Genomic DNA, 110,729 nt, shown 5'->3' with positions numbered 1-110,729 from the left:
TGAGAGTTCATACAGGCTTGTTATATTCAGTCAGCAGTGTTTGTGCACATAAAGTGAATGTGGAGCATAACACTCAGGAGTTAAACTTGTAACCTCACTGCAAAGACACTTGTTTTCTGGTCTATTTATCAGGACGTTTATCAGCTTGATAAACCTGCAGCTGTCACACCTGCTGCTCGTACCACTGCCATACCTGCTGCCTTCCACAGCTGCAGGTCCTCTGCCAAAGAAACAACTGGGCACTTAAATACTATTATCTACTCAGACAGTACTGTTTTATTTATTGCATTAAATTTTATGTAAGCCTTTTGTAAAATGTTATCTTAATTGTGTGCATGACATTGTAGACGTTTATTTTGAAGTCAAAGTCGGTTGCTATCCGGTCATTTTGTGACTGCGCTGAACTTGACGCCGCTTGGCGCTCGACAAAACAAGGCATGGATTTGCATGTTGCTTCCACGTTTTCTTATAAACGCTTCTGTGTGAATTGGCAGGATGCAGGGAGACTTATCTTAAAGTCACGTTCGTTTTACTCAGAATAATGTATCAGTGATATAAAAAACAAAAGTCTTTTGAAACATTGGTTTCACGTTTGAAAAAATCTGCATAGACAAAAAAATGATGATCAAGATTAATCAAACAAAAATAAACAAATAATGTAATTTGTAAATAAGCAGATGTGTTGACTCTGAAACTGAAATCTATATTCAGTTTTAAAGTGCAGTGTAATTACATGGGCATTTACCAATTTAAAGGAATATTTTTGGGAACATTTTGGGAAATAGTATTTGCTTTTCTTCACTGAATGAGATGAGAACATGAATTTCAGTCTCATGTCTGTATGGTGAGCAGGGAGCTGGAGATAGGATGGCCTAGCTTAGCATAAAGACTGGAAGCAGGGGGAAACAGGAAGCCTGGCTCCTTCTAAAGTTCAAAACTACATCTACCAACACCTCTAAAGCTCACTAAAGCCAACTTTATGTCTTGTTTCAGTAAGTGGTTTATGAACAGAAATATTGACAGGTCCGTTGGTGGTTTTAATGGTGTCATGGGCATATTTTCTGAAAAACACCAGTCAGCTGTAATGACTGTGAATTACAGTAGCCATGAAGTGCAAAACACAACAACAAATCAAGAAATACAAAGACAAACAGGGAATCACAGCAATTGCAAAAGGCAGGGTCCTGCAATGGACAAAGATTTTTACCAAAACCTGGTCTGGCAACCTACATTATAGAGGAACTTCACAGAATAACTGGATGGATGGATAAACTCAAAATATAAAGTATGTTCAGCTTCACCATAGAAATATCAGAATCATCGTCCAAAAACCTGCATGAGGGAAACCCAAAATGCCAAACAGCCAAACTGCCACATGAAGCTCTTAATTTGTAGCCTGATACACAAAAGTAGCTAAAGCTCTGTTCCATCAAAACTCCTTTGGAAGGTGTGTTGTCTGGTTTAAAGAGAGTGCAATGCAAGTGGTGGATGGTGGGATGTCAGAAACACAGCACCACCGCCCTCTGTTGTAATGTCTATGAATTATTGTTAATCAATTTACATAAAGTTAGGAAAATCAGAGAGAGTGAATAATGCATCGCAGGGTACGGTCACATTTCCATTTTCAGATCAGTTACCATTTACTCACATCTAAAGATCCTATTGAATATTTAGATTATTGGATAGAAGGAACCTTTTTTAAACAGTAACAACTCTGTGTAAAGTGTAAAGAAATTTCTTTTCTTCAAAATTAGTAATTTTAGTGTTGTGTTGCATGAATCACTTTCATTTTTATCTTGTGCATACATGATAATAACCAGAGTATCTATTCCTGTGCTGCAGCAGCCTGCTGATATCGTGTTCACTCTCACATCATGATAACGTGTAAACAAGATAATTACTGGTTTGAACAAAATAACTTTTTTTCTAGATATGATATTTGAATGTGTCATTTAAGATAATTTGTTGACAGAACAATCGCTCAGGTGACAACAGTTTGACAAAGCATAGTTATTGTAGAAGGGTTTAAGATAAAATAAGATAAGATAATCCTTTATTAGTCCCACAACGGGGAAATTTATATTGTTGCAGCAGCATCAGAGATTGAAAAGATAGGGGAAAAAAGGCATGAATATGAGTAAAAGACAAGGTATAAGCAAGGTAATATTATATATAATTCAAATATATTATGATATTATAACAATATAAACATAAGAACAGTATAAACAGGACAATGTAACAAAAATACATTTGTGTACTGCAATGACCACCTCTCACTTTTCTTTTGTCATTAGACTTAGAAGATCTATTCAGTATTCATCCAAACAGTTTTAAGTCTGTACCAACAGTGAATATAAACATTTTGTGCAACTCCAGTTCTATTGTGGTATCCAGTGGTAGTTTTTACTCACTCCATCTTTTAGCTTTGTGCAAAATCAGACAATCTGAACAGCTTCACTTCTCACATCAGGTTATTGCCTGTGTTGCCCTCTGTTCTGCTGTATCTGGCCTAGGACAAAATGACATCCACAGCTTGGTGTAGTTCAGAAAAGCTATCTGTGTCCTCCAGAGGACTCAGATCATGTGCTGTCTGGCTGCTCACTCTATAATGTGTAGATGTCTAGCACTCAGAGCATGCTGGCAGGTCAGGATGAAGCCCAAAGGCATTGTCTATCCTTCCCCCCCTGCTACAGCTGCATGCCGGTGTCATGCTCACTCTCTTTGACTTTGGAATTATGGCAAGGATTTAGACTTAGCTGGCAGGAGGGGGGGGGTTCTGGATAAGACGGATTTATTTCACCTCATCTGGAAAATGTCTCCTCTGCCGTTTGACCACTTCAGTGACTCTTTATCCTGCCAGTGGGAGAGTGGACACTGCGCTTGTTCACTGAGCCATGGCACAAATGGCTTGGTTTTTTTGTGTGTGTTGGTCAGCTCTGTTTAGGGGATACTGTCACCAACATTTGTTACACTGAAAGGTCAAAAGTTTTGACCTAGACATGTTTAAATCCATAATCCAAAGAGGGAAAAGCACTGTGTTGACCAAAGGACTCAGGGAGCAGAGGAGATAAGATTTACTTGGCCTTTAAGAGCCATAATCCTTTCGGAATATACCTTTAAAAATGTTGTGATTGTTGTGATAGATACCTGAGTTACCAGAAGCAAATACACAATATAAACTGAATATCAGTGAATGGAAAGTTTATATGTTGTTTTTTTTAAAAACCCTTTACCCATTCTTCCACTATTCTTCACCCTTCACTCTTAGTGAACAATGGCAGTCTCAGTGTATAATAATCAGCTTATTCAGAGACCATAGTCTTATCCAACATCAAAGACAGCATGACATTTATACAATAGAAATACTTAAGTACACTTATACTCATCATCATTTAAAATAACCCCTCTCTCACAGCGAGATCTCGTCAGGTGAGAGGTCTATAAGAAAGAGATCAGTGGTTGGCAGTGGGAGTAAAACTTAGTTTGTGAAGTCTCAAAAAGTCTCACATCCAGATATTAGATTAAAGTGGAGTATGTGATTTCCACCAGACCAAACCACTGGGTTTCTAAGAAGTCTTGTTTTCAAGTATTAAATATTGTGTGTGTTTCTGAATTTGTAGGTTAATCAGACCTCTTTCACCAACGACAGCTGCATGTTTCTGCTTGAGACAAGATTGATGAGATGAGAGCACTCAAACAGATCAAATATTGAAACCGTGGGATGTAAAAACACCTTTCACATTACACAAAATATTGATCAGTGCAGGTAAAGAAAGAAAGAAAGAAAGAAAGAATGAATGAAAGAAAGAAAAATAGTTGTGGACTTTAGACGCTATTGACCTCAAACACATTCTCATTTATTATCGCCTGACTTCTGTTGGCAGAGGACATTAGTGTCTTTATAATATGATGACTCTTATTGATTAACACTGAGTCATAAATGTAGTTGAAAGCACACAGTGGACAATCATAGGCATTTAGAATTTACACAGATACTTCAGCCTTTTTTTCCTTTTGGCATTATTCCTTCATTCAAAAGTTGACAATAGAGACATACAGAAAACACAAGGAGAAAGAGAAATGCAGCAAAGATGCCTAGCTAGAGTCAAACCAGGGATGCTGTGATTACAGAGTAGACCACTGGGTCAGACAGAGAAATGATTGCTTTTGAACTAGAATGGAAGAAATTCAGGTACAGATTCAGTTTCAGATGTTTTGCATCATGTCTCAGTGATCCTGTCACCATAATGATCAATCAGATACCACATAATTCTTATTTGTAAGCAAGGTATTGCAGATTGCTCCCAAGACACTAACACAGTGCATCAAGATGCTGTATTGAATGAATAAATGTCAAAGAAGGCCTTCACAACTCACAACCTTGATTAGTGTTATATATGCAAAGGGGACTCTATCCAATTAAGATGGTAAATGTTGATATATTTTTAATGAATGGGTGGATCGAGATAAGGTTGTGAAACCTACACTGATCAGCCACAACATTAAAACCACTGACAGGTGAAGTGAATAACACTGATCATTTTGTTACAGTACAATGTTCTGCTAGGAAACCATGGGTCCTTCATTCATCTGGATGTTACTTTGACACATATCACCCACCTAAACATTGCTGCAGACTAAGCACACACCCCCATGGCAACAACACTCTCCAATGTCAGGGGCCTCCCCCAGCAGGACAGTGCTCCCACCACACCACAAAAACTGCTCACAGAATGTGCTGGACTGGTAAAAGGTGGCACAGCAATCAATTGTTCTTCTGTCAAAACCAATCCCAACTGATTTCTTTGAGTAACTTTTGTTGTTGCCAGGCCTGTTTCATTAGGATCACATCACTTTCATTTCTGATCCTGTTTCAGTTACAAGCAACGTTTTCCCATGTTGAGTATCACACAGTTACAGCTTCTTTAGAATAAGTCAGAGTCCAGATCCATGCCAGCCTTGTTGTATAATAGGCAATATTCAAGAAGAATCAGGGGACACAGAGAGTCTGCACTGATGACTTTAACATTTGCCAAACCTTTTTATTTCAGGGCAGTTATCTGAAAGAAAATTTTGAACGCTCTGTGATAATTTGTTGTCTTGGCATTACTCCTTGAGTTGTGAGGCAAATACATTTTTTAGAGACAGAGACAGACAGCTGTATGACAGCTGCATCTGGCTAGAACCTTAATGTCCAGGATGATCTTCCTGAGGGGGCTGGGGTTGGGTCTCCATCAGCTCTATCAGTTATGATAACATTGTACTCACCAAAATAATTTGGAAACATGATGACATCACTACAACTTAGTCAGAAAGGGGAACAAACACAGGCAACCACATGATCAGATAGGTTGGAACAAGCCACAGTTTGGCTAGATTATTACCAAATAAAGACACATGGAGATCAAACTGAATCTGAAACTGAAAATATCAGCCCTTCGTTCAATTCAGTTTCAGTTTATAGACTTAGACTAGACTTTATTGATCCCTTTGGGATGACTCCCTCAGGGAAATTAAGTAAGTTTATACAGTGCAACATAATACTGTATAAACTGGATCAACATAACATGGAAAATATTATCTTCCAGATCACTTTGTCTCACCTGGGGATTTGTGTAAAACTTGTCTGATCATAAGACCGCTCCCGCCTCGTCCAAATGTTAGGAACAATGGGCTAAACTCCAAAAATTTGTTGCAATAAACTGGGACAATGACAGACAGGCTGATATTTATCCTGCAGTGGCTATCCAATCAAAATACACTAAAATTATAAAGGCACTTTCAGGACAGCACGGTGGCAGCCTCAGTAGCTTCCATCTTAAGGAGTCTGTGCTTGTAATTGGTGAAAAGGCTATTTAGCTTCACAGTGCTCTTCTAATGGGCTTGTTTGGGTCACAATTTGATTAGCATAAGTCTCTCAGTGAACATGACTTAATTAAGCATCTAAAAAATCGTCAGACTAACCTTGCAGCTCAGTCATGCTGAATCTTGATGAGTTTTTTTGCTCAAGTGCACTTGAGCAGATGCTCTAATCACTCAATTAACCAATAACCTCTTTGTTTCACTGGCCATGAGGTCCTGGTTTGGTCAAAGGTATTGTGGTCTTTTCATCATTTCTGCTCTCTCCAGGCACCTTTTTGTACACGGATAATTATTCCTGTAATGTTATGAGGCTCATATAATTGATGATTCATAGGGGGATTGAAGGTGTATGAGAAGTTTCCCTCCTCTAGTTTTCAGTTTTCACGTACAGAAGGAGGCAGTCTGTCCTCCTCATGTTATATCTGCTTCAACTGGCTTTCTTGCACAGGAGGTGAGAGTCAGAGTGTTAAAAATAACCTCCACTCCTGTAGTTTTGCAAGTACTTGAGAACATGCTGGTGTTTGAAAGATCAGAGCAAGACTTTTTGTGGCTAAAGTGTTTCCTCTGCAGTGATATTCATGACTACTAAATAAGTTTCACCACTTTATGCTGTAAAAGTCTGAAGACTAGCTTTGTGTTTCAACATTGGCAAGAAATGTAAATTCACCCAAAGTTGCCATTCATATTTTGGTTGCTCCTGGAAAAAAATAAAAGGCATGTGCACTCATTTCTGTGGTGCTATTGCCAGAGATGAACTATATATCTTCAAAAAAAAAGGAAGACTCCAGTGACTTCATCATTCTATTACTGCCAACTATGTCTTTTTTTTTTAACAGAGCTGTAGTAGGGAGGTATTTGTAGCATGCAGATAAAGGTCAAAAAGTTGCAAAAGTTTTTATTGCTGTAATTCAGATGCAGATAGAAAAGGCAGCATGGAACAAAACACAGGATGCAGGATGTTGGATTCAAAGCCTTAACTACACACTGCTATCACATGGTGTGTGCCCCAACCCTTGTATTCATCTGAGTAGCTTGTGGTAGGGTTTCCTCTTCAGTTATTGTCTCAGAGGCAAAATGTATTTTTAAAAGCCTTGTCAGATTTATTAAGTGATTTTGGACAAAAACTCAGATCAAAATAACAGTAACATGAATAAAATTTCTATGAAGGACATGTAGTGACCACCACAAGCTGTCCTTGACATTGTTTCTGGAACTCTACTGGAGGGATGGAACACAATTGCACCAAAAGATATTTCCTCATTTGGTGTTTTGATGATGGTGGTGGAGAGCTTTGGACTGTGTGAGGAAGCTGGAGTACCCAGATTGAACCCACACAGGCACAGGGAGAACATGTAACCTCCACACAGAAAAGTCCCAGGCGAACCGGGGCTTGAACTCGAGCTGATCTTCTGTGCTGTGCAAACCACTGCACCACCATGCCACTCCCATAGCATACAATTCATATCATTTTCATACTCATCAAACTTCTCATTAAACCCTTGTGCCCCACAAATGGGAGCGTTGTCATAATGTTTCTCTACTGGTTTTTCAGGTTTTTAATTTGTCATCTGCAGACCTCCCCTCCCAGCCACTATCCATTCTCTAAAAGTGGATACTGTCATCATAGCTGAGCGGCACCGTAATATCTGGCATTTTGACATTTCAACATTGTTTTGTAATAATCCCAAGAGACATACTGTGGGATTTTTGATTAAGTGTATTCCAAACATCTTATTCAAGCAAGATATTAATTCATTCCACATGATGCCTGTTTTGTCACAGTTATGTAAGATATGAACCAGAGTTCTCACCTTGCTATTGCATCTCCAACATGCAGGCCTATTACTGTTTCTAAATTTAGGTCTTGCTCATTTGGAAGGACACAGATCTATTCAGTTTCCAGCTATCTTCTGGAACCTCCAGATCCAGGCCCCTTTCCCAATATACAAGGTATGGTTATTAAATAACAAGACTAACGCTGTAATAAAATTTTATTGAACATAAATTTTTGTCAATGTCTTTCTTCTTCAACATACTCCCCTTCTGCATCAACACACTGCTGCATTCAGGTCTTCCACTGATCAGAGCAGTGCAGTAGGTCTTCTTTGGACAGTTGTCACAGAACCTATGTTGTTCTTTTCTTAACTTCTGACACAGACTCAAAACGTGTTCCTTTGAGCACAGATTTGATCTTAGGAAAAGAAAAGTCACACGGTGCTAGATCAGCTGAATAGGGAGGGTGATCGAGCACTGGGATTTGTTTTTGGGACAGAAACTGCTTTTCCTTTTGATCAGGAGTCAGAGGTTTTGGGATAACTTTAGCACACACTTTTGTCATGTTCAAATTTTCATGCAAAATTCACAGAACTGTCTCAATGGAGACCATTTCTGCTCTCATTCTTATACTGAGTCCTCGACCATTTCCAATGATTTGCTCAGTTTGTTGAATGTTTTCAGAAGTTTTTGATGTGCATGGGTGCCCAGAACGTTCATCGTCTTGGACATCCTCTCTGCCTTCACTAAATCTTTCATTTCATTCAAACACATGTGCACATTACATGCAGTGTTCCCCATACAATGTTTGAAAAGATTCAGCTGCTGTTTTGTTCAATTTCACCAAAAACTTCAAGTTAATCATTGCTCAACTTGTAAGCTAATCATTTTCTGACGCCTTAGCAAAAACACATGCACTTCATTCAGTAGCTAGCAGTGAACTAAAGTCGTCACCTATTGGAAACTTACAGCAGTTGTGTATGAATACCCAACCTTTAATATAACACTCAGTGTGACTGTGAACCACGTGGCTTTATCCTCATAAGCCTTGTACCTTGTATGGTTAGACCACTCAGTTTTGGTAGTTGTGTACGTCTAATATATTCATGTAACTTTAATGCTCCTCTATTTTTATGTGTTACTTGTGTTACTAAGTGCAAATTCCTGAATTCTGGTTGCGTCTTGCAGAATGATTTTATTTGAGAGAATGCAATGTCTAATTTGTAAAAATCTCATGTTGGATCTGAATCCAACATGTCCCGTCACTCACCCAGAGCATGAATTCCAGACCTGACCCACTAAAGAAGTAAATAAATAAAGCATTTTCTTTGTCATGCAGCCTTTTTTTTGGTCCAGTTGAACAGTAGGTTTTCTTCTCACCCAATGACCCCTATTCAGTCACTTTTGCACTACTGCCACTTTTTCTTAAAAAATATCAAAATCTTGGCTGCACCCAAAAAATAAGGAGCATAAATTCACATAAACAGACTGTAACCATTATGCAAAATAATTGAAAGAATATAACAATAGATGAAAGGAACCTGTTACATGGTAATAGCCTGTATTTTCAAACATAATGCATAGGAAGCAGCATGAGTACATGAAACATAGCAATGTCTGCTCCATTGCCCATAAAAGCTCAGACTGAGCAGCACTAACCTGTTTTCCAAACTGCTCAGCCTGCTTCAGAGATCCATCATCACCACCAGCTTAAGTGTATATAACCTGTAACCACACCTACACTGATTTTAACCACAACAGAGAAAGATTAACTATAAATCTCATCTAAGATAACCTTCATCAATTAACATTCTGACTAAGGACATACCTGGAGCTTTCTGTAGGTTTTTTGTTTGTTTGTTTGCTTTTTTTACTCTAATTTTTGATTTATTCTTTTTTTAAAATAACGTTGAGATTTTCTTCTGCAACCTGGAGCTATTGAATGGAATTCAGTATTTTATCAACTATAACCTGTGATATTGCCCTGCGATGGACTGGCGATCTGTCCAGGGTATACCTATACTATATATAGGGATGAATGAACGAATGAACCTGTGATATCTGTGTTTTGTTTTTTTTTTTTTTTTTTTTTTTAAAGTAAGACGTAAGATTCACACAGCACTCCTTTACCAATATTAAATAGGATGTAATAACAAGTTTTTGAGGTATGATCTGTGGTATAATTAGAAGAATATGTTGGACTCAGGATATTAAATGATCTTAACTACACGTGATAATAATAGTATTAAAACAAAAATTTTTAAATATTAAAAAAAATCCAGATATCAAAAATACAGTCATCTTAAAGCATGGTGTGTCTTAGTACAACTTTGAAATGAAAATGTTCAACTAGCATTCAGAGACCTTGCAGTTTTATTAATTAGGATCGCCCCAAAACAGTTGTTGGTGGTTTTTAGTGTCTGATTTTGTTTTTAGTGTCCATTAGCATTTCTAAATTCCCAGCAGCTCTCTCAACACTGAGGTGGATTAAGCTGATTTGGGGATGCTACTGGATGTTAATAATATTTTAATATATATATATTATTTTAATAACTGGGTGTTATAGCTTATTCACTCAAGAAGTGAATCATTAAAAGCCCTTTAGCAAGCTCATGCTTCCCTGGATTATAACTGAGATGCACTCAGACCATTTGATGAGGAACTCAGACCACAGAAAAAACTTCATTTTGGTTGGTCTACTGTCAGAACAAAGGAGTTGGACTTGTTGTGTTGTCCTGTGGGGAATGGACATAAAACCCTAGCATGTAAAGTCAGCACCCCTACTTCATCTTCCTGTTTTACCTCCAGCTGGCTCCTAACTGAGCGTGAATGGAGTTCAGTAGAGTTCCCTGGTAAACAGCTCGAGGACTCCCAGTGAAACAGATGCTACTTATCTTGTGTCAAACACAAACAAACCAGCTCAGAGCAGTGTTGTCTGTAATGACAGGGTGTCTATTTACCCCACAGGCCTCCTGACAGCTTCATCTTCTTTCCTGTGTACCCCTCTAATGAAACTGGCCTTTATTCTATCCATTCCAGTGCCTTTTGAAGACAAGTATTTGGCTTTTTTGAAATATATGTACATTCTTCTCATGAGTATAATAAACAGCTGGCCTTATTTTTCTCTGAGTGTTTTTGCCCGATGTATTGTTGGGGCTGTTTCTTTTTGTTTCAGAGGACTACTAGTATTATATTCTGTTTGATGAAGAGCTTCAGGCTTTCCTCTGCAGTTTGTTCTTTTCAAGAGCAAAGTTGAAAAGCTATTGGAGAGAAAATGGATTTTAACGTACATCTACCGTACATTCCCCGGACAATCACTGCCACCTTCAAACATTTGCACTCTACACTTTACACCTTAATTTAATTATGTATATTTACGCTCCTTTACTTATGTTCCTGTAAATATAGTTTTTGCTTTTTGCTTTTTGCTCTTTTCTTTTTATTATAATTGTCCTTAAGCACCAATAAACCAAGACAAATTCCTTGTATGTGCAAAATGAATTGGCAATAAAGTCTGATTCTGATTCTGATTTCATGAGATTCTTCTGCCAAAAATTACATTAACATATACAAAAATATAAAAATTAAGGAATAAAAAGCCCTGTTAACTGTATATACCATATAATCTGAATACACTCAGATTGTGTGGTATGTCATCATGACAATATAGTTTGTCCTGATGGTGGTTCCATAGGAAACTTGGTAAGATTCATCCTTATTCTAAAATATTTCACAGAACTGGTGTTATTTTGTCCACTTGTACCTCTGCTACACAACTGACAGGATATAGGGCTAACTTCAGGTTTTTTGTTTTGGTAATGTCACTGTAAGACTGTTGCATTTTGCATTTTGTCCTAGATTTGTTCAAAGTCTGTCCAACAGGGGCAGAGTGGCCATCTGGAGGTTTACCAGTTGACTGCTGCACAAATTGGTCCAATCAGATATCTTTTAACATTGTTTAAACACTGGCAGCCAGCAGCTGACTGTTGCTGGCTCATTTTACTGTACATGAATAACAAAGTTGTTTTTGTTTGTTTTTTTTTTTCTTCCAAAAAGAGGTAAACACTCAGAGAAAAGAAATTAAAGTCTTGAAAAACAGACTGTTTTGCAGGTGAGGAGAAGCTGGCGAGCAGTATAGTATTACTTAGCTCAATTTTCTGCTCTGGTTTCATAAGAAATTTGAATGTGCAAATTAACCAAAGTAGTATTTTGTTGCTAATCAGTGAGCTTTAAAAGTGATGGTAGGTGTATTTTTGAACTTTAAACAGAGCCAGGCTAGCTGTTTCCCCCTGCTTCCAGTCTTTATGCTAAGCTAGGCTAAGTACATCCTGACACCGGTTCTGCACTCAACACGCAGACATGAGATTTGTGGTAATCTTCTCATTTCAGTCTCAGAAAGAAAATAAATAGGCAAATTTCCAAAAATGTTGAACTATTCCTTTAATGAAACAATAGGATTTATCAGTGAATTCTAATAGTCAGGACTACACGGTTGTTTACAAGCACACTGTTTTTCAGCTCTTGTCAGCAGGAGGAAAACATCCTAACACTGAGTTTAAGCTGTAGGCACCATCTCATCACAGGGTTCCCAGTTCAAGACCACATATACACACACACACACACACACACACACACACACACATACACACACACACACACACACACACACACACACACACACACACAAAGCTGTTAGTAGAGTGTAGCCTGGAGAAAATGCTCTGTCTCCACCAAATAACTTATTTATACATGCCATATGGTTTCACTGTGTTATGTGTATTTGCTCTGTTGCCTCTGAAGAGAAATCAAATGTGCAAATGACATCCTGTGTGTGAAAGATAGAGTCAAATGTTTCCTTCCTCTCAACTAATGTTATTAGCAGACCTGTCTGGGGAGTGTGACACACTTCTCACAACACAGGCCCAGTTTTATCAATCAGGGCTTAGCTGGATCCCCAAATGACAGAAACTCTGCCTAAAGTTTACCCCTCCTCTGCTAAAACACAAGAACAAAGCTCCCCCACTCACTCTTTTCTCCACTGCAGAGCACAAAAAACACTGAGTTATTCTGAGGTATCCTGGTGAGAGAGATGTTTATTTGGATTATCTCATCTCAAGAGGAAGCATGCCTCCCTCAGCCAATTTAGAATTTGCCCTATAGGCCAGAAATCTTTTTCAGAGTGGATAAGTTAATTAAGAACAGTGAAAGGATGATAACTGCCTTGTATTCTGTTCCTGCTGTACAATGATTGCATTTCATGCTCAGTATTTGTGGCAGGGGGTCATTGTGTATCGGAGAACTGCACTCCAAGAAGATAAAAACACCTCATTATTGTATGAGGCCAGAGTGGAACTAAGCCAATTGACTGACAGATCTCTGAAATGTCTGTCTGTGAAGCAGATGGGCTAAAATGTAATTATTAACTGTCTTTGAGGGAAATGGCATAAGAAAAGCTAATGGACAATCAAGAAGTATCAAAGCCCAGCAGAATTAGGCTCATATTCACAATTTACTAAATATTGATGTCTGTGTTTGTTCTGTAAATGTACATGACTGACAATAAAATAATAAGTGAAGCTGCGCAGAGACTGCCCTCAATAGAAGGAACATAACATTAAAACACTGTTTATATTTCTCTGACAAGTGACCTCCTGATGGTTACATGATTGTTAACTGATGTCCACGAGAAGCAGAGGCAGAGGTAATATGAGCTTATAGTGCCTTTAGTGCAAGGGTGGAGGAGGAATGGTTTTTCAAGCTAAACAACTAAAATGGTCATTTGTTATTGCATTCCAATGAGAATTTTCTACCATTTCCATGGTACAAATGACCCAGTGTTGTGCTTTCTCTGTTGTTACATCCCACCCTTAGGTGGCCATCTGGGGCACACAACACTCCACCTCTGACCCAAATCAACCATAGAAAACACCTTAAGAATGACCAAATTCATGGGATTTATTTCCATAAAGACATATTAGAACAACCAAGACTAAATAAGACCACAAAGTCGAAACACAACATCCATCCATCCATTATCTATAACCACTTATCCGTTAAGGATAGGGGGCTGGAGCCTATCCCAGCTGTCATTGGACGAGGCGGGGTAATCCCAGTACTGATCACCAGTCCATCACAGGGCCAACACCTATAGACAAACAACCATTCACACTCACATTCACACCTACGGTCAATTTAGAGTCACCAGTTAACCTAATGTGTTACTTTGGACTGGGAGGAAGCCAGAGTACCTGGAGAGAACAAAACACAACAGCAACACAGAAATAAAACTGAGAGGCCACATAAGAAGCCTCTGCCTTCTGATGGAGGAGCTTTCAAGCCAGGTGTAGCTCATTGATGGCTTGTGGCATCAGGTAGCACCTGAGTGGAGCTCCTGAGAAGACAGGAGAGGAAAAGGATGAACCACAAAACGTACAGCCGTAACAGTTTTGATGGTTGGGAGTACAAACTAACACTGTAAATGAGTTAAGGCCGGGGTATGTTTTAAAGTGGTATGTGTGTGAGAGTTTAAGAAAAACTAAAAACAGAGAACTTTGACCTACTCTCACCATTTAACACATCTAATCCAATCACAAAAGTTATAAAAGTTATCAGATACAGACTCCACCACCCCGCCTCCCGATCCCATCAAAGGCAGGGTGGGTTTCACACCCTGTTAGATGATACAACAAGCTCCTCATTTGAATCATACTAAAACCGTGAGTGGCGAGACGTCAGTAGAGGAAGGAAATTCACAATAAGTTTTCTGAGCCAAAACCTGTATAAGTATCAAATAGCTTTTTACTTCTTTACCCTGTTTGTGCATACATGATATGATGTGCAAGTTCAAAGCTTTTACACTCTGGTAAGAATACTCATAAAAGGAAAACACTGCATACCTATGTTATTGATTTATTGATGCAGTATTGGCATTAAAATAATCAAATATATTAGAAGCATTAGTACAAAATATTAGTCATCAGCAAGTACAAAAGTATCAGTTTGTCTATGTGTGTGTGTGTGTGTGTGTGTGTGTGTGTACATTATGTACAAATTCACTTCTGTTTTCTAGAGGACAGATTTTATCATGAAAATCAACATGTAGTACACTCTGAGCTTCCGCTGGTATTTGCAGTAAAGAGACATTAATATGGAGAGGATGGAGGACAGAGTCTCACTATCTGCTCCAGAAGAAAAAAATCACTAGCTTTCTCTTCAATTACTTCTTCCAGTGAATCCAATCTGAATGAAATTGACATAAAAGCTTGCTCCATATCTTCTCTCATGTAAATGTTAATATTGAGGAGTAAAGCAAGGCACTCAGGCTTGCTGAGGTTGAATTGGCCTGACCAAACCAATCGATCTCAGCTGGGGGCGGAGGTGCAGCAGCAGAGACTAGACTCAGCTCCTCCTGCTTTTCTGTTCAGACAGATTTGTGTAATAGAGACCACAGCCGAAACATCCAGAAAGGATCTCTCCTGAGCCATCTGAAACATATATATGCTGCAACTCTGTATTATTACTTAAAGCAGTATAATGACAGCTGAGCTTTTTCTTTTTAAAACAAAGATGGTTTATAATGTGAATAACATTATAAATCATGTTACAAGTTAAAGGTACACTAAAAATATGTTTATATTAACACTGGTTCATGGATTGAGAGGTCAAAAGGTTCTGTGATCTGGTAATAAACTTGTTGTACACTAATAGCAGACAGACAATGTTAGTGACTATTTCCAAAAGTATTGGAGCATAAGCAGCTATAGAGACCAAAACAGACAATGAGTATGGACTACACGGATCAGCCATAACATTATGACATTGATCATCTTGTTATAACAATGTTCTGCTGAGGAACCTTTGGTCCTGTCATTCATCTGGACTTTACTTTGTCACATATCACCCACCTAAATATTGTCACAAACCAAGCATACACCCCCAATGGCAACAACACTCCACAGTATCGGGGGCCTCCCCCAGCAGAATAATGTCAAGTCAAGTCAAGTCAAGTCAAATTTATTTATATACGCAATTCACAACAGAATATCTCGAGACGCTGATGTCCCCACCACACCACAAAAACTGCTCAGAAGTGTTGCGAGGAACACAACAAAGAATCAAAGCTGTTGACCTGGGTTCCAATTTTCTGAGATAAACTCCCCATATAGCATATCATTAGCATTATCCTGCTGGTGGAGGCCCCTGACATTGGGGAACTGTTGTTGCCATTGGGGGTGTGTGCTCGGTCTAAAACAATATTTAGGTGGGTGGTACGTGTCAAAGTAACATCCAGGTGAATGAAGGACCCATGGTTCCTCAGCAGAACATTGTATTGTAACACAAATGATGAATGTTATTCACTTCTGCTGTCAGTGGTTTTAATGTTATGGCTGATCGGTGTACAATTATCAAGTGGTTAGAAAAATGACTGACTGGTTCTCCATGTCTGCTGGATGTGTTAATGAGCAGTTTTTTGTTTGTTTGTTTGTTTATTTGTTTTTTGCTAATACATTGGTAGAAGCAATTTAAAAAGATGATATATGACAGAATGTGTCAGTGTTGTGCTTTTATTTGTAAATATAGTTTAAAGAGTATGGTCTAGACCTGCTCTATATGAAAAGTGCCTTGAGATAACTTCTGTTGTGATTTGGTGCTATATAAATACAAATTGACTTCACTATGACTTTAAGTTTGTTCACTTGTGGCTTTAATGTCCTGCACCCTGACTGAGTAAGGAAACATGCTGTGCATGGTAAGTACCAGGATGGTGACTTTAAACAGTTTATAAGATGAGTGTGGAACAATGGACACTTCACTGTCTTGGCCACAAAGCAGAAAGGGAGGAACCACCAATGTATTTTCAAACAGCTGAGGAAGAAGGATACATTTTGGTGCCAATGGCAGCGTATATTCATTTTTCACACAACAGGCACACTTGAGAAAGTAATATGTTCATATTTCAGTCAACTGGACAAAACAGCTGGTGGATATTTTTGCCAGCAACAACCTCAGTCATGTGTTATGATTGTCAAGTGCACAATGGTCATGTTTGATTTGAGACAACACTACTCTGTCAAAATCTCAGGGAACACCCTGACTCGCTCTATACTGACTGTCAACATGATGCTCCAACATCACAACTATTATTTTTCACACATCTTTTTCTGTATATATATATATATATATATATATATATATATATATATATAAACATTTTTGGTGTCCAGCCAATGAGTCTGTATGATGGAGGTGACCGTGGCCACAGAGAGATTTGTGATACAACTGAAACCCCCATATGCATATAGAATACACAGTATAAATAAATAAAAAAGTCTATATGTCTGTATGTTTGCATCTTTTTCTCCATCTGTATTTCGACACTCCTCACTCTCACATGTAATACTGAACAGATATCTCAGAATTACAATGACAAACATATGTAAGTTAAAAATATCATCATTAATATCATCATCAATATCATTCATATCTTTGGAAGCTAGATAAGATTCTGAAATGGATTTTCTGTTTCTCTGTACACATCCATGCTGGAGTTGGGATCCTTCCTCTATCATCTTCCTGAAATTTCCTCCATTGTTTTCTGTTGTAAAAAAAAAAAAAAAAAAACTGAAAGACCAGTCCCTCAAACTGTTCTCAAAATTAAGCTCTAGGCGCCCTCTTGTGTCCCAATAAAGTTCTTGCCTATTGAACCAGAGGACGACCTGTGTTCACCCTCACAGCCCGTACATAGACATAAACACACACCTACCATCTCTCCAAATAAGGGGACAAACTATACAACATAATGCGGTCCAATACAACAGCACATTAAACTGCTGTGTCACTGTCCACAGAATTGAATCAACACAGTGTGAAGAAAATTACAGTGAAACATTCAAGCTGACATTGTGCTGTTACAATGAATTTCATCTTCAGAGTCGAGTCAGGTTTCTGAGATGCTCATTCCAGGGATTTAGGAAAAGCAAACAAGTACAGATTCAACTAATTCCTCTGCTTCAGTAAAAAGTGTATTTACATTTTTGGGCTCGGTTTGCTATCTGACAGTAAACATGCACTGTATCTATGAGGAATAAGAGGAAGAGGAAGAGGATGTCAACAGACAGAGTGATGTTTGTCCTTGTGGGTTAATCATTAATGTTAAACTGCACTAAAACACAGAACTTAGTACATTTTAAGTGATATTCTTTCACTACTTATTTTAATGTTAGATTTTTTTTTATTTCATCAAACTTTCAGCTCAGTGAAATGTTATACAGAATCAGCAAATTCAGTATTTTAATTTGACATAACACTGCAGTTCTGCCTCAGAGCTCATGTGTACAGTTATGTTCTTGGTTTTTGAAATTGTTCACCTCCTGATGCACTTCCAGTGTAAGAGTCAATTCCCATTAACTCATGTCATGATCTTTTTTATATTTTATCACATGATTTTGGGGGTTGAATTTACAATTAAATGCAGCTGATTTCAATTTTAGCACACTGGGGCTTGGAGCTGAGAGCCACAGACAGAGTAGGGAAGTCAGAAAAACATTGAAAAACTGACCAATGCATTGTTGGTTTTGGTTTTTAATGGGAAAATAGCAGCCATGTCCCTTAACTAACATTAGTTAATGTGTAAAGTAACAAGTTCTCTTTGGTTTCCCAGGCTTATCGGACCAAGTAAGCCTTCCATCTTATCAGAGGAGCGCAAACTCTCACACGCTTTGCAGTGAAAGACAGAACCTTCTCAGCAACCCCCTCTCTCTTCATCTCTCTTGATCCTCCTCTTCCACCACAGTTGCCTTCTTCACCTGAGGGGAATCACTCAGAGGATCAACATAATCACAACTCAAACACCTTGTGTCACTTTGAGCTGCACAGTGAAAATTATAACTGCCTCCACACACTGCTGCTGGCAATTAACATTACACTCTCCTCAGTGCATGTACTATTGGTTTAGTATATCAAAGCTAATTCACTTTTACACCATAGTTCTAATTAAGTAGACTTTGTGTAAGTTTATATGAGGATTGCACCAGCTAGCTTTGTCAGACTGGTTTGGAACACACACTTTACACATACAGTGTGTAGTGTTATACTACTAGTGTTATACTAGTAGACCTAGTACTAGTAGAACATCCATGTCTTCCAAAATAACCTGCCTTATATTCTTCCCCCTTACAGCTGATTTTCAAAGAACAGAAAACAAACATCAGTTAACATCAGAAAAAGTACCAATCTACCAATGTATGGCATTGTGTTTGTATTAGCACTGATATTATGTGGTATTGGTTTTTGTCTGTTTGTTTATTGTTTGCTTTTGTCTTCTCTATTAATAGAACAATATATGTACAATGAAATGTGTTCATATACCAGGGATGCAATCCCTGTGCCTTATTTAAAAAATAACGGCCTTGACATAGCTATTGTAAAGAGTGGCGTTAATTCAAATTAACATGTGTCCCAAAAATATTATAAAATGGTACAAATCCATCCAAAAAACTTTTGTGTGTAATTGCAATGAACTAACAAATATAAAATGGTGTATTTTTTCCAATCCACAGAAATCACAAGATTGTTGATTATGCAGTATAAAGCATGTTTTACCAGATGTGTCTCATGCAAAGTTCTCAGAGAAACTACTCTTACTTTGTACTATGTCTATATGACTGCTATACTTCTATATAGAACATATGTCCAAAAAGGAATGGCCACAAGCATCTCCCTCAGAGAAGAATTACATCTCATTTTCTATTCCAGTTAAACCAATGGCATTAATAACCTATATCTGATTTATTTTTGGATTTCTTATATTAAAATTTATATATTATACAATATATAATATATATATTATATATATTATTCATATATGTATCAATCCCACTGCTCCTATTAAATGATAATCTTTATTTATTAAAATAACGTAAGCACACGTCAAACTGCATCCACGAATGATGCGGTTCCTATTTCCGTGGCATATCTTATTGCGCATGCGTGTACTAGCATGGTGACACTGGCTGTACCAGCTGGGGAAGTTGTGAAATTACAGAGTAAAGTTTTAAAGGCAGAAATGGGCTGTTAACTGTGGATTTTTTATAACTTTGAAACTGTAAAGAGAGAATATATCACACAGACACAGAAGGAGAACCATGACAGCAAACGAGGATCAAGAGGTACGAATGAATGATGAACTGTAGTGTGGTAGCTCCTGTTAGTTGCTAACAGCTAACCTAATGTAACTAGCATGACTGTTAACATTTGAGTGTGGTGGGGCTGCGGAGCCTAGTTGACAGCGTTTCTGCTCAATAGACAGAAAGACAAATGAACATGTCAGCCTTTATACAGTGTGCCAGATCTCTGTTTAGCTAGTAAAGCGACCAGACCAGGGTGTCAGGTGTGTTTTAGCTGTTGTTAATCCCTGATTCGCGTCGTTCATATCATGCCAAACTCCGTCTACAATCTGCTAAATTAATGTGTGTTTAATTATAGCTAGGAATGCATGCCATATAAACTGCAAGTAATGGCATTTTCTCAACAGAAAACATGCACAAAGCCATTCGGCGCATATTGTTATCCATCAAACATCAACATACTAATAAAATATCGACATTTTACCGAAGCCACCGTTCTCTGTATACATAACAACATATGGCATTAGTTAAGTTAAATGTCGAATTTAATGGAAGTAATTTTATATTATTATATTATAATTAAGCCGAATTTAACATAAGTCACCATGGTCTGTGTGTAAGGATTTGTTTCTACCCTGCATACTCTTCAACATTCGCCAGGTTTAATTTACCATATTTTTGAATGGTATTTGGAGTGTGGAGGCTGTCAGAACATACTGCTTTTCTAATTAACTACTTCTATCAGACTAACCTGTCACTGCCCTTCTTAATTAATCACAGATGGAGCTGGAGGCTCTTCGCTCCATCTATGAGGGGGATGAGTGTTTCAAGGAAATCAGTCCAGTGTCCTTTCAGTTCAGGGTGAGTGCTATCCTCTGTACTGTCCAAGTGTGCTTTATTACCCATGCCTCAGGAACATCCAGTCTCAACAGGATATAAACTCTCGAGATTCTTCTTCACTAGTACTTAAGACCTTTAATCATTGTTAAGTTCCATTCTGTTATTGTAACTTGTCTTAACTTCTGTTTTCTATAAAGGTAGGAGACCTTGAAGACACTAAAGCGTTCATCTTGGACGTCACATGGCCAGAGACGTACCCTGAAACGGCCCCACAAATCTCCCTCGATGCTTTTTTCAACAACAGGATGTAGGTTGCAAACACTAATGACAGATTACAAGATGACAACAAAATCTGGAAACACCAGTCAATTGATACCTATTGCCATTACAAGATCCTAAATTGTAAGACTGTACAACTGTTTTGAAGCCTTACAGATATAAGTTTGTGAGAGTGACTGTAATGTAATAAACAAAGAAAGTACAAAATTTGGGTTAAAGCCATAATGTGTTGGGTTTTTTCCTTTCATCAGGTTGAGTTTTTGACTGCAGTATGATGCTGGTGTTCATGAACACACACATATAATAATATGCTCTTTTTTTCTTTCAATTGTGTTGGTTCACCAACAGCTCTGCAGAGACAAAGCAGCTGATCTTGTCGAAGCTGGAGGAGCAAGTGGAGGCTAACCTGGGGACTGCAATGATGTACACCCTGTTTGAGTGGGCCAAGGAAAACCAGGAAGCCCTCATGGAGAACCATAAGCCTGTAGTGACTGCTGTGGTAAAAACATAAAAACATTTCACTACTAGAGTTTTTAACATTCTCTCAGTCTTATGATCATCTTGAGAGCTCAGAGCTGATCTGCTCAGCTAAGCTGCACAGAGCTCTGTCCGATTCAATTTCTGATTCTGCACAACTTTCCTTTGCTTTTGTAAGTGTCATGATTGAGTGTGTCATGATTTAAAGTTTTAAACAACATTTGACAAATAGCTAGAGTCATCATGTTTAAAGAAAATAACTGGTTATCTCTTGTTGTTTTAGACGTTGACATCCAGCAGTGAGGTAACAACAACCAGCTCAACAGCCAGGAAGAAGGAGAAGAAGGAACAGCTGACCAAAGCTCAGAAGAGAAGGATCATCAGCAGAACAGGTACATCAATCAGACCAGTCTTCAGCTCATCATATTTATACTGTATATCTCAGTCCATTAACTAGAAATACTAAAAATTTTCCTACTAATTTCCTACCAAAATCACCCTGTTCACAGCTGTATTACCAAATGAAAATAACATGCACAAACTCTAACAAAAAAGAAGCCTACTACAGGGCTTAATGGGTCCATAATTTTGCCGGAACTCGATGTGTAAAAAATGATTTTGAAAAAAGAGCAGCAGTGTAGTTCATATCATTTGTGTTGTGCTTCACCATTCACGCTATGTCTGCCTCAAAATGTTTTAGACATACTGACATGCAGACCTGAGACCTGCTTTAGTTCCATAGGACCAGTGTAGTGGGAATTTTTCTGAGGGGGGAGATGCTGATTTTATGACATCATCAAAAAGAATCCTGCACGCGCGCACACACACACATACACACACACACACACACACACAAAGGGGTTAAATGTTCGCTGTGACCGTTGCTGGTACTGGCTGTCTCCTCAGAAGAAACTGAAGTTGTTGATCATTGTAATTGACATCTTTATGAAAGTAAAACACTATATTTTTCTGGCGACTTGAGATTTCAACGTGAGGTTCATAAATGAGAACAAGCTGCGTAGCCTAGTATCACTTTTCTTCTCTTGTTTTTCATGAATAGGTGGCAGTGGCTCAGGATGATGATGATCATACTAATGAAATGTTTTGTCTTTTATATGTATTTTTATATGTTGGCTATTACAAAGAGACATTTGTGTGTTATACTTGTTTTTCAATTGCTAATAACACCGGTTTAACAGTAAAATTGCTCTTTTTTCTTCTGCTGCTGCTTATCATCATTATTATTATTATTATTATTGTTGTCTTTTTTAAAAGCATGCTGAAAGAAGTGGGCAGAGAGTGTTCCCCCTCATCCCCCACCCACTACACCTCTGAAACTCTGAAAGATGCCATGCCCTTAAAGGCTATTCCATTACTGTACAATAAATACTAATTTTTCCGTATGTGCATGGCTTTATCCACATTCCTTTGAATTTTCAGATGTACTTGCTTGGTTCAAATATGAGTTCGTAAAAGTTTGGCCTACTGGTGGCTTTTGGTGTCATGAGTTTATAGTTTCAACCTTAATTTAATTTTCATTCGGTCTGTAGTTCAAATGTTAAAATGTACAATAAAGCCTTAAGTTTGGCTGTCTGGTATATAGTCAAGATTCTTTCTATATAACATGAGGATTTGTGCTTTCAGATAACAAGGGAGAGCTGCCAAGAGGTTGGAATTGGGTTGATGTTATCAAAGTAGGTGCATTTTACCTTTTCTCCACTAGATGATGCACTTAAACATAATTTAAGACTGAGTCTGCAGTAACATTATTAATGACCTGTTTCCTCTTCTTTTGTCTTTTCTCCGTGTTCACTGCTACAACCTTCCTCCAGCATGTAAGTGAAAACCACCTTCATTAAAATGTATTCAAACAATCCTTACCACAAAGCACGGTTGCATAGTTTTTGTGTGTTTTTCTTGCAGTTGAGTAAAACAGGAGGAAAAAATGATGACTAAGCCCAGAGGGCAGTGATCTGGTGCTGCTTCATACGAGAACCTGCAGTGAAGTCTGAAATCACTGCAGCCTGTTGATGCTGCTGTCTAGAAGCCTTCACATCCAACCTCACCAACATGTTACACTCACAGTGGCTGCTTCCACCCTGACAACCAAAGCAGGCAGGGTAACAGTGGACTTCAGGACACACATACACACATTCAACTACACTGAGACTTTGCACTGGGATTTATCAGAAGCCCTTGCTGTGTTTTAAGTGTTTGTTGAAAGCTGCCACATGAAGAGGAGCGCATCATCTGGTTTTGTTCATTCACTTAGTGATCAGATATTCTGCTCGGTCATCCATCAGGGTGGAGTGCGCTTGAATACTTGCTGTCACTGCCATGTTGTTTTCAGTCAGTGAGATTAGGCCCAGCTATCAGGTACTGAGCCATAAATGTTGGATTGCCTATGTTGTTCTTAATGGATGTGTCAAAGTGTCAAGTAGCATCTTGCTGTTATTCTGAGGTATCGTGACTTTGTGAAAGCAGAAAAATTTTTAATAACAAACAAAATGTTACTTACTTTCACCACTTTCTTATTTTGATAAATGTTTCCTTTTCCCTATGAATTCAAAACTTGTTTTTTTTATATATAAATAAACCAGATTTGGTCTGTTGCTTGTCAAGTAATTTTTTTTTTTGCCACAAGCATTGCTATAAATGCAGGAGCACATTGGCAAAGACTGACCAGTTGTTGTCAGAATCAAGCACCCAACTGTATAACAACTTTCACCACCTGTGTTAGACATATAGCAGGATTGACTGTTTCAAGGCTACATTAAAGTGTAATTGCATTCCTGTTTCCCTAATGTCTTAAATTACAAATTGGTACAAAAGAAGTTGATTTTGCCTTAAAACAATCTGATGAGTGGGTTGTTGCTACTATTGAGGAAGGTTATGTCATATATACATCCTGTATACTGTCACTTTTACTTCAATAATGATTTTGCTCACAACAGATAGACACAGAATGTCACACAGTATAGTGGAAAATATAGGAGAGTAAATAAAAAGTTAAAAGTTTTTCAGTAGACTAGTCAGAAATGTGTTCTGGAGTGGGACTTCACTGAGAAGTTCTGAGTGGAATGGACCTTTTACCAACCTAAAATGAATTCAAGAAGTGCTGCAGTGTGACTGTTTTATTGTAAAGGACCAGATGGAGGGTGTGGAGTCGGTGGCCAAATGTACATGATAAGAGATACCACATAAAGGAGAGCATCTGATGTCAGCTACTTCTTAAACAGTGTACTTCTATAACACATCATGTGCAGGTAGATGTGACTGTAAGGCTGTATGCTATGCAGTAGAATGAAAAAAAGGGAAAAAGGTCTTTTTTGTTTGTTACACTGAAAGTGTTTCTCATTCAGGTATTCTATGCCACGCGGCGTTTTATTTTGAAATTCACGACCGGACGTCGGGTATGTCGGTCTTAACAGATGAACGGCAGAAGATGACAGAATGTGGACCTGCTACAGAAACTGGCTTCCCACCCAAGAAAATACGAATGTAAGTGTTTCTTTACGGCACGCCTAATTTTAACTGTCAACAACAGTTCATACTGTCGTTTTTGTTTGTTTGGGAACTCTTTACAGTTGGTTTTACACAGGCCTCTGTCATTAATTAACCATAATAACACAGCTAAACGAACTAAAAGTAATTTAAACAAAAAATCCGTTATGAAAAGATTCTGCTATTTGACCCAAAGTCTGTTTACTTTACTCAGTAGTGAATGTTAGGTTCCCAAAAATTCACTAATGACCGCATACTGTTAAAAATAGATGAGTGATATATTTCACCTTAATGTTCTCATACAGATAGTGACAATTTTGCTAGGCTAAGATATAAAAAGATTATCAGTGGTTAGTATACAGTAATGTTTTCGTTAGTATAATTGCAGTGTGTCATAGAAGCTGACTTTCTGTCTTGAATGTTCTAAACTTCAGGTCTTGCAGCAGCACAAAGAGGTTCTTACTCTTCCAGCTATAAACAATGGCCCAACGTCACTACGTCAGGTGATGACTGTACATTATAAGTGCTTTTATCAACAACTATGTGACTCCGAATGAATCCTAATGGCTTTGGTGGTTGTACCTCAGTCTTGTATCATGACTGTATGCCAGGGACATGCACAGACATTTTGAGTGGTAGTGGCCCCCAACATTTCTTGTACATAAACTGATTTTTTAACAATTAGCAATTGTTAAAGCTTGTCAGCTTAAGGAAAATTCATCCATCTCACGCACAAACACATATGTGTGTGTATATACCTGTGTGCTATTATTTTGCAGAGAACAAATATGAAGGGGCAGGACACAAAACTGAACAAGGAGTCCAGTTCTACAAATCACTTCAGAGTAAGTGACACTAACCCACTAAATGTTTGCAGATTTATTTTCTGGTGTCTGTTCATTCAGGCATGATTAAACCAGTTGAAGCTGATTTCTGTTTGCAGCAAACAGGCAAAATCCAAAACTCTCACAGAGCATCAGACTTATTGCAACAAGGACATTTTTTCAAGGTATATCACTTATAGACTTGTACATGTCAATAAATGTGACAACTCCATCCTCAAAATGAAATAATTCATAATAAATACATAGAGTTCTAAGTCTGGGGCAGTTTCTCTGTGATTTGTCATTAAAACAGCATAGTGTTCACCTCAAATTACCTGACAACCACCCATCTCAGATATAATGTTTTTATGTTTAACAGGTTGAGGCTGCCAAGGCCTTAGACCTACATGAATATGGAAGAACAAGTGAGGACTTGTCAAAGTTACTAAGGAGCATGGAGGCTCTCACGGGAGAAGATGAGGGGGAAGACAATGATTGGATCAAGGAGGAAAGAGACACAGACAGCAGAACGTGTCTGTCTGCCAAGTCAAGCAAAGATGATGTGGACAAAAGAAGTGACAGCACACTCCCAGTGACAATCTTATGTTCCACAACAACCAATGGAACACAGAGAAAAGAAGAGCCTCCATTTTTTGTTGAAGAGAAGAGATTCATGGTGTATATATGTGGTGGATACAAAGGTAAGAATCAACAAAGCTGACATGTTTTACCACAGAACACTAATTTCTGAATGGCTGGCAGGTGGTATAAAAATATATAAGCCCCTCTTTAAAGGAGCAGTGTGCAGGATTCAGTGGTGTCTAGCAGTGGAGTTGCAACCAACTAGAGAACCTATGATGGCTATTGTGTTAAACATTCCTCTCAGAGGTAGCAGGAAACTGTTTTCACAAGGTCAAAGACAACATTAGCAACTACAGATGGTGACAAATTAAAGGAAAAGCCTAAATAAATGAGAAACATAACAAATACAGATGCTTCCACACATGTGCACTGTGTGGTACAATTAAGCAGTTATCCAATTACTATCTGTGGCATGTATAGAAATGCTGAGCAGGCCCAGTTGATTCTGATATTGCATCAAGACTGCAAGAGGAGAAGATCTAAATGATTCTGAAAGATGCTTCATAGTTGGGGAACAGATGGCAGGAGCCTTGGTCACAAAAACTGCTTGACTGCCCAGTGTTTCAACAGGAACAGTGAATGAAGTGTCATCTGCATTTAGATCTATGGGAAAGACATAAGTAAATAGTGTCAGAAATTATGAGAGTTCAGGTACTGGTCTACAGAGGTGTGGTCAGATGAGTCATCCTTCATCATATTCTCAAGAGAATGGTACAGGCCTAAATGATTGACCCTTGCAGTGACAGGAACTGGTGGCTCTGTTATGTGTGTTATGTTATGGGGGGCATTTTGCTGGCAGGGTTTGTGTCCACTTAGCCCTTTCGTGGATTTTGTTTATATGCTGTGTTTACAGATTGTTCCACTGCCCCCAAGTGGCCAAAAAAATTATTGAATGCTGAGATAAAATTTCTCTACAACTAAAATCTGCGTAGTTTAGTTTGTCCACCCTGTCATATTTATGTTTACTTCTGATAGGAAAATCACACAAAGATTTCCAAATATAACTGCTCAGAGTGAAATTTTTGCAGTGAACCTGAGGAAGAAATATGTAACATTTGTTTTGTGTTTGTGTGATTCAGACACAGTTGCGGAACGAAGGGCACTCATGGAAAACATTTATCCAAGACTGTATCTGTACTGTAAGCAAAGAGGCTATGACTTCAGGATGGTGGACCTTCGCTGGGGAGTTGGAGACCCTGTCGCTGAATGCCATGACACCGCAGAGCTGCATGTGGAGAATCTCCAGCGATGTCAGAAAACCCAGGGTCCAAACATTGTTGTAGGATTTCATCCTATAGTGCTATTTGACAGTACAATAGTTGTCAGCAAACAGCATCTTTTTATCGCAGATAATGAATTCATGGTTGATCCTCTGTTGTGTTGGTCAGTTGTTTGTAGGGCAGAAGCATGAGGTCCAGAGCCTTCCCTCTACTATCACCAGAGAGGCCTTTGAGGCCATAGTGAGAGTGCTGGAGAGGAAACAGCAGATGTCCAAGAACAAACCATTGGAGGACTATCCTGCCACAGGCTCCCAGTCCAGCATCACTACAGACAGCGACACCAGCAGTTTTGTCCAGGAAACCATTTATGGGAATTATCTAAATTTCGAAGAGCAGGCTACAAATTCAGGGCTGCTTAGCCAGAGCTCTCAGAGCTCATTTTTAGATGGAGAGGAGGCCAGACTCAGCCCAGCTGGTGTCCGGAGTCAGGGGGATTTGGACAAAGACCTGACCTTACTCCAGTTGTGGTACAAGCTGGATGAGAATTGCCTTCCTCCTGTCTACCGCTTACTTCCCCTCAGGTGAAAACAGACTTGCTGATCACAGTTTGTGGCACAGCATCATATCTCTCTCATATTATTAGATTTTTTGGCTCTCATTTTTAAAACAAAGCAAAAGGATTGTAAGTTGGACAGTCTTTGGACCAGACTGAAATATCTCAACAACTGTTCCATCATTCATCCATGAAATTTGGTATAGGCATTCTTCTTCCCCAGAGGATAAATGCTAATGATGAGCAGTGATCCTCTAACTTTTTCTCTGCTGTCACCATGACGTTGATATTTTGGTTTTGAGTAAAATATCCCTACAACTGTTTGATGTGTGATTATATTAATGGTCCTCAGAGGATAAATCCCTATGACTTTGTTGATTGTCTTACTTATTGTCAGGTCAAATTTTCAGTTTGTCCAATCGTTTGGCCTATCAAGAAATACCTCTAAAATTAATGACATTCCCATCAACCTGTGCTTTGTGATTAGTGCTAATGTAAGCATGCTATCATGCTAAACTAAAATGGTGATAATGTTAAACATTATGATACCTGGAAAACATCAGCATGTTTTTGGTTTTGTTTTGGTGTGAGCATAGAGGAAGGGCCATGGGATCATCCTGTGGTAACCATAGATAGTTAGAGTACAGAGGATAGAGTAATCCAGCCACAGGTTTTTTGTGTGCAAAGTAGATAATTTGGTGCACAGGTGGCACTAGAGGAAATGTCATCTCCATCACCCTCTTTATTATCCTGTCACAACAATTGGTAAGGTTCTACCTCTGTAAACATGACTGGTTTTAACAACCCAATTCATTATCTTCTGTTAACTCTGATAGCACTCACCATCCTGACATGTTGAGCATGGATGAGCAGCATAGGAAGCAGGCCAGGATGGACTGGAATGCTGCCTGCCACAGACTGTGGGGAGTTCTACAACACAGTGCAGTTGAGGCAGTGGGGCAAGAAGAGGCATCGGTGTTACTCAGGACAGGTAGATTTGGAAAACCACTGTAGTGTTGGAGTATTTTACACAGGTGCCTCACCATGTGGAAAATCGGAGTGAAAGCCAGTACTGTTGCATTGCAGCTACAGTAGATCAGAAAAATGGTACAAACAGCATCTTCCAGCATTATAATTTTTTTGTTTTTTCTGCCTAGTGCTTGACTGGGAGGTGGAAATAGGTATGCAGTCTGTAGCTGAGGCTCCACCAGAGGAGCACTGTCACTGCTACAAAAGAGTCATCCCAGATCTTTACTACAACCTCAAGAACCAACATGCTGCTCAGTATGCTGACCTCCTGAAAGGACAAGCTCAGCTAGATCCAGTACGCAGCACAGCGCACCAGTGTTTCATAGACCGGCTTCATAAAAAGGTATTCTCCATGTCAGGAAAAGCAAACATATACACTACTGTGGCTGTAAAGTCAAAGTGAAATAACAGTTTTGCATAGTTAATATTTTTTTGTTATTGAACAGAAGAAAAAAGCTGACCCAGGCCCCTACTGTACAAGCTAAGGACACATAACTTTTAGTTAGTGGTTGTGTTTAAGCATGTTAAGTGACTGACATTTGTAATATGTTTTGAATCTACCCACTGTGTGACAGCTGACTAGCCAATTAGCTATCTAGCTATCTGATGTTAAGTAGAGCACTTCTCCTTTTGTGGATATTTGTTTGGTAGCTTGTTTGGTCAAGCAAACCAGTCTTTGTAGATTTTGCTCTTGTTTTCAGTTCTGCCTCTTACGTATATTGTATTAATTTCTGTGTCTACATCATCAAGCTGCGCCACACCAACATCTATGAGCGTAAGGTGGGCTGGAGACGTAAAGGCCTGAACCCCAAACACAGTCGGTCACATAGGTTCTACACTGAACGCATCTCCTCCCACTTTCAACGGACTGTTATCAACTCCATTAACAAGTACAGACACATATATGGGAGCTATTTATTAAGAGTGAATATCTCAGTGTTGCATGAGATGACAATATCTACTTTATATACTTTCACTTTCACAGAGTGATGAAGGTCACCAAAACCAAAGGCCCATTTGATATAGTTAGAAGAGAAGTTGTCAGAGTGCAAATACAGGAGGAGATACAGCACCATTTAAACTATGGACTCCACCTGTGAGTAGGTCATTGCATTTATCACCTATTACCAAATGCCAGAGCTAATGTACACCATTGTACACTATTGTATCCATACTTCAGGTCTTTTTTGATATGAAAAAAAAATCCTACACATAGGGGCTCTGAAAAGCTTTTTATTTAAGAAAAACAGTATTAAGGTCTGGTCACACTAGAAAGTGCCACAGTGAAGTAAATATACATTCTCCTGAAATGGCTGGTGCTAGAAACTTGGTAACATAGTGACTTCTTACTAGTTGGTGAACTACTGTAGCCTCACCAAGCACTTTATCAGGAATACCATACTGATACTGGATAGGATCTCCTTTTGCTCTTGAAAACTGCCTCAAGTCTTTACGTCCTGGATTCTTCAAGATATTAGAAACATTTGTTTTATATTCTGCTCCATGTTGACATGATTCACATAATCTCTACAGATTATTCATGCTGCCAATCTTGAGTTCTTCCACATCCCAAGGGTGTCCCATTGGATTCAGATCAGGTGACTGGAGAAACCACTTAAGTTCACTGAACTCACTGTCATGTTCATCAAACTTCTGCTTTGTGACATGGAGCAATATCATACTGGAAATAGCTATTTCAAATTCTGACCCAACCATTTGCATGCTTCAGCAAAAATCCAGATTCATCAGACCAGGCTACATTTTTAGAGTCTTTAACTGTCCAGTTTTGAGCTTGTGCCCACTGCAGCCTCAGATTTATTTCCTCAAGCCTGGACAATGTTGTGTGTGAAAAATGAGAAATATTCACTAATCTCTCAAGAACCATGCCATGGTCAAAGTCACATCACATTCACATTTTTTCTTCTAATCTGTTGTTTGATATGAACATTAACTGAGGCTCCCCACCTGCATCTGCACAATTTTAGAAATTGTACTGCTGCTAAATAATTGGATACTTGCCTGATCAAGCAGGTGTACAAGTGTTCCTAATAAAGTTCTCAGTAAGTGCAAACAAGCTAACCAGCCTGGAGCATGCTAGTCCTACTCAGTCACAATAGTACACCCTGTTAGCCACCTGCTAATAACTTAAATTAAGAGACTTATTTGTACCACTGACGTAGCAGAGTCTCTTAACTGTCAGCACATATTCTGTTCTGTTTTGTGGAGCAGATTTTGCTAGAACTGCATAAAAGTGGATGTTTTAACACAGGCAGTAGGTTACAGTGGTCTCCTCTGTTTTGGACACTCCAACTCTCTGTTCCCTCAACAGCACTGTCAAGACATTCCACTGAAATTAATTGATTTCACAATGAAATTTCGCTGTTTTAAATGCTGATGTGACCAGGCCTTTACTGTCCATGGTAATACAAAGAATGGGACAACATAGACATACAACAACAACATAGACAACTACATTCTTTAAATTTAAACTTATGAACTACTGAGTAAATTGTAACTATTGACTAACTGTAGATTTAGCTCTAGTTCAATTCCATTTGAACTCCAGTGAGATTTCTCTCCATCCCTCAGAAGTAAGGGCTGTACTTTGAGGCAGGCTTTCCTGGCTGAAGTGCAGAGAGCAGTGGAGCAGTCAACAACCAGACCCATACTCCTGCTTGGACCACCAGGCTGGGGAAAGAGCACCACCATGGCTGCAGTAGCACAGTTAATGGCCTCCTGGCTCCCTGGGTGAGATGCTGGTAGAGCTGAGGTAGCTCTGTGTGTTTTGCTGTTTTGCTTTTGTGGTATTCACTTCACAGGTTTGCAGACATGGATTGCCAGAATGTTACAGATGTATTATGCAAGTGTAAACAAACTAAGATAAATGAACCATCAGAGTATCATTGATAGAACCATTCAGTTTTTAAATGTCTCACTGCCTCAGAGCTGTAAAGGTGCTGGTGCACTTCATTGGCCTCAGTGGAGAAAGCAGGAATATTCGTCTGGTCCTGCAGAGTCTTTGTGTCCAGCTGGCTAAAGCCTACTGTTCCCACACACAGCTGTCAGAGGTACTGGACCATCTCATCTCATCACAGCTTTATCACATCACACCAGACTGATTTTGTACTTTTGATTTGAGTCAGACACACACTTTTGACTTGTTAGCCTGTGAATGCTTTGAATTGAGCATTTATTCCTGAAATCAGACCACCCATGACACATTTTGATTCTACAGTAGCTCCAATGGGCATTTTTTTCTGCTCCAGGACCTTCCTCAGCTAATCAGTGAGTTCCACTCTCTGCTGGGCCTGGTGGGAGCAGAGAGGTCTGTGGTGGTCCTGCTGGATGGGCTGGATGAACTGTCAGAGGAACATGGTCCAGACCTCTCCTGGATTTCAACCCCTCTGCCTCAAAATGTCCACCTCATTCTTTCTGCAACCACTGACTCCCCCTGCACTCACACTCTGCAGGTCAGTACAACTGAAGTGAATTAGATGAGAATTAGAGAGATTAGAAAAATAAGAGAGAAGCATACAAATGTGAGAAAAACTGAACTATATTTCTTTAAAAGAACGACATGGATTTGAGGTACATTTGCAGAGCACCTGTAGTGATAGCAGCTGAACAAAGAAAATAACCTGCATGAAAACATGTTATAAAAATATGTTGAAAAATGTAAGTAATAACAGTCAGACGATTTGAAAATCTGAACATTTTGGTCAGGAACAAGACCATCTAAAAAATGTACTCTGATGAAACTCACTAGCTACATCCAGTAAAAAATAGAAAAATGGCAGCATAAATACTTTCATGTGGGTGAGATAGACGCAGCTGTACCAGTTGTTGTTAGCTTGACACAAATAGAACCTCTTAGTTCCTCATAGTTTTATGTATCATCATATCTTAAATCATATGTCTGGAAAATTTGTTCAATTGGGGAAATATGATGTTAATCAGGATTATGCTGAACCATTTTACTTATTTGTTCAGCAATGTAATTTCAGTCACAGTCAGCATACTAAGACTAATATGGCTCCTCTTGGTGATCAGTCAAGAGTGTCTTTAATGCCCAGTTTAAGAAAGAATTAACTTGAACTTATGTAGAAAAAGCAAAAAAAAAAAAAAAAAGCCCTAATTACTCAGCAAAGTTATATTGTGTTGCTTTAAGCATGGGTCAAAATTAGAATGTAGGTGTGCAGTAAAAGAGTCTATGTGCAAGGCTACATTATCTTCAGTTTTGGCCCCACATTAGCTGATGAAGATGTGAAGTTGAAACTTTGTATCTGTATTCAATAAATGGCCTTTTGGGAGCATTTATTTGGTGTGCAGGCATTTCAGGTGTTTTTGCCTTTTAGCCCACACACCTGAGGACATGTTTGAATGTGCATACATTACCATTAGGCAGTCATTAAAAAAAATATAAAAAATTTCACCTTCTCCCAGTCAGCCCGTCCCACCGTCCTGTCCCTCCCTCCTCTCAGTCCTGATGACATCACAGCAGCATTAGAGGCCAAACTCCGTATTGACCAGCGGTGTCTGCAGGAGCAGCAGTGGCAGCTGCTGGTCCAGGCCTGTCTGTACTGTCCCAGCCCTCTCTACCTAGAAGCAGCTTACTCTGAGTGCCTTCTTTGGACCTCCTACACCACCCAGAGCAGCCTCAACCTTCCAGCCAGCCTGGAGGGCCTCTACCTGAGTCTGCTGGCTCGCCTGGAGACACAGTTGGGGATGCAGCTGGTGAGACGGGCTGCGTGTCTGATATCCATCTCTCGCTGGGGTGTCACTGAAGAGGTGGGGAAAGCTATATTTAACTACAAACTGAATATACATTTTATCACTAAATCACTTTTCACAGCATACCATAAGTTTTCTGACTGAAACTTGCAGATACTTGAACCTTTCTTGAGATACAGTCAACATTTATAGCTTTCAGGCTGAGAGGGCGATGCAGGTAAAACATGTGCATGAACACACATAATCTATCCTGGCTCAAACACCTGACATGGGTTGAATATGGGTTAGATGGTGTTTGGTGAACATGCATTTCTCTCCCTGACCTTAGAACAACATTTAACAATATTTTTATTGTGGTTCTGTTTATTTGTAAATTTTACCAGTGCTGTCTCTGTGCTATGATGAACTATAAATCCTGACTGAATGAGATTACAGTAGGTTGGCATTTTCCACCATATGAGAGGTAACAGTTACATTGATATAGATTTAAATTCCTGATCCCACTTCACAAAAAAGAAAAAGAAACCTGTTGTCACCCATTAGAAGTTCATCCTACAGGCCTTGCAAAGTTAATTACAGTACTGCCCAAGTCCACATTCCTGGCTCTGCTGTTCCCATTTTGAGAGTATGACCAGTCCACTGAGTTGTCCAATGTTGCTCCTTAAATACATTTTAAGAGCAATGTTGTGCAAACATCACTAAATGTTGCTGCCATTTAGCTGTTTAAACAAAGAGCATCTTGGTCCTTCATAGTTGGCTCTTTTGCTATTTGAGATTTAAAGCAGGCTCTGAATGCAAGGAGCTTGTTGGTGAAACTCAGGGATACATCCCTGCTGTAGAGGTCCACAAGGCGTTGTGCATCATCCTGCGCACTGTCCAATGTGGCAGGGTAGACAGCTTCGAACAGTCCTTAGTTTCACACACAGAGAAGAACTTCTAATGTCCAGCCTCACAGTATACACCATTAAGCCACAGTATTAAAACCAGAAAACCAGTTGGTTTTTATATTGTGACTAATCGGTCTATAAACTACATTTAACTTCTTTATTCAATCTATGTTCATGTCCCATCATCAGGAGTTACTAGACCTACTGGCCAAAGATGGGAAGGTACTCGAAGAGGTGACCACAGCTCACTCATCCTCCTTTTCCAGCCACCCCAGGGTGCCCTATGTGTTATGGGCTCGACTGAAACACTACCTTGGCTGTCACCTCAGTGAGGTCAAGACAGATGGGACATGGGTGTACCGCTGGACTCATTCTGAGCTGAGCCATGTATGCATAAATCACTATTTGAAAACAGATGATTCTCGCATGCTACTGCACGCTGACTATGCAGACTACTACAGAGACAAGTCACAATATGCACACATATTTCAGCCACTGGCATGGACAATGGGTGATGGAGAGGATGGTGAAGATATGACTAAAAGTTACAGATTCAATCTGAGAAAACTTCATGGTTTGCCCTACCACCTAGTCCACTCAGGCCAAATCCTGCCCTTTCTGTCTGAGTGCGTCTTCAACTATGAATTCCTGCTACATAAGGCCTGGGGTCTGTCTGTCCTGGACATAGAGGAGGACCTGAAGAAGGCTGTGCTGCCAGACAAGTAAGTCCTATCAGAGGACAGTACAGAACGCTGTCCTTTTGACTGCCTTCAACATTAATGATATATGGTAACAAGATGCTATTAGTGGGAGACAACAAAAATGAATCAGTGAATCAGGAAGAACATTCTTGTTCATGCAAGTTAGTAAGATAGCAAGAAGGTCCTTGCTTTTAATCTTGGGTTTGGTTCTGTTTCATGTCTCTGACTGCAACACATTACCTTTCAGTTTCTGCAGTCAAGCATTCATTTTTCAGGACCAAGCTGATCTCCCAGCTAACATAATAAATATAGAGATTTTTCAACTGTGCAGATCCTGTTCAAAATTCCACACATATCATGGTAGTAGAGTAGAATGACTTAAAGATACAGTTTCCCTCTCTTATAGCTCTCACAGTAAGATATATTTGAGTACTGGGAATCTTAAAATGAGTTATTTTGTTCAGTGCATACTGTTCACCCATTAAAGGCCTATCTTTTGTCAGTAAATGTACCTTGTCTCTACAGGGTGCTGGTAGATGTAGAGGTCCTGTTGGGTGCTCTGGAAATGTCTCGGGTGGTGCTGCAGCAGGACCCCTGTCAGCTGGCCTCTCAGCTTATGGGTCGACTGGGATGCATGGTTACTGAGGACCATCCTGTTGCCAAAGGTATGCAGTTACAGAATCTGCACTGAAATTATAGTTGCAACGACTTATTTACAGTAATACCAAAACCAAAAGTGACACAGCAAAATTTATTCATGCATCATTTACAAAATACCTGGCGCTAGAATCTTGGTAATTCCCAGCACCAACTACTCCCAGAACTTAGTGAACTCCTGCAATTAGTAAGCTAACCACAATAGCTCACCAGTTCACTTCCTTGATAACTGCAGACTATCTATCAATCTATCTATAGCAAAAATGCTAGCCAGTTAGCCTGTTAGCTCAATTGTCTACAGGATTGGAAGTTCACACAGAGCCTTAAATCTTAAATGTTTTAGAGGGAGTTTTGGGAAACACTGATTTCTAGTGTTATTTCTATTTCCAGGGACATGAGAATAGTCAACTTAAATATAGTCAGCCTCTTGGCAGCTACTTTTTTTCAAAGGTCTTTGCATTTAGCCTTCAGTTACTTACTTAGAGGATACTGCATAGTGCACTGACCACTGTATTTTTTGCAATATCTGCTCATCTCCATACTATGTGTCTGAATCAGGTGACCCACTAAAATTCAGCTACCTCCATGCTCTTCTGGCTCAGTGTTCCCAGTCCTCTCTGCCTGTGTTACTGCCCTCCTCCACCTGCCTGCTGCCCCCAGGAGGCCTCCAACACACCATGCTGGCAGGTAACACTGAATATATGCTGCTTTGATTTACAGTTGAATGAACCAGTGCTTAAGGTACATACTTGTCCATCTGTAACTACGTGTACATACTGTTAAGAATAATCAAATTGAATGATGGTGTGCTTACACAGGTCACCTGACCAATATGGCTGCCCTGGGAGGGAGCCAGAGAGGACCCTTAGGTGTCACCAGTGAATCAGATGGAAGCCTGAGGTTTTGGGATCTGGAGCAGAGGCGGGTCATCAAGAGCCTAAATGCAGTAGGGGGAGTTGTGGCAGATTCCCTCACCCTGGGTTTAGATGATAGGATGCTCATAGTCCGCATGGGTCAAAGACTACAGGTTGGAATGATGGCCAAGTTGTTAAAATGGGATATACAGCACTATGGGGAAGGAGAAAAAATAAGATTCTTTGGGGAATTGTCATTTTATGTCTATTGGGTACAACTGTTAAACACCACTGAAAGACTCATTAATTAATTTCTTCAAATCTGTATTGAAGATGATGATATACAATCTCTGGCTATGTTTCAGGTGAGAGAGGTGGAATCTGGACAAGTTGTGTATTCAGAGAGTGACTCTGTGGATGTTCCCATTGTCACCATGACTTGTGAAGGACAGCTCATGGTGATCTTCTATGATGGAAGTCATCTAGTCAAGGTTGATAAAATCTAATAATAGTTCATAAAATGTGCACATAGGTAAATACTGAGGTAAATGTGTGTCTTTGGTGTGATTGTTAGGTTTTTGATCTGGCCTCCTCCTGCTCACTCCTGCACTGTGTTCACGTGTCCATGAAGCGTGATGCCATCCACAAAGACCGCTCCATTCTGCTGTCCAGCAACTCCATCAAAGACTATGTTCTCTTCGCCTACAGGTCAGACAATGTCAGTTTACACACAGGTCACCAATGCTTTTAGGATATGTTAAATATATTGCAGTGATGATACTCAGCATGTATGTTGATTTGACAGTTGTCTCACTCTACACTACACCAGTGAGTGTATCAATGGTTTTATCAACTAAGAACTTGTGTCATTTGATTTATGGAGCTTGGACAATAGGAGGACACAGTGCAGAGAAATTTAGTGAGTCACTTAAAATGTAACTATATGTTGATTATTACAACCCTATTCACACAACGGGCCTCTTTAGATTTCAGTAGGTCACTATGAATATCACATGATGACGATCTTAGCGGCATCACATTCATAATGTATGAGACATGAGTGTCACTGCACTGACCTTAAATAATATCACGTATCTCTGTTAACAAGATGTGAAATCAGGCCTCCATAGTATCCTGACAAATTTCGCCGCTGAGTTCGAAAACAGTTGTGAATTATTCAGACCGGGCACTGGGCGACTGAATTAAAAGCAACTGCGTGGATGCTTTCAGAGTAATTAGTGCAGAAATCATACCTTCACACCTGACACGAGGAGGTATCAGATAAACAACAAACTAGGTCACTGGTGTTCGCTGGTAATACAAGACGACAGAGACACTGATAATACGGAACACCTCAGAGCACCAGCTCATTTACAGTTCGCTTACTTCATTGTGTCAGTGTTAACTGAAAGTTATCATGATAGTGATAAAGCCTTCATCTTCAAAAGATCAGGCTGTTTGAATTGATGTGATGTCTTGGACAGTACTAGTGTGACTGTGACACACCTTGGATTGATGATGCACTCTGGCACTGTGTTTTCATTCACACTGCTTGTCCTGATGAGCATACTGTATATACAGGTGAAAGTTACATCCTTTTGCATCCTTTCATTTGATGATTTTTCCTGTCTGTGTTTGAGGTCTGGTGGTGAGGCAGCAGTATTCAGTGCCAGAGGGGGCACTGTGCTGTCTGTCCTGTCAGCTCAGCACAGTGCTGCCTCTATACAAGCTGTGGAGATGACTGAGAACTACTTGCTGCTCTTCTGCAGGTACAGTGACATCAGGGACATACTGCAGGGTAAATTCAATACCAAATTCAATGCCAATACTAATAAATAGTATTGTCATTCCCCGCTTTAGATCTATGGGAGATCCCTGGACTTAATCCTGACAATCACTGACACCTCCCTGTGCTGAAACATACGTCTCTTACTACCCACTGTCCTTAATCTGTGTCAGATACCCATACAAGAGGGGCGGTGAAATCATCCACATCGAGCTCTTCAGCACCACCTCCTTCCTGTACCTGCGGTCTATACTGGGCTGCAGCCAGGACTGCATTTCGCAGGTTACTGTCAACCGGGAGGGGACTCACGTCGTGGCCTTTTGCCCCTCCCCTTTTACTGGCATCACTGAGCTGGTCACCTGGAACCTGGAGACAGAGGACCACAAACACATCACTCGCTTCCCCTCAGTACTGACCAAAGGTTTGTTTTTACAGGAGTGCTCAAAGTGTAGCATGCAGATACTCAGAGGTTTGAGAGATTTCATTGGGTCCACGGCAGGATGGTGAATTGACAGTTCACTAAACCCCTCCCCCAAAAATCAATTAACAACAATAGCAACAGTAACTAGGCATGGCAGGTCTGTCAAGCTTTGGATTGTAAGTGATGTGCATGGGGCTGTCAGAACATTATTTGATATACAAAGACTTAAAGAGTTCTACAAAACAAAAAACTAACAGTGTAAATCAATCATTACATTAACATGCCTTGCTAGCTAGCTATAAAACTATCTTTACTTCCAAGACCAAGAGTTAGCATGTCATTAGCATGCATTATTAATCATTAAGTGGGGTTACATGAGACATTACAACAGATCCACTAGGTGGAAAACACTGCATTAAATGAAGTCTTTATTGAAGAATGCAAAGATGGCATATGTGTGTTTTGTGGACATTTGTAGAGGTGAAGTTAGGCTGAAGTTAAATCAGAGCTAGGGGTAAAGTTAGTGGTTCTTTCCTCCTTTTTATTGGATTTGGGGACACTTCCTCCTCCTCAAACCCTTTTATCTTTACTTAAATCCTTTCAATTAACCATAAACATTAATGTTTGTGTTGCTTGTCTTCAACCTCAGTCTTTTTTGTGTCTTGTGTCTTTTCTTGTGTCACAGCGTGGAATTAGAGTGACATCATGCATATGGCCACCAAATTCATATTTACAACATTGTTTGCAGCTGGAAACATTAAGAAATTAACAGGAACAGAGAAGCTGTGTTCGTCTACTTCTGCCTTAACGCAGGAAAAAAAAAAAGACCAGTAATTTATAATGATCAATTTGTAGACTGCATATGGATGCTAGATTGTGTGGTGCGATTGCGAAGAGTCAGTTGGTCACTTACGTTGCTTAAATGCACTGAATGAGAAAAGTCAGAGCCTGTTTTGGGAGCATTTAAACCATAGAGAGCAGCACAGCAATGCTTTTCCTCCACACAAGATTCAGTGTGAAGTTGCTCTATGATTCCAGTGATAGCTGTGACATTTTCCTCTTCAGGACTGTGTTTTGACCTGCGCTTCTGTCTGGGGATCTGCAGTGGAGAGAAGCACCTTCGCCTGTGGAATCTGACCTCCAGGATCAATGACCAGACTCTTACCTATAACATCAATAAGCTCAGGAGTGATGGTTCAGAGGAGGTTGTCCCCATGGGGAAAACCCCACGGTACATATTCTTACACCACACTGAAAATAGCAGACCAGTGACCCCGTGACATAGCATCCTTATTTGGTGTCCAGTGTGGGCCAGTTTTCCTGCTTTGAAGGTTAATATGACCACAGCTTTAGGCTGCATACCCCTCGTTTGCTGGGACTTACTGACCCCTAAACATGGCACACACCCAGCCTTAACCACCACCCAGCCACTGACCAATCAGATCACTGGGAAATTGAGTGAAATTGAATTGACATGGACAAAAGTTCTGACTTACAATAAAGTGACCAGTGACAAATAACCATAGCGTATGTATGAGTCTGTATAGATCAGCAGGCTTTGCCTTTTTTTTAAATTATGTCAGAGATACAGAAGATACGCAACAATATGTCCACTCTGGACTGAAAACAGGATTTTAATCACCATAAATACTGCACTAACAAACTCATGTGTGGTGATTATAGCTGTATAATTGTGCACACTATTAATTAACTCAGTAAATAATAAATGCAACATTTCAGTGAGGACCAGGTTTTAATTTCTTTTCTTTAGGCTATTGTTTCACTTATTCATCCTGTATGATAATAGTTTGAGGCAAAAAAAGCACCAAAATATCACTGTATAATGTTGCTTATTCTACTTTAGTTCTGTGTGCTTATATTGTATATATTTCACCTCACCAAATATCACTCATGGGTCTGATGATGTTGCATGTGTTTGGTCTGTACTCAAGGAGTCTACCTCTTTAATGTTAGTTAATGTAACTAAGAGAGAGCCAGACTAAGTTGAACCTGCTTTGTGATGCAGGCACAGACCTGGCAAAAAACCAGTCTACATACTGTGCTGAATGCCTATATTTACATTTACAGGTTATAGTGTGTATATTCCAAAAACATCACTAGAATTGAGCAGAAAAATGTTATTTAAAATGATTGATTAATTACATTACTGATATACAATCTAACTATTTAATTCTTCAGTTACCACTATGATGAAAAGATACCAAGCCAAATGTAATGACCACTTAAATCATGATATGTTAGAAAACTATTGATGTAGTTCTAAAGAGAAATGCAGGAGGTATTATTTTGATATTTTTCAGGTTCCTATCACACACACACACAAAAAAAATTGTGCCGTAAATCCAAAATCAGTCCTACTGTATGTGACTGGTGTCAGTGGGGAACTTGAATTTGTGCTTTTCCACCCAATATGGTGGAATCACTGAGTCGTTGTTGTTTTTGGAGATTTTTTTTTCCAAGAAATGTGAAGGATTGGTATTGGTATCTGCACTATCCACTGAAACAGACCACAAACTGCATGAAGCAGACACACTGAGGGACCATATGATCCATGTTTGTGTTCTGATATGATGGTGTCTGGGTCCCTCTGCTGGCAGGTACGCTGTGTGTCGATCCATCAGAGCAGGGACGGTGTATGTGTGGAACCTGGCCAGACGGCGTTTTGTCTGCAGACCGGTCAGAGTGGAGCACGGCCTCTACAGCAGCACTGATGTGGTGCTTGCTCACAGCTTCAAACTCTACATCTTTACAGACAGGAGCTTAAATAGATTTCAGGTCTGACTATATTTTGATGTTCATTTTCCTCAGCGCATCTGCTTATTTTGAGTACATATGCTCAGTAGGTTTGATAGTTTTTGGTCTACTTTATCATTTGTATCATTCAGTCTCAACTGTGTCCAGACTTACATTTAAAAATGCTTAATGTGACAGCTGCCCCCAGAAAATCAGTATCACTCCCTTAAGTTAATTTCTCTCTCTTACCTAAGTTTGAAAAACTGAACTGACCCAAAGCCCCTGCCCTGGTAACACCTGGGTACTGTGTCTGATCTCCCAGACTCTACTGGTGTATGACTTGATTAAGCGGAGCTATGTGAGGAGACAGACTGGGATCGCATTCATTCCCTGTCTTCAGCATGAGTACCGTCTTTTGGAGGATGGACAGAGTCTCCTGGGCCTGTCAGAGACCAGGTGAGAGATAATCTGTGAAATACAAGGAGCGTGGAAGGCCTGCCATTATATGGATACATCATACAACATAAGAGAAGATGCCCTACTTACATTTATTCTTCACACTTATTTAATTGAAATTCGTACTATGTTCATATGAACTGAGTTAGATTAAAATGACCACATCACTTATGTTAATAAAGTTATTCTAACAGTGAATTTATCACATCAACCTTCAAGACATCACATCAGCAGGTATCAGGTATTGGCCTGCTTATATTTGTGTTTGTTGGATGTTGTTTCAGAGATCATCTGCTCCTATGGGATCTGGGCTCATGCTCCATCAAACATGAGCTCAAACCATCCCACAGAGAGTTGCTCCTGCACAGACGCCCTACCCGAGACCTGCAACCTCACACAGCACCACACAGAAAAATAAAATGTGAGCTACATCACAGCTGACAGTTACCTGACTTTGTGGTCTATGTAGTCATTATTATATTAAAGATTTTAGTCTTAGTTTGTACTACTGCCTGCCTTGACTGATCCCTTTGAGCCACGTTGTGTAGGATTTTATGTGTTTTACAGTCTTTACATTACTTTGATGGCAAAATATTTATAGTGAAGGGAGACACAATGTGAACTGCAGGAAGATGATACCCAGCTACTATTACTTAAAACATTCAGCTTTGCATTAAAATAATTTCATTTCAAAATATTTCTTTTATAAAATATCAGCTTAAAAACCCAGTCATGTGTTTTCACTGAATATAAACTCCTTTTAACGTGATGAAATTAGAGTGTCTTTTCACGTACTAATGACTGAGGGCAGTGCTAAAAGTCTGATTTTTAAGTCAGTGGCTTTAAAGTTGTGAATGCCCTCAGGGTTTTCATCATATTCGAATAATAGTGTATTTAGTCAGAAACACTGCAGTAGATACACATTCATGCCTATGAAACCCTGCATTCCACCTGTAGCCTATTCAGTCCCTCACAGAGACACTGTGGTCTTGTTTTGGAGCTATAGAAATTATCAGCTCTGCATTTAGTCAAGAAAGTAAATAAAACTTAACTTAATAAAAACTCCTCATTAAATTACTCTTCACTAATATCTGGATCTATGATGGCACATGTGCAGACAGGTCATATTGTATTAAACTTTAGAGTGACTTTGAGTTCTCTCTCCCTCCCACAGTGATGCCCTGGGACATTCGGACGGAGAGCCAAGCTGAAAAGAAGAGGAGGCTGGAGAGAGAGGCACAGACGGAGACAGAGGAGAAAAGGAGGCTGGAGAGAGAAAAATACAACTCTATAGACCAGTACCTCCTCAGTGGAGATGAACGAGTACACAGATAAACCCAACTGTACTCTGTTTTTATCTGTTTTTATGAAGCAGTGCTGTAGATACACACATACATACAAAGAGTATGACACTGTGTTTGCCTGAGGTCTTTTTTCATTTAATAGAATTCTTTTCTAATAATAATGTCAGTATTGTTGGCAAAAATATTACAGCATGATCAGAATTGATACTGGCTTTATTCTGCAGGGCTTCTTTACTTCATCAGTAGTTGTTGCATTATTCACCTACACTCTACACCTTTATTTTACAGGTGGTGGTGTGCTCTTATTTTTCTCACCACCTCAATGTGTTCAGCATGGAATCCCAGGAACACGTCCACACTCTGCAGGATAAAACATCACTGCTGAACCTCCACACTGCAGTTCTCACCCACACCGGCAGTCACCTGGTGCTGACCAACTACAACCATGACCAGAGGACCCCATACATCACCCTGTGGGACCTGGATAAAGGAGTGGTGGGAACTCACCCTTTGGTCTAGCATGTTCTTTACATTTTCAGTTTTTAGTTTATATGACTGTTCTGAATGAGTAATTTGACCTCATGTTATGGTTTATACAAATTCTTTAAGATCATGAAAAGACTGAGGAATGAGCCTGGAGTTTGCTGCATAGCTATCACAGACAGTGCAGACAGAGTTGTCTTTGGGGTTACAGGAGACAACAGGTAAATGTATTCAACTTTCTCGTCACTTCAACTACCATTGTTACGCTGAAGACACTCAGTTGTACGTCTGGTTTAGTCCTGAAAATTCTTGTCTTCATATGATGCAGAATGCAACAGCAAGATTTACACTAGACACTAGAGGTAATAGAATATGTCTCTCCAGTCTTAAATTTTACTGGCCACATACTTGTTAAGAATTCAGCTGGAGATTCCATTTATGGGGTGACCTGATAGCAGAATGGTTAGGGCATGTGGGCCTTTGTGGCCTGGAGCAGCTTGGTCCCTGGCTTGACTCCTGATCTGGTCAGACCTTTGCTGCATGTCATTCCCCTGCTCTTTCTCTCCTGATTTCCCGTCTCTCTCCACTGTCCTATCCAATAATGGCAAAAGCCCCAAAAAATAATATTAAAAAAAGATTCTGTTTGTTACTTTTAAATCCCTAAATGTTCTGGCAACACTGTAAATTTCAGATCTTTTAACCCTACATTCTAATATCCTGAAACAATTATTAAATCAGCTGAGTCAGTGCCACCCTATAAAAAACTTTTTTTTTAAAACTTGCATAGACAGCCATATTTATAAACTTTTTATAACTTTCCCCAATTGATTTAATGTTGTTCTTTTCTTTAATGTTGTTCTCTGTATTTGGCCACTCCCTGAAATTCTTGTATTTCTGTAGTTTATTGTGCTACATTTTCTACACACCTATAGCACACCATATAACTCTGGTTTTTACCACATTTTTTTGACTTTACTGTTTGAGGATACCAGGAAGCCATCAGCTTAACCTATCATAAAGACATTTTTTAATCTTTTTGCTAGGTTAGATGTTGACAGTTTAGTGGTCAGTCAGTCATAAGCACAGGTTATTTTTCACTATGGACCCTGCAGGTTAATATGCTGTAGCTGTGACATAAACTTTTCACATCACAGTTAAAACACCTTCTGTTGTCTAGGATTATAATAATGCTAATCATGCTGTCACTAGCGTTTTACTAACATGACAAACCCAACAGTAAATTCTGTCTTCTGTTATAATGTTTGGATGTGTTTGTGCTTCTTACAGTCCTTTATAATGTTGTCTGTGTTTGTTCTGATAGGCTGAAAGTGTGGGAACCCTTCAAGACAAACTATAAGAGCATCTGTGGCTATGGGAAGCTGAGGATACAGGAGTCCTCTAAGGTTTACATGACAGGGGGAGGAACTAAAGCCATTCTGCTGTCAGGTAGGAGACAGAACTGAAAATTAGTCAAAGATCTTATGAGAGCATGGAGAGGTTTATCAGGGCTTCAGTCATATGTCTGAGGTGTGTGTTTGTTTTGACACCCTGTTGCTAAAAACCAACTGTTTCCTCAAGGCTCTCTCACATTCACGTGGCATGTTAGAGCATGGTTTCACACCTATATAAAAAAGGGTTGGTTAAAGGAGGCTGCTGAAACAGCAATTTAAATGAAGGTGCCAAAAGCCCATTTGTGTCTATTATATAGATTTGTTGTATTTGAATTTGAACACATTTAAGGGTCAGTTCACACTACACAACAAGAACTTAAGTGACTTATGATTGTATTGTAATTTTGCCTTTGCACTTCTTCCTCAAAAGAACCAATATTGCGAATGTGAATGAAATTGTGCTTATTTACTATAAATTTAACTCCAGGGTTACATAAGAATGTGGGAGATGTAAATCAAGCTCAGTCTCTCCACATCCACTATGTCCTGAAAAGAGCCAGGATAAGTGGGTGGATGGACCATGGTTGTCCAGGGCTTTCCAGCCTCCTATATTTTTTACGACACAGTTAATTATTATTATTATTAGTTAATTAGTTATTTAAATCGTGGCTCTTGTGATTTGCAAATCGTAAATCAGGTTGCAATGTCAATATAAAAATGATTAATTGCCCAGCCCTACCATCTGCTCAAAGTGGGTTTCAGGCTTCCTAAGGCTTCTGCATTTTTTGGGGTCCACAGAGCATGAACATTAGCAGGGCTTCAGACTGAAAACAGCCCTATGTTAAAACCACACAGGGGCTGGGTAGGAACATCAGTGGGACATAAAATACAGAAATGCAGTTTGAAGTAGGTGAGTTTGGAATTTTTTCAGGCTCTAGACACTGCACAGAGGTTTATAATACTCAAAGCTAGGATTTTACAACTCTTGTCAGTTGTCATGGTGGCTGTTATTTAGTTTTTTTTGTCATGAAATACACTACTTATAAGCTGTTGAATGTATTTGGCCACTGCAGCAGCTTGCTGGATGACAATGTGTTTGCAATCCAGGTTAAATGTTCTGCTGGACAACCCTGCCTTATTTTGCTGGAGCCTCCTGTGCTAGCTTCCCCCGCTACATCACCAGACTGGCTTTATCCAGATAATTGAGAGGTTTTCACACAATTTTTATTGGACCAAAGGAAAATATTGTGATTATCCAAAGAGTAATTTCAGCGCATGAAAAATGTACTTATAATGACTGAGTATACCACTTTACTAAAATCACCTCATAGCCCAGAGCTTTTTTCTAGGGACTTGCACTCTTTTGCACTGTGACCTGTATCATTAAAACACACTTGAAATCTGAAGTAAGTACACAGGAGTATGTCCCACAATAACCTCTTGTTTCTCTAATCATCCAGGACAGTTGAGCCTGTGGGACCTGGAGACATGCAGCATCCTGTCTGTGCTCTCCCTGGACGCACCTGTCCACTGTGTGAAGCTGCTTCATGGGCACGAGTTTTCCCTGCTGCTTCGGGCTCAGCCACAGCCCCGCCCTCATCAGTGTCAGGTCAACAGCCAGTACTGTCAGCTCAGCAACTCAAGTCTCTAAAGACGGAGACCTGTTTGGAGAGTCCAGCAGCAGCGAGGAAGAAGAGGAGGACTCATAATGCACACTCTGCAGCCTGGTCACAGACATCACAGGATGCTACATTATAGAACTTACCCAGATCAATTTTTAGTGTTGGATGTAGTTAGTGCTAGTTTTAAGATCAACAGCCCAGCACCTCTCTATAACTGTTCCAATAAAAACTGGACATTCTAACCTTCATGAAAGTAGGATTTCTTACAGGACTGTTGGATTAGACTGCATTAGTTTTACATAGGTGTTCCTAATTGTCTGGCAGTTGAGTGCATATTGAAGCTGGCCTATGTAACTTTTGAAGAGCAGTGACGACTGTGGCCACAAGTGACAATTACACTACCAGTGGTGAAAGATATTTTCGCCACAGTGTAGAAATACTCAGTTACAATTAAAAGCCATTCAATCAAAGAAGTATTAGTATAAAAATATACTTGAAGTACCAAAAGTAAAAGTACTCACTATGCAAAGATACTATAGTCTAATCCAGAGTCTGTATTATATTATTGGGTTATAACTATTAATGCATTGGTGGCAAGTATCACTGTAATGTTACAGCTACATTACATTTAACTACTGTAGCTAGCTCTATAATAATGCATCATCATTTTTTTACTGATTATATTTTGTATTCAGAATCTGTTACCAGTAACTAAAGCTGTCATATAAATGTAATGGAGTAAAAAGTACAATATATGGAATTGTAGTGGAGGAGAATTCTAAAGCAGTATAGAATGTAAATACTCAAAGTACAAGTACCTTGAAGTGCAACTTTAAATTTAGCACTCAACTATACCACTACAGTTTGGGTAAGCACATACAAGATAACCACTGGAGATATATTCAGTTAGTTGCACTGGCTGTGTGAGTTGAGAAGAGCCAGAGGATCAACTGAGTCACTTGGACTCATCGCATGAGGCCTGTGTGTGTGTCTCTTCATAGCTGTGGAGATTTCACTCTTATCCAAAGTGTTGGACCAACCGCTGGTGACTAACATTGCCAGTATTCTGGTAACATGGCTAAAAAAGAGGATAATTTGTGAAAAACTGTGCTGGCTTGATTCAGCCTGTAGAGAAGCCTTGTTGCTGACTTCACACTGAAGACAACAGAAGTGGTAACTGAATGACAATACTTTGTTTTAATGAATATAAAAAGAAATTTACACAATAGTGATAGTGAACCAGTGAAAACGTTAAGTCCACAAACATGACGTCCTATTCCAGTGTCCCATCAACAATCATCTCAAGTAAATATCAATCTCTTGTAAACATATTACATGTGAAGGTTATTCTCTAGAAGCCATTACTGTATAAAGACAGATGCAGATTTCAAATAACTGAGTATAGTTAAGAAAGGTAAATTAACAAAAACAGTTTGGCCAAAACTGAAGAAATTAATGGTCATTAGCAGGAATACCTTATTTTATATTAGGACTTTGACCACGATTCAAAGGGATAGTAAACCAAATGATGCTTTCATTTTTTTCCTCATAAGTAAAAAAAAAAGTCCCACAAAAAGTAGAACACTTGAGGATGATGGCAGCTTCAAGCTGATGATTCTTGTAGCAGCTGGATTCCCTACAGACTACAGTGCAGTCATAGCCAGTGGGAACAATCAGTGATGTAACAGCAATAACGATAAGCGCTGCTACTAATGGTGTTCGATTGTGCTCTTACAACATCACAAGTACTTTTTTTTTAACTACGACCAACAGTCCTAACCTCAGGCTGAGGAGACCTTCAAGATGAAGGTCACTACCTGGACCGGCGATCTTTTCTGTTCTTGTCTAGGCTTTTGTCCATGGTCTTTTCATTGTCCCCTCTGCATCTGGGGCAGTACCACTTGCCCTTGGGTTTATAGGTCAGTCCCACACAGGAGAAGTGGAACCACTCGATGGGACACTGGTCATTGTCGCAGCCAATCATCTCACCATAAGACACCTGCTCGCAGAGACAGTAGGTGGGCTCATTAGGGTCGATGGCGAATTCAACTGGTGAGGCATCTCGTTCCTGTTTGGACTTGCGTTTCTTCTTCTTTGCAGACTTGGACTTCTTCTCCCGAGGAGGAGGGATGGACAGCTCCTCTGAGGGGTCATCCACCAGAGAGCCGTTGGCCGAGGGGTGACTGGAGTCACGGCTTTCACTGTTGCGCTGGCGTCGTGGGCGCCGGGTGGAGGCGCGCTCAGGGGCTGGGGGTTCTTGAATACTGGAACGACGCTCTGTGGTGAGCCGTTCGGTGTCACTGGGCTCCTGGAGACACAGGGAGTGGGAGTCCATCTGGCGGGAGCGGTTCTCCACCAGCTCTGTCATCTGGGTCACCACGTGGATCTTCTCATCACCCAGTTCCTGGCTGATGATGAGCGCCCGCTGCAGCTGGATCTGCAGACGTTTTCTCTGAGCTGCATCCTGCTCACCTTTGTACTTCTCAAACACCTCATCCACCTCCTTCAGTACCTCTGCAAAGTACAGGATACAGAGACAAAAAAAAAAATAAAATGAAACAAAATGAATATTTTATTTTCAAAATGCAACACTGATTAAAATCCCACAATGAATTGTGCAGAAGCTTTGAAACATGAAAATGTAGATAAAATAATACTATAAAAGACAGAAAAATACAAGACATGAAATGAAATAAATGAAAGATGTGTGTAAACCTCAGCATACGTTTTAATAAGAATGACATGACAATACATGACTGATCACTGTGACACATTATATCTGAAAATTATGTCTTACTTTAATTAGAGACCAGTGAATTCATCTATTCACCAGCAAGCACTTATATGAACCATTAGGACCTTCAATCTTTGTTGTTCTTTTGAAGATGTTGTTGATGTTGTTCTTTTCTGCAGATATGTCAGCTGCACATTCATGCTGCCAACCTCCCATTCTACCACATCCCAAAGGTTTTCTACTGGATTCAGATCTGGTGACTGAGGGGATTCAGATTGCATCAGACCAGGCTACATTTTTCCAATCTTGGTGAGTCACTGCCCACTGAAGGGTATGATGCCAGGAGTGGAACCTGACGTGGTCTTCTGCTTCAAGGTTGAATGTGTTGGACATTCTGAGGTGTTTTTCTGCTCACCACAGTTGTAAAGAGCAGTTAGCTGAATTAACTTAGCCTTTCTGTCAGCTTCGACTAGTCTGACCATTCTCCTCTGACCTCTCTCATGAATAAAGCTGCTCACTGGATATCTTATGTTTTTTGCACTATTCTGAGTAAACCCTAGAAATTTCAAAAATACTCAAACCAGCCCATCTGGCACCAATAATCCTGCCACGGTTTCAGAGATCACATCCTTCTCCATTCTGATGTCTGATATGAACAATAACTGAAGCTCCTTATCTGTTTCTGCATGATTTTTATTAATTTGCGCTGCTGTCTCGTGATTGGCTAACTGGATAACAGCATGAATAAGCAGGTGCATAGGAGTTCTTAATAAAGTGCTCACTGAGTCTTGCTTCAAGTTTTCAGCAGACATTTTAAACTTTTGTTGAAGTGAAAGTCAAGTTGGACATGTTAGAAGCAGAGAGCTTGGAGGGGGGCTGAGCCGCAGTGAATTCCCGCTTACAGGAAATGACGCCAGTCAAATGTTGAAGGGGGTTGCCTAGAAGAGGAGCTATCCGGTTCTGCGGCTCACACTCGACGGTGCAGAGTAGTGGGGCAGATGTCTAACTGGCCTGCTGAGATGTGTAATCTCGCTTAAAACGATTTAAATCGAATGTGTTAGCTCAGTCGATGTACGTCATTATCTATCGACGGTGTCGCTTAACTTGGGAATGGAGGCTACGCCGCTGTTCACCCTGCGTCAACATAAAACAACAATGCGAATTGTTTTCCTCTACTGTTAACAAACGTCTGCAATACTAACTACCTTAACTTTGACTCCAGAATTACTAATAATAAACTGTTGAAAAAATGCACCTATCTCACAAACAAGGAGGCGAAAACGAACTGTTAACTAGCGCTCTTTCATATGCAGAATGCAACACCAGCTTACATTGACAAAACAGCAGTGTGTGTTAACCATCACCAGTGGACAAAGGTTCATGATCAATTAACACAATTTACTATCTTCTACACATCTTTATTCTACCTTGTAGGCTTCGGCATACGATAAATACACCAAGCATCGTTTATTTCCAATAAATGACCAAGTTTATTAATTGTTTTCCCTGGTATTCGCACAATAATCCTCCGCGGAAACACTGTAGTGGGCGGCAGAGTGTAGTGTGTACCTATTGAAAAAGTTGAGATTTTATTAATACATGGCGATAGTTTTTGGATTATATTAATGCCGAATTTACCACTGGACACCAAGTATTCATATCAGATCTGTATCAGGTAGTAATGTTTATATACGTTTCTCGAAACAAAGAAATATCAAATTTCAGAAATTCCTCAATGAGTTTGGTGTCACACACAAAACAGGACGGAGTGTATCAGGGCTGTGCTAACTGTCGGTTGGTTGACTTGTGTATTTAACGCTTGGCTCATTATTGTAAATAACCACATTTTACCCGGTCACGTTAGTGTTTATCGAAGTAGATATGAACAAGGGGCGCTCGGTCTTTGCAAAATGGGAACACAAGCCTCGCGCCTGCTCCACCATTTCAGCCCATCCTCTCTGACTGCCGTTAATGTTTACCAGTGTTATACACGCAGCTCTAATTAATGATAAAAACGTTTAAACACAATACCTTGATACTTTGCATCAATTTCTCGAAGCAGAGAAACATTTCTTTGTATGTCCAAAGGTAGGGACTCCACACATTCCAGATAATCCTCCACATAGTTGACCAGTTGTTGCGACTTGTCGGCATTTGGATAGTGATGGCCTAACATCGTCTCTACGATGCATAGAGGCACTAAAAAATATGGAGGAAATGTGAAAAATTAACAGTTAAAATCAAATGCTTAGCGACTTTGCAGCTTGTAGGGCAGTTCCAGGCAGCAGTTCACTTCAAACAAAACTCAAGCCACTGCGCATGCGGGAGTATTTTCCTTTTATGGTATTGTACAGTTTCCTCTCATTTGTCGTCATCGAAGGCGGGACCAGGTGAATTTGCAGCATCGGGATAGGTAGAGAGTAACCTCATTATCATAACATTTTCCCGGGAAATTAAACCAATGGGAAACTGAAAACACGGCGCTGCCATAGTTTAGAAAGAGACTAAATTTGACCTTGTGTTTTTATGTTCTTGTTTGTATTATTTAAATAAATCTATTTTTTAAAATGAATGTGAAGTTTATTCACATACATGCATCATGAAGAGTGTTCGAAATGATATAAAGCTGTTTTACTGTAATGTTTACATATATTGGTAATATACACAGACTTTTAACATCCAAACATACAGTTGGTCTGACTCTTGAATGAGATTTAGGTCTTAAAGTAAAAGTATAAGATCAGAAAATTGCCATGTTGTTAAAACTCCATGACTGCAGTTTATGATGCAAACCTCTGTTAAAAAGCAATGTCAAAAACCCAATTCAACACGATACCCCAATTATTTCATCACGGTCTGTTTATAATAATAATAATGATAATGATAATGATAAGGCTATTTTTGTAACTTAAGATTTGTGAAGTAGCTGCAAATGCAACTAAACAATTAAGACAAAAGGAAGCAACCAGGAAGAGAAGTGATAGGGCATGTGTTTAAAGCACTTCTAAAGCATCTGATATACACTGGGTTTGTGTGAGTTATTTCCTCTTTCTGTATCACATGAAGTCAGAAATTCTCCTCAGTGTTGTGTCATTTGATACTAACAGCAACATTAAAACTAATCACTTTTACACTTACCTGTTTACTGTAAATAACCACAGACTGTATATAAATTTTATATACATGTTCTTTATACAGTGTATGTCAATAACACTGGTAATTCTTTGTGTTTTCTCTGCTACTACCACTCCTACTGCAACAGGTACTGCTACAACTTCACTGAATACTACTACCACCTCAACCACTGCCACTATAACTTGGATTGCTATTACTCTACTACTACCACTACAATTATTACTATACCACTACAACTCATTACATTACTGCTACTACAACTACTACCACCACCACAAATGTTATTCCAAATGCTATACCACCACTATAACTACTATTTTACTATCATTAATATTATAACTGATAGTATTATTACTACTACTGCAATTTATACTGTTACTACGTCTACTATTTCTACAACTACTGAAAACACAACTAGTGAGTTTAATCCCCCCACTATACATGGCAGTTTCATTATTTCACCCAGAAACTGATCACTGCTCTAGAGATGAAATGATAAGTTGATTTTGATCAACAGAAAATTATTTTAAGTTACAACCATTAAAGTCATTTTTCAAGAAAAAATGCCAATCATTTATTGTTACCAGCAATCAATCAATGATCACCCAGTGTTATCAGATGTATTGATAATGACAAATATCACTGGTTGCAGCCTCACCACTCTCCTATGATAGATTTGTGTATTGCAGATGATTTCTGAGTGTGAAGTAGATTAATGGAAGTAATTTGAGAGAACACAACTTTACAACAAATGAGCTCAATATAAAGTAAACAGTAAAGGACTTTACGCTAAATTTTGAAACATGTTATCTCTACAAGACATTTGGTATTCTATCTCAGTGGTGCACATTCCTAACACATTTGAGGTTAATTTAATTATACAGACACAAATTATATGGAGTACCCCTGAGATCTGAGGCCCTGTTTGCTTTGCATAGTTAATAATCCAGCCTTGCTATAATACTGCCTCTTACTATTACTGGTGGTGCTATGACTGTACTGTCTGAGAGTAATGACAGTAATATTTCATTCCTGCTGTTTTGTTGACTTTTAGGAATTTACAGGCCTAAAGCCACTTGAAGTGAAATACATGTTTTGCTGGCAGTTGCCATGTGAATGGATGTAGCCCAGAATCAGGAGGGGAAAAACCACATGAACAAAGGTCTGGTGTGTTTGTAGTCAATTCAGTCACAAACACAGATTTTGTTTCATTCTGAGGGAAAATTACATGGGACCTTTTTCTCTAGATTTGTGTGTTCCCTCCCTGCTATCACGTTGGTTTCGTTTCCTCAGTTCTGATATCAGCTGACAAGTTTAAAAAGAATCATTAGCACGAAGAATCAACACTAATGTTTCCGGTTAGTACTTTCACAATAAAATAACTACAGCGCTACAGCGTGCCACAGTGGTGGAAGGTAGATGAAATATATATATATATATATATATATATATTTTTATATATATATATATATATATATATATATGTGTGTGTGTGTGTGTGTGGTGTGTGTATAATGTGGTGGATCCTTGTACTGTTATTTTGTTTATTTTAAGGTGTTTCAGCTCTTAAAAGCCCTCTATCCAAGCAGAAAATCCATTACGAACGCTTTAAAAAATTTAGTCTATGAATGTATCCATTAATTTAACACAAATGCCGGGAATATCCCTTTAAAATAGTATAATTAACTTAAGATAAATATCTTTAATCTAATATTGTGTATGAAAAGTACTCAGAAAATGACAGTAATACTTGTTGCAGTTTTTCTGTGTATTAGGTATGCTTTTATTTTTAGACCAGGCATTTCCGGTATCGCTGTAAATGTCTCTTGTTAGCTTGAAGCGGCTGTTGATTTAAGAGTGGAGACATAGCGCTGTTATTGTACTTAGAGCGGGTGTCAGGAGAAGTTCAGCAGGACGCAGTCAGTCAGTCAGTACCTGTCATAATGAAGAGGGCTGTAGTGTTCGTTTTTGTAGCCTGCTGTGTTGTCTCAGGTAAGACACAAAATCAAATTTGTGTAGAGTTCGTCAGCATTTAGTTCATGAAGTAGTTTGTACTAAACATAAAAAAACCCACTTTAATACATTAAATAACACAACAGAACTGTTTTGTTTCACTTTGAGAGTCATGTCAGAACTACAAATAGTTTTTGTAGTCCATATGTTGGAAAGTGGGGTTATCAGACAGTCTTTGTGTTGTTTTTTTTGATTCGGTGTGTAATTGAGATGCTTTTATGTGAGACCTCAGTGTGACTTCCTGGATTGTTTAGGGAACAGAAATTTCCGCAGTCTTTCGATGGTGTTGCTGGTCAGAGTCACATGTCTGCTGGCAGAGGAAGGGTTGTTTTTTGGGGGGGGATAAGATGAATCTGCAACTTGTGTTGAAGGCCACACTCAGAGTTGAAAACAGCAGTAAATAATAGAATTGGTTTAAGTAACAGTTCTGTGCAGTTAAGTCAAATTACTTAATTACAAAAGAGATGTTAAAGAAGTATGTTTTTTGGAGAAATATTTTCTGTTTGTATAGTTTGTATTTTCTGTTTTATACGCGTTACAATCCTATATCAATCTGTCTGGCTCAAGCTGAGCATAATCAGCAGTGTCAAAGTGGTAACCTGTTTTAAAATCAGTCACCTGTGTATAAAGCCCAGTCGTCTGTTCCATCTCAATCCTAAAATGGGGCATTTCAGTAACAGCCTGAACCTGAAGATAAGCAGTGTACTGAAAACACATCTGTGTTATCAGTGTCAGTGTCATAAATGCGCTGCAGACTTGTGTACTCATATATATATATATGATAATATCAGCTGACATCAACATGGAAAGCAGACCAGCTATAAAACTATGTCAGACTGCCATTTTGCATATGTTTGTTTGGAGGGCTGAGCTGCTCATGGTTCAAACAACAGCAGATTTTCTCTACAAACCTTAAAGATGCACTTATCTGAATCTTTTGTGTAATATGAAACCGTTCACTTGTACTTTCAAATGCCTAAGATAATTATCACCCAACTCTGCAGTTCCCTTAGCTCTATGGTGTTTCTTAGCTTGTTTTAGCTCATGGTTTCAGCTCATATATTATAGCATCAGCTACATTTTTTGCAGAAAAACTTTAATTAATCCACTGTACACTACCTGCCCAGTACCAAATAACTGACAAACAAGGTTTGTGATCTGTTGGTGAAGAACATTTAGCAGCTAAAGGAGCAAGTGTTTTTCTCATTAGCTGGCAGAGACCATTCATTAGGCACAACTCCAAGTAAATGATCATCTTGCTCCTTTTGGCAAAAAAAGTGAATGCAGCTTTAAATAGAAGAAAATTCATTTGGAAGCGTTTAAATGGTTTTGTTTGTTCCTGCCTTCCCTTTTTTTAAAATTTATTTCTTTATTTATTTTTTGACTGAAGCACTGTCACTGGCTGAAGACAAAAAGGATTCCAAACCTCCTGCAACTGTGAGCCCTGCAGGAGCATTTAGCACACAGACCCCCAATACTACCACAACCACCAAGAACCCTACGACCACCACCCCCAAGACTACCACCACCAAGAAGCCTACAACCACCAACCCCAAGACTACCACCACCACCACCAAGAAGCCTACGACCACCATCCCCAAGACTACCACCACCAAGAAGCCTATGACCACCACCGTCAAGCCTACGACCACCACCCCCAAGACTACCACCACGAAGCCTACAACCACCACCCCCAAGACCACGACCACCACCACTATGACTACAACCCCACTTCCTCCTCAACCTACTCCCTCTGCCAACTTGACTGGAGGAAACTACACCATAATGGATAAAGATAAAAAAGTGATTTGCCTGATGGCTCAGATGGAGCTGCAGATCCGACTGGCAACACTAAAGGTACGTTTCATTAATCACAGTAGAAAAAGCCCTAGGAAAGATTTAGATTTAAACCATTTAGGAATTAACTGACATGGATGGAACTTCCTGCACAAGTCTCTGACTCAGCTTTTATGAATGCAGTTGTCAGCGTCCTGTTTTCAGGAATTGAGAAAATTTTTTCACGCAATATTTAATTTCCTCATTGTGGTGGGCTTCGTGAGTACGGAAGGTCAAATGTTTGTCAGCTTTTGTGTCATAAGACAATTGCTAATCATAAATGACAATACTGTTTCTCTAAAGACAAACTGTAGCTGCTATGGTACTTTCTGGGACATTCTGATATAAGGTGGCCATCCAACTGCCTGGTTTCTCTGTTTATCTTTCAGGCCAATGGAACCTTCATTGTTCAGCCAAATAAGACCAAAGCAGATGGATTTTGTCTGGAAATGAAAGCCAACCTTACCCTTGTCTTCAAAGAGGGCTTCATAACCTTTATGTTCAACAAGGTACTTTTGATTTCCTAGATTTGTCACAAATGTGACATTATGACGTTGAACTCTGGTGATAGGGGATGCAATGTGGTCAGTCCTTGTTTATGCAATACCTTATCTTTGACCTGCTCACACTGATTTGACATGTAAATAGAAGTCAAGCAATTTAACAATGTGACATTAACAGAATGAAGCCATTCAGTCTCTTAGTGAATAACCTGTTGTATGACTGGTAACTTCATGAAGGAACTGGAATCCGAAAGAACTGTTCAAGAAAAGGGAACTGTAGTTGACAGGCCTGTTCTAAGAGCATGTGACATGTGACAAGGAAACAGCAACACTGTGCCTCACTCCACAACACTGTGATTCATTTAGTGGTTTTCTAAGTGACACTCCAGATCAATGAATGCAAATGCGACTGTTAAATGTGCCTGGAGAAGCATTACATCAGTGTATCATTGTCTACAACTACACAACCCAGGTATAACTGCATAGACAAACACAGCATGACCTTTATCTCATACTAATTCTATTTGCAAATGTCCAATGACCTCAGATTTGTCTAGACTTTGTCTGATCAACAGTCCAAAAGCCAAAGATATTCAGTTTACTGATCGGCAACAGAGAAAATAAGAAAATCATCATAACTGAAGAGCAGGAACTGAATGAATATTTGGCATTAAAATTGTCTGTGATTATTTTTTTTAGCTGTCGAATGACAAATCAGTAACAGTTAGTGGTCCAGACAGACTGACTAGGTTTGTATTGATAAGCCACCTCAAATTTTAGTTCCTTAGAGAAACCAGACATCACTAGGCTAACCGCCCTGACTTTTGTACCTTAATACAGTCCCTCACTGAGGGTTTCTTTCATTTTCATTTCTGATAAAGTGAGTGTTCGTGGGGCCTACCATCCATATATATACACAACAGCACTTGCTATTAGAATTCAACCCCTTTGTGATTTTATGCATAAAAATGCAAAAAACCCAATTGTTAAATATAAAACAATATGTAGTAAAATAGATTGTTTATTGAAAATGTACCATCCTTATCTCTATCTATATCTATGTTTATATGTTCAATTATACTGGTCCTAGCTTTAGCTTTAAGAAGTATTAAAGTACAAAAATGGTAAATAACACAATAGGTTAAAACATTTAAAGACAGACATTTAAAGAAATACAAAAAGCTGTGTCACATAGAGATCACTGTCGTTATTTTAAAAAAGAATGGCATGTGATTAAATATCATTTAGGTACAATGTATGGCAAAATATCACTTCAAAACAGTCTAGTAGTTCAAAAATATAACAAACTGTTGAAATATGTCTGATGAAATCCAGAGGTTAGCAATCAGCAGTAGTGTATTTGTCTCTCTTTTCTGTGTAATTCTGTGGAATCTGACAAATTGAACATCACATTCAAGACACTGGCATTCCCTGTAACAAGCTGCCAAAACTGTCAATCATGGTTTGTTTATTAGAAAAAACATATCTCACACTTCATTATGGTAAGGATTTAAAAAGCTGCACATAACACCCTGACTACCCAGTCTGACTGCCTGTTCTATTGTCTTATATTTCCTCAGAGTGCTGATGGTACTGGCTATGTTAATGCTCTGTCTTTCAACCTCGCCTACCCCCTCAGCAAAGACCGTAAGTTGAGAACACTCATGTTTTATCCCAGTCTCTACATGTGATTTACTTCCGTTTTACTGATTAAACTTTAGACTCTTATAATTGGGTCAGTGCATGTGCACTGATATTTCAGCTGCATGTGGGTGTTGCGTAAGACTGGCAAATATTAACATGGACAAGAAGCATTAAAGAGTCAACAACTTCCTTGTTTGTGTGTGTGTGTCTGTTCAACTATATATAGACATGACCTGTCAAATTACTGTTAAGCATGTGATGCCAGAAACAGCCAACCTACTTTCAGTACAATGCAGTCTGACAAGTTTGGTACAGTATCTTATGATCAGCATATGTTTTTTATGGCAATTGTCATCTTGTCATTGTGCCTGAAAGCGTTTGAGCATTGCTTTGTTTCACTGTTGCAGGTTCCACATACTCTGCCAACAACGATTCACTGCATCTCTTCCCTGCAAAGGCTGGACACTCCTACTCCTGCAAGAAAGAATCACTTTACATGGGGAATGGACTGTGGCTTGATGTCGATAGAGACAGGATGCAGGCCTTCAATGTGTCCAAAAACCATGAGTTTGGCATTTGTAAGTGAAACATGAAATGAAAGAAAAATTAATTAGGATTAGCATTTTTGGTTAAATGAGAACTTCTCATTAATACATGCAGCTGTCCATTACAGGCAGAAGTCCTTCATTCAGTGAAAGCAAAAAGGTGTTATTAGGAAAATATATTCAAGATAGTACAAATGTTAAAGTGCAGAATGGATGCATGTGTCATAATATCATATGCATTATGAATTATAAAGTACTGTAACATAAAGTAATTTAATATTACAATTTTATATTGTAAGTGTAATTGAAAAAAGGACATATGAGTGAGAGTGTATGATAACAACAAAATACAAATACTTAAGTACATTAAAGTAGTAGTAGTTTTGTGGTACTTACAGTACAAAGTATTTCCAATATCTGCTGTTCTACTGGATTCACAGTATTAATAAATTAGGTCACATGGTGCAGTTTACTAATGCACTCAGCAGCATTTAGCAGTGGCCACTTGCAGGTCTAGAATAGCTGGTTTAACAACCTTAACTGAACCAACAGCCTGTCGCTGACAGGAAGTTCACATTAGCATGCAAAACAAATCCTCATGCATGCTTTAGTCTTGGGGTTTCTTTTGTACTGATAATTTACGAATGCTGATTTACAGTATATGTTAATGCACATATATGTCAATCAGTATGAATGTAAATATGTGACTATTTGCACATCTTAAGCAGCTGTTGTTAATTTGAAATTTTAGAATGCTAACAGATGTTGTTGGTCACACAGGAAGCTCTTGACAGACCACCATTCAAGATAACAAATGGTTTGACAGTTGTGAGAGTGCTCACAGCATGTGCTTGTAAAATTAATTATTAGACAACGTACAAAGCAACCACACAAATATGGATCTTGATATTGCACATAAGTGAATAAGTTTCTACTCTTATTGCACAATTTGTTGGCACAACTATTTGTGCACATCACACTAATATTTACCCATGCATGCAGTGGGTGGGACACTGAAACAAATGTGATTGGTTGAGTTTTGGACCCAGCATGCACACTGCTTTGTACTGAAGAGAATTTGTTTTCAAATTATACACTATAAGAATAATAATTTATCGTAACTCTGAGTCTCCTAATATTAAAATTGAATTATCATCACACAATGTGTAACTTAATCTCAAAAATGAAATTGCATTTGAGTTTAATTTTGACCAAATTTTTAATGAAAATAAAATGAAAATCATCCTCTATTATAATTTTTAATTTTTGTTAGCTGTTAATTTCCCAAAATAACCTTTATGAAGAATAAACTAAATGTTGCCAGTAAATATTACATTTAAATTTGATTTAGTTATTTAATTTTGATATTTGCAGTCACAGACATGCATACTGTAGTAAATAAACCTTTGCTTGGTTAAAATGATACCTTTCCTGTGGGGATATTGATTAATGACATTTGACATCTTATTGTTCTTGCCAAAATTGGTCACATGGAACAACTTAATATATTGTTTCATATATGCTGTGTTATTTGTTTTCCAGCTGACTTTTGCCCCGCTGACCAGCCCGACTACCGCGTTGCCATCGGGGTGGGAGTGACGTTGCTGGTGCTCATTGTCATCGTGGTGGTGGCCTACATGCTGAGCCGCAGGAGGAGGAGCGATGGCTACCAGTCTCTGTGAGGTGGGCCGGTCAGAGGTTGATAAGAGGTCACCCAGAGGTCACTCCCAGTCTAAACCAAAGTCAGTAAGGCTGCAAAGCTCTTTCTCAAGGGCTAAAGAGCACTTCCCTGCAAAGCCTTACCTGCTCTGTCCTTTTATGTCTTGGTTTACCTTATTTGCTGATTAAACCTTCTAACCTGACTATTAATGATGAAATTGAATTTTAAAATGGAGTCACAAAATATAAGTTTTACTTTTTGTCATCCCATTTACTTATTTCTTTGTCTCTCAAACTCCATCTCACAGTTTATTCATTTTTTGCTTTAATATTTAGAGTTGTGATTGATTTAACACTTCTCTATTTCATTTGAAGAAATTTGAGCAGTGTGTCACCTAAAAGTAAAAGTCCAAGCCACAGAGCAGCTGATGGAGTTCTGATTGACCAACAAATAACCTGGCCTTCATCTGTCAGTTGACACACTGCTTAAACAAAAAATAGAAAAAAACTATGTATTAGTATAGGTAGACATGTAGGTAAATGTAATAACAAAAAGTAAAATTTAAAAACTTCACAGTTAATTTGTAATTTCATTTTAAAAATCAATTCATTATTTAAAGAGACAACAAGGACACAAAATTATTAATTGTACACTTGAAGGATTTATATGTTTTTTATTTTAGCAATGCATCATGTAAATGCAAATTTAATTAATCAGTAGCTTTTGTATTATTATTCCAGTGGCGCACTGCAGACCTCATTCATGTGGGTTTTGAGAAGCCAGTAGAAAACAACATTTTTTAAAGATTTAACATGTCAGTAGTCAGTTTTTATATGACAATTTTTATTCCAGAGTTATTCTCAATAGGGTGGAAAAGCCTCCAAATTATTATTTCTGTACTGATACACTAAAAATGATGATACTAATAATGACACATCTATATAAACTGACATCATGTATGTGGGTATAAAAGCTGACCAAGATGTTTCATCATAATCAGTTCAGGGTTTTTTTCTACCGTTGATAACAAATGAATTTGTGTTCAGTACTGTGGTAATGATGTGATATTATATTCAAAAAAGAGGCTAATATTGGTTCTTTTTTATCAGTCTAACCCCACATTATACTCTCACTCAGCACTGGAATCATGAATCCATAAGTTACATACTGCTTGTCTCATCAAAAATAGTCTAAATTTTCCTCCATTGAGTTGGCATTAGGTGTCAAATGTTTGTTATTCTTCTGTTTTAAAAAAATCAAATCTTGTGTATCCTGTCATCCAGGGATTTTATTTTGAGAAGGAAGGGAAGTTATCCAATCACTAACTTTACAGGTGATTATACTGTGTGTTTTCATTATTAAATAGCACAAAGGGGAAAATTAGAAGGATGTTCATAAGGGATTGTTTCCACTTTATCAACATTTAATTGCACTGATTGCTGTTCCAACTGATTAACTTTGTCTTTTTAATACCAGATGTAGCTGACACTGTTTTTATAGACATGCAAGGATGGATCATCCATGTGGGTCAGTCTGATACAGATAAGATTTTTAATGGGTTATACATTTATGACATCTCAGGAGTCCATCTCTAATCCCCCACCAAGTCTCTGATACACTTTTTACTGTGACATTTTGGGAAATATCTGTATTTGCTTTATGCTAAGCTAAGCTAACTGTACCTTAGTTTTAGCCTTATATATAACAGATAGATATGAGAGCAGTATTCATCATCTAACGCTAAACAAGAAAGCAAATTAGCTGTTTCACAAAATTTCGGAGTAGTCTTTTAAACATTCAAAACTGACAACAGAGTACTGACTGTATTGTACATTAATTGCCAATGAGGGGGCATAACAAAAAAAAGTGTCGAAAAAAACAGTCTCACCACAATGTCCGTTTAGTAGCTGTCAATCACATCACAAGATCTTCATCAGTCTACAAAATCAGTCAGTCTTAAAATTCTCATAAACAAGACAGCTACTAAACAAATCTTGAACTTTGAATCTCAAATATTATGCTGCATTCAGGTACCTGATGGAAATGGTAAAGTTTCAATTTGAGCACACAAATATAAACAAAATAAATGTGCAAAGGGTCAGTTCATCCGAATTACAGAGAGACTCATAGTTTCTCTTACCTCTAGTGGTGTGTAGTCATATAGGTGGTTTCAGTTATATGTGCTCAGGTTCTGAAATGTCAGCTTCTGAAACTTCTGCTGCTCCTTCAGTTAATTTTTGTTTGTGCTCCACAAACCACTGTAAAATGTCATCTAGGAAAATGAATAGTAGCTTGTTTTTTCATAATACATAACATAACATACATAGGCACCCAGCATCAGCAAACAGAAGACATCAGAGAGCACACAAAGACACAAACAAAAGCAAAACTATATGCATAGTTAGAACCCATATGAGGAAAATGAAAATGATTTTGCTTGTGTGAACTGGCTCTCCATTAATGAATGCTCAGTGTGCTCATGTAGTAAAGAGTGTCATGGTGGGTGGAGCAGGCTTTCTGGAAGTGATTGACTGGAATCAATCACTAACTGTGTAAAGTGACTGTCAGCTTCTGCAGTAGTTTTAAAGACGACAGTAGTTGCAGCATAGCGTAGGTAGACTCATTGAAATGATGAAGGATCAGACCTGCAGCTCACTGCTGCAGTTCTAGATTTTGTCCAACAGGTGATGCTCTGAAGTTAGGGGGTGAACAGAAATGATGTAAAGTTATCCACAGTCTGTGAGCACTTTTACCTGTAAACTTCCTTTGCCAATAAAGATTGATATATTCTTAAATTGTGTGTGTGTGTGCATGTGTGTTAGAGATACATACAGAGAGATACACGTCTCTGCTGTGGGATACTTTTGGGGACAGATTTCTGACCAGATAATTGCGGACAGCTTGTCCAACTGGGCACAAAAGCCATTTTCCCAGTTGGGAAACAGCTTATTTTTGGGTCACTGGTTATGCTTCTCTACAGATTAAATGACACTATCAGACAGAAATTGCTCCAGCAGCTGTACGTTCCAGTGGTTCCAGTGATATTTCCTCTGTTTGAACACTTCAGTGAGGCCATTCTGCACAATGAGAACTTTTACTAAAGTAAATTGTGGCATTATTAGTCTCTATTTATAGGTACAGATTCACGATTCAACAGTTACTTCTCAAGAATTTACTCATGCATAGAATAAATTACTAAAATAAATTACTAAATGTAATTTGGCTCAGATATTTTTCCATTTTTGCTCCTTCGTATTTTATATTTCCTTCTTTCCTCTATGCATTCATAAAACTGGAATCTCAGTTATAATCAGTGTGTATTCCCCCACATTCCTGAATTCTTTCATCATTTTTATGTATCAAGATATCAAGACTGTGTCCTGTCAGTTTCACAGTATATTGTATATGCAGGTAGGTATTAGGAAGGTAATCTGCACTCACAGCAGTGAAGCATATTTTTATTAAGTCATAATACTGAATAACTGAGACAGAGGAACAATCAGCATTTGTGTAACTAGAGCCTTTTTACTGCTGATGACAAAATAAAAACCCTTTAAATGAGGCAGTGTCTACCTGTGACCTGTCATTATACAGCGAGTTACGGCCTCAGTGTGGATATGATTCACTCTGAATACAGAAAAGGACAGAAAGAAACCATCAGTTTTGTGAACTTTTTTTTTCTCATGATACTTCATGTTGATCTTGGGATAACTTAGGGTTTCTGAGGACTTAAGACTAAAATATCATCTGTTTGTTTATAATAAAGATGTATTCATTATACATACCCCTTAAAAATACATGTTAGTATATTAGTATTTGTTATAATTTGTTGGAATTGTTTTTCTTTGTGAATAATGAATAATAATGGAATATAATGTCAGCAAATTTATTGCAAAAAATATATCATGTTTATTAATGTAGGTTCCTCATTCACCTGCACCTTCTAAAAACCCTTTTCAAAATGAATTTTACAGTTAGCCTGAGGATGGATTAGGCTGTCATAACATTCACCATGTTGAACCAATGTCATGATCTCGTCAGAAAGGTCCATTGTATTGCTCTGGCTGTTATTATGGCAGATTTTGGGAACACGGAGCTGAAGTTGTTCAGCCACCTCTCAGCCAATCAGGATCCCCGTCTCAAACAGCTGAGTAGGGGGAATGAGCAGTAAGAGTCATGTTGCAGTGACTGACGCAGGCGGGACTCGGTTACCCAGATCCTCAAAAGTTGTTGCAAAACTTCCGATCTGCAGCCTGGGATCAGTTGATAAAGACGTTTTAAAAGGGACGACATTTGTACGCGAGGTTGTAGCGGATATTGTCATCATGGCAGGTAAAGAAGGCGCTCTGTTCATACTCGCAGTTCTTGGTTAACAGTGAGAGTTCAGAGTGATGAAATCCAGATGTTGTGTTCTGCGTGATACACTGGAAGCTGACTTCCGCTGCTCTGCTGTGCATGTTCTTCTCTTTTCCACTGCACTTTCCTCTAAATGACAACGTGTAGTGCGTGAAATCAAGAGTAGATTCTGGTTGTTTCAGATGAAGCAGCAGTGGTGCTGGAGGAGGGAGCCAGCACAACTCAAAAACCTCTGGTCGCAGTCACCTTCCAGAGAAACGTCCACAGGAAACAGAAGTACCTGGAGGCTGAACCCAAAGCTCTCGGGGTACAGTGTGTGTGTATGTGTGTGTGGGCGTGTTTAAACCTGTTTACTACTCATTTGGCAACCTTAACCTCAAGTGTTCTCTCTCTGTGTTGGTTCCAGGTCACACAGATTGGCCTCAGTGTGTTTCAGATCGTCTGTGTGAGTGTGTTTCTGGCCAAAGGCCTGAGTCATTTGTCAACCGACATAGCCTTCTTCATTTCATCTCTACTGGTAAGCTCATGGATAACTTTATATCAACATACACAAAAGTATTCAGAACCTTTGCTGTGGTGCTCCAAATTGTGGTCAGGTCCTCTTTGCTTCAGTTTTCCATAAGATGTGTCTGGAACTTGACCAGAGTCCACCTGTGGCAAACTGAATTGATTGGACATAGTTTAGAGAGGAACAGATTTGTGTATCTAAGGTCCCACAGTGCATGTCAGGACAATAAGCAAGCCATCAAGTCCAAGGAACTCTCTGTAGACCTCTGTGACAAAAATGTGGTGAGGCACAGATCAGGGCATAGAACCATTTCAAAATTGTGAAGGGTTTGAAACCACCAGCACTCAAATTGAGTAACTGGGCAGGAAGAGCCTTGGTCAGGGAGGTGAAATGAGAACCCATCAGTCACTCTAACAGAGCTTCAGCCATCTGCAGAGATGGAGAATGTGCTGCAAGGACGACCATCTCTGCAGCACTCCATCACTCAGGTCTAAATATGATGGTGCTTGAGAGGATCTGGGATAAACTGCCCAGTCCAGGTGTGCAAAGCTTGTAGAGACTTAAAAATGAAGGTGTCTGAATACTTTCTGAAGCACTGTAGATAAATAAGGAGGAAACCACTGACAGTGTGCGACATTAACAACAGAGTAAAGCACAGGTCCTAATGAAGATAGGAAATAGGACAGATCCCCTCAGAGACACCTCAAGAGTGGATGCCAGTAGATGGATAACGAAAACTTTCAGCTGAGACTCCCTGGACATGCTGAAGGTCAAGGTGATGGGGAGGAGGTGGGTTGCATAATAGTAAAACTTAAAGACAGAACGCTTGGGGAATAAGGAAGTGATAACAGACAATTATTGGATAATTGCTTTTCATACTTTATCATTCTGATAGTCACACATGTTGGTATGATTCACAGATCACACTTGTTCTCACACTTGTTTTCATACCACTTTATTTACCCTTGTATGATTTCCTGTTGTCTTGATGGTGTGATTTTGTTCTCTTCACAGGTGGTAATAGCTGGGAGTGTGGCTGTAGCAGCACAGAACCTCCATCTGCCAACGGTGAGTTAACTGGTTAGAGACATGGTAATCAATAGTACTCTATATACAAGAGGCAGGCATAGTAAAAGATGTATCAAACACTTTCAGAAAAGCAAACAGAAACTCCCAGAAATACCAAAATGTCTGTCAGGAGACGTCAAGAACTAAGTTGTTCTGGACTCTCCCTGCCTCAAAAAAGAGGAACGACTCTCAGTCTCTGCCACTTCCTCTGTAAGTTGAGTAACTGGTGAGGCTAAATGTAGCTGGTTGTTGTACAAGTCCACTGAGGGGGGCTCAGTGGACTTTTCAGTATGTGGCCAGATTCAACTGTGTTGTTCCTTTAACCAGTGGCAGCTAGAAACTGAGTGACAGGAGAACATGTGATCAGGAATAGAAGAATCAAGACTGATTAGAGGAGAAGCTTAACACTTTGGTGGCATTGACTTAAGCAGCACATGAGAGTGATGCTGGGATGCATGTGTTAATCCATAGTACAAGTGGAACATGATTTGCCTTTGAAATGTTTCTATTTTGTCCACAGTCTGTAAATGTCTTGTAGAGATGAGAAAGAGTTTTTAAAGTTGTGTCTGTGTTTTTTTTCCCTCAGCTGAGAGCCTGTTTGGGGATGCAGATTGTAGCATGTGCTGCCTCCCTCTTCAACATGATCTGTAGTCTGGTTAAAATGGAAGACATGTTCACTTTCTGCTGGCATTACGCCTACGACAACAACACACTTCGTTATGGTGAAATCTGCCAAAGACTTGAGGTGATTTGTAACTGTCCTCTTTATAACAACAACATTTCCATGTTATTGAGTTGAATCAGATTAGTAATGAAATTACATCACACAACACAATGTATCACAGTTTACATACCATCCATTCAAAAATCTGACATAAGCATAATTATCCTTTTAGTTCTTAGAGTTTCAAATTTGATGCATGTTAAAATATATATCATTTTTGTCCATGTCCAGCTGTGTTATGTGCAGCCTGATATTTGCATACTTCATATGTCAAAGCATGATCTTTGCAAACCATGTCCCACTTACAGAATACCCAGTCCCACTTTTATGCGGAGTCTGTGGTCATTCAGGCTGCTCTGTTGGCCATCTCAGCCACTCTGGCCGCCTACTGCTGCAAGGTGGTCAACTGCTGCTCACCAGCTCCCAAAATGGTGAGTAGACGCCAAACTGGTTCTATCATGAAGGTTCTCCGAACAACAGGTTTCCCTAATAATGCCTAAATATATCAACCACACAAGGGAAAGAGGACTGATAAAGCCTGTTAAATATTCACAGCAGAGCAAACCCAACAGTGTTTGGAATCATCAGGAGAATTACATTAGGCCTGACAAAAATGAAAATCTTCTCTAAGTAAAGATTATACAGTAACTTGACTATTTTATAAAAACAGTTTTAAATGTGTCCTTTCCCTGTTTCCTGTCTGTGTCAGCCGGTGATCACTGTACAAGCCCCCCCTGTCCAACAGCAAGAGGATGGCCAGGACAAGCCAGAGGAGTGAGGTCTAGTCACACACAAATGCTACAAAGTTAAAGCTGTGCCAATCAATGATTTTATATTAACGATGGATCAAATGTGTAATGTGAGCTGTGTCGCTTGTAGTGATAAACCCACAGAGAATTATCACCAACTCAGCAGTTGCCCTCTGCTCCACGCAGCTCTTCAGTCCCTTTTAGCTCATTCTTTTGGTTTTCATTCTCAAACCTAATTCAAGCCGCAGCTGTTTTCATATAAAACACTCAGGAACTGGTAGGGACCAAAACATGCCTCCACATAGAAGCTAATGTCTGTTATGTCTGCTCAATGTGTACACATGCATCTGCTTGCTAATGCAAACAATTTTATAAAATGACAGTCCCATATATCAATATAGCTTGCTCTGCTGCACCCAAGTTGTAAAAACAGTAAATGCAGCTTTAAGAAATAACAAATAATAATATGTCCTTATTATATATCTGTTATGTATATGTACTAATTTTCTCCAAGTGAAATGTAATCATAATCAATTGTGATCACAGAGGCAGTTACACAGTAATGTTAAATGTGAAAATGTTGTCTGAGTAAGTAGAGAAAAGTCCAAAGTCAGTGAACAGGTCAGTAACATCAGTTAGACAGAAATATTAGCTAACATTAGCTGCTGCACACACCAGACCAGGACATATATTTTTTCAAAGGTACGTAGTCTCACTTAAACATGTACTGAGGAATATTACAGAAGGTAAATAATACAACTGTATAAAGATGACACATAAATATAATTTTAATGCTCACATATATGAATAACTAATAATGCACATTAATGCTTCACTGAAAATATTTTTGTTCATATTGTTAGTCTATGATGATTACTACCTAAATAATGTTTTACTGTTGTTTCCTTTGTCACTGCAACTAACAAGTATGGTTAATAAAAAGTTAACAGATGAAAAGGAATTTTACAGTTGTTGCTATTCTTTGTGAAAGACTTTAGCTTTAGCAGGTGTGATTCAGCCTGCTGAACATCTAGATTGTCACACACCTTACAGTGACAGTTATTTCATTCCATCTTTTATTTTACTTGCAGTACAGTATACCAGTCTCGTGAAAAAGGATTTCAAAAAACATGGATTAGTAGAGATCTGAGGAGAAAAGGCCTGATTCCATAAATGTTTCTTCTCTTACTGTAACAAATCACTCATCACTGGTGCAGCGGTTTTTAGAGGTAACATGCAAAGATGAACGTTACACCTGTGAGTATTCATGGTGTGACAAGTGGGTTTCATGTTACAGACAATTAAAAAAATACCGTATGTTGAAGGTCTAACATTGGGTTAGTCGTGTTACAACATTAGAAACAGGTACTGTGCTTTTTAATATTGTTACATTTATGAGTAGACTCATAAGATCATCCAAAGTCCATTATCCAAGAGAGTTATGTCTTTAAGTTGCTACTTTTTGTTGTGTGTTTTTGTCTGTTTAGCAGCAATAACTGACAGAAACAAATGTTTCTAGGTTTGTTTTTTACCTCATCAGTGGCTCAAATTATGATATTTTAATCAATTAGCTTTGATTTATTTATCATCCACTAGTACTCTCAACAAGAGAAGAAAATCCTGGAATATCCATACATCTGGATTAAAGTCGGTCAGAAACACACCTGTATTTACTGTAATTACATAACTTGTTTTGCATATTTTTGCATTTACTGCATGCAAATGTGTATTTTCTAATGACAGTGCATATATATTTTTGCTTTTCTACCTAAGAGAGCAAAATCAGTCGAGTGCATGCCTGTGACACATTTCATACATTGTCAGTGTATTTATTTATTCATTGGTCAGACTATGCATTCAAATACAAATATTTACACAAATATGTAATACATTAAACATATACTTCAGCAGACATAGTTAAAACATGCTTCATGGTCATATTTATAAAAATCAGTGGTAGGATCCTGTGGGATGAGAGTCCAGTCTTTGCTCAGCAGCTTTTTTTGAAGTTACTGTCCATTCCTGTTCAGTCTGAAAAGTCATATTCCATTAAACAGAATCTATGTAATTCTCAGACAGCACCATGTGGCACCACAGTTCATTACAGTTCATTTTGCAGACTCCTTTGCTTCAGTTCTTTGCAGTTCATCTGCCCAGTGGCTCTGTGGAGGATCAGAGTTAAGACAGTTAGAAGATAGAAAAGTAACACTACATTCACTGTAATACATGTGAACTGGTTTTCAGTCACAGCCTTTGGCTTTATCAGGTATGCAAACAACTACTGTTACACAGGGTTTTAGTGGAGAAGCTAGCATTGAATATGAAGGTATATATGTTCCAGACTGGAAAGAGAGCCACTGACAGGTGATATTTGATAATACCTGCAAATATCCAATAAATGGGGCAGTAAAATGATAAATCTGCTCTGACAAAATCACTCTGTAACTTACTTGGGATGCAGATGGTGTGATCTCCTCCAGGTCTCCGAAGCAGCCATGTTTGTGGCGGATGAGACTCCCCCACAGCACAGAGCGACGACAAGCTGGACATTCTCCCTCCACAGGCAGGAGGTGGGATGGCTCTGACTTCAGGAAATGTTTAGCGAGGCAGATCACATGACTGATCATTCCGCACAATGGGTGGAAACAGCTTAGCTTTTCTGACACCTGAGGAAAAGACAAAGATTGACCAACCAACCAACCAGCCAGCCAGGATCTGACTGCAGTGAAATAAAGGTTATCTGGTATTTTGCAATTTTTAGTTCCAGACTAAGGAAGAGCTGGTTTAAGGTCTCTCGAAACTAGTTTGCACTATGTGCTTGTTTCTGAAGCTGTCTGAAGATCTGACAAGGAGTTTGGAAGAAGTATAAATCCCTCAGGAATTATCTGGCCTTTTACCAGAAAATGACTGATCCAGATGAAAGGGGAGTGAAATAATTTTCAGCTGTGAGCTACAAAGGATAATGAAATGTGTAACCAAGTCAGACAGTCAAACAAGCTCTGATATTGTATCTTATTGTATCAGACTTTCTGTGTCAAAGAGCTTTATCCAGGGTACTCACTGAGCAGGACATTTTACAGCAGAAAAATCAACTTGGCTGTTTCCACACTACGTCACACTGCATTTGGCATTTCTGCACTAACATTTCTTGTTACATATACACAACATATACACTGACAGTGACATTTCTGCAGTAAGCTAAGAGCTATCAGCTGATCTATCAGCCTAGCCAATTTATCAGTCTAACTCAGAGCAACCAAAACCAAAATTTGTGCTCATCAACTGTATCTGACAACTTCCACTTATATCTGGAGACACTGCAGAAGTACTGGGTCGACGCACTGTTGTTATTCAAGAAATAGGTCCAGCACTTAACTCTTCATTACATTACATTACATTGTGTTTATGTTCAGGTGAATACTCCCCAAAATGCTGAATTACATGTTTAACCTCTTCATCACGAGAGCCCCCTGTACAGGAGGCAGTGTGAGATGTGTGCAGTATAGACGATCTATGCACACCCATCCTAACATGTAGCATACCAAAATGACAGGGAGAAACTCAGCTAAAAGCTTTTACCACCCAAACGAAACACAATTCAAACCCCAAGCAATTATATGGGCATGTAACAAAAACAGGAAAACAGCACATGTCCACTTTAGTACTTCTGCTCATTTCATGAAAGCAGCTGATTACAAAGATGTCTGTCTCATCACTGTGTGACGAAAACTTGGTGAGCTAGCAGCCAAAGAGTAGCAAAAAAAGTAGTAGTATCATAAAGTACTAACCCTTACCTTTGCTGTTTTGTTATATTCCAGCTTCGAAAAAAACGCTGCTAATGTCTACTCCTGTGACTCTCTGTTAGTTTGAAATGAATCACAAAGGTCCTGGTAGTTTACATAAGGACGAAGGGGTTTTTAGAGTGAAGTACGCACTCTACCTACAATATACTATCTTTGGGTTTACTTCTTTATGGATCTTCACTGGTGTTTCTAAGGTGAATTGTGCTACTATCCTATGACGCAAAGATGGCTTTCACTCTAAATAATGTGGGTTTTTTAGGCAAAGATAAAAATTTTAATTTTCAGGTGAATTTACTCTGACACAGTAGCACACGTCTTGATTCTGACACTTCTGTAGTAATCTCAAATGTCTTAGCTTTCTTTTGAGATCAATATTAGATACATACAGCCCTTGAAGTTGTGAAGATAAACTTAATTTATTCTGGGTAAGTCATTTCAGACAGGAGGCAGAAAAATAGGCCTCAAGATGAAGACGTTAATAAAAAAAAGCACAGCATTACAAACTTTGAGACAAAACTGAACAAAGTCCTCACTGATATCTACCTTAACCAAGGCTTTACAGAGGAAACACCACAATATGTCCTCCTCCTCTTCTCCTGCAGACTGCAGCTGATGTGTCTTCTTGGCTCTCACGCTGCCGAAAGCAATGGGGATGTGAAGTGGAGGCTGCAGACTGGGCTCAAAATCCATCCTGTACTCCTGTTTGAGCCAGCGGGCCGTCAGCGGCAGTCTGTTCCATGGTGCCACCTGCAGCATGTTGGAGAGGATGCGCCAGTGGAACTGCAGGCTGGACTCTTTTCTGGAGCGCCGAGAGACATGGGAGAGCCGCCTGGAGGAGTGAGGGTGTTGCCATGCCCACTCAAACTGACACCGAAATATGATGATGATAGTTAGATTTTATTTTCATATATATCTAAGTCAGGTAGTTAAAACTCAAATGAAGGACCCACAGATACCCTGTATTTAACATCCTGACATCCTCAGGTGACTCTGGGAAGCAACAAGAAACCCCGTGGAGCCACTGACCTCTTGTTTCTAATACAGACAAATTAAAACCTTTTCCATGTAAATCTAGCTACAATCTGGTGAACTGGTAACCCTGCTCCATGTAGCTGGGAACAGGTCCAGTGGCTGAGGATCAGGCAAATTAAACAGTATTCAAGACAATTTTATATGTTAAAAAACATCAACAAAGCATCACTGTGTTGTTATTTGAAAACTTACTGTGAAGTGACTCTGATGTTTCACAGGATGTAATGAATTGATACAAAGGAGACTGAAAAATCCAGAGTGTCTGTTTCTGTAATAAACAATCTGCTGGGTGTTTTATGGTTATTTATTTCTGCTTTAGGACACAACTGCACTTAAACAGTCAGCAAATAAAGTTTTGTGTCTCACATTCACTTCACTTTGTCCTCCTGACCACCAATACCTCTCTACTGATCTCACTTTTTGTTGTTGAGAAACGGACAACATAACTTTGTTCCCAATGTAAATAAATCATATTGATTCTAGATCCTGTGGCTTTGATTAAACCCCATTCAGACTGATATCTATCTCTCTGTAAAGAGTAACACCATAGTCCAATACAGGATTTTTGAGTCCCATACTGTTATTATTTGAGAGTTTAAATTGTGTTTAACTTATATATGGACAACCCAGTATATAAAGCTTTTTACGTAGAGGGAAATTTACGTATTTTTGTTTTTTGTTGTTGTTTGTTGCTGTTGTTTTGGGGTGTTGTTTTGCCCCCAAGAAAAGTACTTATCAAGACATTTAACTGTGTAAAAATGGAGTGGACACAGTGGAGACAGGTCTACACACAGAAACACTGAAACAGCATTTAGACTGTAAATACTGTTTCAGAAGCTTTTACATCATTAGAAGAACACAAATGTTGGGTAAATACTGATGATTAATGATAATTAATTTGGGTACAATAAACTGTCTCTCAGTCATTTCAAAAACCATATCACAGATACTTACCCTCAAGGCAGCAATATCAGAAGGAAAGCCGTGTACAATGAGTACCATTTCCCTAAACAAAACAAAGAAATATATGCTGAAAATGATTTTTGTGATTCCACAGCGTCTCCATCCTGTACTACAGTACAGTACACTTAATTTCCCTGAGGGAATCATCCCAAAGGGATCCATAAAGTCTAGTCTAAGTCTAAGCAGGATAACAGGTCATACCATGGCCCTCTTCCACTGGTCCTCTTGGCTCCCCCTCTGTGCCGTCCAGCATTGTGCTGTCCAATCCGCCGCTCAGGATTCACGGTGAAGCCGATGTAGATACGGCCTTTAAATTTAGGATTGGTACAGTAAAGCATGTATACACCAAAGAAGCTTTCCACCTCGACCACCATTGTAGAAGAAAAATAAGCAGAGTATTATTACCAATTAAGCTGCCGCTACACAGCATCCATGCCTACACAAGAGATAGCTACGTTGGCTTAGTTAGTACAGCCATAAACAAAAAGACAGATAAAATAATTGTAAAATATCAGAAAGCTCAACTGAAGCAATATTGCCATTTTCACCGTAATACAGCTTGAACTGTTTGCTCAAAGACAGTAGCGTCGGCATTATATGTTTTCGCAGACAACGATTATTGACTTCGTACGTTCATGACTGGATGAAAACAGTATCTGTTGTAGTAGCCCGCGAAGCTGCCTGATTAAATATATTTTATAACGACTGAATGTGTCTCGCTGCGTGGCTAATGAACACACCACATCATATATAACAAATAATCAATACCGCTACATCTTAAATTGATTGAATATGAGAGACCTTTTTGTTTAAATGAATCACTACAAACATTTTGTTAGGCTTTCTGTAAGGACCCCTGATATTATGATTCGCTACTTTTAAAAAAACATACCGCACCTCATTGGCCATAGTTGTCATTGCGGCAAAGCAATTGGACATTTCTTCGGTCAGTTATGAGGTCTGTGACACCCACCTCCTCACGCACGGTGACTGAAATTAGTGAGAATACCCTACAGTATATATTATTGGTAATAATAGATGTTTAAATTACAACTTGAGTCCACAACTGTGCTGTAGCAGTGTTTGTAAGAAATATAGATTTTTTTAAGTTTAGGAATACCATAGCACTTCCGGTGTCAGCCTGACTATCTCTGACTGATCTCTTGAAATCTATGAATTAGCTGGCTGTTTGTATCTCGTTATAGCAACTGATTTACTGGCCTTAACGTTACACCATTTGTTTTGTTCATGCAGACATGGCTGTAACAGCTGATCACATCCGGGATAAAATTATTAAGGAACTCGCGGCAGTGCACGTGGTATGTTTCTGTTTCAGTGTTTCTCATTTGTATTATATGTTCTTCAAGATGAATCTATGTACTGTAGTGACCACACAGTTCATTCCAACAGTTTCCTATTGTTTTATGTGCCAAAGTCCATGTTTAATACTTGAAGCAGCTGGATGGTTAATTCATCACTGTACAATTCGTCTCTTGCTACTACTTCTTGTGCAGGAAGGCCTCCCTCAAATTGTGGCACCTCTAGCTACCACTGAGCAGCCACTGTTTGTGGCAGATGCTAGTTATCTGGCAAGGGTTCTTCGACAGTCCTTGACGAAGATCTCAGTAACTCAGCAGCAGCAAGAGAATGAGCTAACTGATGGCTGTTAATATTTGTCTTGCCTTCTCCAGGATGTGGAGGATACGTCACCTAACAGATGTGCTGCCAGCTTTAAAGTCCTGGTGGTGTCATCCCAATTTGAGGGTAAACCACTGTTACAAAGACACAGGTATTACACTCTGTAGTAATTATCTCTGATATACTTTTGTATGTGTGCAGGGCCGCTCAAATCTTTGGTGTCTGTTTAATTCAAAGATCATTACAAAGATACTATTATATATATTATATATCATATATTATCATTATTATAATTGACTGTGATACACAACATCACATTTGTGAAGGTACATACAGGTACATACATGTAGTCTGTTTTAACAGATAATGAAACAGCCTGTAAGCGTGCATTACAGACACCATGAGATCCTGCTGCTCAAGTGAGGCATTTTGCACTGTACAGAATGATATACTATTGTAAAATCACATACCTCACTGTAGTTATTCATACATCAGACGCATACTGGTTTCATATCTGAATAAGCTGCTGTGTCACAGCCACCCCCCCACCCCCCGCCAAATGTGACAAATATCACATTATTGTAAATATCCCGTCAGATCTGAGTTAAGTTCTAAGGAACATTACAAAGTACACCTGTTTGTCTCAATTACAAAAACGTCACTTTAACAGACAGATGAAGCCCTCGGTGATATCGTTTCATGAAAAGTAACAAGTATAGATCTGTCACACATGAGTGTAGCAACATCAGAACAACATTGTTCCCTGGATGTAAAACATGCTTACTGTTACAACCGTACCTGTGTAACCTCCAAACCTGTATTATGTGTTGTCAGGATGGTGAATACATGTCTAGCTGAGGAGCTGAAAGAGATCCACGCTTTCGAACAGAAGACCCTCACACCAGAACAGTGGGAGAAACAGAAGTCTCAATGACACACACACACACACACACACACACAGTATCACCCTTACATCAGTAAATATTTTCTACTGCAAAACAGGCCTTATACTTATCTTAAATGATGCACATAAGCACTCTTCCTCATTTCTCTCAATCATTAATGTGGATTTTAATCCAATGGAATTTTCTGCTGGCAATAAAACACTGATGCCATATTTTGTCTTTGTTGGTTGATTTCTGAGAACTAATTTTAGACTCATAGACTGCTTGGACATGGATCTTTTTTAATATAAATAGTAGACATTGTTTGTTTTCATTATATAGCATTTAACCAATAAACAGTAGGTTTAGCCTGGCTTTTTAACTCATTTGTGTGCATGTTTTAATTCATTTGTGCATATAAGTGTAGCTACAGACAGCAACATTAATGCTATATGCTGTTAATGCTCCAGCATATAACTCCCCTTAAACCCCCCCCCCCCCCCCCCCCCCCCTTTTTTTTTTTTTTCCCCTTTTTTGTGTATAAATGAAACAAATCTATCACTTAGTCATGGATGAGGACAGAGTCAGGCAGAGACAGAGACAGAATCAGGCTAGCTGTTTCAAGTTGTAATGTTAAGCTAGGCTAGCCACAGGCAGACTGCAGCTCTGTAGCTAACATACAGATGAGACTGATACCATTCCTCTCATTTCAGTCTGGGAAAGAAAGCAAATAATTGTATTTCCTCAGTTGTTGAATTATTCCTGAACATGCTGATTTTCAGTGTGTCTAAATTTCACTTATTTTACATTTAAACTAATCTCTGGCTGAACTCCCTCTTTAAGCAGGATTTATACTTTCATGGACACTGAAACGTTAGATGATACTAACACAGCTATTATTGCTATTGCTACAATTAAATGAATTATAAAATAGTCAAGCCAAAACACATCCATGATAACATTGTAACATATCTGATTGAACCAGATGTTACTAGCAGCAGGGACTAAAATTGGTCTGTCCATCTGTGAGACCTTTATCCAAGACATATCTCCAAACCTTTTGATTATGGCACTCCCACTAGGTAACAAAGGTTACCTAGTGGGAGTGCCATAACATTTGGTCCATGATAAGATTTAAAAAAAAGAAAGACTATTGTCACTATTTTTGTAAGAACAATGAATCAAATGACAGATGATGAGCCTACAAGGAATCACTCTCCTCAGTTTTACTGAGCTTTACAGCAAGTTATAGTGAGTGCTCAAAAAATGGAAACTTAAACATCTGTAATTCCATCACAACTGGCAAACTCTATCTGTTGATGAAGATAATGTGATGGGATCAGAAGCTCCAGAACAGCTGATAAAAGGACTTTGTGGTGAGCTTGTGTTTTGCACTTAGATTTTTATAGTTGAAATGACAATACATTGAAATGTGAGCTAAAAAATTTGTCCATTGTCAGCCTCTAGGGGCCACTAGGAGAGTTTTAGTCTAATGAAAGAGCATTAACAGGTCCCTGTATGGGTTTTTCTATTTAACAGTCTAACAACAGGTCTGTGATCAAGTGAACAACATGCAAAAATGGGATGTAACAGTCAGTGACATGAATTTATTTATGATACAAATCATCTCGGTAGAGCACATACAGTTTTGTACATGTATATATTATGTGTGTATGTTTAAGTGTAGTGAAGCCTCACACAAAGCTCAGAGGTTGCCATGTGGCGTTAAGACCAGACCCCCTGCCTGCGTGGATTTCAGGGCCACATGTTACAGCTGTGTGCTTGATCAATCTGTGGCCCTTTTTAGGGCTCTACTTATTTAACAGCCTTAAATCAGCCACCTGTGTCTTGCCTCCAGTCAATCATTTTCTCACTGAGACTCAGCCATCCAGGGTTTTACATACACTGTATATGTTTACTGAGCATTTTTAGGCTGGAGGATTTCAAATATGCTGGTTACAGTCCTGGTTATTATATATTTGGTGACCCTTGTTTTTATATTGTATATAATGTTACATGTATACACACATATATTGAAATATTGCATTTATAGTGTCAACTTAGTTGTAATAAACTGAACTGGCATTTGGGTTTGACAGTCAACTGTCTTAAACACCACAAACGGTATAAAAAGTTGCCCATATAAATACACCATACCCAAAACAATACAATATCCACCCAGTTCAGCTCAACTGAGTGGACAGACCCCCAAGTCTGCTAACACTGGTAACATGTTTCTCTCCTCTGGGGATAAGTAACATGTACAGTAGAATAGTAGCAGTGATAATAGAACAATTATAAATATCAAAATCATGTAAGTGTCCATCCATTATCTGTAGGTGCTTATCCTTGAGGGTCGCAGAGGGCTGCAGCATGTCCCATGTGAGACTGGGATTAGGGCGGAAAGCGAGATGCATCTTGTCTCATACATATGAGTCATAAATGTTAAACTATATAATTATTTAGTGGAGGAAAAAAACATAAATAATTATGAAAACTATCATTATTTTTGATTGAAAACATGTACTAGACAGTTTCATTTTCCATTACAGTACATAATAACATAAAACAATAAAACACTCAGTGTGTGTGTATGTGTGTGAGAGAGAGAGTGAGTCAGTAGTTCCTCCTCATGTTTTCACAGCATTTTCATTTTACAGAGCATTAGGCGTGCAGCTGAGCATGAGTGTGTTTACTGTGTCTTCAGTGTGTTTACCATCTGACTTATATTTCTGTGACTTAACTATTAATATGAACACAATAATTTTACTGTGTTGTTCCAGCTGAAATGGACAATGGCCTGGGAACCTGTCAGTGGGATTCTGATTCTATTCTATGAACTATTCTAACAGTTCATAGTTAGAATAGAAGAGAACAACTTTATTGTCTGTCACAAGACAGCAGAAATTCCTCTTAGATAGAGAGAGACAACAAACAGCAGCCACAAAAACAGTGTCAGACTCCAGAATGAAAATTCACAGTTCATCATAATACTTAGTATTGTTCTATTAATTTATGTTTGTTTGTGGAGTTTGCTCAGAGTAAAGGAACCCAACATGGAACTTGGGTCATGTGATAATAGGTAGATGTAGACATCAGTCCTGTCTCTCTTCAGGGATGCTCTCTTTGAGCTGGAGTAAATGAGGAAACCTGGTAAATTTGGGACCTTTGGGTGAATACTTTTACAAATCTGTTATATGTAAGGAAGAGCTTTCTTCTGTATTACATGTTGAGGTTTCAACATATCATTTACATCCCCCACATTTGCAGCATGAAAATGCAAATCTGTTTTTGATAAGACATGGCTGAATGCTGATGTTCTTTTATCCGTCAGTGAACAGGTGACAGACTCAGAGTGAGAGCACTGAGTGTGTGAGGATTACTTCCACCACTTAGACTCCCAAGGCCTGCTAATGGAAGAGACAACATGGGGCAGAGTGTGTGTCTTTGTCTGAGTCTGGACAGGGCTCATGTCTTTTCCAGGTTGGAGAATATGACATTAACCTTGTAATTTATACTACTGCAATTTCCCCTCAAGAGCTGTGAACAACAAGAGACGAAACTAAACTGAGTAATGGACAATAATTATATTCCAAGTTGTCTGTTCTATTTACCTTCAATTCCAGGATACATGCAGATGTTTGAATGTGCTTTAGTGTCTTGAAGCTCATTCAACATTTAAGTGTATAAACAGTAGCAGTAGAGGATACAAAACATTTTAGTCCCTCTTTGGCCTGTTCTTAGTTAAATCAGGTAAAACTGTATCCATCATATCCACCATTTATTTTAACATTCTCCTCAGTTATTACTCTGTGTGTATCATTCACACGGAGATGCTGTCTCAACTCATCTCAACTCCTCTCATCTAATCTAATCTCATCTCAACTCATCTCATCTCATCTCATCTCATGGATTTTTAAATACTTTTGTCGACACTAGAGTCTAGTGGTGGAGAGTAATTAAGTACATTTATGCAAGTGCTGTGCTTAAGCACAGTTTTGTAGTACTTGTACTTTACTTGGGTATTTACCTTTATGATGCTTTATACTTGGACTTCTAAGCTTATAAATTTAATAGTATAAATAGAGCACATTGTTTTCCAACCATTAAGGCTTGTGTCTATTTGTAGCTCATCATCACATTTCAGATTATTAGTAGTTCTACCAAAGAGTGATTTCCCATCTAAATTCCAGATGGTTTCTTTTAAGCAACAGTTTGATGCCAAAAGAGAGTATTTTGCAAAAAAAGTAGAGAAAATTCCACAAACTAAAAATAGATCTATGTAGTTGACAGTATAGCTTGTAAACAGAAGACAAACAAAGGAGAAGAAAGGACAGAGTGCATGTCAGCTACCACCTGTAGTTTTAACAACTAAATACAATACCTAAATATGGCTCTAAAAACAAACCTCTTCACCTGACAGACCTGTCGATGTGGTAGTTTATGCCATTTTGTCACCTGACAGCCACCATAGACTCACCAATATGCTTGGAAAGGGTGAAGCCGCAACAGGTAGTCAGTTGGATGCAATCTGTTCTCTCCCCACTAGATGTCACTAAATCTTACACACTGGTCCTTCAAAAATGAGACTTGAACTTATATTTGTTAATGATTTCCAAATGCAAAGTACAGCTGGGGCTGATGGGATTGTCAGTTTTGCAGGTATTTGTTCATAAACCAAAAGTTTTTGTTGAAACTACCACTGCCACTACCATTGTGGTCCAGAGATATTCTACTCTGGACCACAATGACAGACTAACTGTCACTGTCATCATTGCCACACTGCTAATGTGGCTAAAAATCATTTGAAAGTTATAGAAATACAATCAACAAAATGTCCAAAATATCTTAGGTCAGATGTTGTCAAAGAGGCTAGATACATTATATTTAGTTTCTGTAACTTCAGCAGAATATTCTCTAGCATGTGTGTATTTACATAGGAATAATGAAATTATGGAGACAGCACAGGGACTGACAGGAGCCATGCTTAAATCCACAGGAGTAGAACTAAATTTCAGACTGGATGAGGAATATGAAGGTAATAAATCAATAAACAATCCTTGAGTGTTATCAGAGATGTTGAATTAGACCGCCTGACTTCTCTGCAGGAACTGGCTATTCCAGTCACCCACACACCTACTTCACAGAAGCAGTGAAGTGAAAGGCACAAAGAGTTGGCTGAGCAAGCATGAATATATCAATTAGGTTCCATTAGTTCACCCACCAGCTGATCTCTGCTAAAACACCTCCTGGCAGGGACTCTCAGGCTGGATCTCTGTGTTCACATATGAACCTTCACCACCAAATGGTTCATTCATTTTATGTTGTTAGTCTCTCATTGGAAGGAATTATTTGGAGTCTTTCTTTGGAGTCACATATTCATGTAGGAGCTTCCCAGTACAAACACCAGAGCTGTGATGTTCAGCTTGTTCTCCGAAGAGGATTTGATCTTTGCCCAGGGGTTTCAAACCAGCACCGTCACAGGTCAGAGTGCAGTTTGTTAACATCTTGGCTTGTGATATGCTTGCTTTGAGCTGGCCATCTGTCTCACATAATTGCACAGATAGTGTTCAGATAGACAATAACTATGCAGGGCTGGGATGAAAAAATTGAATCCGACTGAGTTTATTGCCACAACTCAAAGGGGCCTCACCCAATAAGATGCTGCAATGACCAATCAAATATGGAAGGATTCCTGTTAGATAACTGAAAGGAGCTGTATTTCTAATGTTAACCCCTCATTATGATGAGTAATAACAGTGGTAGTAACACACAGGAAAAATCTCAGGAAAATCATCTGAAATAATGGATCCATAAAACTGCGTTTTAGCAAAATGATTCATGATAAAATGATAAAGTTCCTGGATCCTATTTTATAATTTCATCAGTACAACATGTCTGCACAAAGGCAGCCCCAGTCTGAACACCTGATACTCTGTGTTATGCTGAGATGACTGCTAAGGATGAAAGTAAAATCAGAAGAAGAGTCTGAACAATCAAAACAAGGTTGCAAAGTTTTAAAGACACTGATGCATGCCTATATGGAAAGCCAGGAGGGCCAAGAAGCACAAGACATCTGAAGTCACATGTTGTCTGCTCATTATCTGCATGTGAACTACACATTTGTCTTATTTATTTATATCAAAATAAATGACTTAACAGACTTTTCTGGGAATTTTATTGTGTGACAAGATAAAGTGATACATGTCATCTGTTACTGGTCGTAACTGATACTAGCAAACAAACTCCCAAATATGTACACACACCTACACACTGTATCACCACCAGGTCTCAGGTGGACTGCTCTCACAAATAATAAGTGATAAAAGCTGCAGTTGGAAGAATCCCATTTAAAAAAATAAAATAAAATAAAAAGTGTCTCTTTGCTCCTTCTTCCCAGTGTTTATGGAGTCATTGGTGACTCTTGCTACTGATGTCCAACATAGCGTGCAACTCCCCAGGTTCATATCCCAGCAGGCCTTGCAGGTTACAGACAAAGCGGTAGACGTAGCGTTTGCCGGCCGTCTTGCGTATAATGTTTTTGTCATAGTAGTAGCGCAGACCTCGACTCAGCTTCTCATAATTCATCTTGGGTTTGTTCTTCCTCCGACCCCACAGCAAAGCCACCTGGAAACAAAGCTACATCAGACACCAGAGGACAACAATAGGGGAATGTGGGGAATCTGTGTTTTACATCCAATGTTCTCCAAACCCATGGACACTGCGTACCTCATCAGGGTCTGTCAGCTTGAACTCCCACCCATCTCCTGTCCAGCTTATACATGACTGACAGCTGCGGTCTGTCAGAAGCTCCAGGAGAAACTGCCACAGTTGAATGGGACCACTTCCTATTGAAACAACTGCAAAATCAGCATCAACTTCTGTTGCAGGTCTACAACTGACATGTATCTGTATAGGACGCTATTAGCACGTTCAACCACCACTGACCAGTGTAACCAGCGAGGATGGCTGCCGGTATCACAGCTCTGCCCAGATCTGTTTTGTTGCCTACATATTCCTTGAAGCTCCTATGTGGCTGTGGTAAAGTAAAGACATCTTCAGACATGGTCTCTTCCATGACTGGGTCTGTATCCTGGAGTGGAGGAGCCCACGATAGAGAGCCCACGATGTCAGAATCATCACTGTGCGTAATCTCTACCTCAGAGTCTGTCTCCACAAGTAAAGAAGTGCATAAGAATAAAGCAGGTTTGTAAGAACAGAGCTAGGCTCTCAGGTGATGATGCAGAACAGCTATAAACCATTGTGCTTTAGCACAATTTAGTCATGAATCCAGTGTGAGCGATTACAATTACAATTTGAACATCAATGCGAGCTTATTATGTACTATATGTACTGCACTAATGCAGTACACATTAGCATATGTTAATAGTGATGTTTTGGCCCATTTGTTCGTTGTTTCTTCCAGCACACAGTGATTATTTTATTTATTTATTTACAAGAAAAAAGATAGAATAGCAGACACATCTATAATCACATGACCAAAGAATGTCCTCCACAATGTTACAAATTCAGGCACCTTTGAGTGCTTCAGATAGGTCAACAAGTCCAGTGTGATATGTTCCATTATAATTTTATACCAGATAGAGAGTGTGGGGCCCCTACAGGAAATCCAGTGAAGTAATATATCCTTTCTTGCACAGAATGACAATACGCTGAATAGCTTTTTATTATGTACATTAGCAACTTGTGTATTAGGAAGACCAAGGAGAAGTGAAACTAGGTCCAGTTTAAGCTCAGTTCCAAACATGTTCTGCATCTCATACAGATTCCCAGTATGTCTCTATATTGATGCAAGACCAAAGGCAATGTACGAGGTTACCAGTGTTTATTTTGCATTTAGGGCACAGAGAAGATAATCTAGGTGATAAATGTACTCTATGTAGTAATTTTAAGTCCAATGTTCACTTCTCTTCTTTTAGCTTTGTCTCAGTCTCCTGAGAAACTCCTGAGAAAAATATGAGTGTTAAGCTGCTAGATGTTGCGCTTTCTTCATAAACTAGTTGCCAACTTTATCTGTTGTCTCTAGACCTGCCACTAACACCTTCACATTGAGAGAAGAGAGTAGCTGTTACTTCCAGGTGTTTTGTTCCTGTAAAGCTAAGATGTAGGCTAATTTTACTCCTCTTCAACCAATCAATACGCTTCACTTTATTCATTGTTGACTTAATGATGAGAGTGGACTTTTCGGGCCATAAAACCCAAACAATGAGAGGCCAAACAAAACCCAAACAAGAGGCTAAAAAGCTCTGTAAAGCAGAGGAGAACTGACAGATTTCATTGTAATCCTGGGTTCAACAAGACATTATTTCTCCAGAAATATTTCCTGTTAATTTTTACATATATTGTAAAAACATACATTGTGTTAGGAGTACCATAAACTAAATCCCACTCACCAGAAATTTCAGAGCTGGATATCTCAAAACCTGATTTAATGAAACCAGAACTGTCTTCATGGCTGTATAGCACAAAGGTAAATTGTGAAAATGCTTCGTTTACACAGCCAATTCTACTTATGGTCTTCAAAATATGACTAATCTAAGTACCCCAACCCCAGAACACGACTCATACTCAGTGACAACAGTTTTGAATAATGCCTCCAGTCATCACTATAATTACTCATAAAATTTTCATAAGGTACTCTTACCTCCATTAATTCCTGTTTCCTGATGCAGGGCAGGAGAGGCCATAGTCCTGCTGGGATCCTCTGTTTTGATCAGATAATAATCTTGTACGGTCACAGGGTCCAGAGTGTGGAGGTCTGTCCTTTCAGTGGGATGATACTGAAGATGGTAACTGTGTTTGGCTGAAGGCTCCTGAACATAGTCTGAGTAGTTTTTTGAGGGAACAAAGATCAGCTTAACTTATTCATAATAATATTATAACAAGTACAGTGTAGTAATTAAATGTAACAGTGGAACTATAATTACCAAAGTAGTAGACACATTATTGCATACCTTTGTTGAATTGCAGCTGACAGTAAGATGGTACTGTGCAAGTGAGTAATGAAGAACTGCAGTCATACTCATTCTCTGCAGAATTAAACATTCTTTCAGCCACATTGTGTTATCATTGTGTATTATTAATGACTAATATGTAAAAAAGAAGATATGCTCAAGAATGCATGTACCTGTGTGCCCTCATAAGCACATGTGTATATACCCAGATACAATACATATCTACATATACAGGACACACATTATGAAACAAAACCACCCACAACTTTAATAAATGGAGACATCTAAATTCCACTAATTATCCAGGTATAATATTACTTCTCTAACTTAATTTGAATATAGCTATTTTCAAATTATATGTATTATAAGAAAACTATAGGTTGTTCTACTCCACCTAAGGTCTGTTGAAATTGGGATTGTAGATTAACGAACACAATAATTGTGAGACACTGTTCTAATGTGAGTTTGAAAAAAAAAAATTGGTTGAAAAATGTTTTTACCTCTCCTCATGGTCTCCAGATGTTCCCATAGAATCTCCCCTGCAATGCAGTCGGACATCAGGCTCAGGAAAGCATCTCGGTCCAGACCACACAGCTCACTACCCCGCATGCCTCTCAGGTCTGAGCCCAGGCAGTGGAGCCCAAACTCAGCCTGGCACCAGTCCAGCCAGTGGTTCACCTCCTGCTCTGACCACAAGGTAGGATCTGGGCATATATAAATCCACAAATCCACAGCTGAATGTACAAAACAAAGTTCTACAACCATTTCACCTCCTCTCATCAAAGCTCTTACTCCTATATTGATAACTTAAATATGCTGATGGTACAAGCTGTACCCTGTGGGAAGTGACGGTTGATTCTCTCCTGGGTGAAGCCAGCGAAACTGGCCTTCACTGCCTGGCTCAGGACCTCCTTACTGGTTGGGGTGAGAGGGGGGACATCCAGGGTGTCCAGCTCTGGCACAGAAATAAAATATCAAGATATATATATTTATATGACAGTTTTTTGTCACTTTCACATTATAAAGTGAGTTACTTGATGTTACTATGCTTTATTCGTAAGCAGTGTATAAACAATGAATGGTTTATAAGATGCTATAGCACACTGCAATGTCATTGCTGACAGAAATATTTTTATTAATGCATTTGTCAGTAAGTATAAGTCCCCCTGTGAGGTATGTCTAGTGTATTAGCAGATAATAATAATGTAACACAGTTGAAATTAAATGAAAATATTATGATTTTGATATGATTATGAATGTTTATTTCTATGAAATATGAAGCATTTATTAGTCGAAGTGTGGCGCAGAAGCAGCAGATACTCCTGTTGTCTTGATTAGTTCTTGCTAGTCATGTTTTATGCTCACCTGTGACTAAAAAACATCTAAACCTGCATCATTTTGTCTTTTCACTGCATTTAATTTATGAGTTTTTAAAAACAATCACATACATACTGATTCTATAATAAATCTCTGGGCTTTTGATACAGTATATTTCTTACTACTGAGGACTGAAACATGATTGACTGCACATACACTTGATATGATGACATATGCACTTCATGAATTATTACAAATTACACAATACATCTGTTCAGTCTGATTGTATTTCTAACACAGCACATGTATACAGTACAAATATGTAGGGTAATTATGACATACACACTCTACTTTAAGTCCTAAAGGCCATATACAAATATTGAATAAATGGATTATAACAAACTATAATGTAGTTATATGTAGCTGTAAGGACCTTTTAAATGATTATTAATGTAAACTGTTTGTCAGTAATTATTACATCTCTCATGAAAACATTTTAATATCATTATATTTTGTCATTCATTGTTACACTGTCATTCATTATCTGTTTATACAGCAGTGTACAGGAGTCACTGTCGCTGACAGATACATCTGCTCACAGCTACATTATAGTCTGTTAGAAACCAGTTATTACATGTTTATAACCTGCTTATAACTGATGCCATATAAAGTCTTTGAGGTATAAAGTATACTGTAATGAATGACAGATGTAAAGCTCCAGACACTCTCATATGTCTAAAAGTCATATAAAAAGTCTAAAAGTCTTATAATTGATAAATACATTAATAAAGACTTGAAATGTCATTACAGTGTGTTACAAACATTTTTAAAGGGCTGCTTAAAAATGCTAAATATTAGTAAAAATAAGTTTTATCATGATATCTACTAACCCTCCTCTCAGTTTCTGTATTTACCAAAGAATGACCAGATTGAAATCAGAAATACATCAGAAACAATCAGCAATAATCTTGATATTGATTGAAAGCTGAGGTGAAACACCAGACCAGATGAAGGAGTAAGTGTCCTACCGTAAGTACTGCAGTCCATCCCAGTGTGTGAGGAATTGGGGGATCAGGTGGAGGAAACAGAGACCACAAAGGGGGGAACAGGACTGTAATTTGATAGATGGGAGGGGACAGGCTGTGACAGACAGCTGTCAATCATGTGGATGTGGGTGGGGCAAGAGGAACAGGTTTGATGCTAAGACTGACTTTGACAATACATCCATGGATTTAGGAATATATAAGAGAGTATTTTATAGAGAGTATATTTGGTTGTATGGGGTGAGAAAACATTTCATGTGATCATACTTGCCACTTGCAAAACAAATGGAAGACTGGATTCCTGACAAGACACAGTGGGTCACCCCCAAACACCTGTGGTTCCCAAATGCTGCAGGTTTGTGGTAACTGAATCATTTCACTTGCCACCAAAGCAAATCAAATGATATAGGCCTCAAGTGGGTGCTGCATTAATGCTTAATCTTGTGGGAGTCTTGTTTTAAATCCTTTCAGGCGACCACAAGCTAAGTGACATCAAGCAGACCTGGGACAGTAACATTCTAACACAGGATTACTGTTTGGTCTCTGGGTCTCTTTATGTAAAATATAATTAAACTGTCAAATGTCATCTTAAGTGCTGGAGTTGTGGTTGTAAGAGAAGTAATCTACGAGCTTTGGCACCCTCTAGTGGCAGTTAGGGGAAAGAAGCTCAGGTGAAGTGCAAATTTAATCTTTGGAGAAGGATCTGTCTGCGGACAGGGCAGCAAGAAGGCAGCAATAAGGTTCTAGGTTTTAACTCTGGTTCGCCCAGGGCTTTTCTGTGCAGAGTCTGCATGTTCTCCCTTTATACTCTGACGTCCTCCCACAGTCCAAAGACATGCGGGTTAATTGGTGACTAATTAATTCTAGTCTCTCTCTGTTTAGATTGTAGCCTTTTTCATTCAGTCTAATGAGAACATTCTGCAACAACTGAGTCAAACCAAACCAAAACTGTTGTGATGGCTCCTGACAAGTTCTATAGCCAACAACAGCTATATTTGATCAATGCATGGTAGAGAAAAGAATCTGTGATAGAACTAACTCCAGCTATGAGAAACAGACCAATATTTCTTTCTAAAATATAGTGCAGGAAGAGTAGACTGTCTCACAAAATGAAAATATGGAGGGTATCAGAAACTCTAAATTGTATTTGTACACAGTGAATAAATGTTATTAGTTACTTTACATTTGATTTGAGTTACTTTGGCAGTTGTTGACTCACTGGCCTTAGTTCAAGTGCCCACAGAAGGCAAAAAGTTCACCCTCGGCTGCTGACTGTTTCTATACCTCCCGATTATTAATGAACATTAGAATTTAACAAACAGTCATACTAAAGTGGCTGAGATTTCACTTTCTCCTCTCCTTTCAGTAGACAGCAGTTTTTCATTCTGAACTTAATGAGCGAGCAGAAGCAGAGACATGAGGACTTTCAGACATGGGACTCACTGTGAGTCCACAGAAGGCAAAAAGTTCCCCCGCGGCTGTCGACTGTTTCCATCCATCCCCATTGTTCATGAACTGAATGTCAATAAACATTAGGAATTGACAAACATTCATGTTAAAGTGGCTGAAATTTCATTTCTCCTCTCCTTTCACTGGACACAGCATTTGTATTTTGAGCTTAATAAGCGTGTAGAAGCAGAGAAATTATGGTTTTCACACACTGGCCTCACTGTGTGTCCACAGAAGGGAAAATGTTTCCCCTCGGCCATGGACTGTTTCCATACCTCCTGATTGTTCATGAACATTAGAATTTCACAAACATTTTTCTTAATAAGCTCAAAATGGACAAATGCTCTCTCTGGAGAAAGAAAAGGAGAAATTGAAGTCTCAGCCATCTAACATGATTTTTTTTTAATTCTAATGTTCATTAACAATCGTGAGGTATGGATACAGTCAGAGGGCCGAGGGTGACCTTTATGCCTTATGTGGGAACTGAAGCCAGTGAGTCAAAATCTTGCTTCTTTTTGGCACTGATAAAGTTCTGTTTGTCAAATTCTAATCTTCATCAACAATCAGGATGTATGGAAAGTCCTGTGGCCGAGGGGAATCCTTGTGCCTGTTGTAGGTGATGTAATTGGTCTCCTGATAATGTTTGAACACCAGAATCAGGCTGAAGATTTATGATTGCGGCAAGTCTCAATCACTCTAACAGGAATTTTTCTCAAATTCGAATGTAGGTGGCCAAGGGGGAACTGTTTCCCTTCTGTGAACACACAATGAGGCCGGTGTGTGAAAATCCTTGTTTCCCTGCTTCTAAGCGCTTATTAAGCCCAGAATGCAAATGCTGTCTCCGGTGAAAGACCCGAAAGGAAATGATGGGTTTCAACCATAATACATGTTTATACATATTAGGAATTAAGAACCTTTCATAACTGTGTGGCTGAGATTTCAGTTTCTCTTCTCCTGGTCAGAGCATGCATCATTTGGCCATTCTGAGCTGCATAAAAGCATAAAAACTAGGGATAGACAGATTAACGGCTGGGCCGATTATCGGAGCCCATATTCGGCATTTTGACACATATCGACATCAGCCTTTTTTTAAAAATCCAACGGCTAAGAGATCAATTTAAAGTCACTACTCTGTCTCCAGCATTGTTTGCTTAATCAGCTCAGAATGGCCGAAGGCTGCATACTCTGACCAAGAGAAGAGAAGCTGAAGTCTCAGCCACATGGACATGAAAGATTCTTAATTTCTTATTTATAAACATTCATTATGGTTGAAACCCATCATTTCCTGTTGCGACTCCTTTTGCCTGTTCTGTGCCCTGTGAGCAATGCCAGTGCAAGACCAAGAGCTGATCGCAGCGTTTTGATGCTTATTCAGCTCAGAATGGCCAAATATTGCATTGTCTGACCAGGACAAGACAAACTTAGAACTCAGCCACACGGACATGAAAGATTTTTAATTTCTATTATAATATACAAGCAATATGGTTGAAACCCATCATTTCCTGTCGGGAGTCCTTTCCCCTCTTTTGTGCACAGTGAGTAATGTAACTGTGTGAATAAGAGGTTTTCGCAGGGTTTTGAGGCTTATTCAGCTCAGAATGGCCAAATAGTGCATTCTCTGACCAGGACAAGACAAACTTAGAACTCAGCCACACGGACATGAAGGATGCTTAATTTCTATTATAATAAACAAGCATTATGGTTGAAACCCATCATTTCCTGTCGGGTCCTTTCCCCTCTTTTGTGCACAGTGAGTAATGTAACTGTGTGAATAAGAGGTTTTCGCAGGGTTTTGAGGCTTATTCAGCTCAGAATGGCCAAATAGTGCATTCTCTGACCAGGACAAGACAAACTTAGAACTCAGCCACATGGACATGAAAGATGCTTGTAGTATACAGGATGTTTTATGTATGTTTTTACCTTTTTGGAATGTCTGAGGGTTTCTAGATGTTTTCACTTTTTACGAGTTTCCTATGTTTAAGTTAGCCCTTGGGGTTCATGTTTAGGATAAGAGTCAAGAATGTGACCCCCAGACTAGTAGGGGTTAAAGGTGAGGGTTTCCTCTCACCCATCTTCTTCCTCTTGACAGTGAAGGTATTGAATGAAGGTCCAGATGTTTCTTATGAACCATGTAAACAACCAATGTATATATACTGGTGTTTAGAGCTGTTAGGGAGAGAGATCCATATTGGCTCGGATCCTCTCACAGGCTACTGCAGTGCTTGTCCGATGCTGAACTACTTTGTAATAAACTTCTATATACCAGTAAGTCAGTGTCAGCGGAGATCTTCTCTTCATCATCTTCACGTCAACATCACCATCTAATATACCACAAGAATTTGGCGTCACGAACTTCGGACGTGTTGTGACCTGCGGCGTTCCTGGCAGCGCACCTCCTCCCGCACCGAGCCTGCAGGATATGGTGAGCATTTCTCGCTTCTGGGGTGCTGGTTTGTTCGTTGATGTTGTGAGTGTTTGCTGTTTGGTCGCACCGGAAAGAATTGTGCTGTGTTGATGTTTGGGGTGATGCTCCGTTCTAAATTTGATTTTATTGCGCTGTGGACAGCGCATAAACAGGGGGGAGAGTGACAGAGGAGTAAAGAAAATAAGAGTTTGAAGTAAAAAGTGTAGAATAGCCTAATTAGTAACGATAAGGTGAGCTAAATAACATCATGCAAGATTAATGAAGACTGGGCCCTTATCTTCTTAACGGTAAGACATGTGTACATTAGTCACTGCGTGAAAGTTGGCTTTGAGAGATAGTCGGATTAGAAAAAGAGAAAAAAAAAGAGAAGGAACAATCCTGGGCCCAGGGCAAATTGGACGGTTGGGAAAAAAAGAGATATAGGAAAAAGGAATAAAGAGAAATAGGAATAAGGAAGAGATAGAGGAATAAAAGGTAGAGGAAAAAGCCGCAGATTTGGTCAAAGCCCTCTGGGAGGCGGTTTTAGATGGGCCAAAAATCCTGGAAAATCACTAGGTGAATTTCAGGTCAGTTCTAGGAACTGGGGGTGTAGAGTGTAAAATTCAATTGTAAGTTCCCACTCGAACACTAGTTGACGAACAGTGTCTGAAGCAGCCTCTCATTGAATATCTACACCTCATGAGGTAACATAAATTTAGAAGGAAAATAAGAGAAAAAGGAGCGGCAGAAAAGCATGCTATAGGATAAAGTATGAATGAGTAGATTTTTGAGAATGTAGGATTGGATGTTGTTTGTGTTTTGGGATGAAGTTGACTCTGCTGTGTGTTTTGAGAATCCTTTTTGTGTCCCTGTTGAGTGAGTAGTGTCTGTGTGTGTGTACGCGTGTGTGTGGAGCTGTGTCTCAGCTGTGTATGAAAGGCTGCAGCATGGGATGGTTTATGGGGAGAGGACGTTTTTATGATTAAAACCTATGAGCTTCTTTTTAAGAAGACGTTCTTTTATTGATAAAGTGTATGAGCCTCTTTCAAAAAGACGTTTTTGTTATTGATTAAATATATGAGCCTCTTTCGAGGGGACTTTTGATATTGTTAAAAGTGTATGAGCCTTTTTTGGGGGACAGTTTGAATAAAAACTATGAGCCTCTTTTAAGGATGTTTTGGGAAAAAAGAGAGAGAGAGGAGAACTTATGAGCCCCCAAAAAGGACATAGAAAGATTAGTGTGAGAATGTTTTGAGTGGGTATAAAAAACTTAAAGAGAAATAAAAGAATAGTATGAGATACAGTTCATGGATGATAATGTATTAATGGAGGAATTAAGATGTTAGAGTGACCTGTGTGTTGGTAGGTGTGTCTAATGTGTGAGAGTTGGGGAGAAGGAAAAAAAGAGGTGGAGTGCTCCAGGATGCAGAAGGATGGCAGCTGGCCAAGGTGTCATGTGGATTGAGGTTTGCTGACAATAGTGTGTGCAGCTTCTGAATCCAGTCTGCTCAAGGCCAGTGTAGTTTTATCCACAAACTCTTTTCTACAAATACCTGCATTTTAAACATATGCGTTATATAGGTATAACATATCATATGTTGTAGTTATTTAAAGGAGAAGCTTGGCAATGGACTGACTTGTTAATGCATTTAATCAATAGAATAGAATTATTTGGGTCAAATGCTGCTAAGAGCAGAGTGGCAAATGTGAGTTTTATTGTCTGTGGTGATTTGAGTGGTGTTGAGGATTGAACACACTTGGTGATAGTTGGTCCCTTGTAGGAGCGTGTGATCTTTTGAGCCTCATATAGGATTGGATGTTTGTTGAAGAAATATTTGAGGGAACTTTACACATAATTTGGAAGATTAATTGTGTGTTTAGTTGATATCATATGTCGACTTAGTGTTGTACATCCACTGTTATATTGATAAGTTTTTGGTTCCTTTGGAGTTGGTAAATTTATTGATTGTGGTAAAATAGTGATTTAAAATAAAATAAAATAGATAAATAAAATAGGGAGAAGTAGGTTAAGTATTTAGAAGTAGTTTTAGTAATCAGTTTAAATTTACAATGAAGGGAGCTACTACAATGTCAGAGAAGGATATTAAAATTCAGAGAGTAATTACCCCTGTTGATGTAGGACAGAAGAATAATCCTTTAGTCAAAGGTATTGCGAAGATATCGGAGAAATGGCATAAGCGTTGGCCTGAAATTGACCAACCATGGCCAGTGGTAGGGACTCTTAACCCAGATGTAATTAAAATAATGCATGTGCTTGTGTCCACATATGAGGCGGAACAAAGGAAAGGCAAAAAAGGAGGAAAACGTAAAGAAAAGAGACAAGTGGAGCTTGGTGTTCTTCAGTTGTTTGAAAATGAGGGACAGAAATTGATAAAGGCTGCAAAAGAAAAGAGAGATAGAGGTGTAGAGGAAATAGGAAAGAATGTAAAGGAAACAGAAAAATTAATGGCAGAGATTAATACACCCTTCTCACATGTGGATTCAACGAAGAAACCCCCACCTTATGAGAAGAAGGTGAAGTTTGAGGAAGTTTATCCCCAGCTCCCGGTGATCTCTCAGGGGGGTAATTATCAGATTAAAGATGAGAATGATAGAGTAATAGAAGTGGGACAAGCGGAAACGACTATAACGATGTATCCAAGTTCTGACAGTAAGAGGAAGACAATAAGTGTGGGAGCTAAGGATGATCAGAGTGATTTGGGAGACATTGTGGGTAGATATGATCCTGAAGTCAGGAGGATGTTGGCTAGAGCGGAAAGAAGAGGAGAAACATGGACGACAGAGGACTCAGAAGATGATAGCTCTGGTGAAAGTGAGAATAGAGGCAGTGATTGGGAGGAGCAAGTTCCTTCGTCTTCAAGAGGTTTTTTTCCCTGCAGCAACTAGCACTGGAATGGAAGAGGCCTTACAAGAGGTTGAGAAAAGTATAAATCAATGCCTTTCGCATCTCTATGAGTCGTCTAGACCAGAGGATCAGAAAATATGGGAGAATCAATTAAAGTGGTTAAAGACACAGAAGAAAACCTTGCGGAAAAAGATTTCCCAAAAATTAGGGAAGAGATATTCACTGCGCCCAAGAAAAGGGAAAATGTGTCCAGTGGTTGTTCGAGGACAGAATTTGGAGTACAAGCCTTGGCAGAATACAGATATGTCAGATATACTTGAGAAGTTACCTACTCTTCAAGATGGAGCACATCCTTGGATTTCAAAGCTGGAAGAGATTATGGTGGGAACACGAGCTGCCATGGGTGATATTATGAGACTTTTGGCTAGTCTCCTAGGGGTTCCAGCTATGGAAGAGATTCTACAGAAAGCGGGACTTGACCGATATATAGGTACTGCTGTGAATGATTCGGAGCTGTTTGCGGCAAGTAGAGGTCGAGTGTGGAGAGTGTTGAAAGATACTTTTCCTACTAATGTACATCCTGATAATATTTTGATTGAGCCGTTAGGACAGGAAGAAAATCCGAGGGCCTATGTGTCAAGAGCCCATCAGGTGTGGAGAAATGTCACAGGAAATGATCCGGACTTGAATCGAATGGAGCAGTCAATTTTGCGAGGTAAAATACAGAAGGGGCTGCCCTTACCAGTGAGAAGCAAATTGGCAGAGGTGGTTGATTTTGGAAGTATGACAAAGGGTGTCTATGCAGATCATATAGCCCATCAAGTGGAGCTATATAGGAAAAAGAAACATGATCAGAAAGAGCAGGATCGAGAGATCCTTAGAAAACTTAATCAAATACAGGTTAGCGGAAGGTAAGCAAGTGATGAGATATACACTGATTCCGCATATGCACATAATGAATGTCATTTGTTTGGATCAGTGTGGAAGAGCTGAGAGTTTAAGAAAATAGATGGTTCTCCATTGCAGTATTATGCTCAAATAATGAAACTGTTGCATGTGATGATAAATCAGTTGAAGGTCAGAGATACATGTTTAGGTTTTTGTGTAGAGAGATCATAAGCAGGTGGGGACTTCCAGGTTGGATACCCTCAGATAATGGGAAATAGTTTATGGATAAAATGGTGAAATTGATTTAGTAAAATTGGGAATTAGATGGTTTGGAGAAATTTATCATCCACAAAGCCAAAGGATAGAGAGAGAGGAGCGAGATATGCAAAGAAGATTTTGATGTGAAGGTTGTGTGTATATTGAATTTTGAAGGATTGTGGTATGTGAGTTGTTTGAAAGAGAGTTGAAGCAAGTTTTATGAAAGAGAAGGGAAGTGATATAGATGGAGATGAAAGAGTATTGATAGAAGGTGGACTGTTGGAGACATATCCGTTTTGAATATTCATATCTCTCATTATGGTTTTGATATTTCTTATTGTTTTATCCTTTCACTCTATAGAGTGATATGATAAAAGGGGGGAAATGGAAAATGTGATTTATAATCTGAAATGATATGATATTGTGAATTTTACATTTACTTATAGGATCATGATCTGCATTTGATGTTTTAATTTACATCTGTTGTTTGGTACAAGATACTGGTTGGTGTTTTCTTTCTTCCAGAACAGTATTGGGGGAAAGGATCACTATGGGACAATAAGAATGGACTGGAGGACTCTGAACAAGGATACTGTGATGCAATATTCGGAGTCAACACTTCATCGACACAACAGTGACAGTCGACGCTGCTGAGGAGCCGTTGTGGGATGTTTGATTTAGTTTTTGATTTTCTATATTGTATGAGTAATACTTAAACTGTGTGACATTTTCTTAGGTTGAAATTGTTGAAGGAAGATGTCTTCTGTTGTGGGGTAAATGCATTGGGACCTCAGATGTTTTCTTTCTTTTTCTGATGCCTAGGGAAATTGGGGCTAGGCAGGGAAAGGTCCATTGGAAGGTGCGATGGGTCGACCAGCCTGAAAGTGGACATTGTTTGGATTTTATTTTCTGAGGGTTCCATATGTATTTGCTTGAAGTTATATCCTTGTATTAATGATGAAATTTTTTTCTTTTTAATTGGTTTGGAGTACTATAAAGTGGTCGCCTGGGGCAGAGGGGCCGTGAGAGAATTTTCCTGTCTAGATTGTTTGATGGAAATTTCAGGAAAGATAGCTGCTTGACAGGTTTTTCGCTCTCACACTCCATAAAGTTATGTTTATGCTTTGGGAAGTATATGTAGGTAAACGTGTATGTTTTATTCTTTATTTTTCGAGGCTAGGTAGCCTCGCAGGAGGGAATTATATAGTATACAGGATGTTTTATGTATGTTTTTACCTTTTTGGAATGTCTGAGGGTTTCTAGATGTTTTCACTTTTTACGAGTTTCCTATGTTTAAGTTAGCCCTTGGGGTTCATGTTTAGGATAAGAGTCAAGAATGTGACCCCCAGACTAGTAGGGGTTAAAGGTGAGGGTTTCCTCTCACCCATCTTCTTCCTCTTGACAGTGAAGGTATTGAATGAAGGTCCAGATGTTTCTTATGAACCATGTAAACAACCAATGTATATATACTGGTGTTTAGAGCTGTTAGGGAGAGAGATCCATATTGGCTCGGATCCTCTCACAGGCTACTGCAGTGCTTGTCCGATGCTGAACTACTTTGTAATAAACTTCTATATACAAGTAAGTCAGTGTCAGCGGAGATCTTCTCTTCATCATCTTCACGTCAACATCACCATCTAATATACCACATGCTTAATTATAATAAACAAGCATTATGGTTGAAACCCATCATTTCCTGTCGGGAGTCCTTTCCCCTCTTTTGTGCACAGTGAGTAATGTAACTGTGTGAATAAGAGGTTTTCGCAGGGTTTTGAGGCTTATTCAGCTCAGAATGGCCAAATACTGCATTGTCTGGCTGGACAAGACAAACTTAGAACTCAGCCACACGGACATGAAAGATGCTTATATTCTATTATAATAAACAAGCATTATGGTTGAAACCCATCATTTCCTGTCGGGAGTCTTTTCCCCTCTTTTGTGCACAGTGAGTAATGTAACTGTGTGAATAAGAGGTTTTCGCAGGGTTTTGAGGCTTATTCAGCTCAGAATGGCCAAATACTGCATTGTTTGGCTGGACAAGACAAACATAGAACTCAGCCACACGGACATGAAATGATGGGTTTCAACCATAATACATGTTTATACATATTAGGAATTAAGAACCTTTCATAACTGTGTGGCTGAGATTTCAGTTTCTCTTCTCCTGGTCAGAGCATGCATCATTTGGCCATTCTGAGCTGCATAAAAGCATAAAAACTAGGGATAGACAGATTAACGGCTGGGCCGATTATCGGAGCCCATATTCGGCATTTTGACACATATCGACATCAGCCTTTTTTAAAAAATCCAACGGCTAAGAGATCAATTTAAAGTCACTACTCTGTCTCCAGCATTGTTTGCTTAATCAGCTCAGAATGGCCGAAGGCTGCATACTCTGACCAAGAGAAGAGAAGCTGAAGTCTCAGCCACATGGACATGAAAGATTCTTAATTTCTTATTTATAAACATTCATTATGGTTGAAACCCATCATTTCCTGTTGCGACTCCTTTTGCCTGTTCTGTGCCCTGTGAGCAATGCCAGTGCAAGACCAAGAGCTGATCGCAGCGTTTTGATGCTTATTCAGCTCAGAATGGCCAAATACTGCATTGTCTGACCAGGACAAGACAAACTTAGAACTCAGCCACACGGACATGAAAGATGCTTAATTTCTATTATAATTAACACGCATTATGGTTGAAACCCATCATTTCCTGTCGGGAGTCCTTTCCCCTCTTTTGTGCACAGTGAGTAATGTAACTGTGTGAATAAGAGGTTTTCGCAGGGTTTTGAGGCTTATTCAGCTCAGAATGGCCAAATACTGCATTGTCTGGCTGGACAAGACAAACGTAGAACTCAGCCACACGGACATGAAAGATGCTTAATTTCTATTATAATAAACAAGCATTATGGTTGAAACCCATCATTTCCTGTCGGAGTCCTTTCCCCTCTTTTGTGCACAGTGAGTAATGTAACTGTGTGAATAAGAGGTTTTCGCAGGGTTTTGAGGCTTATTCAGCTCAGAATGGCCAAATAGTGCATTCTCTGACCAGGACAAGACAAACTTAGAACTCAGCCACACGGACATGAAAGATGCTTAATTTCTATTATAATAAACAAGCATTATGGTTGAAACCCATCATTTCCTGTCGGGTCCTTTCCCCTCTTTTGTGCACAGTGAGTAATGTAACTGTGTGAATAAGAGGTTTTCGCAGGGTTTTGAGGCTTATTCAGCTCAGAATGGCCAAATACTGCATTGTCTGACCAGGACAAGACAAACGTAGAACTCAGCCACACGGACATGAAAGATGCTTAATTTCTATTATAATTAACAAGCATTATGGTTGAAACCCATCATTTCCTGTCGGGAGTCCTTTCCCCTCTTTTGTGCACAGTGAGTAATGTAACTGTGTGAATAAGAGGTTTTCGCAGGCTTTTGAGGCTTATTCAGCTCAGAATGGCCAAATACTGCATTGTCTGACCAGGACAAGACAAACTTAGAACTCAGCCACCCGGACATGAAAGATTTTTAATTTCTATTATAATAAACAAGCATTATGGTTGAAACCCATCATTTCCTGTCGGGAGTCCTTTCCCCTCTTTTGTGCACAGTGAGTAATGTAACTGTGTGAATAAGAGGTTTTCGCAGGGTTTTGAGGCTTATTCAGCTCAGAATGGCCAAATACTGCATTGTTTGGCTGGACAAGACAAACTTCGAACTCAGCCACACGGACATGAAAGATGCTTAATTTCTATTATAATAAACAAACATTATGGTTGAAACCCATCATTTCCTGTCGGGAGTCCTTTCCCCTCTTTTGTGCACAGTGAGTAATGTAACTGTGTGAATAAGAGGTTTTCGCAGGGTTTTGAGGCTTATTCAGCTCAGAATGGCCAAATAGTGCATTCTCTGACCAGGACAAGACAAACTTAGAACTCAGCCACACGGACATGAAAGATGCTTAATTTCTATTATAATAAACAAACATTATGGTTGAAACCCATCATTTCCTGTCGGGAGTCCTTTCCCCTCTTTTGTGCACAGTGAGTAATGTAACTGTGTGAATAAGAGGTTTTCGCAGGGTTTTGAGGCTTATTCAGCTCAGAATGGCCAAATACTGCATTGTTTGGCTGGACAAGACAAACTTAGAACTCAGCCACACGGACATGAAAGATGCTTAATTTCTATTATAATAAACAAGCATTATGGTTGAAACCCATCATTTCCTGTCGGGAGTCCTTTCCCCTCTTTTGTGCACAGTGAGTAATGTAACTGTGTGAATAAGAGGTTTTCGCAGGGTTTTGAGGCTTATTCAGCTCAGAATGGCCAAATAGTGCATTCTCTGACCAGGACAAGACAAAGTTAGAACTCAGCCACACGGACATGAAAGATGCTTAATTTCTATTATAATAAACAAACATTATGGTTGAAACCCATCATTTCCTGTCGGGAGTCCTTTCCCCTCTTTTGTGCACAGTGAGTAATGTAACTGTGTGAATAAGAGGTTTTCGCAGGGTTTTGAGGCTTATTCAGCTCAGAATGACCAAATAGTGCATTGTCTGACCAGGACAAGACAAACTTCGAACTCAGCCACACGGACATGAAAGATGCTTAATTTCTATTATAATAAACAACATTATGGTTGAAACCCATCATTTCCTGTCGGGAGTCCTTTCCCCTCTTTTGTGCACAGTGAGTAATGTAACTGTGTGAATAAGAGGTTTTCGCAGGGTTTTGAGGCTTATTCAGCTCAGAATGGCCAAATAGTGCATTCTCTGACCAGGACAAGACAAACTTCGAACTCAGCCACACGGACATGAAAGATGCTTAATTTCTATTATAATAAACAAACATTATGGTTGAAACCCATCATTTCCTGTCGGGAGTCTTTCCCCTCTTTGTGCACAGTGAGTAATGTAACTGTGTGAATAAGAGGTTTTCGCAGGGTTTTGAGGCTTATTCAGCTCAGAATGGCCAAATACTGCATTCTCTGACCAGGACAAGACAACTTCGAACTCAGCCACACGGACATGAAAGATGCTTAATTTCTATTATAATAAACAAACATTATGGTTGAAACCCATCATTTCCTGTCGGGAGTCCTTTCCCCTCTTTTGTGCACAGTGAGTAATGTAACTGTGTGAATAAGAGGTTTTCGCAGGGTTTTGAGGCTTATTCAGCTCAGAATGGCCAAATACTGCATTGTTTGGCTGGACAAGACAAACGTTAGAACTCAGCCACACGGACATGAAAGATGCTTAATTTCTATTATAATAAACAAACATTATGGTTGAAACCCATCATTTCCTGTCGGGAGTCCTTTCCCCTCTTTTGTGCACAGTGAGTAATGTAACTGTGTGAATAAGAGGTTTTCGCAGGGTTTTGAGGCTTATTCAGCTCAGAATGGCCAAATAGTGCATTCTCTGACCAGACAAGACAAACTTCGAACTCAGCCACACGGACATGAAAGATGCTTAATTTCTATTATAATAAACAAACATTATGGTTGAAACCCATCATTTCCTGTCGGGAGTCCTTTCCCCTCTTTTGTGCACAGTGAGTAATGTAACTGTGTGAATAAGAGGTTTTCGCAGGGTTTTGAGGCTTATTCAGCTCAGAATGGCCAAATACTGCATTGTTCTGACCTAGGACAAGACAAACGTAGAACTCAGCCACACGGACATGAAAGATGCTTAATTTCTATTATAATAAACAAACATTATGGTTGAAACCCATCATTTCCTGTCGGGAGTCCCTTTCCCCTCTTTTGTGCACAGTGAGTAATGTAACTGTGTGAATAAGAGGTTTTCGCAGGGTTTTGAGGCTTATTCAGCTCAGAATGGCCAAATAGTGCATTCTCTGACTAGGACAAGACAAACTTAGAACTCAGCCACACGGACATGAAAGATGCTTAATTTCTATTATAATAAACAAACATTATGGTTGAAACCCATCATTTCCTGTCGGGAGTCCTTTCCCCTCTTTTGTGCACAGTGAGTAATGTAACTGTGTGAATAAGAGGTTTTCGCAGGGTTTTGAGGCTTATTCAGCTCAGAATGGCCAAATACTGCATTGTTTGACTGGACAAGACAAACTTAGAACTCAGCCACACGGACATGAAAGATGCTTAATTTCTATTATAATAAACAAGCATTATGGTTGAAACCCATCATTTCCTGTCGGGAGTCCTTTCCCCTCTTTTTGTGCACAGTGAGTAATGTAACTGTGTGAATAAGAGGTTTTCGCAGGGTTTTGAGGCTTATTCAGCTCAGAATGGCCAAATAGTGCATTCTTGACCAGGACAAGACAAAGTTAGAACTCAGCCACACGGACATGAAAGATGCTTAATTTCTATTATAATAAACAAACATTATGGTTGAAACCCATCATTTCCTGTCGGGAGTCCTTTCCCCTCTTTTGGTGCACAGTGAGTAATGTAACTGTGTGAATAAGAGGTTTTCGCAGGGTTTTGAGGCTTATTCAGCCAGAATGGCCAAAATAGTGCATTCTCTGACCAGGACAAGACAAACTTCGAACTCAGCCACACGGACATGAAAGATGCTTAATTTCTATTATAATAAACAAACATTATGGTTGAAACCCATCATTTCCTGTCGGGAGTCCTTTCCCTCTTTTGTGCACAGTGAGTAATGTAACTGTGTGAATAAGAGGTTTTCGCAGGGTTTTTGAGGCTTATTCAGCTCAGAATGGCCAAATACTGCATTCTTCTGGACCAGGACAAGACAAACTTAGAACTCAGCCACACGGACATGAAAGATGCTTAATTTCTATTATAATAACAACATTATGGTTGAAACCCATCATTTCCTGTCGGGAGTCCTTTCCCCTCTTTTGTGCACAGTGAGTAATGTAACTGTGTGAATAAGAGGTTTTCGCAGGGTTTTGAGGCTTATTCAGCTCAGAATGGCCAAATAGTGCATTCTCTGACCAGGACAAGACAAACTTAGAACTCAGCCACACGGACATGAAAGATGCTTAATTTCTATTATAATAAACAAACATTATGGTTGAAACCCATCATTTCCTGTCGGAGTCCTTTTCCCCTCTTTTGTGCACAGTGAGTAATGTAACTGTGTGAATAAGAGGTTTTCGCAGGGTTTTTGAGGCTTATTCAGCTCAGAATGGCCAAATACTGCATTGTTTGGCTGGACAAGACAAACTTCGAACTCAGCCACACGGACATGAAAGATGCTTAATTTCTATTATAATAAACAAACATTATGGTTGAAACCCATAATTTCCTGTCGGGAGTCCTTTCCCCTCTTTTGTGCACAGTGAGTAATGTAACTGTGTGAAATAAGAGGTTTTCGCAGGGTTTTGAGGCTTATTCAGCTCAGAATGGCCAAATACTGCATTGTCTTGGACCATGGACAAGACAAACTTAGAACTCAGCCACACGGACATGAAAGATGCTTAATTTCTATTATAATAAACAAGCATTATGGTTGAAACCCATCATTTCCTGTCGGGAGTCCTTTCCCCTCTTTTGTGCACAGTGAGTAATGTAACTGTGTGAATAAGAGGTTTTCGCAGGGTTTTGAGGCTTATTCAGCTCAGAATGGGCCAAATAGTGCATTCTCTGACCAGGACAAGACAAACTTCGAACTCAGCCACACGGACATGAAAGATGCTTAATTTCTATTATAATAAACAAACATTATGGGTTGAAACCCATAATTTCCTGTCGGGAGTCCTTTCCCCTCTTTTGTGGCACAGTGAGTAATGTAACTGTGTGAATAAGAGGTTTTCGCAGGGTTTTGAGGCTTATTCAGCTCAGAATGGCCAAATACTGCATTGTTTGGCTGGACAAGACAAACTTAGAACTCAGCCACACGGACATGAAAGATGCTTAATTTCTATTATAATAAACAACATTATGGTTGAAACCCATCAATTTCCTGTCGGGAGTCCTTTCCCCTCTTTTGTGCACAGTGAGTAATGTAACTGTGTGAATAAGAGGTTTTCGCAGGGTTTTGAGGCTTATTCAGCTCAGAATGGCCAAATAGTGCATTCTCTGACCAGGACAAGACAAACTTAGAACTCAGCCACACGGACATGAAAGATGCTTAATTTCTATTATAATAAACAAGCATTATGGTTGAAACCCATCATTTCCTGTCGGGAGTCCTTTCCCCTCTTTTGTGCACAGTGAGTAATGTAACTGTGTGAATAAGAGGTTTTCGCAGGTTTTGAGGCTTATTCAGCTCAGAATGGCCAAATACTGCATTGTCTGACCAGGACAAGACAAACTTAGAACTCAGCCACACGGACATGAAAGATTTTTAATTTCTATATAATAAACAAGCATTATGGTTGAAACCCATCATTTCCTGTCGGGAGTCCTTTCCCCTCTTTTGTGCACAGTGAGTAATGTAACTGTGTGAATAAGAGGTTTTCGCAGCTCAGGTTTTGAAAGGCTTATTGAGTAATGTAACTGTGTGAATAAGCTTATTCAGCTCAGAATGGCCAAATAGTGCATTCTCTGACCAGGACAAGACAAACTTAGAACTCAGCCACACGGACATGAAAGCTTAATTTCTATTATAATAAACAAGCATTATGAAACCATCATTTCCTGTCGGGAACAGTGAGTAATGTAACTGTGTGAATACAAGACATTATGAAAGATGCTTAATTTCTATTATATAAACAAGATGGTTGAAACCCATCATTTCCTGTCGGGAGTCCTTTCCCCTCTTTTGTGCACAGTGAGTAATGTAACTGTGTGAATAAGAGGTTTTCGCAGGGTTTTGAGGCTTATTCAGCTCAGAATGGCCAAATAGTGCATTCTCTGACCAGGACAAGACAAACTTAGAACTCAGCCACACGGACATGAAAGATGCTTAATTTCTATTATAATAAACAAGCATTATGGTTGAAACCCATCATTTCCTGTCGGGAGTCCTTTCCCCTCTTTTGTGCACAGTGAGTAATGTAACTGTGTGAATAAGAGGTTTTCGCAGGGTTTTGAGGCTTATTCAGCTCAGAATGGCCAAATAGTGCATTCTCTGACCAGGACAAGACAAACTTAGAACTCAGCCACACGGACATGAAAGATGCTTAATTTCTATTATAATAAACAAGCATTATGGTTGAAACCCATCATTTCCTGTCGGGAGTCCTTTCCCCTCTTTGTGCACAGTGAGTAATGTAACTGTGTGAATAAGAGGTTTTCGCAGGGTTTTGAGGCTTATTCAGCTCAGAATGGCCAAATAGTGCATTCTCTGACCAGGACAAGACAAACTTAGAACTCAGCCACACGGACATGAAAGATGCTTAATTTCTATTATAATAAACAAGCATTATGGTTGAAACCCATCATTTCCTGTCGGGAGTCCTTTCCCTCTTTTTGTGCACAGTGAGTAATGTAACTGTGTGAATAAGAGGTTTTCGCAGGGTTTTGAGGCTTATTCAGCTCAGAATGGCCAAATAGTGCATTCTCTGACCAGGACAAGACAAACTTAGAACTCAGCCACACGGACATGAAAGATGCTTAATTTCTATTATAATAAACAAGCATTATGGTTGAAACCCATCATTTCCTGTCGGGAGTCCTTTCCCCTCTTTTGTGCACAGTGAGTAATGTAACTGTGTGAATAAGAGGTTTTCGCAGGGTTTTGAGGCTTATTCAGCTCAGAATGGCCAAATAGTGCATTCTCTGACCAGGACAAGACAAACTTAGAACTCAGCCACACGGACATGAAAGATGCTTAATTTCTATTATAATAAACAAGCATTATGGTTGAAACCCATCATTTCCTGTCGGGAGTCCTTTCCCCTCTTTTGTGCACAGTGAGTAATGTAACTGTGTGAATAAGAGGTTTTCGCAGGGTTTTGAGGCTTATTCAGCTCAGAATGGCCAAATAGTGCATTGTCTGACCAGGACAAGACAAACTTAGAACTCAGCCACCGGACATGAAAGATTTTAATTTCTTTATATAAACAAGCATTATGGTTGAAACCCATCATTTCCTGTCGGGAGTCCTTTCCCCTCTTTTGTGCACAGTGAGTAATGTAACTGTGTGAATAAGAGGTTTTCGCAGGGTTTTGAGGCTTATTCAGCTCAGAATGGCCAAATAGTGCATTCTCTGACCAGGACAAGACAAACTTAGAACTCAGCCACACGGACATGAAAGATGCTTAATTTCTATTATAATAAACAAGCATTATGGTTGAAACCCATCATTTCCTGTCGGGAGTCCTTTCCCCTCTTTTGTGCACAGTGAGTAATGTAACTGTGTGAATAAGAGGTTTTCGCAGGGTTTTGAGGCTTATTCAGCTCAGAATGGCCAAATAGTGCATTGTCTGACCAGGACAAGACAAACTTAGAACTCAGCCCACGGACATGAAAGATGCTTAATTTATATTAATAAACAAGCATTATGGTTGAAACCCATCATTTCCTGTCGGGAGTCCTTTCCCCTCTTTTGTGCACAGTGAGTAATGTAACTGTGTGAATAAGAGGTTTTCGCAGGGTTTTGAGGCTTATTCAGCTCAGAATGGCCAAATAGTGCATTCTCTGACCAGGACAAGACAAACTTAGAACTCAGCCACACGGACATGAAAGATGCTTAATTTCTATTATAATAAACAAGCATTATGGTTGAAACCCATCATTTCCTGTCGGGAGTCCTTTCCCCTCTTTTGTGCACAGTGAGTAATGTAACTGTGTGAATAAGAGGTTTTCGCAGGGTTTTGAGGCTTATTCAGCTCAGAATGGCCAAATAGTGCATTCTCTGACCAGGACAAGACAAACTTAGAACTCAGCCACACGGACATGAAAGATTTAATTTCTATTATAATAAACAAGCATTATGGTTGAAACCCATCATTTCCTGTCGGGAGTCCTTTCCCCTCTTTTGTGCACAGTGAGTAATGTAACTGTGTGAATAAGAGGTTTTCGCAGGGTTTTGAGGCTTATTCAGCTCAGAATGGCCAAATAGTGCATTGTCTGACCAGGACAAGACAAACTTAGAACTCAGCCACACGACATGAAAGATTTTAATTTATATTATAAACAAGCATTATGGTTGAAACCCATCATTCCTGTCGGGAGTCCTTTCCCCTCTTTTGTGCACAGTGAGTAATGTAACTGTGTGAATAAGAGGTTTTCGCAGGGTTTTGAGGCTTATTCAGCTCAGAATGGCCAAATAGTGCATTCTCTGACCAGGACAAGACAAACTTAGAACTCAGCCACACGGACATGAAAGATGCTTAATTTCTATTATAATAAACAAGCATTATGGTTGAAACCCATCATTTCCTGTCGGGAGTCCTTTCCCCTCTTTTGTGCACAGTGAGTAATGTAACTGTGTGAATAAGAGGTTTTCGCAGGGTTTTGAGGCTTATTCAGCTCAGAATGGCCAAATAGTGCATTCTCTGACCAGGACAAGACAAACTTAGAACTCAGCCACCGGACATGAAAGATTTAATTTCTATTATAATAAACAAGCATTATGGTTGAAACCCATCATTTCCTGTCGGGAGTCCTTTCCCCTCTTTTGTGCACAGTGAGTAATGTAACTGTGTGAATAAGAGGTTTTCGCAGGGTTTTGAGGCTTATTCAGCTCAGAATGGCCAAATAGTGCATTCTCTGACCAGGACAAGACAAACTTAGAACTCAGCCACACGGACATGAAAGATTTAATTTCTATTATAATAAACAAGCATTATGGTTGAAACCCATCATTTCCTGTCGGGAGTCCTTTCCCCTCTTTTGTGCACAGTGAGTAATGTAACTGTGTGAATAAGAGGTTTTCGCAGGGTTTTGAGGCTTATTCAGCTCAGAATGGCCAAATAGTGCATTCTCTGACCAGGACAAGACAAACTTAGAACTCAGCCACACGGACATGAAAGATGCTTAATTTCTATTATAATAAACAAGCATTATGGTTGAAACCCATCATTTCCTGTCGGGAGTCCTTTCCCCTCTTTTGTGCACAGTGAGTAATGTAACTGTGTGAATAAGAGGTTTTCGCAGGGTTTTGAGGCTTATTCAGCTCAGAATGGCCAAATAGTGCATTCTCTGACCAGGACAAGACAAACTTAGAACTCAGCCACACGGACATGAAAGATTTAATTTCTATTATATAAACAAGCATTATGGTTGAAACCCATCATTCCTGTCGGGAGTCCTTTCCCTCTTTTGTGCACAGTGAGTAATGTAACTGTGTGAATAAGAGGTTTTCGCAGGGTTTTGAGGCTTATTCAGCTCAGAATGGCCAAATAGTGCATTCTCTGACCAGGACAAGACAAACTTAGAACTCAGCCACACGGACATGAAAGATGCTTAATTTCTATTATAATAAACAAGCATTATGGTTGAAACCCATCATTTCCTGTCGGGAGTCCTTTCCCCTCTTTTGTGCACAGTGAGTAATGTAACTGTGTGAATAAGAGGTTTTCGCAGGGTTTTGAGGCTTATTCAGCTCAGAATGGCCAAATAGTGCATTCTCTGACCAGGACAAGACAAACTTAGAACTCAGCCACCGGACATGAAAGATTTTAATTTCTATTATAATAAACAAGCATTATGGTTGAAACCCATCATTTCCTGTCGGGAGTCCTTTCCCCTCTTTTTGTGCACAGTGAGTAATGTAACTGTGTGAATAAGAGGTTTTCGCAGGGTTTTGAGGCTTATTCAGCTCAGAATGGCCAAATAGTGCATTCTCTGACCAGGACAAGACAAACTTAGAACTCAGCCACACGGACATGAAAGATTTTAATTTCTATTATAATAAACAAGCATTATGGTTGAAACCCATCATTTCCTGTCGGGAGTCCTTTCCCCTCTTTTGTGCACAGTGAGTAATGTAACTGTGTGAATAAGAGGTTTTCGCAGGGTTTTGAGGCTTATTCAGCTCAGAATGGCCAAATAGTGCATTCTCTGACCAGGACAAGACAAACTTAGAACTCAGCCACCGGACATGAAAGATTTTAATTTCTATTATAATAAACAAGCATTATGGTTGAAACCCATCATTTCCTGTCGGGAGTCCTTTCCCCTCTTTTGTGCACAGTGAGTAATGTAACTGTGTGAATAAGAGGTTTTCGCAGGGTTTTGAGGCTTATTCAGCTCAGAATGGCCAAATAGTGCATTCTCTGACCAGGACAAGACAAACTTAGAACTCAGCCACACGGACATGAAAGATTTTTAATTTCTATTATAAAACAAGCATTATGGTTGAAACCCATCATTTCCTGTCGGGAGTCCTTTCCCCTCTTTTGTGCACAGTGAGTAATGTAACTGTGTGAATAAGAGGTTTTCGCAGGGTTTTGAGGCTTATTCAGCTCAGAATGGCCAAATAGTGCATTCTCTGACCAGGACAAGACAAACTTAGAACTCAGCCACCCGGACATGAAAGATTTTAATTTCTATTATAATAAACAAGCATTATGGTTGAAACCCATCATTTCCTGTCGGGAGTCCTTTCCCCTCTTTTGTGCACAGTGAGTAATGTAACTGTGTGAATAAGAGGTTTTCGCAGGGTTTTGAGGCTTATTCAGCTCAGAATGGCCAAATAGTGCATTCTCTGACCAGGACAAGACAAACTTAGAACTCAGCCACCCGGACATGAAAGATTTTAATTTCTATTATAATAAACAAGCATTATGGTTGAAACCCATCATTTCCTGTCGGGAGTCCTTTCCCCTCTTTTGTGCACAGTGAGTAATGTAACTGTGTGAATAAGAGGTTTTCGCAGGGTTTTGAGGCTTATTCAGCTCAGAATGGCCAAATAGTGCATTCTCTGACCAGGACAAGACAAACTTAGAACTCAGCCACCCGGACATGAAAGATTTTTAATTTCTATTATAATAAACAAGCATTATGGTTGAAACCCATCATTTCCTGTCGGGAGTCCTTTCCCCTCTTTTGTGCACAGTGAGTAATGTAACTGTGTGAATAAGAGGTTTTCGCAGGGTTTTGAGGCTTATTCAGCTCAGAATGGCCAAATAGTGCATTCTCTGACCAGGACAAGACAAACTTAGAACTCAGCCACCGGACATGAAAGATTTTACTAAACAAGCATTATGGTTGAAACCCATCATTTCCTGTCGGGAGTCCTTTCCCCTCTTTTGTGCACAGTGAGTAATGTAACTGTGTGAATAAGAGGTTTTCGCAGGGTTTTGAGGCTTATTCAGCTCAGAATGGCCAAATAGTGCATTCTCTGACCAGGACAAGACAAACTTAGAACTCAGCCACACGGACATGAAAGATTTAATTTCTATTATAATAAACAAGCATTATGGTTGAAACCCATCATTTCCTGTCGGGAGTCCTTTCCCCTCTTTTGTGCACAGTGAGTAATGTAACTGTGTGAATAAGAGGTTTTCGCAGGGTTTTGAGGCTTATTCAGCTCAGAATGGCCAAATAGTGCATTCTCTGACCAGGACAAGACAAACTTAGAACTCAGCCACCCGGACATGAAAGATTTAATTTCTATTATAATAAACAAGCATTATGGTTGAAACCCATCATTTCCTGTCGGGAGTCCTTTCCCTCTTTTGTGCACAGTGAGTAATGTAACTGTGTGAATAA

General features: G+C 39.2%; 8 protein-coding genes across 13 annotated transcripts; 5 read left to right on the top strand and 3 right to left on the bottom strand.

Annotated features, from left to right (window-relative positions):
- The first annotated feature begins 19,613 nt into the window (after positions 1–19,613).
- Positions 19,614–23,968, top strand: rwdd (RWD domain containing 4). Its single transcript, XM_051075495.1, has 7 exons — positions 19,614–19,802; positions 20,541–20,621; positions 20,798–20,907; positions 21,228–21,378; positions 21,640–21,748; positions 23,001–23,050; positions 23,189–23,968. Exons 1-7 carry the CDS (start codon positions 19,779–19,781, stop codon positions 23,213–23,215), a joined length of 552 nt encoding a protein of 183 aa, XP_050931452.1. The 5' UTR covers positions 19,614–19,778; the 3' UTR covers positions 23,216–23,968.
- Positions 23,969–24,696: 728 nt separating this feature from the next.
- On the top strand, positions 24,697–43,748 carry LOC108895207 (NACHT domain- and WD repeat-containing protein 1). Its single transcript, XM_018693861.2, has 28 exons — positions 24,697–24,857; positions 25,295–25,363; positions 25,640–25,705; positions 25,804–25,869; positions 26,064–26,385; positions 27,406–27,605; positions 27,715–28,127; positions 28,936–29,090; positions 29,257–29,471; positions 29,879–30,018; positions 30,114–30,224; positions 31,718–31,876; positions 32,073–32,196; positions 32,395–32,598; positions 33,572–33,916; positions 34,936–35,468; positions 35,973–36,112; positions 36,663–36,791; positions 36,923–37,131; positions 37,324–37,449; positions 37,533–37,666; positions 38,599–38,727; positions 38,918–39,165; positions 40,231–40,396; positions 41,784–41,961; positions 42,242–42,375; positions 42,660–42,796; positions 43,550–43,748. The coding sequence occupies exons 1-28, from the start codon at positions 24,810–24,812 to the stop codon at positions 43,708–43,710; spliced, it is 5,061 nt and encodes a 1,686-aa protein (XP_018549377.2). The 5' UTR covers positions 24,697–24,809; the 3' UTR covers positions 43,711–43,748.
- A 4,605-nt stretch (positions 43,749–48,353) lies between these two features.
- ing2 (inhibitor of growth family, member 2) lies at positions 48,354–52,220 on the bottom strand. The gene is made up of 2 exons (XM_018693866.2): positions 51,941–52,220; positions 48,354–49,689 (listed from the first exon to the last, which is right to left on the bottom strand). The coding sequence occupies exons 1-2, from the start codon at positions 52,083–52,085 to the stop codon at positions 48,989–48,991; spliced, it is 846 nt and encodes a 281-aa protein (XP_018549382.1). The 5' UTR covers positions 52,086–52,220; the 3' UTR covers positions 48,354–48,988.
- A 2,655-nt stretch (positions 52,221–54,875) lies between these two features.
- On the top strand, positions 54,876–64,040 carry cd68 (CD68 molecule). Its single transcript, XM_018693837.2, has 6 exons — positions 54,876–55,036; positions 56,448–56,914; positions 57,283–57,402; positions 58,977–59,043; positions 59,448–59,618; positions 61,128–64,040. The coding sequence occupies exons 1-6, from the start codon at positions 54,988–54,990 to the stop codon at positions 61,265–61,267; spliced, it is 1,014 nt and encodes a 337-aa protein (XP_018549353.1). The 5' UTR covers positions 54,876–54,987; the 3' UTR covers positions 61,268–64,040.
- A 1,369-nt stretch (positions 64,041–65,409) lies between these two features.
- LOC108895203 (uncharacterized) lies at positions 65,410–69,611 on the top strand. The gene is made up of 7 exons (XM_018693853.2): positions 65,410–65,577; positions 65,784–65,908; positions 66,008–66,118; positions 67,124–67,177; positions 67,764–67,922; positions 68,210–68,332; positions 68,611–69,611. The coding sequence occupies exons 1-7, from the start codon at positions 65,571–65,573 to the stop codon at positions 68,677–68,679; spliced, it is 648 nt and encodes a 215-aa protein (XP_018549369.1). The 5' UTR covers positions 65,410–65,570; the 3' UTR covers positions 68,680–69,611.
- Positions 69,612–70,454: 843 nt separating this feature from the next.
- On the bottom strand, positions 70,455–75,122 carry slx1b (SLX1 homolog B, structure-specific endonuclease subunit). 2 transcript variants are annotated; one of them, XM_018693852.2, is made up of 6 exons: positions 74,854–75,122; positions 74,650–74,755; positions 74,440–74,491; positions 72,997–73,317; positions 71,101–71,316; positions 70,455–70,812 (listed from the first exon to the last, which is right to left on the bottom strand). In XM_018693852.2, the coding sequence occupies exons 1-6, from the start codon at positions 74,876–74,878 to the stop codon at positions 70,759–70,761; spliced, it is 774 nt and encodes a 257-aa protein (XP_018549368.1). In that variant the 5' UTR covers positions 74,879–75,122; the 3' UTR covers positions 70,455–70,758. The 2 variants fall into 2 exon arrangements, with proteins under 2 accessions (XP_018549368.1, XP_018549367.1); XM_018693851.2 differs by having other exon boundaries at positions 74,650–75,121.
- A 219-nt stretch (positions 75,123–75,341) lies between these two features.
- On the top strand, positions 75,342–77,203 carry zgc:112271 (uncharacterized protein LOC553698 homolog). 5 transcript variants are annotated; one of them, XM_018693855.2, is made up of 4 exons: positions 75,342–75,476; positions 75,703–75,767; positions 76,140–76,237; positions 76,921–77,203. In XM_018693855.2, the coding sequence occupies exons 2-4, from the start codon at positions 75,705–75,707 to the stop codon at positions 77,018–77,020; spliced, it is 261 nt and encodes an 86-aa protein (XP_018549371.1). In that variant the 5' UTR covers positions 75,342–75,476; positions 75,703–75,704; the 3' UTR covers positions 77,021–77,203. The 5 variants fall into 5 exon arrangements, with proteins under 5 accessions (XP_018549371.1, XP_018549374.1, XP_018549372.1 ...); XM_018693858.2 differs by having other exon boundaries at positions 75,343–75,406; XM_018693856.2 differs by having other exon boundaries at positions 75,353–75,434.
- Positions 77,204–83,365: 6,162 nt separating this feature from the next.
- On the bottom strand, positions 83,366–90,806 carry LOC108895179 (protein c-ets-1-B-like). Its single transcript, XM_051075736.1, has 7 exons — positions 90,782–90,806; positions 86,781–86,900; positions 86,446–86,631; positions 85,636–85,815; positions 83,919–84,137; positions 83,700–83,818; positions 83,366–83,597 (listed from the first exon to the last, which is right to left on the bottom strand). Exons 1-7 carry the CDS (start codon positions 90,804–90,806, stop codon positions 83,382–83,384), a joined length of 1,065 nt encoding a protein of 354 aa, XP_050931693.1. The 3' UTR covers positions 83,366–83,381.
- Between the last annotated feature and the right edge of the window lie 19,923 nt (positions 90,807–110,729).

The sequence above is a fragment of the Lates calcarifer genome, linkage group LG14 (genome assembly GCF_001640805.2).
Source record: "Lates calcarifer isolate ASB-BC8 linkage group LG14, TLL_Latcal_v3, whole genome shotgun sequence".
Taxonomy (NCBI): domain Eukaryota; kingdom Metazoa; phylum Chordata; class Actinopteri; family Centropomidae; genus Lates; species Lates calcarifer.
The sequence above is the reverse complement of the archived record's forward strand: the minus strand, read 5'-3'. Positions and strand labels throughout refer to the sequence as shown.

Excerpts from the sequence above, each read along its gene's own strand:
- rwdd (XM_051075495.1), top strand. The coding sequence starts at position 19,779 with ATGACAGCAAACGAGGATCAAGAG. Across the intron at positions 20,622-20,797 it reads CAGTGTCCTTTCAGTTCAGG|GTAGGAGACCTTGAAGACAC; the intron begins GTGAGTGCTATC and ends TTTTCTATAAAG. Across the intron at positions 21,379-21,639 it reads AGCCTGTAGTGACTGCTGTG|ACGTTGACATCCAGCAGTGA; the intron begins GTAAAAACATAA and ends TTGTTGTTTTAG.
- LOC108895203 (XM_018693853.2), top strand. Across the intron at positions 65,909-66,007 it reads CTGAACCCAAAGCTCTCGGG|GTCACACAGATTGGCCTCAG; the intron begins GTACAGTGTGTG and ends TGTTGGTTCCAG. Across the intron at positions 68,333-68,610 it reads GCTCACCAGCTCCCAAAATG|CCGGTGATCACTGTACAAGC; the intron begins GTGAGTAGACGC and ends TGTCTGTGTCAG.
- LOC108895179 (XM_051075736.1), bottom strand. The coding sequence starts at position 90,806 with ATGGGCTCCGATAATCGGCCCAGCC. Across the intron at positions 83,819-83,918 it reads CATCCTCGCTGGTTACACTG|GAAGTGGTCCCATTCAACTG; the intron begins GTCAGTGGTGGT and ends TTGTTTCAATAG. Across the intron at positions 83,598-83,699 it reads AGCTGACAGACCCTGATGAG|GTGGCTTTGCTGTGGGGTCG; the intron begins GTACGCAGTGTC and ends CTTTGTTTCCAG.
- LOC108895207 (XM_018693861.2), top strand. The coding sequence starts at position 24,810 with ATGTGGACCTGCTACAGAAACTGGCTTCCCACCCAAGAAAATACGAAT. Across the intron at positions 28,128-28,935 it reads TACCGCTTACTTCCCCTCAG|CACTCACCATCCTGACATGT; the intron begins GTGAAAACAGAC and ends TAACTCTGATAG. Across the intron at positions 30,019-30,113 it reads GTTATCAACTCCATTAACAA|AGTGATGAAGGTCACCAAAA; the intron begins GTACAGACACAT and ends TCACTTTCACAG.
- slx1b (XM_018693851.2), bottom strand. The coding sequence starts at position 74,822 with ATGGTGGTCGAGGTGGAAAGCTTCTTTGGTGTATACATGCTTTACTGT. Across the intron at positions 73,318-74,439 it reads CTGATATTGCTGCCTTGAGG|TTTGAGTGGGCATGGCAACA; the intron begins GTAAGTATCTGT and ends TTTCGGTGTCAG. Across the intron at positions 70,813-71,100 it reads TCACACCATCTGCATCCCAA|AGCCACTGGGCAGATGAACT; the intron begins GTAAGTTACAGA and ends GATCCTCCACAG.
- zgc:112271 (XM_018693854.2), top strand. The coding sequence starts at position 75,402 with ATGAGGTCTGTGACACCCACCTCCTCACGCACGGTGACTGAAATTA. Across the intron at positions 75,448-75,702 it reads ACGCACGGTGACTGAAATTA|ACATGGCTGTAACAGCTGAT; the intron begins GTGAGAATACCC and ends TTGTTCATGCAG. Across the intron at positions 75,768-76,139 it reads AACTCGCGGCAGTGCACGTG|GATGTGGAGGATACGTCACC; the intron begins GTATGTTTCTGT and ends TGCCTTCTCCAG.
- cd68 (XM_018693837.2), top strand. The coding sequence starts at position 54,988 with ATGAAGAGGGCTGTAGTGTTCGTTTTTGTAGCCTGCTGTGTTGTCTCA. Across the intron at positions 55,037-56,447 it reads AGCCTGCTGTGTTGTCTCAG|CACTGTCACTGGCTGAAGAC; the intron begins GTAAGACACAAA and ends TTTTGACTGAAG. Across the intron at positions 57,403-58,976 it reads TAACCTTTATGTTCAACAAG|AGTGCTGATGGTACTGGCTA; the intron begins GTACTTTTGATT and ends ATATTTCCTCAG.
- ing2 (XM_018693866.2), bottom strand. The coding sequence starts at position 52,085 with ATGTTAGGCCATCACTATCCAAATGCCGACAAGTCGCAACAACTGGTC. Across the intron at positions 49,690-51,940 it reads AATTGATGCAAAGTATCAAG|AGGTACTGAAGGAGGTGGAT; the intron begins GTATTGTGTTTA and ends TGTACTTTGCAG.